Source organism: Sorex fumeus, unplaced genomic scaffold (genome assembly GCF_029834395.1).
Source record: "Sorex fumeus unplaced genomic scaffold, SorFum_2.1 ptg000265l, whole genome shotgun sequence".
Classification (NCBI taxonomy): Eukaryota; Metazoa; Chordata; class Mammalia; order Eulipotyphla; family Soricidae; genus Sorex; species Sorex fumeus.
In genome coordinates this window covers 5,449,218-5,593,396 of record NW_026606322.1, presented here as the reverse complement: position 1 = coordinate 5,593,396, position 144,179 = coordinate 5,449,218, and the positions used below count along the sequence as shown (strand labels likewise).

Sequence of the window (144,179 nt, the reverse complement as noted above, 5' to 3'; positions counted from 1 at the left end):
TTTTTTTCATTTTTTTTTTGAACCGAGTTCAAAACAAAGTTCAGGAAAGTGTTTTGTTAAAACCTCTTAACTAACATTGAATGGTTGATAACGCTCATCTCACTTTAACACTGATAACTCTAAACCTGGATTTGAAAATGTTAGAGTATGGGAAAGAGATGGTAAGATGCTTTTGCCAAGAGAAATAATAACTTAATACATATTTTATTCTGTTCGTGTTCCTAGAACAAGCAGATGCCATTGGGCTATACTAGCACATGACAGGGATGAATGGAGACATTACTGGTGCCCGCTCAAGCAAATCAATGAATAATGGGATGTCAAGTCATCAAGTGAATACATATATTAAAATATCATTTTAAATATTATCATGTATCCTTGCATCTGAATCCCATCATTTTGGCATGATTATTTTGTTTTAAATGGGGTAAAATAATATTTGAAATTTATAAAAGAGATTATAGCTATGTCATTTATACATAACAATATACTCCAGGGGCTGGAGCGATAGCACAGCGGGTAGGGCGTTTGCCTTACAAGTGGCCAACATGGCCAACCGGAGTTCGATTCCTCCGCCCCTCTCGGAGAGCCTGGCAAGCTACTGAGGGTACCTTGTCCACATGGCAAAGCCTGGCAAGCTCCCCGTGACATATTTCAATATGCCAAACACAGTAACAACAAGTCTCATGATGGAGACGTTACTGGGCCTGCTCGAGCAAATCGATGAACAATGGGAGGACTTATTATTATTATTAGTATTATAATACTCCATTTGACATCTACATTATTATTTGGACTTACTAGTATTATCTTGTTTTATTTGAAGGAATTCCCCATATTGTAAGTTAAATCAACCAATGCACGGGAGAAAATGTATTTCATCTATATTATCATCAATTACTCTTCTTCATACTCATGCTTTAGCATTTTTTCCCAAAGCTGGCAGAGATTCAGCTTTCTGCAGGGCACAGGAGAGATTCGGGGAGGGATAGTAGCAGCTGCCCATAAGTGCAGTAGGGCCCAGGGCACTTTCTCTTTGCTTAAAGAAAATAGATCTCCATTGGGAAATCAGGGAGAGATTTTTTTCCTGTGTAAAGTACATTGTAAGCTAAATATATCTGGATACCTCTGCTCTAGCATAAAAATGAGCTTATTTGGCACACCTATTAGATCACTATACACAAGAATCAGACTTCCCTTTACATTTCATTCCCTGGTAACTTCACTCACTGATCTCAAATTTGATATTCTCGTCTCTCTGAGGAAGGTAGAAGTAGCAATCAGATCTCAATGGAAAGAAAGCCGAGAGATGCTCACAGAAAAGCCAATACTAAGCCAGGCCTACACAGAAATGGAAAACACAGTATCAATATTTTTCTCCCTGATATGACCACATCTTGTATGTTTTCAGGCTAAGTAAGCAATGTGGAAAGAGTAAGGATTCTATTTAATTTTCAGTTCACTTTATGTTCTACACTATTATTGAATACAGGGAAACATTGTGGATAGTAAGAGGGTATTTTAATATTGATGCCAACACCAGGGAAGATATATTCCTCATTTCTTTCTTCCTAGAGTCGTGATTGGAGAGAAAAGAAAGACAAAACTTTGCCCCCAAATAATAAGAAACACATCCTCTTATTCTCCAAAAGAAATCATTCGAATAAAACCTCCATTTAGTCCCAAGGAGATGCATAGATTGTTTCTTGTTGCAGTTCACAACTTGTCTGCATTGTTTCCTTTTCCTACTTTCCTTTGACCTGGAGAACTGAATGACCCTGGAGTTCAACTCCAAACTACATCTTATTCAATCTCTGTAAATGCAGCATTGCAGTAAATCTTAGCTACCCTGAGTTAATAACACATCTGATATGATGAACCACGTGTTAAAGTGCCAATTGCAAATGATTATGCAGGAGAGACCTCAAGCTTTCTCATGAAAAAAAAAAATAAAAGACTTCTAATTGAAGGGAATAGTAAATAGTGCAGGTTTCAGAACAGAAAGGATAAAATTAAGAGAAAAATAGATGCGTCCATCAGAAGATATCATCCTCTGCTTGTGGGGGATAACATGGGAAAGATACGAAGAAGTGGTCATTCTTGCATTACTAGTGAGGAGATACTAAATTGTCAGCTTTTCTTCTACATAATGGCAATGTGCCACTCTGTGGGACAAGTCATAAAGGAAATAATCTAGGGTAAAGTGTAATTAGACCATTCTGTTAGGCAGGCAACTTCTTTAGTATATTTGAATTGAAACCAAAATGTCAACAAATCTGTCATAAAATTTTCCACACAAAAATAGATGGTGGGAAAATACAAATTTCTTAAAAGGAGGAGAATGAGGAAAACATACACATCCAAACATAGGGCTCCTATATAAAACTGACCAGACTTAACATCTAGACAAAACCAACTAGGTATAAATGACTTTCAACAGATGCCACATAGCATACTGTACAAAACTAATTGCATGCGATGTACTTTTTCAGAAGTAACAAGAAAATAAAACTGAACTAAATTGCTTCTTTTGGATTTCTAAACAAAATAAGGATATGGATAAGATTGGTTATTATAAAATGTATATCAAGTTCTAGATAGTTTCAGTATGCAGTGATTTTACTGTGCTTCAATAAGAGTCCAGCTTTTCTGGCTAGATTCCCAGCTAAGAATCATCTTCTCAGAATGACTCACTGATTACAAGCGACTCCTGATCACTTTATGCTCCCAGAACATCATTAGTTGTTCCATTCTCTAGCACTGAGCTTTACCATTTACTCCTTTCAAGCATACTCCTACACCTGAAAAATGTGTTCTCCATAAAGGTTTATTATTTCCAACTTCAGAAAGTTTTGAATAAATCATTTTATAGTGATTTTCTTTTCAAAAGATAGCTACTTTGTATATCAGCAAAACAGATTGGATAAGGACTGTGAGGAAGATTTGGAAAGTTTTACTATACAGAACCAGATGTTCAAGTGGTATTTGTGAAAACTGAATTTAGTCCCATATTAGCAACTTATATTTTGTGTATTTATTATTGAATATAGTTAGATGTATTCAAAATCAGTCCATTAGAGACTATCAGAAGTTTATCCAAACAAAATTTTCAATTATTACTATTTCATCTGAAGTAATACACTCTATCTGGTTGTTATTGTCCCAGCATCATTTACAAGCTAATATATACAAAATCAACCAACATGGGGTTCTCACCTATGTGACTGTTTAAATGTAGGGGTAGCGGCTTGGAATGCCTTCAAGAGCGTCGAAGAAATAGCTAAAAGGACAAAGAACCTCTGGCTCCGGGCAGGTCTCTTTGATTCCACTGTTCTTCCTGCATTAACATACGCCTCAGAGACCTGGACTCTACACAAACAGGATGAGAACGCTATTCAGGTCTCCCCAAGAGGAATTGAAAAAGCTATGCTTGGAGTATCACGTTTCACTCAAATGAGAGAAAGAATCCAGAGTTTCGACCTCCGTCAACAATCAAGAATCAGGGATGCTGTCTCATTTGCCAAGGCGTGAAAAATCAGATGGGCTGGTCACGTAATGAGATTTAGAGATGACCACTGGACTAGAGCCGTTACCAACTGGATTCCATGGGATGTCAAAAGACCGCATGGCCGCCCACCTAGCAGAAGGTCAGACTTCTTCATCAAGATCAAGAACCATCGGTTTGAGGCTCTTTGTGTTCCTAGAATGAACAGACGCCATTGGGCTACACTAGCACGGGACAGGGACAAATGGAGACGTTACTGGCACCTGTTCAAATAAATCAATGATTAACGGGAAGTCAAGTGATCAAGTTATATCGAGTATTAATAAATGGATAATATGCCAAAAATCAAATGCAAAAATATAAAAAGTTCCACAAAAAATGAATACCCTGGCTCATTAACACGACATGAATTTGGAAACAAGTGATTTGAAATGGATAAGGCACTGGATCTACCAGTATTTTAGAAATATTTTACATGGTAGTTGAATAGAGTCAAATTATTAAAATAGGATTATTGTTGACAGTATCTTTAGTTTCATGTTTTTATATTTTTTTGTGAATAGGCCTGAGAACTTATGTGAAATATTATCTCTATTATGAAATGTATTCCAAATGTTTAACTGCTCTCCAAATTAATTTGTTCTATGTACGTAGATTTACAAATCAGAGGCCTACTGGGACAGAGTGCTACCTATTTCCTACTCTCATATTAAATGATATTCTTTTTTTTCACATGATCATGATCATCCTGTTGTTTGTCGATTGCCTCGAGCAGGCACCAGTTACGTCTCCTTTGTCCTAGCCCTGAGATTTTAAAGTGCCATATTCAAGGCCCTTTCAGGGTTAGGAGAATGAGACCCATCGTTGTTACTGGTATTTGGCATATTGCATAAGCCACGGGGAGTTTGCCAGACTCTGCCATATGGGCAAGTTACATTCAGTAGCCTGCCAGGTTGTCCAAAGTAAGAAAGAGATAAGATGTCCCGCGGCTGCTAATGTGGCCACACGCTGCCGGGAGCTGGGTTTTATAGTCTCAGGGTCTTGGCCATTGATGGGATTACAGGCCCCGGGAGGGGGGGAGGGGGTCAGTTGGTGGGTGTTACCCTTGCCTACTGGAAGATGAAGGATCTTGGTGGAGGATGCTCAGCTCCGATCCGAGCAGCCTTGGAGATCTCAGCCCCGGGAACTGCATGCCTTTGTTCCTCTGCCGGTACCTTCATGCTTGTGGAGAGTGGTCTCAGCATGGTTGTGGCTAGTTCTGGAGGTCTTCGGCTGCTGGAGCTCGGGGACCCCTAGGAGGATAAGTTTCCCTCCCCACCCCAAGCAGAGCTCTGGCAGCCGAAGACCTCCAGAACTAGCCACAACCATGCTGAGACCACTCTCCACAAGCATGAAGGTACCGGCAGAGGAACAAAGGCATGCAGGTCCCGGGGCTGAGATCTCCAAGCCTGCTCGGATTGGGGCTGAGCATCCTCCACCCAGATCCTCCATCTTCCAGTAGACGGGGGTCACACCCACCAACTGACACCACCCCACCTCCCACCCCGGCACCGTGTAATCCCACAATGGTCAAGACCCAGAGACTATAAAATCCAGCTCCACTTAATGCCTCTTTTGCAGACCACAACACCCAAAAGGAGAGAGAGAACAAAAGGGAATGCCCTGCCACAGAGGCAGGGCGGAATTGGGGGAGCGGGGGTGGGAGGGATACTGGGATCCGAGGTGGTGGAAAATGGGCACTGGTGGAGGGATGGGTGTTTGATCATTGTATAATCAAAACCCAAGCACAAAAATTGGTAAGTCTACAACTGTACCTCATGGTGTTTCACTAATAAAAATTAAAAAAAAAAACAAAACACCTCCCAGAAGAGAACAGCGCAGAGTCTCCTGCCCCCGCGCCTGGCTGTCCTCTTTTTATTAAGTGTTAAAGCCACCTGATTACTAAAGATACTAAGAAGTTAATCCAAATTTTCTCTTGGTACTTTCAAATGTATTATGTAGTACATTTAACCCTTTACTTACCCTTATTATATGTTCCTCATTATCAGTGTTTCTCAAAAATTATTTGAGTGACATAATTTTTTAGTGAATAAGTGGTCTGTACAATGTTGTGTATACAAAGATTTCTAAATTACTTTGACACTTTTATCTCTTAGAAATATTATGTATCCTTTCTCCTTTCTAATTCCATTTTCTCCCACTTAAATAATACTATCCATTAGAAAATAAAGTTGTTGATTTTTTTCTCTCCCCCTTGGTGAATGTAATTGTCTTTCCTTAATTGTCAGATATGGACTTTTAGACTTTAAATGTGATTCCTTCCGCTTTTAATTCCCTGGGTCGATTATGAAAATGCAAATGCATTACTTTGGTTCACTGTGCCCTTCTGATTCTTTCGCTGTTTGCCACTCTTGGTTCCCTTGCTTGACTTCTTGGCTCTGATTTCTACTTTCCCAGTACCCATCATTTGCATAATGGGCTCTCCCCTCCCTTGCTCATCAATAATTTTTGTTAAATACTCACATATTTTATATTTAAAATTTATGTGCCATAAGTTTTTATTGAGAAGAAACTTTTTTGTCAAACACAATAAGGTACACTACTACTCTTTATTCTAAAAATATTTTTTTCACTTTAGATGTATGTTCAGATATATGTTAGACTAAAAAAATCAACTATTGTTCAACTCCTTCACAGACTGTTTAATAACACTAGATGCACAATGGCCTAATGTCCTTGAAATTTCTTGTTGTCCTAAAAACTATTTAGGGACATGACTGACTTTTTTTAGTTTTCTAATATAATCCAATGTTTTCTCTCTCTGATAATTTCCTAGGTGAATCTCTCTTTTCTCCCCTAAATTGCAAGTACTAAATGCATCATCATTATAGTGGCATACACATCTATTTTTCATGCTAAAACTCAACAGTTTCTTTATATATGTATATATAAATGTTTATATGTAAAATAATAAAGTTTATATAGAGACTATATATATAAAACTAGATGCACAATAGCCTAATGTCCTTGAAATTTATATATATATATATGTATATATATATATATATATACACACACACACTTTACTTTTCCTGTATTATTTGATCATCCTAATCATGTTCCTTCCAGAAATTCTCTCTCACAAATGGAAGTTAGAAAACCCATTTGTTCATTGTCGGGAGAAGCCAAGTGAGGGTCGGGGGTAATCTGTGGACAATCACTGAAACACAAAGATAACTTGGTAAGGTGGTCAATACAAGGTCTAAAATTGTGATGATACTAAGGGTCACCCCAGGAGTATTCATATTCTCCACAGGCAATGTGGTGAACAAACTTGGCTTGCATAAACTCTGACCCCTGTACTAAGTCCTGGGCCCCTAAACCAAACTTTTAAATGTATTTCAAAATTTAGTGCCTACTCTGTGATCTGTATCAGAATAGTTTTTGTGGGGTGACAATTTAAAAAGATAATATAAAATTTGTCTTGAAAAAATTGTATCTATGCTTAAATAGTATACCACATTTATTATAACTGGTAAATAAAAAATCCTGAATCTTATTAAATGCTAAAAAAAATCAGTGTCTATTCTCATTAGAACTACGCTAAAATTGAATTTATTTCATATTAGCAATTAGATAAATTCACAAAGCTCAAAAATATTATTCACAATTAACGGATTTTACAAGCTTGCTAATTTCACTCATTTTTATCCCTTTGTCGTTATTATACTGCTCAGCCTTAAAAGGGCCTAATGTGGCTTAACAGAGTACATTCTATATCCATTGGTAATAGATATTCTGGGATTTATATATTTGGTCAGTTTTTAGGTTATCCCTTGCTGCAGGGAATGTGGAGGATCATATATGGTATGAGGGATCTAAGAGTCATCCGTGTACAAGGCTGTAGGATTAATTAATTCCTGTAGTATCTCTCCAACCCTAGTCCCTGATCTCTGTAAATGCTTAGGATGAGATGATCTAAATGCGTTAAAAATAGATTCGAATAATAATAAAGACTACCTCAATGCATTAAGTATGACACCCGTAAGTGTATCAATGTTTATAATTGTTAGTGGAATAATAGTACCATAACATACCAACCACCAAAGCGTTGACCTCCCCCCACCTCAGTTCACTGGACACTTTCAGCATGCTCACACTCTCATGGTAAATTAAGTTCTATGAATAAAGTCAAAGGAATTATTTTTGCAGAACACTATCTATTCTCCTTCTTCATTTATTTACATATGAGTGAAGTCATCTGGATTTCTCTCTCTTCTAATTGATTTAGCTTGACTCCTCCAATTCTGGCTATTTATAGCAAAGGGAAAATGACAGATTTTCCTATAGTTGTATTCAGCTTCTGCATATACAACATTCTCTTTATACATTCATCTTGCTAATATATACATATCACTGTGTCACTGTCATCCTGTTGATAATCAATTTGTTCAAGCAGGCACCAGTAACGTCTCTATTTGCCCCAGCCCTGAGATTTTAGTAGCCTTTTCTCACCCATCCTTCCCAATGCTGTGGTATTGGAGGCCTTTTCAGAGTCATGGGAATGAGACCCATTATTGTTACTGCTTTTGGCATGTCAAATACGTCATGGGTAGCTTGCCAGGCTCTGCTGTACGGGTGGTATACTCTGGGTATCGTGCCAGGCTCTCCGAGAGGGATGGAGGCTTTTGGAGGGTGACCTCTATTAGCTTTTTCAGGTGTTTCCAGTCCCCCAAATGCGACGTATACATATATGTATTTTAATTACTGGTTCTGTGTCCTTTGAATACATAGTTAGGAGTCTAATTCCTGATAGGGCAATTATCTTTCATTTTTTAAGAGGCATAATAATCTAATTTGTCAACATTGCGTGAGAGTTTCATTTTCTCTACATTTTCTCCAACACATACTGTGATTATCCTTTTATATATGGGTCACTGTAAGTCATATTGTGTAAATCATAGTCTCACTAATGATAATGGGTGATACTGAGTCAATGGTATTGAAAGAACTCCATAGCCCTGATGTCACACATATTAAGCAAAGGCTGATGTGAATTTGGGATATAGGATGAGCTTAGAGAAAATTCTCTATTAGAAAACTAAATGCTATTCAAAAGGGGAAGATTTAAATCCTCTTAGTTAACATTCAAAACAACATTTTGAGTATGGTACCCCAAAAAAACACATCTAAAGAATAATTAACCCAAGTTTGAAAATATGTAAAAACTAAATTTGATAATGCACAACAAAAAGGCCCAATAATAAACCATAAGACGAAAATGTGTGAATATACATATAAAACACAAAGCTAGCAGTTCTGAGAAACAATTTCCTAGTGATAAAAACCTAAGTCAATAAAAATAATAATTATATAATGCAAATTTATACCTAAAAACTATAAAATTATGAACATCAAAAGTTAGTAGAAAGTGAATTATAATAAATTAGAGGGGCCGGAATAATAGCACAGCAGGTAGGGTGTTTTCCTTGCACGAAGGGGGACCCAGGTTCAATTCCCAGCATCCTATATGGTCCCCAGAGCAATGCCAGGAGTAATTCCTGAGCACAAAGCCAGAAGTAACCCCTGTGCATTGCCAGGTGTGACACCAAAAAAAAGAATGAATTAGAGGATATATACACATAAATATATATACACAAAACTATATATATATTTAAATATATATGTATATATAATTTTGTTGGGCACACCTTGCATTGCTCAGGGACTACTACACACTCTGTGCTCAGGGATCAATGTACTGTCAAGGATTGACTCAGACCTCCTGTATGCAAAGAATAAGGTTAACCCATTAAGCTATTTTCTAGACCCCAGAGCAAAATGTATTTAATAGAAATTTAAGCCAATAAAATAATAGAACTACGAGAGGGTACTTTGAGGATACAAACAAAAGTGACACCTATTTGACCTGATTTAGTATGAAAAAAATAGAATGATTCTGGAACAATAGTACAGTGGGGAGAGTTCCTGCCTTGCTTATTTGACCTGGGTTTGATCCCTAAATGCATCTATTATTGTCAAGGATACTAAATTCATAATAAAATCTGATTACTAATAAATATTTCTTAATCCCTCCAATGTCAAAATCTAGGAAAAATAGCTTCATTGGTGAATTATCTTTTCATTCTTTGGCTATGGGCAAGACCCACTGCTACTCAAGGATTACTCCTGGCCATCTTGGGGAACCATATAGGAAACTGTGGTCGGACCCACATCAGCCACATGTAGGGCAAAAGCCTTACACCTTGTCCTGTCCTTCTGGTCTCTTCATTGGTGAATTCTATTAAATATGCAAAGAACAATAATTATGAGTTTTATCAAAGTCTTCCCCAAAATGACCTGGCAGTGAACTCTTCCATTTATTTTACAAAACCAGCTACATATTGATACTAATAAGAGACAAGACTGCCAAAAGAAAAAAAAGAAAAGAAAAAAAATTTGTTTTGGGAAACAAATACAAAAATAATTCAGCCAAGTATTAGAAAAACAATGTAAATAATAGAATTTTAAAAGTATATTTCATTAATCAAGAATAATTTTATGGATACAGATAGTTCAAGATAAACTAGCAAGATGTGATAAGCCACAACAATAAATGCAGAACATGGATTGCATAATTAACTCAAAATATTTTTGAAGCACCTAAAATTAACTTCATTTATGATAAAAACTCAACAAAATAGAAAAAGGATAAAAATATAACAAAATAATAAAGATAAAATAGGGAACGCACACATATAGGATCCTAAACTTTTTAAAAAACTCAATAGAAAAAGCTGGTGAAAAGCTGAATACTTCTTCTCTAATATCAAGAAAAAAACAGAGACAGCCACTCACACCACTTTTGAAAAATACTGGAAGTGCTAACTAGAGAAATTATGTAAGAAAAAAGAAATATTCTCATTGAAAGTAAATAAATAAAGTTATCATTTACAGACAACATTTTTAAGATTTCAAAATGAAAATACTGAAGATAATAATTTTTATAAAGTTGAAAGTTACAAAATTATTAGAATCCTTAATTTTTATCTCAGTAATCCTATTGTTACCTCAGTAAAAAAAAATTAAAGTACATAGAAGTGTGCTGCATTTCTCTACACTTACAGTGAACAATCAGAACAATTCTGGGATCAAGCGTGATCTAGGTATCCCCATTGAATTTCCTCATAAAGCTACTCTAAATATCTATATAAGTGATATCATCTGGTATTCATCCTTCTCTTGGCTTACTTCATTTAACATGGTATATTCAGTTTGATCCATGTTGAAGCAAATTGTATGATTTCAGAATTGCTTACTGATGCATAGTATTCCAATGTGTGTATATATCACGTCTTCATGATCCACTGATCTGTTGTTAATTTCAAACCTTAGCTATTGTACTGCATGCTGTGCTTATGATAGAGCTAAATACCCAAACCACAGTGTCAACAACACTTAAAGCATGAGACCAAAAGCTAAATGAAGAAACTTAGAAAGTTTCCTGGTGACATAGTAGACTGAGGTGGGGTCGGGGAGGGAACCTGGGAAAACTGGTGAAGGAAGATGAACTTGGTGGTGGGATCAGGGATGGGACATTGTTATGTCTAAAATCCAATTATGAAAAACTGTAAATCATGTTGTTTTCACAAAATGAAATAAATGAGGGGAGAATGAGAGTATTACTGACATAAAAATGGGAAGAAAGATCAAGGAAATTAACATAAGTAAACTCATACATATATTACCATTAAAATTACAAAACAATGAGCCAGAAGTATTAATGTGCAAAAAAATAATCTCTTTAATAACGGAATCTAAGAAAAATTAACATTCACATTAGAGAATGAAAGCGCATCACTATCTTACTCCATAAACAAATTTGAAGTAGATTAAAAATTAAGTCCTGGGGTGGGTACAATAGTAGAAGAGGTGAAGTATTTGCCTTGCACTTGGCCAACCCGGGTTCACCTGCTGGCACCTCATATGATACCCTGACAATTGCAGTCGTGATTTCTGAGCACAGAGCAAGGAGCAAACCCTAGCACCAAGGGAATCTTCCAAAACTTAAAAAAAAAACATATGGAATAAGTTCCTTGATCTATCTTGGTGTTGCTTAGTCTTACATTAAAGGCAACTGAAAAAAATGAGTAATAGGCAAGATAGTATATGTAAAATTAAAATACTTCAAAACAGAAAAGGAACAATCAAGGAAATATAAAGGAAATTTATTGAGTTGTAGAAAATTTTTGAAATCGCTTATCTAATAAGAGGAAAATATTAAATATTTATTAAAGCTCATAACTTAATAGAAAATCTATATGAATATTTAGATTTAAAAATGTGATAGATCTGAATATAGCTCTTGAGTACAATAGATGTGCTCCAAACATTCCTCCCACAAAAAAAAAGAAAAACAACAAGAAAATAGTAAGTTTTCATGGTTTTACAGAAGATACGAAATAAATGTAATTGTCTATCAATCTAATAATGAATAAATTACAAATAATGAAATCATGACTTAAACATTAGTATAGTGAGATATTTTTCATCTAGAAATAAACAAAGACTTCCATTTATTACAGTATTGATGCACCTTGGTGGCAATAGAATATATAAGGTAAGTCGAACAAGTGCTATGTCATCCATATTACATGTGGAATAAATATCAGACACACGTGCATAGAAAAAGTATCATCTCTACAAGGGGGACCCTGAAGGTTTACAGGGACTTCATTGGTGTAGAAAGGAAGCAAAATGTTTAAGTGAAAAGGAACCATTGTTTACCTAAAGTTTCTATTATATATTATTGATAAGTGCATTATTTAAGACATTTTGTAAATTTAATTAAAATAAGTGGATTGCAATACATTGATTGAATTGACCTAAAGAAATTTGCTTTCTAAAAGTTTCTTGCAATTATAACAATTCCCTTCATTTGCTTTTCAGTGTGTTCTATTTTTATAGTCATGTCCAATAAAAGACTTCATTTTGCAGTGGTGAAAATGTTGATCAATTTTAAAAACAAAAGTAAAAACTAGGAACAGAGATTGTTAATCATTTTATAAGAAGGAAAGGTAGAGCATACAGATCCTAATGCAGTTTAAATGTAGTTTATTTAAAAAATAAAAGTTATGTCTAAATGGCTTTTTGTTTTTAAATATTTTTGCACATGAATAGGAAAAATAACTTGCCCATTTTAACTCAAAATGTTCTGATCAGAAAGTCTTTTCTTATACATATTTTGCGGGGGCATGATTTTATTTGTAAGTCTATCAATTGAAACACAGACTTACCATAACTATTTCCTGATCTGTCTCACTCCCCAAAAATTCTAAAACATAACAGAATTAAGTTTGAAATGATAAATGTCTATTTCTATTTTTGCAGCAAATCATTTTCAAATTGCATTATCTCCAAAATGGCTTAAGTATAGTTGAATAACTGTATCCAACTTCTGCTACAAATCCTCCTTCAAGTTATCCAAATTTCAATATTCCCATAAGTAAAAATTACCAGTAAAATATGACTTAATGGTCAGAGATTCGTTAGGAAGTCTTTTCTTAGAGAAGATTCCACAAAGATTAGGTTTAGCAAGCACATATATGTTGGCATATAATAGGTGGTGACTTTTGCACTGATGGATTGATAAAATATTCAGAAGTTCTCATGGAGGGAAAATAAAAATGAGTGATAATTTTCAAGAGTAAGGTTAGTCAACTTATCCCACAAATCATCAGTTTTACTTACACAGCAAAAATAAAATTGATCAAATCTATTTTTGAACTACATGTATTGATATCGAGTATGAATATTTTTCCATGCTTACAAAAATGGGCATTTTAAAGAGTTGTCAATTACTTCATTTAAATTAGGTTTGGGGAACTGTAAAGATAGTACTTCAAGTTAAGAATTTGTCTTGCATGTATCTGACCTAGCTTTTATTCCTGGCAGGACATTTGGTTTCCCAATTTCTCTCAGGAGTGATGAGTGAAAAACTAGGAGTAACCCTAGAGTAGAGCCAGGTGTGAACCAAAACACATACACACACACATACACACACACAAGTAGGTCTTGCTTGGAGAGCAAAAGTTACAAACACAATCAGATATATTATTTGCACACATTCAAACTATTTGATTTTGTGCCTACAACAACAAAGCTCATCCTTCTAAATGTTGGTTATGACCCCATATGGGATTGTACACCTGAATATGAGAGCCACAAAAAACTCTGAAAGAAATTTTGTTTATTTATAAATATCATTAAATACTTTATTTGCATACCTACATTATATCCATATGTGCTCAGGAACATATTAAAAAGTCTCAGACATAAAAGAATTGTCAATGGAAAAAGTTTAAGAAGTGCTAATCTGGTGCAGAATTTCATAAATTTTTCCACTCCAGACTTAATAAAAGCCTTTGTTGAGAGTCTTCAGAAGTTGATGTTAATAAGTAAAGTAGCTAAGTTTGTCAAATGATAAGCATTACTCCCATAGCCCCTGCCATGTTGACTCACCTACCAGCACTGCTCTGTGGATTTCCAACTATATCTCCCTGAAAATGCACACTTAGCACCTAAAATCCATGGAAACACTGGTCCCCACAGCTGAAAACTCTGGGGTACAATCAGGAGGCAAGAGAGTCAAATACCTGATCAGTCAAAGCTCAGACAGCTGTACCCACACACAACCACTGCAGACACACCCAGGACTCTAGTTCATGACTTCACAAATATTCTTTGCAGAGATGTCAAATTGCAATTAATTTCAGGTACCTGATGTCCAGGCTGAGAACTCTGGTGTCTTCTCAGACTCAGGGTGGGCAACCACCATATGTAAGTTAGGTAAGATATGCCCACTTCCCCAGCTACTGCTGCCATGGCAACTTGTTGTCCCAGACCATAGATCCTAAACTCTAACATATAACCTTGAATTACTCAAGGCTGAAATTCTAGTAGGAACACACCAAATTAGATGGAAAAGCAACATAGAAGCCAACTAAATTTAACAAAAATATAATAACACAGATGGCTCATCTAGCATCAAACAGCTGAATATATTTGTAGAATAATCAATAAAAATTGGAGTTCTTAGAAAAATTACACATGGTGATATGGGTTAGGTACAGTACAAAAAGACTTAGTCTCATATGGAAGACCTCATAGTTCACATGGATGCATATGGCCTCTTGTTGCCTAAATTTAAAATAATTTGGGTCTAAAAAGAATAATAAAGCATTCAATTTTGGAGTATAGAATAACATAATATGAGACTGACACCCCAGGACAGTAGGTACAAGGGCCAGGAGGATTGCCCCATAGTTGGAAGCCTGTCTCATGAGCAGAGGGGAGAAGGCCGCTGAAATAGAGAAGGAATCACTAAGAAAATGATGGTTGGAGGAATCAGTCGGGATGGGATATTTGAAAGTAGATAATGGACCAAGCATGATGACCTCCAAGTGTCTGTATTTCTAACTATAATGTCCAAAAGTAGAGAGAAAGAGTATGGGGAATATTGTCTGCCATGAAGATGGGGGAGGGTAGAAAGGAGGGGTATACCGGGGATATTGGTGGTACGGAATGTGCACTGGTGGAGGGATGGGTGTTTGATCATTGTGTGATTGTAACCCAAACATGAAAGATAATAACTATCTCACAGTGATTCAATAAAATTTTAAAAAAGATTATATAACTGTGAAAAATACGAATATTGTTTCATGAGACACAGAATACAGAATATATGCACATATTACAGAGGTTATTTCTGCACAGATTTTATATTTTTATTCCATTTTTAAAATAATTATTTAGGCAACATTGTATACAATTGTGAATATTTGTATGTCTGAAGGATGTAGGTCACACAATATGCTCACCACCAAAGTGCAGTTTTGCTCCGTCACAATCTGTATCTCCTTTATCTTCCTCTCCACTCCTACCTCTTGAGAAACATAACCTCAGTTTTGTCATTAGTATAAAGTTTTAATATTTGTATTGTGCTTAAGTGTCTGTTGAATATCGTTATGTCTTTGTGTTTACTTTTAATTGGATATTTTGAGAGGAGTCTGTTGTGAGTATTTCATATACTTTTGGCATTGGTTCTTTATCAGATCTATGTTAGTAAATATTTTCTTCCTTCCTCTCTGTAGGATGTGGTTTTTTTTTTTTTTAATTTTAGAGATAGTTTCTTTTGGTGTCCTGCAGAAGCTTTTTAGTGCAATGTAATCCCGTTTTGATTTTGTTGTCTTTTATATAGAATTGAATCAGTGAATATACCACTAAAGCCAACACGATATAATACTTTGTTAATAAATATTTGAATGAAAAACCTCAAATAAATAGACTCCTGTGGAGAGACCTAGCTGAATTTTACATGTAGAAGTGAAGATCATATTAAGAGTTCCAGAACAAAAACTGAAAAAAATGATAAAACTATAAAATCACTATTTAGCAATCCTGAATAAAATCATTGATTCAAAAAGCCAATATCACCAATATAAAAACCAAAGGTTAAAATTAGTGGAGTAATGTTTTATTTATATAATGCTAAAGTTTCACCCCCAAATCTCTTGTTTTGGGGGTGTGAATATTTCTATTTAATGGAGAGGCCTAGTATCACCTATCTTAATTTGGTGAAATTTAATCTAACTATCCCTGTGACGTACTCGATATGCCAAACACAGTAACAACAAAGTCTCCAATGGAGACGTTACTGGGCCCGCTCGAGCAAAATTGGGATAACCTGAAATTAACTCTTTTTGGATGTAACATGAAGTGCTCTGCATCAGCAGTGGAATATTATTATCAACAAAGTTGACATTAAACAATTATATCAATTTAAAAAGCTTTAATATTGAGCATTCAATTTATAGGGAATACTAATTCAAAGACAAGTTAAGCCACTGTTAGTGGCTTACAGCGAGGAGGGTGCCTGCCTTGCATGTGGCTGACCCAGTTTTGATATGGTTGAACCAGAACCTCATATGGTTCCCTGAGCACTGCCAGAAATGATCCTTGTGCACTGCTGGGTATGCCCCCCCAAAAAATAAATAAATAAATAAATAAATAAATAAAATAGAGCATTATACAAAAGTCAATAAAGAATGTGGTATACATCACAAAAAATTGATTGTTCCTTTTCTGTAAATGTCAAAAACTTTAAGAAAGAACTTGGAGGTCATTCCTAAATTAAATTGAAGAAAATATAATATAGGAAACTTGATTTGATACAAGGTGAGGAAAAACTGGGAGGTAAGAATAAATACACAAATATAGAGAATTTTTATTTATGTTCATAGATTTACTAATACTATTATGGTATTATATGAAATTTGAATAACTGAAGAGATGCTTTGCAAGAATGTAGCAGCTTCTATTTACAAAGCAACATTAGTGTAGCACTGTAGCACTGTCCTCCCATTCATCAATTTGCTGGAGTGGGCACCAGTAACATCTCCATTGTGAGGCTTGTTACTGTTTTTGGCATATCAAATATGCCACGGAGAGCGTGCCAGGTTCTGCCATGCGGGAGGGATACTCTCAGTAGCTTGCCGGGCTCTCTGAGAGGGATGGAAGAGCCGATGCATCGGCTGCTTGCAAGGCAAATGCCCTACTCGCTGTGCTTTCGCTCTAGCCCAACATTAGTATACATGTTAAAATGCTGCTTTTTAAATTTTAGTAATGAGTAATCAAGATGATCTTTGTCCAACTCCTCTTTTCTGTATTTGAGAACAAACCTGCAGTTTTAGCTTCTTAAAATGAATAAAAAGTAAAGAAAAATAAAACTATTTAGATAGATAGAGAACTTTCACATTTGCAGTAAAACACACAGCCCTATAAAAGGTCTTCAGCTTCCTTAGTTATGCTCTATTCCTTGATGTCTTCTTCCATCTCTATGCCAATGGTGAAATATGAGGGTCTTTGATCCCTGCCTCATTAAATAGCACATACTCTCACTCCATTCTGACCTGTGCTAGGTCCAGTTTAAGGAGCAATCTGTCATGATATCATTAATACTGCAACTGGCTAAGAAGGTGAAGATATTCATCTAAAATTAATTACTTGACCTTTTCCATGAGGACTCAGAAAGAAAATACTTTAACACTGTGACTATGGAGAAGTCCCACGTATACCTAGGTTTGCCAAATGTGATAATTAGAGACGCACGGCTAAAAACTAGGGGTGCAATGCACGTTTCGGGAATTCAACCTGCAGAAGGAAGGCTGGAAGGTCCCTGGTTATACTGGAAGGTTCTCTTTAGGGGCAGGTAAAGGAGGTGCTCATCGTCAATCCATGTGGTCTTCACTTGTAAAGTGATGACAGGCAGAAACAAAACTGTGAAAACCGGTTGATGCTGTGGAACATTTCCGCAGACTGAAGCCACTATGGGGGCCAGTGTCAAATGATTCAACCTTAGTGCAGCGCAGCACTGCTCTTTAATAAATGCGACAAGTCTTACTTTCATCATGGTCAAAGACGAAGATGAATACAAAGCCAAACATTTAGCAAATGCCAGTAAACTCTGAGTCAGAAAGGCAAATCCTCAGATTCATGAGTAACCTTTACTGGGAACTCAGCGATGCCATTTTGAAGGTGAAATAGAGTAAGAAATCCTCTGATCCTCAGAAAAATGCATTTAAAAATGAAAACCAATACTTATCTTCCCTCCCTTCTCATCTTTTTGTAACCTCCGAGTTATAGAGAGCTCTGTGAGTATATTCAGGGGCCAGTTAAGAGTGACTTTAACTTCTTTTATAAAAAATTATGTTCCCCACAATTGTAAATCTTAACCTTTTCAAACATCACAAAAATAGAATATGATTTCAACTTCACAATATCATCGGCACATAGACAAGAGGCACACTTTGGTGGAGCAGAACAAGAAGTCACAAAAGTACACAATCTAAGATGTTTCTTGAAGGAGAAAAGTCCTTATCAATATTTTGCACTTTTAAGAATTCATTTAAAATATTGACTTTTGGACATTGCCTGACATTAGGAAATATGTGTGAATATGCACATATATATAATCTACATGAAATGAACATATGTGAAGATGATCTGTTGTGTAGAAAATATTCCATAAGTTCTCAATTAAACAACTTTTGTTTTTGCCCCGATTGGGAAAAATAAATATGTTATTAAGACTCAGCATTATTCTTGACAAGGAGTCAGACACTCTCCACCATTATTACTGTAATAAATGTGTTAGCCATTTGTTGTGGGTATCTACAAGTACTATAGAATTAATTTACCTTGTGTGAATCATACCAACTCAACAAAACAAATTAAGCTGTTCACAGTAAACATATCAGTATTATTTTCTTCATTGAAATTATGACAAAATTGAGTCTTAGAAAGGTTAAGTAATTTTACCCAAGGCTATGTAAGTATGAAGTGATAAAAGTCAGATTTATAGCAGATTTCTGAATTATCATTTGGTTTAAATTTCTCCATTATTCAAAAAAAATTTCTCTAGTAGTCTTTCCAAGTGTCATAAATTCCCGTCATGCTAAAGGTCACTATAATATCATCCATAAATATTAGCTTATCATACACCAGCTATGGATATCCCGAGGAGAACTCCTATGTATATTGCTCATAACTAGAGATTTTAGAAGAAGCTTGATATTCACTACCATGGAAATGTTAGAATGATTTTTGCAAATGGGGCTTCTGGGAAAGATTGTTTATCAGAGTTCTATTCTCTCATCAGGAGACAATGAAGGGATTGTGGATGAAAATGCAGGAAGTGATACAACAACACAACTTATCCTGAAGACGGGGTTTGAATTATTGCTCATTTTCTTATTTTTACCTTGATTCTGATAAAATACCAATCAGATGACTGACGGGTACTGTAAGAAAATTTTCTCTTTCTATGTTATGTTATGAAAGTTGGCAAACTCATTTAGAAATTTATAAAATGCAACATTTCTAAATAGGAAGAAAAATATATGCTCCGCCAAACTATGACAACTGTTAAAATTTTTGTCTATTTCCTTCCAGCTTTTTTCCTTCCACTGCCTGTGATTTGGGACTTTAAAAAAAACAGTTGAAATAATAAAACATGCACACATTTGAAACTTGTTTTATGTTACATTATAAGTATTCCCCATGTTATTTCTCTATAGGACTTAACAGTCTAAAATTACTGCCAAGTATTTTTTTGTGATAACTTGCTTCTCTCTCAATTACTTACTCTGCTGTTTTCCCCCACGACACTGGTTAGGGCATTGTAAATTATTGAAAAAACAAAAACAAAAACAGCACAAGGGACCTTGGAGCTACCCACAGTCTCACAACTCATTCCTCTCTTGTGCATGGAGTCACTACGGATTTCTAATGGCTGAAAGGGAGCGACAGAAAGAGCATTTCTGAGTTTTGTTTTTAGCTACACTGCATTGAAATCCTATGAGGATGGATTTTGCTGCCTATTCTACTAAAGCCATGTGGGATGTCTGGGCCATGGTCATGGGGAATATGAACAGTAGGTGAAAATGATATATTCAATATCTTGTTTAAGAGGATAGCTAATGTATTAGTATACAATTGTAGAAGCTACTGTCCATGATATGTGCCAATTAAGATTTTTTTTTTTAGCAACAAGTGAATAGTGGATGGTTATAGAACACAGTGTAACAATAAAACTTTTAGTTCTACTTAAACGGTCATGGTCACGGTCCTCACGTTGTTCATCGATTTGCTCGAGTGGGCCCAGTGACGTCTCCATTGGAGACTTTGTTGTTACTGTGTTAGGCATATTGAATACGCCACGGGTAGCTTGCCAGGCTCTGCCGTGCAGGTGAGATACTCTCGGTAGCTTGCCAGGCTCTCCGAGAGGGGCGGAGGAATCGAACTTGGGTCGGCCATGTTGGCTCTGTGCAAGGCAAACACCCTACTGCTGTGCTATCGCTCCAGCCCTTAGTTCTACTTAAACTAAAAAAATTCTATTTTAACACTAAGAGACAAATTCTATAAGTTAAATATCAGTTTCATCTTAAAAATCATCTATATCTTGCGTCAGAAACCACATATTTTGTAGTCAATGATATTAAATTTTAGTTTTTGTTTTGTGGTGACAGGAAAGTAGATTTAATTCAAAATAAGTGTTTATATCTTCTAAAGGAAATATTTTGACCATATTTAGTGAATTATATATAACAAATAATATGAAATATTCAGGGTCTGCTATACGGAAAGACTTTAGAGGTAGTTAGAAATATGGTGGTAGGAAGTTCAAGGGTGATGGGATTGGTGTTGAAATATTGAATGAATTAAATTATCATGAAAAACTTTATAAAATAAATAAACAAAAATAACAAAATTGTGTTTAGTCTTTATCTTGCCTCTAGGATATAAGAAAGACTCTTAGACATTACAAATAAGAAGATAGATTTTCCAGTAATTTCTAAAGCTAAATATTTAGTAGGTTGATTTCCAATGACATAGATGTAATAGAAGAGCATCTACCTGTTTCCATATGTATTAAAATGCAAAATCTAAATATAAAATAATAAAACAAATGGATTTAAAGAAAATTCAAGTTAACAAAGCACTAGGTAGCCTGCTATAATCTAGATTACCTATGTGATTATGACCTTGAAAGTAATAAAAATAACACTAATTTTGACACAGTGCTCAAGATTTTCCCTTTTTATTTTATCATATGACATTTGTTGTGAATGTCCACATAACAAAGCTCTATACAAAAATGATATTTTGTTGTAATCCTTAGTACTGTTATCTGGCCACAATAATATGCCTAGGAATCCATCTAGATCAGAAGTATTTGTAATTTCCTTACACTGGTAGCATATTTCCAAGATTAATTCATAACTACAATAAACAATAACCTAAGTACAAACCACCAAATCAATGGATATTGACTTCTGTATGTGTGACAGTGACCTTGTGTGATGTTCACAAAGGAGGGACATATTACAAAGATTCAAAAAAAGAAAATCTTGCATCATCCATTTCCCTAGTTTGATGTGACAGGTAGGGTGGAAAAGGTCATGGACAAACATTGCTATTAATATTCTTAAAAACTACAGAGACAATTATGATTAATTTTCTACAGTACGTCCCATTGCATTAAGCATCAAATAAAAACATAATAGCACATCTTTAATAACTGAGTTTAAGATATACCTTTTGCATTAGCAATTCTGAGTTCTATTAGTTGTGAAACTTTAATCATACATTTTAATCGTTTTGTATCGAGGCTTTTCATCTGCAAACTATAGATCTTTGAAATTTTTAATAGTTTATAGGATTGAATGCATGAACATACAAAAAATGTGCAGTTGAATAATAGAACAGTGCCTACTACAGTTTGCTTTTGATAGTTATTTTCAATTTTTCAAAATTGTCACAATTATGAAATGAAGAGGTGAGTTCTTTTCTAAGTCTCCCACATTTCAAATATAAATCATTATTCAAATATTTTTCACAAGCCCAAGGATAACATTTTTTGCATTACTAATGGATCTTGGATGTTTCACTGGAACCACACACTAAATTAATTCTCTCCTATCCCATTTCTTAAAGGGTCGTATAAATAGTATAAGTCAAAGAGTTGAGAATCTGCCTTCAAATTATTTAATGCTACCATGTTCTATGATTCTGATTATTAGGTAAGTCTTGAATGCATGATCCCCCTGATTTCTGAACGATTAGGACTTTTATTATTATGATGATTCAGACAAGACTCTTGTCTCTTTGATTAATTTATCAGATGGCTTAAGAGAGCCAAGGGAATAAGAAGGGGTTAACTCCATGAGGTCTGTGAGAAAATGGAGATAGAGGGTCTGTTGATTAAGTATCTGTACTTCATTTGTAGGTGAACTTATTAAGAGTGTATGAATTTGCCAACAATTTTAGCAGGATTTTTTTTCTGGATGTAAACTTTAAAAATGACATGAAAGAAGGCTCTAACTCACAGAGCTGAAGCACATGCTTTGCTCTCAGGACTTGCAGGTTTGATCCCTGGTACATCATGGTCCCCTGAACAAGCTCAGAGTAATATCTGAGCAGAGAACCCAGAGAATCAGCAAAGTACTACCAAGGGTGGCCCCGCCAAAACAAAAGAAAGGTGAAAACAGCAACTCTACTCCCTACTAAAATTTTCTTCCTTTACTATTCAGTGTTTATAGACTAAGAAGCAACAATTGAGTATGTTTTGCAGAGAAATTCAACATTTGATTCCACTTATATTTTTATGTATATCACACTCCAGTTCCCCCTTCTCTCTGTACCCACCTGTTCTGGACCCTCATTCTATGCCCTCGACGAACAGTTCATTACAATCCAGAAGCTTCATATCTGCAGAGAACTATCTTACCCACGACAGTCTACTTTTTGACACTAACTACACATTCATGAGATCTCAATTCACATATGTGCGTAAGGTGATTATGCAAATAAAACTTAAGTGACACAAAACACAAATAATATAGCACTGTAGCACTGTCCTCCCGTTGTTCATCGATTTGTTCAAGCGAGTTCAGTAACATCTCCATTGAGAGACTTATTGTTACTGTGTTTGGCATATCGAATATGTCTTGGGTAGCTTGCCAGGCTTTGCCATGTGGGCGAAATACTCTCGGTAGCTTGCGGGGCTCTCTGAGGGGGCAGAGGAATCGAACTCGGGTCCACCGGGTTGGCTGTGTGCAAGGCAAATGCCTTACCCACTGTGCTATTAATCCAGCCCACAAATAATATATTAGCACGCAAATGAGAATTATTTTAAAAAAAACTTTAGGAAACTGTTGCATTTAGTCGAGACAAAATTATTTACAAAGGATGTGTGTTTCAGCATATAACACAGTTAGAACCTCCTTGTTGTGTGTCTGGCAGGGGATGGTGGATTTTGGACCACACTCAGCAGTTCTCAGGACATCCTTCTGACACTACACTCAGGAATCACTCCTGCTGGTGCTTAGGAAAATATGTGAAGTGCTTCGGGTTGAAGTTGCACCTTGTGTGTGGAAAGCAAGACTTTTCTCCCTTAATTCTCTCTGACCCCAGAATGACCTTTCTCATTGTTTTCCCCTAGCAATTGTCAATGCTAATACCATGCTGTATTTATCTTCATAATGTGTGTCACAGAGTCAATTCTTTAATGTGTATCTGAGATTTATGTTTTATTATGGTCTGTCATCACCAAACCCCATAAGAGCAGAAATCATGGTTATTGCCTTGTCATTATCTTCCCCAGTTTCTTACACAAATCTCAACCATTATACCCAAGTGACACAAGGTGCAAATAAAATATCCAATGGTTAATTTAATTAACTGTAAGATGTCCAAATCCCAAATAATATAAATATTATCTTTCTCTCTGTCTTGAAGTATTCAAAAAATCTGCTTCCTTTCATGTATTTTTGGGGGGTGTGGGTAGGTGTTATAAAAAGACAAAGAGACCCTCTTACCGATGATCACTAATTCCTAGATCCTAAATATGTAAACTTAAGTGGAAAAAAGGCCAAAATAAATTAAGATCTTGGAGACTAAATTTGTTTTTATTCATGTAGACCATAATTATAAACGTATATTGCCTTATAAGTGAGAAGTTAAAGTAACTTTTACATGTACAGAAAAATGAATGAGGTGCAGTGAAGAGAGAGGTAAGGAATAAAGTGATGCTTCCACTTTCCAAGGAATGCTGATAGCTATGAGGGGCTGTAAGAAGCAATTAAATGTATTCTCTCCTAGAGAATGAAGTATACCCTTGCAAGCCCTTAATTTCAGAGCCCTTAATTAAAGCCCCTTCAGTTTGTGGTAAATTTATTTTAGCAGTTTAGTTAAATAATACTCCTCCCATAACCATTGTACTCTAGAACTTTCTGACTCATGTTAATTCCTAAAATATTCAGATAGTATTACTGTATAGCTGTCATCCTGTTATTCATCCATTTCCTCGAGTAGGCACCAGTAATGTCTCCAATTTGTCCTAGCCCTCAGATTTTAGCAAGTGCCACATTGGAGGTTCCTTAAGGGCAATGAGACCCATCATTGTTACTGGGTTTTGCATATCAAATACATGACAGGGAGCTTGCCAGACTCTGCTGTGCAGGCAGGATACACTCGGTAGCCTGTCGGGTTCTCCAAGAGTGAGAACTAGACAATAAGAGGTCGTGTGGCTGCAAATGCAGCCGTGCGCTTCCGGGAGCTGGGTTTTATAGTCCCTGGTTCTTGGCCGTTGATGGGATAAAACAGCGCTGGGGGCAGTTGGTGGGTGTAACACCTAGCTACTGGAAGATGGGGGGTATGGGTGGAGGAGGCCTAATCCAGATCCAAGCAGGCAGAGTCTACTGCCCCCACGCCTGGAGGGGGGTGAGTTGAGTTTCCCTCCTCGCCCCGAGCAAAGACCCTGCAGCTGAAGACCTTCAGAACTAGCCACATCCATGCTTAAGGTTCGTACCATTCTCAAGGTTCGTACGAACCTCACATATGAAGGAACCGGCAGAGGAACCCAGGTGTGCAGGACCCAGGGCTGAGATTCAGATAGTAATCATCTCTAATAAGAACACTTTATCTGTCATTAAATTTTCACTTTCAAGGGAATGGTTACTTTTTGTTTGAATTGTATGCCATATTATTACCTGTCATGGTGTGTTGATACTACCCTTTTATATTTCCTCTTTCCAAAATATGAGAACACCTTGAGTTTATCAATTCTATGCAATATGTGTCTTCATTTTCCAACAATCTTGACATATGAAAAAAATTTAATAAATCCTAAGAGATATTAGGATATGACATCTATAGAAAGTCAGAGAAACTACCTATTTTTTTTTCTCCAAATGCTATTGTCAAAAAAAAATAATAGTAAAGGATGAGTTCTTTTGATGTAAAATTACTGAGTATAATGGAAAGAACAAAGTTGAAAAATCAACAAATATGAGTTTTAATCCTGATTCTGTTACAAATTATATGATCACAGAAAATTAATATTTGTAAATACATTTTCCAGATTGAGAATGAATAGAATGATTACTGCATTTCTCTGTGATACTGTATGTTTCTTCAAACAGCTTAAAAATACAATTCTACAAAATAGTTGATGTTTTGTGAATGCCCAATAGCTTATTTATTTCCTTTAAATTCCTATTAGCTGAATAAATTAATCTTTTAAGTTTTAAGTAACTCACAATTATGATTAAATCATTTAAATTAGAAGCCCCCGACTCTTCACTGGTACCATCTCATTACCTAATCTTGCATTTTCTTAATAGCTCTCACAAAATATAAACTGCATAGTAGATATATAATGAATGTTTATTAACTATCTCAGTCCCTCAACAAGAAGCTGTTCCCTTGAGTGCTTAGACTTTCTTGCCATTTACATGTCTGTATTCTCCAAGCCAAGCATACTAAATATGTACGCAATGATCATTAATGTTTTGGTACAGTTAAATGTCTTCACTTGGCTAGTTCTTAAAGTTCCACTTCACTTTCATATGGAAAACCATTGTAGTATTTTCAAAGATGTTATTCAAAGCCTGACTGACAGTCAATTAGTGTAGAAATCATCCCAGAAATTTCCAATAGAAGCAATAAACCTACTTTATAAAACTGAATAAAACCAAATTTAAAAGTAGTGAAAGCTGTTACATAATCCTAATCATGTTCTTTACAAATATGGATCTGTAAGAAACCTATAAAAATATGCATATATCAGCTGTTATATGCCACTATATTTTTTCAAACCTAAGATCACCAGTAGAATATATCATTTTGTTGAGTTTTTACTTTCTAAAACTGGTTTCTTCAAGGGCCAGTAGGATCCATTCATGGTTGGATGTCTGCCACAGATGCTGGTGGGGGAGGGCATTAGGAATAGGGAAGGGACCACTATGACAAAGAAGGTTGTGAATGATCAATCTGGATAAGAGCTGTGCGTTCGAATTATATAATTGAAACCCAATTACGAAAGTTTGTAAGTCTATACCTGTACCTCATGGTGTTTCACTAATAAAAATAAATAAATAAATAAATAAATAATAAAAAAGAAATGTGTGCTGAAAATTGCTAAAGGAACAAACATGGTAACCTATCACTATCTGTACTGCAAACCATGATGCCCCGAGGAGAGAAAGACAGAAAGTGGGAGAGAGAGAAAGAAGAAAAGTGCCTGTCATAGAGACAGGCTGGATGGGAGGGGGACAACAGGAAGGAACCTGGTGGCATTGATGGTTGGATGTGTACACCAGTGGAGGTATGGGTGTTGAAACATTCCATGACTGAAACTCACCCATGAACAGCTATGTAACTGTATCTCCCACTGTTATTCAATAAATAAATGTTTTTTAGTTGTTTTCATTTTTTCCTCTAACTGATAAAATATCTAAACGTGCATATTGTATTCCTATGAACTAGGCTAAATTTTTATATTGCCCTTAATGTGTCATCACTTTTAGAACCTATAAGAATTTTTTTAAAAAAAATTTATTATTCCTACAACTCTTAAATATAACATGGAGCAATTACAAGTAGTAGCTAAGTCTCTGGAAACCAAAGTTTTTTAAGTTAATGAAGATATATTTTTCCTTAGCTAAATTCTAGAATCTCAGACTTTATTAATTTTTTTTCCAAACAAATGTTGATACCAGTTTTTTTATCACTGTAATTTGTTCTCAGATGTTTTCTTTTTGCTTTTTTTAATGCAGAAGATTATGACTTAGCTACCCTGCTGATTCAGAAAAAAAAGTGTTTTCCTTATATGTTCCTTTTAACTTCTATAAGCCTTACCTCCAGACATGGGGAAAGTGGGATAAAGATTTAACATATTTTTTAATTATTTTGTTTTCTGTTAGCTTTTAAACAAGATGATGTTGAAACTAGTATGGGAAAATAAAATGAGAAAGATTATAAGTAGTAGCACTGCGAATGAAAGGATAAGAGAGGGCCAAGGTCTTAGAGAACAAGAATGGAACTCGGAGCCATGTAGACCTATGTTGTGAACTGTTATATTTTATCAGTATAAATTTAAGGGCCAGTATAATTATCTGAATACTATATAATAAAACCATCACTAGAGAGAGGTTATCAGCAAATATTTGTTCCAATCTTCCCTCTCTTGAATTTGAGTATTTTTTTTACCTAATTTTCCAGTTGTTCTTCCTTTTACTACTCACCCCAATAATCCTCATTAAACTGAAATCTTGACTCAACATCTCCTTAATTTCATGAGTTTCCTGGATTTATGAGACCAAACAAGTTTGCCTTATCCTTCACAGTACCACCCATGGTTCTTCTTAAAGAACTAGAAGGTAAATTCTCACATTTAAAAAATTTGCAAATATATGCAAATGTTAGCTACCTTAAACCCTCTGTTTGTCTACTTCTGTTACTTCTGGTATGCGGTTTTTCAGATACACTGATCTAAAAATAAGAAATTAGAGAATGCAATGAAAAAAGACCTTGCCCTCAAAGAGATTTTATTGTACTTCAGTAATGAAGGAAAAACAAAAATATATCTGCACACATATTCCTGAGATCCAATTAAGAAAACTAATTGCACAGGAGGGAAGAAAATGTGACCGGTATTATCTTGACTAGATTTTGAGAAATATGAGAGATGACTGATGAAACAAAATGCAGGGTAATCATACAAAAGTATATATTTCAGAATAAGGAAGAGCCAGTCCCTCGTTCTTGCACATGCTCCACCTTGGATTTAACTGCTTTCTCATTCCTCTGCAGGTTTTGTCAAATAAAGCAATCCTTGGTTGTCTTTCCCTATTATTGCCGTCTGAATTTTGTTTGAAAGTCAGTCACAAAAAATGACTGATTACTCCTATTGCAGATTTCAATGTAGGAAGCGTTGACAAAGCCTGGTACAGGGCATAACAATAAATTTTATAGACTCCTATGTCTAAAAATATTTTAATTAAATCAAATATTAAAATGACTATACAGTAATGTGCAGAACATTTGACTAAACTTCAGATTTCAAGAATCTTAATTTTTTTAATTTTGTTTTTGTTTTTACATCACACCCAATGGTGCTCAGGCCTTGCTCCTGTCTCTGCACTCAAAAGACATTGCTGGTAGTACTCAGTGAACCATATCTCAGTGGACTGAGATAGAAACCCAGTCAACCACTGTGGCACTGTAGCACTGTCCTCCCATTATTCTTCGATTTGCTCAAGCGGGCACCAGTAACATCTCCATTATGAGATTTGTTGTTACTGTTTTTGGCATATCGAATACACCATGGGGAGCTTGCCATGCTCTGCTGTGCCAGTGGGATATTCTGGGTAGCTGGCCGGGCTCTCCCAGAGGGATAAAGGAATCGAATGGAGGTTGGCCGCACGCAAGGCAAACACCCTACCTGCTGTGCTATTGCATCAGCCCAGCAGTCAACCACATACAACAGACACACTTTGCTAGCTTACCCCACAGAAATACCTTTTCTTCTCCTCATTTTTCTTTTTAAAGTCTGTTCCAGAAGTGTTCAGAAACCATGTGATACCAGGAGTTAAACCTGGGCTTCCTACATGTAAAGTGTGACCCCCCCTCCTTTTTCTATCTGATGTTAGATGCATCCTCATGCAATAAATATTTAAAAAATCATAAAAAATTCTCTAAAACCAGAAAGTATTGCTGAAATTTATTCAAGTTCAATGTTGAACAAAATCCTCTGAGTTTCCTATAAATCTCTGCTGAATAAATTCAAAATTTTAGAGTCCCATTTTAGTATAATCTTCTCTTGGCTTACTTGATAATTCAGCACGATGAAAGAAGAAGGTGTGAAGATTAAGCAATAAAAGTCCTACTTGAACAAAGTCCCTAACTTTGGATAAAAAAAAAGAAATGATAATAAAATGAACTGAGCGGTAGGGTTTTTGCCTTGTACACAGCCAGCCTGGCCAAGCCGGATTCGATTCCTCCGCCCCTCTCAGAAAGCCCGGCAAGCTACCGAGAGTATCTCGCCCACATGGCAAAGCCTGGCAAGCTACCCTGGACATATTAGATATGCCAAACACAGTAATAGCAAGTCTCACAATGGAGACGTTACTGGACCCGCTTGGGCAAATCAATGAACAACGGGAGGACAGTGCTGACAATGCTAAAAAAGTGTTTCTTACAAGTTGGGGGAGAATCACTTCTCTAGATTTATCGTGGCAAAATATGACACTACTATGAAGTTCAGGACCACAGAAAGTCCAGTTAATGTAAAACAGTCCAAAACATGTAAAAAAAGAGTAATATTTCCTCTAAAAATTGCTTTATAATAACACAGAAAATGAATAGGGTCACTGTAACGAGCAGTGACTGAAAAACAGATATAATTTACAAAAAACAATAGTTTTCCATTTCTCTTCCTCATAGAGGAAAAAAGATTATTTACTTATTTTCTAAGAAAATTAACTTAGTTCCTTCTCTTGAATTGTATTGAATCTTACATAAGATAATAATATTTTTAATGAAATTATGATCCTGTTATATGGAAATTTTTATTCTACATTGGTAATATTTATGTCAGGCCCTTTGTTACTAATTCCTCACTTGAATGAGTCGCAGGCATTGAGAGATGCTATGAATAAGATGGAATGAAGACTTTGGCGCCATGTTTCAGAATAAAGCAGAAAAAGGTACAGAAGAAATCTTACACTTCCATATCATTCTCAGTCCAACATTCGTCATACAAACCATATTATCTCTAGCTTGAAATTGGGTTAATTTCGCATTATTATAATGGTTAATGAGTATTCAGAAGAGAATCTATGGATAGAGCAATGGTAGAACACCTCAATTTTGATCCATGGTACTGCCCACATGACCTGAGATTGCATCAATTCCAATTCCCTGGATTTCCAAAAACACAATAAAGTGTGTGTGATATCCAATGCATTGCAATGAATGCTGCCAAACTCTGACAAAAATCACATATGTGATTCAGGTGAGAGTACAAGTACAAATGTTTGAGCACCATGATGTTTATGCACAAGAAACTACTTGGGCATCACCACCAGACAGCACATCAGCTGTAATAACAAAGGACAGGATAGGAGAGGAAATAATAATAACAAACAATAGTATGTACATACATAATTCCTGACCCTATAACAGACGTTCGCTACTTTGTTCATTAATTTATGCAACAAATATGTCTTCTGTGTCTGTGTTAGGTAGTCTCTTTGGCTCAAAAGACACAGAGCTTAAAACAATTTTATACCTGACCCTAAGGTGCCCATGAATTAAGGGAAAACATAGGCCTATACTAAATAGAAATACCACAATGTTAAATTCTGCTTTGGATATTTTAACATCATTTTAGGAAAGATATTTGAACATCTTTTAGATATTTGAACATCTTTTTAAGAAAACTCAGAATAGACACTTTAGCACTGGTAATAGTAGTTACCAGTGAAGACATATGATAGTTTCACTGGTAACTAATATTCTATTCAGAACAAAATCTCTTATTTATAAATTCAAATGGTACAAGGTAATTTTGTCAAAATATCAGGACATATCTATTTTGACCTCATTCATACCTTTGATTTCTGATTTGCCTTTAGAGAAAGCCAAAGTAATTGTTTGGAGTGACACTGAACTATATGAACTGCAAAAATCCTCAGTGAATTTAGATATACATGACTCCCTATCAATTCATGTTCAGTTCTTCCATTGAAATACTTGTTTTCTTAAAAACCACAAAATTGTCAAGATGTCACCAATGTGACTCTTAGGTGTTTCTGTAATGGTGAAACCAACCAAAGAAGTCTTCTCTAGATAAGTAGGTGAATGCAGGCTCAAAGATAAATGAAACTGCCTGAAGCCTGTCTTGAGTTCAATATTCTTTTTTTCTGGTATGCTCTATGTATTATTACCGCTCAATAGCGACACTGAACCTCACCTTGGCAACCATTGCTCTGTGCCATTCAAGTTCCTCCCTAGTCTTGTATAATCTCAGGTACTTCTTTCTGTGGTACTACATTGTGAGATTGGTATCTCTGATATTACATTGATGTATGACGTAAAATACATCTAGAAAGTCTTAGAAACATCATTTTAGCATATATCATTCATAAGGAAACCCCACTCATAGCTATAGATATGAGTCACTGTCACTGTCCTCCCGTTGTTCATCGATTTGCTCGAGCGGGCCCAGTAACGTCTCCATTGGAGACTTTGTTGTTACTGTGTTTGGCATATCAAATACATCACGGGTAGCTTGCCAGGCTCTGCCATGAGGGCAAGATACTCGCATTAGCTTGCCGGGCTCTCCGAGAGGGGCAGAGGAATCGAACTCAGGTCAGCCATGTTGGCCGCGTGCAAGGCAAATGCCCTACTGCTATGCTATCGCTCGAGCCCAGATATGAGTCACTGCTTGCAAAAGAACAGAGATATTAATGGATTTCATTTGCCCAAGAACACACATGTTGGTAGCATTAAAACTTGACTTCCTAATGCTTACTGTTTAACTATTAATTTATTTTTCTTTCCTCACATTCCACAATTTTTCTCTGGTCCCTCTCCTCCAGAAAGCACAGTGAAGTGTATCTTATTGACAATAGATACCTAAATTTAAAAAGCAAAAACTCAATAATAAAGGGGAAGCAAAAACAATCATGATCCATATTTAAAAGCAAAGTAGAAATTAGGTTGAGATAAGAAAATCAGCTAAGCAAGTCTGTACTTTGAAACTAAACAAACAAACAAAAAACAGCAGTATATTTAAGAGGTACCAAAGACTGGGTTTTGGAGGAAATTTAGAAATCATATAATAGTTATACCTTAGACACAAAGCCATGCTTAGTTAGATTGCTATCCAAAACCAAAATTCTAAATCAAATAAGGCCGGGATAAAATATTTCCTACTTATAATTCCTATGTAAAAGTGGTCAAAAGTCAAAATACATATTTCAGGCCTTTTCATAAGTTGATATTACATTAGAATTTCTAATATGTTATTATGATTTCAAGTTATTTCAATTTGAATAGACAGACATTAGCGTTTAGTGTTTTACAATCTTAATGGACAAAGGCAATATTTGGTTAATATAGCACATAAAGTGTATGTACAGGTGTGTATTCTAATTTGAATTAAAATACTCCACTTCAAAAGCAATAATTAGCATATTTGTGAATTATGCTTCTATTGTCAAGTAAAAACATCTGTTTATTTAAAATAAGTTTATTGCAGTCATTACTGGCTATAAAAAGGCTCTTGAACAATCTCAAGTCTATATAAACTGTACTTATATTACCTGGCAGGGTTCTACCCTCAATCAATTATTTCCTGATAATGACATTTCTAAGGAAGGAAGAGGTCTGAGTTAAGCTAACAATTTATTATACTTCACAGGATAACTTCAGACAAGACCCTACTCAATGAATTGGCTGATAGCAGTTTCTTATTTAACAATTGTAGCATCTACAGGCATTTCTGTAGGCAAGCAAAGAACAGCTTTAAGCAGTAAGTATAAAGAGGAGAGAACAGTATCAAAGAGGAAACCAGAGAAGAGAGAATAGTTGTGTCAACATTATGGCAAGAAAACAACTGAGTAGTCTCTATGTCATACAATCGAACTCTGCCTGCACTGCATAAAAGGAGACAGAGACTCAAAAAGAGAAAATATTTTTCTTGTAACCATGAATGCCATTTATGGTTGCTTTGATTCATTTCATGGTCTTGAGGACAATTATTCGGCTTTTATTGCTAAAGGTTTTTCTCGTAACAAAAGACTTAGGGTAAACATTTTATTTATTTCCTAGTAGCACTATACATTAATTTGGAGCTTTGTTCCACTAGGTGTAATTTTAAATTACTTCCAATCTACTGAAATGCCATTTTTGAAGTTGATAATGTAAGTTTCAATTATGTTCTATTTTTCCTACTTCACCAAATAAATACAGAAATGCTATTTCTTGGTCATCTTATAATCATGCTTCTGTTTGGGAAAATAATTAAATAAAATCATAGGTGCTACTTAATTGTACTGCTTCTGTTGGGGTATATTAAATTAGGTGACTATTCTCTTTTCAGAATTCATAGTTCATTTCTTTCATTACTGCCATCAATTTCAGACTTTTGTATATAATGTTTTGTCCTTTTCTATTATCCATAACTCATGAAGAAAGCATATTACCATGGCTGATACCTTTTATAAATACTTTGGGATTCAAAATTAATGAGAATTAAGTGTTCTTACCATAATTTGCATTTAACCCTGATTTTAATACCGTTAATGCTAAATTATAGAATGTCACTATTTATTAAATTTATAAAGAGAAAACTTAGCATCTGTGAATTTCTCCATTTCTTCTCTAACATTTAACAAGTCTGCTTATTTTAAGTTACTTTAAAACCCAATGAATTGGATAGGAAAGTTCTCCCATGGCTTACATAAAAACCAACTGAGGGGCCGACAATCTTAACAGTGAATAGTCTATCTCGTTCCCTATATAACCCTATCTAGTTATGGCTCCAGAAGAATTTTAAGCTTTCCTTTTATTTCATTATTACTGGAGAGGGCTGGTATGCGACTATGCTCGGGCCTCATTCCTGGCTAGGTGCTCAGGTGTCCATATGTAGTACCAGGGGTAAAACCAGGGTTAATGGTCTGCTCAGCAAGCTTCTTAACCCCTGTAATATCTCTCTTGCCCTAGAATTTCAAGTTTTCTAATATGAAACATAATTGGTATCCTTATATTTTTTCAAAGTTTTAAACTATATTATTAGAATATCATAAATTTATATTGCACATATCATACATATATGCATGTTATATGTCTTACTATACACATTGCCAAATGTTCATATATATCACTGTCCTCCTGTTCATTGATTTTCTTGAGCGGGCACCAGTAACGTCTCCATTATGAGACTTATTGGTACTATTTTTGGCATATCAAATATGTCTTGGGTAGCTTCCCAGGCTTTGTCGTGAAGGTAGAATACTCTCGATAGCTTGCCAGGCTCTTCGAGAGGGGCAGAGGAATAGAACCTGGGTCAGCCGCATGCAAAACAAACACCCTACCTGCTATGCTATTGCTCCAGCCTGTTCATATATATTCACATATATTTGTATGTATACATACATGTATAGAGTTTCTTCTTTATAAATCATAGTATATGATGCCTATAAAATACATGCATACACATATACGCTTCTTAATAATGTCTAGATTAAAAACACCCATTGGCCCAAACAATCCATGTCACATAAGTTTACAGGGTCAATTACTTTTCATTTCTTTTTTATAAATCACTTTTATCAAGAATGGATCAATTTTATTGCATATTATGGCTAGGTAAATTTCATTGCCAATTGTTTACATTCAAATATTATATTTAAAATGAGACATGTGTTACACTGGTTAGGACTCAATTTCTGGCACACTTGATGTCCTGAGCATCTCTGGGTGCTGCCCTGGAGAATTACAACCATGACCACAGATCCTCCATGTTTCACCGGAATAACCTAAGCAAACCCTGATGTTAAGTGCAAAAATTGCATTGCATCCTTGAACCCATGCATTGAGCCCCTGACCAAGTTGGCATAGAGTCACAGGGGCAGGCCCCTGGTCTCCTGAACATCAACAGGAAGCCTTCTGAAATAAATAATATTCAACATAATCTTAATACCTCATACACACTTAGCATAAGGCACTCCTGACATATTACTAAAATGTATGTGAAATACCTGTAATGAAGCCATGAAACTTATGTAGCATGGAGTGGGAAGACTTCACAAAGAAATTCCTGTAATTTCATCTGCAATGCAGATGAAGTCCATGTTTGTTCCCTGGTACCACACCAAAGCACCCTCAGGTGTACCTCCAGTCCTGATTCTGCTGGCTTCTGGGTGCTAACTGTGAGGTACCAGCTCCAGGTGAACGGACGTAAAGCAGAGGCATGGCACACATTAAGAAAAGAGACAGAAATGACAGAGAAAAAGCACGGGAGCAGGGAACTGACGGTGCTGGAACAGAGAGCCCTAACTGTCCTCAGTTTTCAGTATTCATTGTTTAGAACCAATCAGGATTGGGGGAACTTCTTTAGCTGAGTTAGACTTTTTACATGTCTGAGGGTTCTGGTTATACATGAAAATGTAAACATCGATGTAATAAATGGTTTTCTTAAGAGGAAATTCTTCCAGGGACAGCACCACAGGCAGAATGGGCATTCTATCTCCCTGCTTCAGCAGTATGGACTCTGGCTCCCGACGCAACAGCATCACGTAATGTCACCGAGCCAAACAGGGACCCTCTCCTCAGGTTTGCCAAGCACTGTTATAAGGGACCACCAAAACTCGGAGCATTGTTGGACGGGTCTCTCACCTAAAAAATAATAATTTTGAAAATTTGATTTTTATCTGTATAGAGGTTATTACTTATGTAGCCGTGTTGTTACTTATGAAACAATTTGTCTTCCTTTCTATTTCCAACACTACAGTAAAGCCCAGTGATATAAATTGGTTATCAGTGATGATGAATTTATAGCAACCATTTAAATATCCTCTTCATGCTTTCTGTGTGTTTCCAAGATGAGTGGAAACAGGACAGTATCCTTAGATATATACAGATGGCTGCTTGAAAATTATTCCCCATCCTCAATTCTGCTTAGAAATAATTCATTATCAAATTTTATAAATGATTCTAATGCAGGAGCATTATTTTCAACCAGGCTGCTTCATCCTATTTCAAGCTTCTATGGACCTAAACTATAAGAGATTGTTATCATAGCTCTTTCTAATTCAGATGAGCTCTCTGGCAGGTTATTGCCAAATATTACTCCAGTTCACTCACTGTAGCTGTTCTTTTATCTTCATATAACTTTGAAGTTCCTTTAGGAAATAAAAGTTTATCTTCCCATGAAACTCAGAAAAAATTATAGGTCTGAAACAAAGAGCTTACAATTTTAACTATTTATTTTCAAGGTATCTAAACTCTCTTATTTTAAGTTTCTACTTTGATTGCATTAAGTGATCGTTAAATAAGTTACAAAGCATTAAGACAAAAATTAAAGGAATAGCACCAGGTATCTGTTAGTATCACCACCTTTCAGATTGCTAAATTCAGTGAACTCTAGTATTTCTATAGAGTTACAGAATAACATGCCCAAAGAATATTCTCCGGAGAATATGTTTTGAAAGATGGCATAATATGTGAAAAAAATAATCTTGGCAAAATACTAATTAGTAAAATATAAAACATATTATCTGTTCTAGTTTGCATCAATATCTATGAGAATCTCTGTAATCACAAAGGATATATATTACATAATATATGTAAAATATATAAAATATACATATTTTGTTTGAGGCTACACCCAGTTCTGATCAGGACTTATTCCTCTATCTTTACTCCCTGAGGGTCTTGGAGAAGCATATGTGGTTCCAGAGATCAAATCCCTAATTTTTGAGTGCAAAGCAAGCACCCTAACCATTGTACTATCTCTTCACTTCAAGAACTAGGGATTGGAGAGATAGTAACATAGGGCAGGGTACTTAACCTTGCACACAGACAACTCAGGTTCAAGCCCTGGCATTCCAGATGGTCTCCTGAGTACTGCAGGAGTAACCCCTGAACGTAGTATATGCTTGGTTTTATTTAACATAGAATAACATTTTACTATAGAAGTCATTAGTGTGTTCTATTATATAATCATCAATGAAATGCTGTTGAGGAAATAAAGTTATTTTTAGGGATTTTCTCCATTTTTAATGCTGAGATAGTCAAACACTTGATCTTAAGTCACTTGATTAAAGTCCGTAGGAATAAAATTTAAGAAATTATTATATTAATTATTATTATTATAAAATTATTTTAAGAAATTTCTGACTGTAGTGCTATGCTTCATTCTATTTAGGTGATCAGTGGGAACTGTCAAATGATTTCATTAAAATATAGTCCCAAAGTAAGATGTGAAGTATTAAAATATTAAGTGGTGAAGCTGAGGATGGTAATCATACCTACCAAAACATAGCAATACCCTGACTGGCACAATGATTGACCTAAAAGTTTTTTCCAAAGTATGTATGTAATGAACTATGCTGCTAACAGTGTTTTTTTTAAATTCTGTTTGTTGTTTTAATTATTAAGTTTATTTGTAAGCACTGTGAACATACCAGTGATGGTATGAGATCACTGGTTGAATAGTATGACTTACAGAAAAAGCTGAGCAATAGCCTAGTTTTGTTGTTGTTTGTTGATCTGTTTGTTTCAATTAAATCACCATGAATTACAAATTTATAACATTATTAATGATTGAGCTTCAGGCATACATACCAATTTTTCACCAGCATCTACTTATCTACACCAATGTCCTCAGTTCTACTTCATCTCTGCTCTCCTGCTTATGCTATAGCCTGCTTTTCAAATAGAGTTTTATGGAAAAAGAAATAAATTCATTTACATATTATGTATGACTGCTTTACACTATCACGCCAAAGGTGAGCAGTTCAACAAATATCTGAGCACCAATATTTACCTACTGACTTTCTACAGAAAAAAGTTTATTCACCCCTAAAGTCATATTTTGTCATCTATAGAAAAATCCTTCAAGAAATTTACTGATCATTCTTCCATAAAATGGGAATTTAAGTTTGAGGACAGCGTCGGTGAATTGTTTATAGAGTAATAAATTCAACATTGAAATTCTCCTTCTTGATGAGAAATTCCATAAACACACTTCTAGATGCCAGGGGTCACCATGGAACTAAACACACACCATTGTGGAGTTAAGAACCCACTTAAATATCATTCACAAATAACCACACCAAATATTATTTCGTCAATCACTAGTCTTCTTTTTCCATGTATTCGAGTGTGTTTTTTAAAACAATAAGTTTGAATTCACTTCTGAGTTTCTGCCTCTCAGCATAAGTAAAGCTCTTATTAAATTGTTCCTTTGTTTCATGCCTATTAGCTCTCCCTCCCTGGACCTTTCCTCTGAAAGATCGCATTTTGAGAGATATTGCTGTTATACAAAGATAAAACATTCTTATTTTTGACATATGGTTCAATTTTTCATTCCTGTTAAAGATCTGAAAAACTGATTCCCTTTGATGGCACTCAATTTAACTTAGCATTTGATTTATTTATTTGATTAAATATCTTGGTCTTTAGAGTATTGTTTTGTTGGTTCATCTAAAAGTGGGATATTTTACTATTTCATCTTTATAGATTTGGTTCATTTTCATTTGGTTTTGTATCTTTTTTTTCAATATTGAAGCAGAAAAACAAGTCTTTGTTTTAAAGCACTGGGTTTATGTTGTGGTCTCTGGAGAATATAAAAAAAATGAAGCCATTTCTAGAATAGAAAAAAAAGATGAGAATCAATAACAAGAGGTTCAGAGAAACTTCCCAATTCTAATCAATTCACTTTAATAGGAATTTATTGAGCATTTAAGTGCGGTGAGGCTATAAAAAGAACACAAGACAGTGCTTGGCTGAAGGAGGCAGCAGTCTCATGGGAAAGACAATGACATGCCTGGGAAGTCACAGAGATGGAGAGGACAGTTTCTGCCTGAGCACTGTTCAGTATCAGGGTATTGGTGGGTCATACAGCTGATTATTTTAAAGCCTCTTTATTTCTGATGGTCTTTCACTTAAAGGCAACAGCAAACAGAAATAAAATGAACTAACTCATTTCTGGCCTCAAACATCAATACCCCTAATACTGACATCAATGGAATCTGATGTCCTCAAAACCAAGGAGAGAAGTCTCCATTCAATCTTTCACTTTTGTGAATTATTTTTAATTATTTTTTTAATTGAGTAACCCTGAGACACACAGTTATAAGACTGTTCATGATTGGGTTTCAGTCCTATAATGTTCCAATACCCATCCCTTCACCAGTGTACAACTCCCACCACCAATGTTCCCAGTTTTGCTACTGCTACACCCACCCACCTCATCCCCAGCCTGCCTCTATGGTAGAAACTCTTCTTTTCCCTTCAGGACATTGTGGTTTGCAATGCAGATACTGAGTGGTTATCTACTTCAAACAAGCAGTTCTTGTCCAGAGTGCTCATTTCCAACTACCATTGCTGTAGCATTTCCTTCTGCATCTCAACTGTCTTCTTCCCAAGCACCTGAGGCAGGCTTCCAACCATGGACCAATTCTCCTAGCCCATGTTTCTACTGTCCTTGGGCTTTAGTCTCATACTCTGTGTTTTATGCCCCACAAATGAGTATAATCATTTTATGCTTGTCCCTCTACTCCTAACTCACTGCATTCAGCATTATATTCTCCATGCCAATCCATTTATAAGCAAATTTCATGACTTCATTTTCCCTTACAGCTCATTGTATAGATGTGCCATACGTAAGGTACACAGAGGAAAACACAGGCAAAATCTGCCAAGACAGTGAAGCTAAAGGCATCTTTAAAGAGGAAGCACCACTGACCAAGTATGTGGAAGCAAAGATAAATTAAACTAAGAAGCTTCTGCTACTCAAAAGAAACAGGATACAGACACAGAGACAGCCCACAGAAAAATTGGGGAAAATTCCTTTAGCCAATATTTATCAGATAAGAGATTAATATCCTATGTATGTATGTATACATACAGATAGATAGATAGATAGCTAGATAGATAGATAGATAGATAGATAGATAGATAGATAGATAGATAGATAGATAGATGGCACTGGTAGAACTTTACAAGAAAAAACATCCAACCCCATCGAAAAATGGGGAGAAGAAATGAACAGAAACTTACTCAAAGCATAAATACAAATGGCCAAAAGTAACATGATGAAATGCTCTACTCACTAATCATCAGGGAGATGCAAATAAAAACAACTATGAGATATTATCTCACACAGCAGAGACTGGCACACACCAAAAAGAACAAGACCAGTGAATGTGTGCATGAAGGGAGAAAGAAACTCTCATTCATTGTTGGTTGGAATGCCAACTGGTCCAGCCGTTTTGGAAAATAATATGGGCATTCCTCATAAAACTAGAAATTGAGCTTTCATAATACCCAGCAATACTACTTCTGGGAATGTACCCTCGGGGTACAAAAACGCATGGCAGAAATGCCATCTGCAGTTCTGTGTTCAGTTCATTGCAGCACTATTCACGGTAGCCAGAATCTGGAAACAACCCTAGTGCCCAAGAACACATGACTGAATGCATTTTTATTTATTTTTTTAATGGAATCACTGTGAGAAACAAAGTTACAAAGCTGTTCATGAGGGATTTCAGTTATACAGTGTTCTAACACCCATCACTTCACCAGTCTATATTTTTCACGAATGCCCCAGTCTCCCCCAGACACCTCCCTACCACCCTGTCGACATATATGGCAGGTGAACACTCTCTCTCTCTCTTTCTCTCTCTCTCTCTCTCTCTCGTATATCCCTTTACTCATTTTCAACACTTAGTTCTTGCCCAGACAGATAGTTTCCAACTATTATTGTCATTCTACCACCTTCTCTATCATAACTGCCCTCCGCCCCCCACACACTTGTGGTACCTTACAATCAAGCACCAGAATTTCTAGACCCTGATTTTCCTGGCCTTGGATATTAGTCTCATACTTTTTTTATGTCTCACAAATGAATGCAGTCATTCTCTATCTGCCCCTGTCTTTCTGACTCATTTCATTCAGCATGATACTCTTCATGTCCCTCCATTTATAAGAAAAATACATGACTTCATTTTTCCTAAAAACTGTGTAGAATTCCATTGTGTAGATGTGACATAGTTTTTTTTATCCAGTCTTCTGTTCTTGGGCAGTCGGGTTGATTCCTGATTCTGACATATAAATAGTGCTGATGGTGTTTTTGCTATGTGTTTTGGGGCCCCATGGGGTATATTCCCATAGTGGCATTGCTAGGTTATATGGGAGCTCAATTTCTAATTTTCTGAGGGATATCCATATAGTTTTCCTAAAAGACTGGATTGGTTGGCATTCCCACCAGCAATGAATGAGAAACCCTTTCTCGCTACAACCATGCTAGCACTAGATATTCTTGTTCTTTTGTATGTTTGCCAGTCTCTGTGGTGTGCGATGATATCTCATTATTGTTTTGATTTGCATTTCCCTGATGATTAGTGATATAGAGCATTTTTATGTGCCTTTTGGCCATTGGTATTTCTACTTTGAGGAACTTCTGTTTGTTTGCTTCTCTGCATTTTTTGAAGGGGATGGATGTTTCTTTCTTGTAAAATCAGTGCCTTATATATTTTTGACATTACTTTATCAGGGGCTGGAGTGATAGCACAGCAGGTAGGGTGTTTGCCTTACATGCAGCACACCCGGGTTCAATTCCTCCGTTTCTCTCGGAGAGCCATGCAAGCTACCAAGAGTATCCTACTTACCAAGAGTATCCTACCTGCACGGCAGAGCCTGGCAAGCTCCCTACGGCGTATTTGATATGCCAAAACCAGTAACAAGTCTCCCAGTGGAGATGTTACTGATGCCCACTTGACCAAATTAATGAACAACGGTACGACAGTGCTACAGTGCTACCCCTTATCAGATGGGAGGCAGCACTGTACTGTCCTTCTGTTGTTCATCAATTTGCTCAAGCAGGCACCAGTAATGTCTCCATTGTAAGACTTGTTATTGTTTTTGGCATATCAAATATGTCATAGGTAGCTTGCCAGGCTTTGCCATGCAGACAAAATACTTTTGGTAGCTTGCCAAGCTCTCTGAGAGGGGTGGAGGAATCAAACCCAGGTCGGTTACGTGAAAGGCAAACGCCCTATCTGCTATGTTATCGTTCTGGCCCATCAGATGGGTATTGGGTGAATATGTTTTCTCATTCTATGTGTTATCTTGGTATCTTGGATACTGTTTCTTCTGAGTGAGAAGTTTCTTAATTTACCATAATCCTAATTGTTTATCTTTGTTTCCACTTGCTTGGTCAATGATGTTTCATCTTTGAGATGCTTTTAGCTCCAATGTTATGGATGGTTTTGCTTATATTTTCTTCCATGTTCCTTGTGGATTCATATCTGATGTTGAGATCTTTAATAGATTTTGATCTGAGTTTTGTACATGATTTGAGATATGGGTCTGAGTTCATTTTTTTCAAATGTAGCTGACCAATTTTCCCAGACTACTTGTTAAAGAGGCTCTCCTTATTCCACTTCATATCTCTTACTTCCTTATCAAAGATTTCATTTCAATCATTAAAAATCACTTTTTATTTAACTAATTATTCCATTCTACTAAATATTAAAAAGACAAGTATAAGTATGTCTTAGTTGCTTTGAATAAATTATTTAGTCAAGAAAAAGGAGAATCTTACAAGAGGAAAACAGAGTATTAACCATTCTTTCATTCAACATAGTCAATGCCTAGTATGCTTCAGGCACTGAGTTTGACCTCAAGGGAAAAAAATAAATACCTATATAGTAGAGGCAGGACCTTATATTTCTACCCTAGAGACAGTTTCTTATATATCTATTCTAGAGACAGGATCATATGTCTTTTCAGGCATTCGACCTCAGAATATGTCCCAAAGATCTTCTCCATACTTGAATAATTTAATGCCTAGTTACAAAAATAAGAACATTTTAAGTGCTGATTCTTAATATTTAGCTTGGGGGGTAAAGACTTTTAAAAATACTAGTACTTTAAAAGCCATAGTAAATAGATATTAAATTTAACTTTTATTTTAAATTTTATATTTAGTTCAAAAAGCAAAATAATAGTAGAATGGTGCTTGCTAAATATGTGTGGGGTTGTATTAGTTGACAATCTTTAGTTTTAGGACATTCAAATAAAGATATTTAAACAAATCTAATCTGCATGTTTGAGAAATTTTAAAGTTCTTAGTCACTTAACATATATGCCAAGTTTTAATTTGGATAAATCTTGTGTGAGTCTTCTTGGAAACCAGAACTCTACCTCCACTATAGAATTTTGCATTTTACTGCCTCTGGTTCATCACAAGCATGGATAATGCCAAATTAAGTAATGCATATTTTTCTCCAAGAACTTTAAAACTTCATTCTATATATAATACAAAGACAGATAGAGAGACTCAATGGCTAAATTGATATCTAGCCCCAGTAAATCAAATGATATTTACAAGAGTTACACATTCTTTGTTAACATCACTCATAATACCTAGATTTTAAGTTTGCCAAAGATCTATTTGAATCACGAAATCTACTGAAAAACCGGTCTATTTCTACCTATAGTTTTAGGTCCTTCACTTGCCCTATGTTTCATTATAATTCAAGAAACATAGATGAACAAATGTAGTATAAAAATAATCATTGACAAATATTATTTTTACTGTCGTGGAATTTATGATGTTTTAACAACTCAAAAGTTAATTATCTTTATTTTTCTTGACATATGCACACATTTTGGTCAATACAGGTTCATTTATCATTTTACAAAAAAATACTTCAAACACCCCTAGTTTCTTTTCTGTAACACATGTTATTCCAAACATTAGAGAAGTTTCTGCCTAGGACTTAAAATCTAAATGCAGTGCCACTAAGTTTCAGGTCTCTCAAGAAAAAAGAACTCCTTGCACTGCTGGTGACATAGTGAGGAAGCAGATGTGCATTCTGGCCTTTGGTGAGGTTTTGGGGGTAGCATCTAGGAGTAGTGGCATGAAAACTGGGCCTTGTAATGCACAACCTTTCTCCCTTCTTAGCTGGGGATAGTTACTGCTGGCTCTGCTTGAATTAGCCAATAATTTTTCGATTTTCTTTTACTGTCAATCTAATTTAATGATTTCATGATTTATCATTGATCTCTAAAATAGCTTTCAGTGTCATTCAAAGACTCACAAACATTTATAATGGTCCTCCCTACATCTATATCTATCATGTCTACTTCATGTCATGTCAGAAATAAATTTATTGATTTCCGAATAGAATAAGCGGATTGTAGTATAATATATAAACCTTGGAAATGAAACCACCTACCAATCTTATCTTCTAGGATTAAAACTATGTTTTCTTGGTAACCTTTTAGTATCAATATCACAAGCCACTATGTCCAAAATGAGAGATAAAGAAGAAAAGTGCCCGCCACAGTGGCAGGCAGGGAGTGGGGGGTTGGGGATAGGGGATGGGAGGGGACACTGGTGCTGGGAAATATACACTGGTGGAGGGATGTGTGTTAAAATCCAACCATGAATAGCTTTGTAATGGTCTATCACAACGATTCAATAAAAATGTTTTTTAAAAAAACTATGTTCTATCCATTCTATCCATGCAAAAACAGACGTAGAGATTTTATATTTCACTTGAAGAAGTGTTAACTGGGAAGCAAGACAGTTGTCCCAGTCCGTCTTTCTTCTAAACCATCCTTTTGTCCATTATTTGTATGTTTGTTTTCCTTTATTGCTTTTGTGTGTGTGTATGAAACTTATAATCTTATATGCATGGGCTTTTGTATACAAGATGTTAATTAACACTTCTGGTTCTTAATAATACAGATATTATTGGTAATTTAAAACTGAATTTAGACCAGAGGAATAGCACAGTGCATAGGGCACTTGCCTTGCAGGTGAATGACCCTGGTTTGGTTGCCAGCATCCCATATGATCCCACAAGCCCTGCCAGGAGTGAACACTGAGTGCAAATCCAGGATTAAGCACTCAGCACCACCAAATGTGATACCAAAAATAAAATAAAAGTTAAAAAATTTAAAACAAACATAATTTAGAGTAAAACAATGGAATTTTTCTCCAAGGAAATAATATGCATACAAAAATACACAAACAAAGGTTCTCATGTATTATAATAGTTCATAGATTAACCCATGAACACTCATTTTTTGAGTTATCACCCAATATATCTACTCACTTATTGAAATTTTGTAGCACTTTAATGCCAACTATTTATGTTAACCATCACTGAACTCCAAATGATTGGATATCTCATTATCATATATCCTTGAGACATAACACATTGAACACCATATGTCATATATCAGAAACTTAATAAATGTATGTTTAAGGGAAGAATGACTCAATCTTTTAAATTGCTCTACATAGATGACATCAGCCAGGTGTCTCATTATCCCATCTATGCATATTTAATCACTCTATACTTCAAAGTTCTTACCTGTGAGAAGAGTGCACCAATCTCCTCTTATTTACTAGGAAGTTATGAGCCTCGCGTCTAATAACAACTACTAAAAGCCACTCTATAAAATGTCAAGAGGAACAATTGTGTTGATGAAATTATAACAATTTATATAATTTGAGTAAATACATATTCACTTGTCTCCCTGGGCATCTTAAGGAAAGGAAAAAAAATAGTCAGTGTAAATCCGTAACAGTCTTATTTCTCCAACAAAGCAAGAACAACATCGTTAGGGAAGACCACATTCAATCTCTTGCTTATATCATTTCCGTCTTCTCGTTCGCTAGATCTTCAGAAAGCCACTTAATCTCCTATGTAAAGTAAAGGCCCTCCCGTTGATCATCGATTTGCTCGAGCGGGCCCAGTAACGTCTCCATTGGAGACTTTGTTGTTACTGTGTCTGGCATATCGAATACTCTCGGTAGCTTGCCGGGCTCTCCGAGAGGGGCGGAGGAATCGAACTCGGGTCGGCCATGTTGGCCGCTTGTAAGGCGAACGCCCTACCGCTGTGCTATCACTCCAGCCCATCCTATGTAAAGGTTGAAGCAAATGAAGCACAAAAGAGTAATGCCTCCACTTGCTGGAACATGAAGGTAACTTTGAGCAAAGAAAAGCTTTCCACCCTGCGACTCCTATCCTGAGCATATGAGCATGACATACTTTATAATAGTGTGGGTCAAATTTCTATAGTCACACATGAGAAACTTTCAAATACGGAGTGTTTCCCTGATCAAGGTTGCAGGTAGTCCAGTGCACTTGCATGGGGCATCATCTAGATTTCAGTTAAATACCAGCTCTAGAAGCAGGACGATGATTTCCCAGAAAGACTGGCCTTGACGAAACATGGGACCCAAATCAAACAGCACAAACTCAGACTGTGCTTTGCTGCCTCTCTCTCTCTCTCGTCTTTGAGGATTTTGGCTGCACGTCTGTACCATCCACAGGTTGTCAATTTTCTAATCTCAAGAAGGTACAGCCAGGAAGTAGAAAGGGCTCCCAGAAGGTACCTGCCCTCTGTGACTACTAAAACACACCTGGGAGTACTAATTTTAGGCTCTTGTCAGCTGTGACAGCAAAGCTGCACAGTTAATTCATAATCAGTGAAGATAAGTGTGTTGATAGCTCGTATGTTAGGAAGTGAAGGGGAATCTTGTATGGCTTTTCACTTAAGTGCCCTCATGGGTGGGTGGATAACTTAGGGGGAAGTAATGTTTTGTATACAATTGTAGAATGCAACAGAGTATCTCAGCAGGTACTGGAGAAATAAAGTAATCTCCTCGTGTCTATCTGAGGACTTCTGTTACAGACACATAAAAATTCTATGACATTTCCTTTCATATAATCATGTAATCCAGATATATCTAAAGGAATAAACTTGAACGCAGTTAAAGTATGCAATATAATAAAGAACAAATGAAAATGCATTGAATATTTCCATTTGTGTGAACTTTAGCACGTTACTTGGCTCTTCCGAACTAATTGCTTCATCTTTTAAAGATAGAAAATGACTACCTGGCATGATGATTTTGCCAGGCACATAGTAGGCATTAAAAGGGAGACAAAAATAACTTCTTTACTGTCAAATCTAATAAAGTATTCATTTGAAACCAAAACCCACTGCCTTTACTTTCATAATCCATGACTTTCAATAGTGTATTTGACTTTTATAAATTCACAAACATTCCACATAATTTACATTTCAACGACTAGATCTGAGGTGCAGTGAATGTATTCAATACCTAACACTGCAATCAAGCCATGGCTCCTTACTTAAGCTAACAAATGATTACCCTTCACTACAGACCTATAATTCATCAATTTGTTCCTTACAAAATCAGAAAGGCACAGACTAAAGCATGTATAAGGACTTAGGAAAGACTCTGTATACACTCCTCCAATACTCTCAGTGAGACACATTGAGTTTGCTAGTTCAATAATAATTGTGTATGTGTGTGTATATGGAGTGTACAGGGGGTGGGGATGGGGGGTACAGGGAGGTAGGTCATCCATGGATTTGAGTCATTCAGACATAGATTTCCTGCTAAATGTTGAAGATATCAAATAATTTTAGTGTTCATACTGGTCATTATTTGTGAGAAGAGTGTCAGGAGACTCAGGAGCAGGCTTGGCATTTATCCCCAGAGGTTCTCTGACTGGCTGTGTGGGTCTGTCTATTCAGTACTCGACCCTGATGGATGATGGATACCTCTCGGGCTATACCTTATGCCATGTGCTGCCAGGGATTAAATACAAAACCTTGTGCATTCTAATACATTTAACACATACATGTTGCACATGTTGGATGGAATATTAACACATTCATCATTCTCTCATTGGTAAGAAAATAAAACACTGACAGCAGTGGTATAAAAAAGGTCACAATTAGTTGAACCCTAAGGATATTGTCAATATGGAATGTCAAAAAATATCAAAGAAAAGATCAAATTTCTAGAATAATTTTATGATAGTTCAAACCAAGAACCTTGTTTATATCCCATATTAATTAATAACTACTTGTAATATTTCACTTATATCTGAAGTCAGAAAAGTTTTCAACCAAAGTTGAAAACTTAAATTGAGCTATTTACCCCTCAAATTTAAAGAATTTTCTGGAGAATGAGAAAAGAAAAGACACTGAGCTTTATTTACTAAACTACAGAAGAATTTCCGGTCACACTTTTGAAAGCAGATTGTGTTCATATGCACACAATACCTAACACTGTAATTTCTTCTTTCAGTTTTTACTTGTTTCTTAAAATTTTATCTCTGCATCTATTCATGATAAAATATTTTGTTCTTATTTTACAATAAAGAATGGCACTGTTCATTAAGTATCTTACCCTGACTCTTAAATCCCTTTTTTCATTTCATATCTACTATAGATAGTAGGAAAACTCATAAATATACTTTAATTTTTTGAGGAGTCACTTGGCAGTGCTGAGAGCAATTTCCAGTGCAACGATCAGAGCTCATTGTTAGTGGTGCTCAGTGAGACACTGAGATCCCGGGGCTGCTACCCAGTGCTTCTGAATTCAATGTATCTGCTCCAGTCATTTGAACTTCCAAACCACCCAATTACTTAGATTTAAGCATCTTCTGCAGAAAGGGCAGCCATGCATTATGGATACCAACCAATAATGATTAAGGAAACACAAGTAGTCTACTGAGTATCTGAGAAGGCTTTTTTTTTTATGAAAATGACAAGTATCTTGAATACTTACCTCCTTCTACTTGTTTTGCCATATTTATGAAAATCATACACACAGATCCAACACAGTTTCCTAGTGGGCAGTATTCAAAACAAAAAGGTTTGCAGCTGAAAAGATAGCATAGCAGGTCGGGCACTTACTTATCTTGCATGTAACCCAACTGGGCTTGATCCCTGGCACCACATATGGCCCCATTTTCTCCATCAGGGCTGAATCCTGAAAGCAGAACCAGGGGTAAGCCCTGAACACTACTAAGTATAAGCCTCCCTACCAAAAAATAAAAATCAAGGCAATTTATACAGATATGATTGAGCTCCTCATTGCAGATGACGATATTAGTCTTATTGTGTAAGGAAAATAAACATATATTTAAGACAGTTAACTCTAGTTTTATGTTGTTAGTGAACATATATGACAGTGAACATATATGCACAGTGATTTTGAATGCCTTTTACTTTATTGTGAACATTTTAAAAAGTTTGTGAAAAAATAAGTTTATGTAATCACAACTATATTTATTTTCTATCATTTAAAGAACCTGAGAAGTATTAACAGGTAAAGAGATATCAAGATCATGGGAACTTACTAATTATGAACTGCTTAAATATAGATATTTAAACTTGACCTGTATTTAAATTGGGAAAATAGGGAGGAAACTCTAAAATAGTAAATGGGCTAAGCAAAAAAGAGAGACAGAAAGACGAATCAAACCGATGGAAACCAAGACCCTAAAATTAAATTCTGAATTTCAACCTTGAAGGACTATAAAAAGGCTAAGACATCTGTCATTGATTCCATTTCCAGGGGATTCCTCTCTAGTCCCGACCAATTCTTGATGGGTTACTGTTTTCCTTCTCTCCTCTTGTCCCTAATACCCCTTCAAGTTTTCTCCTGCAGAGTCTGTGTACAATTCTAGATCACAGAATAATGTGCTCAGGATATCAACAGGAAGCAACGCTGATACATGACATGTAAGAAGCAAAATGAAAACGGCATCAGAGTAAGAAAGGTGATTTTTTATTTAAGTATGAATGAAGGGAAGACAGTAGTATTAATCACAATTCAAAACCTGGTATTATCTGGGCAATCTATAGAACTGATCAATTGGATTAAAAAGTAAAATAACTGTGTCTGGATTTCAGATGGTGAAGAGTAGATTGCTTCTCTACTTCTAGCCATCTTCAAAAGAAAACTGAACAGCATAAAGGACTACTTAGTACAATAAACTTATATTCATATTTATGGAATTAAGTAGCAACTAAAATTGCTGTGAAGAATGGCAAAAAATCCAACTTCTGATTTAAAATTATTTAATGATTGTGGTTATGTAATCCATATAAAAGAGTGTGCGGCTTTTCTAATTCATAGAAATTCCATTTAAAATCATCCAGTTTTCAAAACTATACAGTGAATTACAAAGGATAATAAAAGGCCGGAATTAATTTTCACTGAGGTTTTATTTTAGAGAAAAAAAACACATAGAAAAGAATGTTCTTTTACATCAGGGAGTACTACATGCAAACAAAAATTCTAAATGTAAAGACACAAAAAGGAATCAAATAGGTAACAAAGGCAAGGCATGTTTTTGTGAAAGGATTTTGTTTAAAGAGCATCATGCACCATATTCATCCTATTCTTACCAGTCACTGTTCTTTTTCTAAAGCTCAAAAATAATTGAGGGAAAATCAGAGAATTCCCAAACCTAACATGGACTTTATGCTACAAATTAACATTGCCGTCATAAGAATAACATTTACAAAGCTAATTAATACATTGCTCTTTGATGGCAGAACAGGAAAATCAGGCACAGAGCTTACTAAAATCCCATTCTTTGATGTGTGAAGCACAAGTTGTACAGTCTGAAACTGTGATATCAGCATATGCTATCTCCATACCCCATGGGAAGGAGAAAAGTAACATGGAATAAAGAAACCTCAGTAGAAATTATGTATAAGAAATGAGCAGAATTAATTTGCTAAACGTTTTATATAGCTCACTAGCATGCTCTTTGTATAAAGGGAAATACGTAATAGGTTATTTTTGAAAGATACTTAATTTGGGGGCCAAAGCAAGAGTGCAGCTCTTGCACTGCACACAGCCGACCCAGGTTTGAGCCCCGGCACACCATCTAAATTCCGAGTCCCACTAAGAATGATCTCGGAGCACAGAGCAGGGAGTAAATTCTGAGCACCACTTAGTGAGGCCAAAAAGATAAAACAGCAATGGATTAAGAATTATGTTTGGGGCCCAGAGTATTAGTAGTACAACAGATAGGGTTTTGCATTGTTCGACCTGGGTTTGATACCGTTGCATCTCATACAGTTCTCCAAGCCCTGCAGTCCTCCAAGCCCTGCCAGTAGTGAACCCTCAGTGCAGAGCTAGCATTAAGAGGAAAAGAGGAAAGGCTTGTCTCTGTTTTACTTAACAATAAGACAGGGCATGGAGCAGGATAAATACCACATATTTGAAAATTGAGTTAACTAAGCTTTAGACCTGGCTAGATTAATATTTACATTGGCAAGGTTATATTATTAGCCTAAAGTTCTTTGAAGAAATATTTATATTACACATATATGCATGCACAATTGTACCGCTACATCTCCAACAAAGTGGTGGGAAAAGCCCCCTTTAAAATCAGACACACCTAAAAGTGTCTATGACCCAGAAAATGTTAATCGATACTATTATGCAAATAGCCTTGTTCCTGACGCCCCATTCGCTCTCAATGGAACGACCATCTCCGAATGCAACAGCTATGTGTACCTAGGTCGAGAGGTCAACATGAGAAATGACCTGGCACCCGAGCTGCGCAGGAGGAAGAGAGCGGCTTGGAACGCCTTCAAGAACGTCGAAGAAATAGCTAAGAGGACGAAGAACCTCCGGCTCCGGGCACATCTCTTTGATTCCACTGTTCTTCCTGCATTAACATATGCCTCAGAGACCTGGGCCCTACGCAAACAAGATGAGAACACTATTCAGGTCTCCCAAAGAAGAATAGAAAGAGCTATGCTTGGAATATCACGTTTCACTCAAATGAGAGAAAGAATCCGGAGTTCTGACATCCGTCGACGATCAAGGATCAGGGACGCTGTCTCATTTGCCAAGGTGTCGAAAATCAGATGGGCTGGTCACGTAATGAGATTTAAAGACGACCGTTGGACTAGAACTGTTACTGATTGGATTCCACAGGATGTCAAGAGACCGCGTGGCCGCCCACCTACCAGATGGTCAGACTTCTTTGTCAAGATCATGAACGATCGGTTTGAGGCCCTCCATGTTCCCGGAGCGAAGAGATGCCATTGGGCTACACTAGCACGCGACAGGGACAAATGGAGAAGTTACTGGCGCCCGCTCGAGCAAATGGTTAATGGGAACTTAAGTGATTAAGTGATTATGCAAATCATTAATCTCTCTTTGCATTGGTTTGCTAGTGTTTATAATAGGAATTCCAATATCCACCTACTTTAACCATTGTGAGGATTTTAACAGCATACTGAGGAGAAAAAAAATAAAGCTGAAATTATTTAAATGTTAATTTTATTCCTTTCATATATTTGCCAGGCAATTTTCTTCAGGATCATCATGCATTTTTCTTTTTTTTCCCTTAGATTTTGGTATTCAAACATTAATCCTGGCTCTGTGCTCAGAATCACTCTTCGGGGGACTCAATGTACTACATGGGGTGCCAGAGATCAAACATGGATCAATTGTGAGTGAAGCAAGTACCTTACCTACTGTACTATCATTTGACCCCTGGTTATGAACTTTTCTATTCACCAAAAGACATTAGTTTGCTTCTTTCTTCCAATGAAACAAATAGAAGATTTGGGAACGTTATTTAGCAGTGAAGAAAGTATATATGCTTCAGAACATACTTCTTGTTATTCTGTTGTGTTTTTACTGAAAATAATAAAAAAAAGTATTGTATTATAGTAGGCAAAGAACCACAGAATATTTGAAGGCAACATACTTGACATAATAATTGTAAACAAGTTTACACAATGACAAAACAAAAACATAAAATTGTTTTTATGAAACGGCTATGTAAAATAGTGCAGTTAATTAGTCTGACCCAAAACTATGGTCAAGGGTGAGTAACAAAATTTTCTCAGCATTTCTGTGCATGTCAGTATGTTTAAAATCTGATGAGCAAGACTGAATTTATATGTCAAATTTTACTAATGGTAGGTAAGGGAAACATTTGATTTAAAAAACCCCTTATTAGTCGATTTTGTTTGCATTCTATCCAATACAAACTCATATATATTTTCTATAAACATCTCATTAATAGGAATATAATGACAAGGGGATCATTAGCTTGCATTATAAATTATACTTTCAAGTCCTTTACTCCAGTAAAAGTTTCCAACATTTTCAATAAAGTATAGAAAAGCAAAGCCAACGTATCATTCATAAAATCTCACAAGTACTACGGGCAAATTACCTTACTTAGAATAAATCAACTCTGAGAACTTTTTATGATCATCAGAAAATCTTGCATAAATCCTATGGTAATTGATGATAAAGATTGCAAATTTACAGAATTTCTAACAAATATCCTTTGAAGCATTGAGAGAAAATTGACAAACTCTAGAGCATTGAATTATTATAGAAATGATAACTAAATGTTTTATCAAAATTATCACTAAATATCCCATTTTGTTATTTTTTGTTTGACTCATGTACTAGACTACTAGAATTACATGATTGTACAATAGGCTATGGCTCCAAAAACTATAAGCAAGAGTGATGAGAGTGATTTACTTAAAAACAAAACAAACTGAAAAACCCCACATAAACTTTGGGAGCAACAAGATACCATGGTTACTGTAGAAAGATGAGTAGTGTATTTCCAGGATCTGGAAATACTGCTTACATACTGCTTAAATATATAATGCATTTATATATGCATATATTCATTGTGCAAATTTTACTGCTTAAAAGAGACAGTAATTTCTTTCACTTAAAGGTAAGATGTTAAAGTGACATAAAACTGAATATATCAAGTTAATTTCATTATATGGAAGAAATCTCTGGTGATGAGTACAAATCTTGAAGAATCAACTTTAATAAGTGTTGCTGGGAATACTAGAATGCAATTTACAAAAGAATCTAAGTCACCCACTTCCCTTACACAGAAAATATAAAAAAATGATTACATACTGAACATAATACTTGAACTTATCAAACTTCTAGAACCAAATCACAGATGGTAATCGTCTTGACTTCAGTCTTAGGGACAATGTTGTGACTCTAACACAAAAACCAAAGGAAAAAAAAAGTAAAACCAAACAAGTAAGTGCATCACTATATCCTGGTGAACTAAATATGTACAGTGATTAAGTAATTTATACAAAACAATCACAAACTTGAATGTGATTTAAAAATGGGAAGAGGTTATGAATAGACATCTTTACGAAGATGGTCTGCAAGAACATGAGAAGTCGTTCAGAATACCCTAGTTCTTAGGGAAATACCAGTTTAAAACTATAATTAAATATCACTGCACACCTGTTAGTATTTGTATACAAAGACAGTTTGTAGAGAAAAGAGAGCACTTGGGTACTGCTATGAGGAATGTAAACAGGATAAGCCACTATAGAGAACAGTATGAAGTTCATCAAATAATTAAACACACAGCTATAGTATGACTTGCAAATCCAAATCAATTTCTAGATCCAGATTTAAAGAAAACAAATATTACAAATATTAAAGGAAAATATTAACTCAGGAAAAACATGCGTATGTTATGTTTATGGTAGTAGATTCATGATAGTCAAGATATGAAAATTAGTAATAATTAATGAATAGATGAGGAATTTTTGGCACATTTATATATATGCATATATTCATTGTGCAAATGAGCATATTTTAACTATAGAATATAATAACATAATGAAATATTACTGCAGCACTAAAAAGGAAGTACTGCTAATTGTAGTAACATGAGTGAAATGAAAGATATACTATGCAAAAATAAGTCACTCAAAGACAAGTATTATAAGATTTCACTTGTAGATGTAATCTAAATGGAAATTTAAAAGACAAACTCATTGATATAGAAGAGAGTGGTAGCTATTAAAAATGGTGGTGGAGGATGGTTGAATGAGATTATTGGTACAAACTCTGATTATAAAAATAAATATCAAGGGTAGATAATACATAAAATGAATGAAAATACTGCATTGCATATGTGAAAGTTAAATGAGAGTGTATCATGATCAAATCACAAAAATCAAAATGTGTAACTTGTATGGTACAGGATAGTAGATGTACTTTAAATATTATTTTACAATTTATAATATTAAACCACTGTTATATACTTAAAACTAATACTGTGGTATGTTCTGTTTCAATCTGAAAAAATTCTGAAACTAAAGATGTGACTATCACTTAAATCTTGAATCTCTATAATATGGCTGTCCATTTTATCCCTACAAAATGGATAAATCAGAAATAAGATCAGCATTTATAAATGAGATTAATATTTCCAAGTACCTTTTTTTTTTGTGCTAGCAATGTGTCTTGAGCCTCATTCTTTGTCTCTCTCTGTCTCTATCTTTCTCTCCTTGCTTTTTGGGCCACACCCAGCAGTTTTCAATGCACACTCCTGGCCCTTTGATTTGGGATCATTCCTGGAAGTGCTCAAAGACTCACATGTGGTACTACAGATCAAACTTGGGTAGACCATATAGACGGATGCCTTAGTAACTCTGCTCTATCACTTAGATCTTGTGCATTATTCAACACCAACTGAAAGACACGCACAGAGACTGGCTGGTGCATAAAAAAATAGCTTTGCAAGGTAACTCTTCAGGCCTACAAAGTAATGAATTACAACTACAGGAATTAATTTAAGACCCCGTTTAATATAAAATTACACATGGGTGTGAAGCATGTAAGAGCTGTTTGAAGGGAAATAGTAAAAATGAGTTTTACATCACTGGTATTTGTTCTGGACTTTTGCTAATTTTCATTTGTTTTGGCTTAAAATGATTCAGCTTGAATTCTACCCTATACATAAATGTATAAAGACTTGAAATGTAAGGATTGTGTTATGTGTTTTAATAATGTCGGATAACAATGAAGCTGACAGCTTGAATCTTTGGTTCCACTTATGAAATAAAGAGCTCAGCATAGAAACCTCCCACCCGCCCGGCCCATAATACTTGAATCCCCTGTGTACAGGAATCCTTCAAGTACTTGAAGCAGGATGTCAGGCATGAGGCTCAATAAAGAGAAATTTTGACAAAAATGAATTTCTGAGTTGAATATTCATGATGTCACATATTCATCCTATCACATTTTCTCAGTTGAATATTCATGATGCTATCCTATCACATGAGTCACAGCTGATAAAAACTGAGTTTCAGAAAAAGTAAAACATAATCATTTCCAATACCCAATAGCGGAAAACTGGATTAGCTGGTATTCAGATGCCATGCCTTGACCATACAAATGGTCACCCCAGAGATGGAGAGATGATACAATGGGTATGACACTTGTCTGGCATGTTGCCACCTACACTGGATCCCAGGTATCCATTATGTTCCAAGCCCCTCCAGAAGTGACTTTTGAGCACAGAGTCAGGATTAAGCTTGAGTACCACCAGCTTTGCGCCCCCCCAAAAAGAAACAAACAAAATCAAAAGCAGACCAATTAAGTCACCTATCAATCTTTAAAAATTATTTTGATCCCAGTATTTAAGAACATATAATTTTTAATTATTTTAAATCATAATTTAAATGTTTAAAAATAACTATGTTGAATGGGCAGTAGCACTGTAGCACTGGCCTCCCATAATAAAATAATTATAAGGAAAGCAAAACTTGTTATAGTTTTGTTGGAACAAGAATGAAGAAATAGCATTTGATTGGCATTGCAAAGATTAAAACAAAGCAGCAGCACATTCTATGTGTAAGTGAAAATCAGATAAAATTCATTATTATTATTATTAATACTAGGGCTAGAGTGATAGCACAACAGGTTAGGGTGTTTGCCTTGCAAACGGCCAACATGGCTGACCCGAGTTCGATTCCTCCGCCCCTCTCAGAGAGCCCAGCAAGCTAGCAAGAGTATCTCACCCACATGGCAAAGCCTGGCAAGCTACCCGTGACATATTCGATATGCCAAACACAGTAACAAGTGTCACAATCGAGACGTTACTGGACATGCTTGAGTAAATCGATGAACAACGAGAGGACAGTGACAGTGACAGTGACAGGATAAGGAACAATATTCTGAATAATAAAAATCAAACTACCTGTATTCTGCATTGAAACATTCTACTTGAAAGGGACAGAAAAGATAACAGGAAAAAAAATCACTTCCTTTTCTTTTCTAACCGCTACATAGTACTCCATTGTGTAAATGTACCAGATCCTCCCAGGATGGGAGAAGCATGCTGAAAGCAGACTATAGAACAAACATGATTGCCATGCAATGCCTCTTTTGCAAACCACAACACCCAAAAGGAGAGAGAGAACAAAAGGGAATGCTCTGCCACAGAGGCAGGGTGGGATGGGGGGGATGGATTGTGGGAGGGATACAGGGATCCCTGGTGGTGGGAAATGGGCACTGGTGGAGGGATGGGTATTTGATCATTGTATAATTTAAACCCAAGCACGAAATTTGTAAGTCTACAACTGTACCTCATGGTTTCTCACTAATAAAAATTAAAAACAAACAAACAAAACAAAAACCAAAAACAATTACTTCCTACATTTAGTTCAGTTATCTAAACTCCTGGGGGGATATGGGTGGAAATGCTGAATATACCCCCCAATGTAAAGCAAAAATAATTTTTTTTGTTTTATTTATCATTTTTTTCAACTATATTTGTGACTTTATTTGCCTATATTTAAAAGGTTATGCAGTGGCCACCGCTGGAGCCTGAGTCCTCTACACGGAGACTTTGGTATGGGTCTTCACCAGGTGGTCGGTGTATTCCTGATATGGGGACTTGGTGAACACGGTCTCCTTCCAGAGGTCTGGGGTCAGATAGCTGTAGGTCTTGGAGATGGCATCGAAGGTGGTCTTGGCGAATTTGCCCAGGGTGGCAGTGCAGCCCCTGGCGAAGGTGTAGTCGTCATTGATCCCAGCCATCATCAGCAGCTTCTTGGGCATGGGTGCGGAGATGATGCCAGTGCCCCTGGGTGCAGGGATGACGTGCACCAGCCCCGACCCACGGTGGCCTGTCACCTTGCAGGGGACGGTGTGGGGTTTGCCGATCTTGTACCCCCAGTAGCCTTGCCACAGGGGCACAATGAAGAGCTTGACCGGGATGATGGCCCCCCAGATGGCAGTGGCCACCTCCTTGGAGCACTTTCAGGCCCAGACCCACGTGTCTGTTATAGTCCCCTATGGCGATGAAGGCCTTGAAGCGGGTGCGCTGAAAACTCCAAGGAAACCACCACGACTTTCCAGGCTGGGGGGCCCCCGGGCCTCCTGGCCCTCCTGCAGCACCGGCGTCATCTGCCTTTCAGTGTTTTCGTGGAGAAGGTTATTTGTCACTTTCAAGAAGTCAGAATGCTGAGTATAACTGTAGTTTTAATTAGATTTATCCTTACTTAACATCAAAATAATATTTTGGAAATGTTAGGAAAAAAGCAAAGTTCAGTAGTTTTGATTTTCTACTGCTCTTTTTCATATATTCCTCTTTGAATGTCAAGACTGAAGCTATATATTTAACTAATGGAAGAAAAATTGCATATTAACATTTTAAAATATTTAGCCCTAGTGAATACAATTTTTTAAAAGAATAATGTTTATCAAATTGGAAAACAGTAGGAAATAATTTCCATGGGCGAGAGCAAGGATACAGCAGGTGAGGAACTTCCGTTTCAAAGAGCTAACACAGGTCTGGCTCACAAAGACCCCATATGGTTCCCAGAACCCTACAGCGAGTGGTCCCTGAGTGCACAGAATAAGTCTGAGCAATGCTGGGTTTGGCCCTTCAGTCAAAGAAGGAAAGGGAAGGGAAGGGGAGGGGAGGGAAGAGGAGGGGAAGGGAGGGGAGGGGAGGAGGAAAAGAGAGAAAGTGAGAGGAGAGAAAGAGAGAGAGAAAGGAAGGAAGGAAGGAAGGAAGGAAGGAAGGAAGGAAGGAAGGAAGGAAGGAAGGAAGATGAAAGAAAATATATGGTGCTTGGCTTTAGATGGAATTGTTAAATTCACTTAATGTACATATAACTTAAACTTGTAAACAAAATTTTGTTAATTTTATGAAAATTTATGAAAATATTCACATTATGAAAAACTGGTATTTCATACATAATATTTTAGCTGAGGTATAAAATAAAAATACATATTAGTTGCTAGATTGATAGTACAGCAGGTAGGACACTTCATTGCATGTAGCTGACCATGATTTGATCCCAGTAACCCATATGGTCCCCTGAGCACCACCAGGAGTAATTACTAAATGCGGAGCCAGAAAGTAATCCCAGGTATGACCCAACTCCCTAAGTATAGATTCATCATGATACAAAATACAATTGTTATAATATTAAAAGCTTAAGCATAGGGTTTAAACTGAAATATTGCATTTTGTTTTCTAAATTATGGATGATATAATATTCAAATAATCAAAATTTTTGTTTTTTTTTTTGGTCTGGGTAGTGCTACAGATGTAATCTAGGTTTATGTATGCAAGGCATGTTTTTTACTATTGAACCACATGCCTGACCTATAAGCAGCAGACTATGAACAGTTGCTGTGGACAACAGTACAAGAGATAGGACAGAGATAATACAGATATAGTACAGAAATAGTATATGGACATTGCTTTGCATATGGCAAAACCCATAAACAATCAGTCCTCAACATTGAGTATGGTTCCCAGTGCTACCAGGATCGAACCCTTAGTAAAGACCTACAAGCGAACCCTGAGTACCTCTAGATGAGGCCAAATCATAAATATAAAACAAAATCATAAATATGTAAGTATATATCACATTGCCTATATTTTATTTAGAATTTATGTTTATAGAGTTTAAAATGGCAAAAAAGCTTATAAAAAGATATGAAGAGATGTGACATTTTTGAAATTTTAATATTGTTTTATGAATATTTCAATGCTTTAACTTTGTACATCAAATCATGAACTAACACTACTGCAATCTTATTACCTAGACTATAGTGAAAAATTCAAATAAAATAGTATGTAGAAAAAGGCGAAAAAAAACACAAATGCTATAATACAGAATAGATTTTTGCCATACTTTAATTTTTGAGTCACTATATTTTAAAGGAATAAATGACCTTGAAAATAATAAGTTTGTTTTTTTAATAACATTTTTGGACACTTCCCTTGAATACACACGAAGAACTGGAAATTCCAAGAGAACAGATTAAGAAAAGAAAGAAGGTAGGTATATGCTTAGGTAGGTATATAAGTAGGTAGGTATAAAAGGTAAAACAGTGGTTGCAGCACAAGGTTTACATGCTGCAGCAAGTGTTAGACATGCAATTGATCTGTTATGGCTGAGACATATTTTTTAAAAGCTTGAAAATCAGGATGAGTTATTGATATTTTCAAATCAAGAAGTGACTCAATGAATATAATGTACTTAGATTAATGTATAGTAGTATAGCAGATGGGATGGGTGGAGTGAAGGAGTGGAGGTAGAGAGAAAAGATATTAATTCAATCTACTAAATGCTTCTGGGAATGAAATGATAATCAGAAACATTCTGAGTTCCTCCTCTTGACAAAAGGCATCATCAGAGAATCTGTACAAATTCCCAAAGGAGAGTCCTAGAGAGATTTAATCAAGAACCAGTCAGGATGGCAAAAACCATGGAAAGGAATGTAGAAGGGTTTTTCCTCTCATTTACATTCTTTGAGTATAATATCTGAACATCGGAGTTCTCCCCTATTCTGTAATGTTAGTCTCAGATCCTGTGTGTTTATCTCCCAACATGATTTCCCAATATGATCTTTCTATATTAGACACACTTCTAGGTTTTAATTTCATTTTTTGACACACCATGATTGATATTACCACTGACAGGGATTCATGTGTGTAACTTTCCAATACCATGTTCTCCACCAGAGTGTCTGAATTCCCTCCACTACTGTCTCAATCACATAGTCTTGCAATATCTATAAGATCTGAACCAATTAGTTTGTAAACTTCATACTGACTTGGTTCAATGTTTCATTCACATTCCCTGATTGAACATCAACAAGCACATGATTAATTATCATTTTAATGCTAAAATGGAATAATTCTATCACTTTGGAGATGTAGACATCAGAATGAAAATAAATGACAGCATTGGAAGTCATTACCACATAACACAAACATATAGATTATTTTTTCCTTCTATTATTTAACCTCTGACATTTAAAGTATAGGAGTTTCCAACAAAGGCAAAACGAATAGTGAAGCAAAGCAGAGTTCAGGAGCTATGTTGTCACGGTTGTAATTCATTTTTAATTTTTTGATTTCCTTTGTTTTTGATAATTATTATGCTACTCATGCAGCCAGGGAATGCAACTCAAAAATCCAATTGCAAAATAACTTCATTATTAGAACACTGATTTTGTATCCCTATTAATTAAAAAGGTATTAAAAGTTCTGCTAAATTTTAGTTGTGCAATGTGCATTTTATTTAATTTGTAAGGGATGCTCTTTAAAAGGGTCAGAAGTGCTGAGGGGGCAACCCCTGACAATATTCAACATGATCAGGTCAGGGAGTGTAGGACTGCTGATTTGGTGCTTGGACCAGCAATTCTTTGCTGTTCCTATTCTTTGGTACTGGTGCTGTTCCAGCAGGACACTGTAATGGGAGGGGTGTAGGGTGCTGGGAATTTGCACTGTGAGATTTATGGAAACCAGACAAGCACCCCACCCCTTGAGCTTTCTTCCTGGACATAGATGTACATTTTATTCTGTATATTCTTCTTAGAAATACAAGTTAGTGATATGGCAAAGCACTTGCTTCTGTGTCTTGACCTCAGTTGTTGATAGAAGAAATGAGTAAATATGATTTCATTTACTTCCCCTGGCTTACTCTGTCCCCGTTGGAATGACGAACTTCCCATATTGTTTGTATGAACAGACCAAGAAATCTGTGGCCACAGTATTGGGTGAATCTGAAGACATGTGAGGGAATAAAATGCACACTGTTGGCCTCAGTGTCAACACACATAGGGTTCAACTGGCCATGGTGAGACCACATAAAAGAAACGCTCAAACCTCTTCAATGCCATGGAGAGTTAAATGCAATGAAGCCTTGAAGATTGCTGCAGGAGAGTGTATTTTACCATATTTATTTTTTATGAGTTTTCTCTTGCCTGGCTTTGTAAAACATCCATCCCAATAAATGATTTACCATGGCAGAAAAGATGCAGGAAATTGATCTGAGCTCACCTTCAGACATTATGAAGGCCCTGAAGTCTAATTAGGTTCTTGAGAGGATTCTGAGGTAGGAGGCATTTATGAACATAAGAGAACTTAAAAAAAATACACACACACAAAAACCCTGATCTGTCCTTTTAATTTTAACATTGCCCATTCTAAATGTTCTTTTTCTGAAGGAAGGCCATTCGCTTAAATTTTTCTGTGTGTTTTGGTTAATGAATGTAACCTTTTAAACTCCATTAGCAGACTCATTCTCAGCCTAAGTGTAGAGAACCCTGTGGGATTAGTGAAATGCACAACTTCTCTCTGGGAAGTGTGTGTGTGTTTCAGGAGTAATGCAGGGCTCTGCTTGGAGAAAAGCAAGGCTGAACATACTGAATGCCAAAACTGAACTCCTTCAAAGAAAAAACTTAAGTTTAGAAAATTCTTATTTTTGAGAACAGTCACTCTCCAGAGTTCTTAGACTTTCTTTTTTGTAATCAAAAATCCCATTTTATGATGGCACCATGTTATCAAGAAGAAAGATTTGGATACTTTGAGTAATTACTAGTTAAGCTCTGTCTATATAGGGGTAAGCAGGATGTTAGCACTTGGCATTGAGATAAAATAACTCCTAAATATGGTATGCATGAATGGAAGTGACAAAATTGGATCTATGGGATTGGAAGGCAGAATAGATTTAAATCATAGCTTGTCTTGTTAAGGCATTTATACTCAAAATCAGTTTTGTATTCTAGCTAAGTTCTATATAGAAAAATCTGGAAGTTGGAGAATAAAGTGGAGTATAAATAGAATCTACACTCTCGTACAAAATATTAATCTGAAAGATGATATGTGAACCTGAGGTCACTTCAGCATTATTTATAAAAGCAATGATTTGGAAACTAACCAAGTCCTCAACAGAAGTTTGCTACAATTTGGATTAAATCGGAGGAGTTTTTCTGAAATGAATAAGGAAAAAAGATCTCCTTCCCATGAATGATCCTATTCATATGTGGAGTATAAAAACAAAATAAAATAGGCAATTCCCAATTCAACAATCTTGAGATACAATTAATGGAACTATGATCCAAGGGTGCTAGAAGAGGGTGCAGCTGAGTATGTGTGCTTAGTCATACAGGGGAGGTTGGTAGTTTTGGGATAATGGTAAACTAGACACCCTGATGGAGATCTATGGGTAGCAACATTGCATGTATAGAACAGTAATGTTGACTATATTGCTTAAAAACTAAATTATAAAAGGTAAAAAGAAAAATAATGAAGACATTATAATATTTAAAGAAAATCTACCTTAGTTCACTCATGAGTTATCTGTAAGACCTTAATTTCCTAACCATTTTAATATATTATTCTTTTCCTCTCAAAATTATAAAGTCAGTCTGAAAAGCCCTTAGAGAGAATTTCTTCTTATAAAGAAATATCTGGGCACCAAGAATTCATGTTAAAATTGGCTGCCAGATAATGAATGGGCTGAAAGCTGGCTTCTAAATCCATGGGTCCCAGCATGTTCCTAAAATGCTTTATGCCTTGAAATAAGTCTTTAGGATTGTTCTTACACTCTTTAAAGATTTAACTCCTGGAATCCACTAGACTTCAAAAGAATTATTGAGATTTATAAATTAGTTTTCTTGATCCTCATATTTAGAATTTTTTCCTGAATTGCATTCAGTTGGGATTTGAACAACAGGGACATAAGCCATTTTGGAAATATAATTTTGGTAAGAAAAAAAAATGAGTCCTTGTGGAAGGGCAAACCACTCAGCATTCATTTTACAACAGGCATTTGGGATTTTTTATATGTGATTCCAAAGAGTCAATTTAGATCTAATCATCAAATGTGGAAACCCCAACAGAAAATGTGTTACACCTGTAAATGAATCATGATGACTTAATTAAGTTATGTTCCCTTATTTTTCATCATGGGTGTGTAATCACAGTGAAGAAATTAGAGTTTTATAAAGTCACCTGTTCTATTCACTTAGCTGAGGGCTGAAATCAGGGAAAAATAGAAAAAGGATCATATTATTTTTTCAAAAAAATCAATTAAGATTGGATTAATAGGCTATTTACCTTGCACATTGTTGACCTGGATTCATTCTCTAGTGTGCCTTATAATCTCTGAAGCACACTGGGAATGACTCCTCAGCCCAGATCAAGAATTAAACCCTGCTCATCAACAGGTGTTGCCCTCAAATAAAACAAAACAAAAAGTCAATTAATGTCAATTAAAGTCAATCCAATCATATAATTTAGTAACTATAATAAATATCAACATATAATTATTTTATTCTATGTTAAGAATCAACTTTTTTCCAAATTTCAATGAAAATTCCAAAATTCAATGAAAATTTTAATATTAGTTGAAATTATATGTACATAAATACACACAAAATACATATTGTTTTCCTATGTATGAATCTAACTGCAGCTAGTGGCATATGAATTTATTATACTTAAATATGACAATGAAATAAGCCAATATTCATTATTTCTTCGTTACTATATATTGAAAACTAATTCATAAATATATTTTTATACACCAACACTTGATAACCCTTACTGGTAGAAATTCACAAGAAAAAAAGCACCCAAACTCATCACAAAATGAGGAGAAAAAAATGAATGAATATTGATCCAAAAAGAAATACAAATAACCAAAAGACACATAAAATAATGCTCAACATCGATAAACATGAGGTAACTGCAAATCAAAACAACACTGAGATATCATCTCATACCATAGAGACTGGTACACATCAAAAAGAAGAAGAACAGCCAGTGCTGCCACAGATGTCGGGAAAAAGGGACACTCCTTCACTGCTGCTGGTAATGCAGATTGGTCCAGCCTTTTTGTAAAACCATACGGGCATTCATTACAAAACTAGAAACTGAGCTTCCACATGATCAGCAATACCACTTCTGGAAATATATCCTAAGGGATGAAAAACACACTGCAAAAAATCTGCCTAAAGTTCTATGTTCATTGAAATACTATTCACAATAGTCAGAATCTGAAAACAACCCAAGTGTACAAGAACAGATGACTGGATAAAGAAACTATGGTGTATTTAGACAACGGAATACTATGCATCCAAGAGGAAAAACAAAGATGTGAAATTTGCATGTGAATGTGTGGACATGGGCAGTATCATGCTGAGTGAAATGAGACAGAGGGAGAGAGACAGAATGATTGGACTCATTTGTGGGATCGCTCTCACTATCTCTCTCTCTTTATTTATATATCTTTATTCATAGATAGATAGATAGATAGATAGATAGATAGATAGATAGATAGATAGTAGAAACAAGGGTCAGGAAGATTGGTCTATGGTTTAAAACTTGCGAAAGTGAAGTTGTGGTGTGGTGAGGGCAGCTAGGATAAAGAAGGAACCACTATAGTACAGATATTTGGAAATGATCACTGTAGAAAATAACAGGGTGTTGAAAATAGGTAGAGGAACAAACATAATAACCTGTCAGTACCTGACATAATGCTGAGAGAGAGAGAGAGAGAGAGAGAGAGAGAGAGAGAGAGAGAGAGAGAGAGAGAGAGAGAGAGAGAGAATTATCTGCCATTGAGGTAGGCTGCAGGATCAGGACTGGGTGGCAGGAGGAAAACTGGGGACATCTATGGTGGGAAATGTGCACTGGAACGGAAAGGGTGACGGATCACTGAATGACTGAAACCCAAATATGAAAACATTTTTGGGAAAAAGCACTAGTAAGTTCTACAACTTCATTATGTGTTTCTATAATTCTGTTACCATTTTTTTAAAATTCCATTTTCAACAGTTCATCTGCTATTGACCACAAAGGGGCTGTTTTCTATGAACACATAGACAAAAGTTTTAATATGAACACTACTTTACATATTATTTGAAGATTTATGCTGATAAATCAGCAAATTTCCATTTGCTGAACTGCAAGTGGAAATACAGGCCAGTGAGCTAAAAAATGCTCGAGTCTGATACTTTCTGAAAGAGAAAGTATTAGATTTTTTTTCAAAATTGTATTTTATTAAAGTACCATGGGCTGGAGCAATATCACAGCGGGTAGGGCTTTTGCTTTGCATGTGGCCCACCCGGGTTTGATTCCCCCTTCCTTCTTGGAGAGCTCAGCAAGCTACCATGAGTATTCCGACCACATAGCAGAGCATGGCAAGCTACCCATGGCATATTTGGTATGCCAAAAACAGTAACAACAAGTCTCACAATGGAGATGTTACTCGAGCAAGTTGATGAACAATGGGATAACAGTGGAACAGTGCTACAGTACATTAAAGCACCATGAATTACAAAGTAATTAAGTGTTGGGATTTTGACACATAATGCTTCATTACCCAAGCTATGACTAGTCTCAAATTCCTTCCCCCAGTACTTCCAGATTCCCTCTCCTAACCTATTGTCCCTCGTACCTCCAGCCTACCATCTTGACAGGTGCCTTTTAAAGCTGTTATTAAATTTTAGGTCTCGTGATTTTTGAAGAGTATTGCTGACAGACTTATTTGGATATTTAGCTCTGTCATTCCTTAACACTGCCATTATACCTGGGTTCTTTTGACCTGTACACTTACTTCTCATTATCTTTTCTCTCTTTCACTTTTTTTGTTTTCTTTTTGGGTCACACTCGGCGATGCTCAGGGGTTACTCCTGGATCTGCACTCAGGAATAACTCCTCGTGGTGCTCAGGGGACCGTATGGTATGCTGGGAATCAAACCCGAGTTGGCCGCATGCAAGGAAAATACCCTATTCGCTGTGCTATCACTCCAGTCCCTTTTACTCCTCTTCACTTTCACTCTATTTCTTTCCTACTCCTCCCTATGCTCTGGGGCCTAAAGTGGTCAAGGCATCCCCTCCTTCAAGGAGAGCATTTCCTAATTCAGTTACTCTAAATACCACAAATAATAGATATCATCCAGTGTTTGTCCTTTTTTTGGCTTACATTAGTATGATACGTTCCAACTCTATCCATGTTGTAGAAAACTGCATGATTTTTTTATATGTAGGTAATCATGTGTATTATTCTTTTCTTTCTTCGGATGTGTTAGTCCAGTTTTTTTTTCATTTTAGTGCAATCTGTTGAGAAGCGTTTTCTTTTTTTTTTAAATTTTTATTAGTGATACACCATGAGGTACAGTTGTAGACATATTTTCTCCATTCTATGATCTCCTTATCACAAATTTGATGTTTCTATATGTGTGGTATTATTTCTGAGTTACTTTTCTTTCAGAGGTTGTATGTTTGGCTTGTTTAATTCTAATACCATGCTGTTTTTATCACTAATGCTTTGCAACATAGTTTTAAATCAAATATTATGATGCACAAATTTTTATTAATTTATCTCATAACTGATTGGACTATGTTCTTGTGATTCAACTTTTAGAAATGTTTTTCTTGAAAAATTACATTGATATTTTAATAGGAATTGCATTGAATCAACATTGTGTTGGGTAAAGTGGTCATTTTATTGATTACACTTCCTACAGGACCATTGAATCCTTTCCATTTCCTTGTGTAGTTATCTATGTCTTGGGTTTTTTTTAAATTTAAAAAAAATAGTTTTCATGAAATTACAAAGCTATTCATGATTGGGTTGATGGCGTACAATGATATACAATGTTTCCAATTGTTTCCCACTCTACTCTTAGGAGATGCATTTTTAATTTGCTTGTTCTTTTCAATTTTACAGTGTGCTCTATTACTGATAGGGTTTCATATATTATACTTTACCACCTTCTAGCACACCTTCTCCAAGTTGAGTATTTCCCCCACAATTCATAGGCATTGCCCCTTCCTGTCTCATCTAACCAACTTCACTATCTCTCTTGCCCAATGAATAGGTCTTCCAATGCATTTATCCCGAGTGAAAGAATAAAGTGATGGATTTAAAAATGAAGAGTTGTCTTCTGGGTGGTGGGCTGACATAGGAATTTTGATGATGAGAGTGATAAGTGTTATTCTCATTCAAAGATGTGAATGTACAGCCTGAAATTTTGTAAATATGGTGTAACAAGGTAAAAAACCCAATAAAATACATAAAGTAATACCTTGACATCAATATCACAAGATGTCTCTTTATGTAGATGTAAAAATGGGCTCAGGCATATTAATTCAATACAAATTTCCCAGAGTGTAATATACTCTGATCTGAAATTCTACCCTAGAATACTCATGTTTCTAACTTATCACAAGTGTCTATCTTACTCCATCACTCACTAGTATGGGAGTGAAAAACATCTGAAAAAAAAGAAAAATTGCCAAAAACAGGCTCTTTCTACCACAGTTTGCTCTGCCAAGGGCAGAGTAGCTAAAACACTACCCGCTAATCCTCCGAGCCTTGGAACCTGTGGGCTGTGCTGCAAAATACATCTTAATTAACCACAGAATAAAAAAATCAATGTGATCCATTAGAAGTGCAGTGTTGCACTAAGTAGAGCGCATTGTGGGAAGGCAGGTAAATCCACAGTGCTCACCCCCCAATGCAGATATGTGCCAATAAACTAATCCGAAAACCTGGATCACAAATGCTCCCAGCTGAGTAGACATATTAGAACATCAGAGGAGAGCATATATGGTGTTCTCCAACAATTTTATAGTTTTCTAAAAACATGCTTTCATGGATTTTACAATGTACATAAATGTATAATGAATCTAGCTTACGCCGAGTATGACCTTCTCAAGTTTTGAAAACACCTTCTCCCATGAACCACACTTTCAGTTTTATTTTTATTTATTTATTTATTTTTTAATTTTTATTAGTGAAACACCATGGGGTACAGTTGTAGACTTACAAATTTTTGTGCTTGGGTTTCAGTTATACAATGATTGAGTACCCATCCCTCCACCTGTGCCTATTCCCCACCTCCAATGCTCCCAGCATCCCTCCCACCATCCACCCCTCCATCCCACCCTAACCCTGTGGCAGGGCATTCCCTTTTGTTCTCTCTCTCCTTTTGGGTGCTGTGGTTTGTAAAAGAGGCATTGAGTGGTAATAATGTTCGGTCTATAGTCCACTTTCAGCATGCATCTCTCATCCTGGGAGGATCCTCCCAACACCCTTTACTTGGTGCTCCCCTCTCTTATCTGAGCTGCCTTCTCCCCCAGCATGTGTGGCTGTCCTCAAAGCCATGGAGTGAACCTCCTGGTACTTATCTCAACTATTCTTGGGTATTCGACTCCCTTTCTGTTACTTTATATTCCCCAGATGACTGCAATCTTTCTATGTCTGTCCCTCTCTTTCTGACTCATTTCACTTAGCATGATACTTTCCATGTAGTACCACTCATATGCAAATTTCATGATTTCGTTTTTAGCAGGGTGACGTGGGTCTCTCAACTATTGTTCCCAAGGTCCATGAGCTACACCTGGTAATAAATGACAAGAAAGCTTAATGCTAAATTCTGAGGATGTGATGCTGCTCAGGCTCTGCACTAACAGGAATCATTGCAGCCACCACTTTAGTTTTCAGGAGCCACTGAAGCAAGTCATAGTTTCATGCTTGCAAATGCTCTGAGACCTCCTTGGCTATGTCCAGAAGTACTTAGGAGGCCAGAGGGTGCCAGGAATCAGGGATATAACCAGGTTTCCAGGTATGGAAAATCTGAGTCTTTGATCCCTGTGTTATCTCCTGGTACTACTCTTTGATTTGTAAGGTTTAGCTCATATCTTATGTTTTATACAATTTTAGCTATAAAAATGATGCCCTAAAATGAAATGATAATGGTCTCATTTCCTATGCTTGAGAAGTTTTTATTTTGAACCACAACCAGCTGTGTTCAGCAATCACTTCCGTAATTACTAGTGGACTGTTGGATAACATTGGATTGTCTTTGCTCCTTCCTCAAGGAGCTTAGGCTTATTGAGCTACCCCCACAACAGTGCCCCTCAGGCACACCAAATTCCATCAGGCACTAATAATCTTATGTTTCTTTTCTCTTTCCTTTGTGTCCTTTGCTTCATTTACTTAGCAGTGCCCTTTTTGTATAGACACAGGAAGACAGTTAATGCGATGCTTTTGTAACATGGGAGTTAATTGATTTCAAAATAATATTTACTCCTGGGCATTCATCATATTTACCTAATTTAAACTTCAGTTGCCCTTAGTTCGTAATACCCCAAATGGTGGGTCCCAACCAAGGGACTGGATGGACCCAGGGCAAGTTATAAGCTACTCTGGTATCAAAAGGGGACAAGCTAAGCACAATAAGTATAATAAGAGCATGATCATGGAATAAACTCTGTCATAGCCAAAAAAGTAGTAACTGAATAAATAACCTGCTGGGGTTAGTTAAGATTAACCTGGCCTGAGTACTGAGGTCTGGGATATATAGCTAGATGTGCCCAGAAAGAGCCAATCTTTAAGCTTAATATACCTCTTACTGTGTTCGCACAAAATGACGATAAATATTAGAAGTGAATTCACTATGATTGTTTAAATGGATTACTAGCTGAGAAAAGGAGAAAGCAATACACCCTAGATGGAACCCCACCCTTGAGTGGATCTCCTAGTAATCTGGAGCACTGAACCCTCAGAAGAGATTCTGTCCTTGAGTTAATCTCCTAGAATTTTCTCTGAATGACTGGTTTTACTTATATTTGTAGTGAACCATGCTGTAAGGAGAAAGAGGGGACTAGAATATAAGGACTAGATGAGGACTAAGAGACTGCCACTAGATGAGGAAGAAGAGGTAATGAAGTAGAGAACTTTGAAGTCTAAGAGGACACAAGGATGATAGAACTATGATGACTGTAACTACGATTGAAACTAAAACTACGATTGTGCTGTAAGGGGAAAGGTTGGACTATGCTGGGGAAAGGAGAAAAATAAACTGACTACCAATCAGCCTGGGTCCCAGGCCCTGTTTCTCCTTTCTCCCAGTCCTCCGTCGCTGTTTGTCATCTAGCCTGGGGAGGCAACTCTCAGCCACTGAATGCTCAAGCCACGTGTGTGCCCATGCCTTTCTTTTGAAACTCACAGTGGACATATGAGCTACCACGGATCAAACCCAGGCTGGCTCCATAGAAAGCAACTGTCTTTTCCTACTGTGTTATCTGGACCAGATTAAAAAACTAATACAAATACTCATCAAGGTAAAATAAAATCCACACTAGTGCCTAAAAATGAAACACAGTGCTATAATCTGATTTACAGTACATATGGTTATATCCTTGTAAATATCTGGTTAGTCTTGTAAATATTTAGTAAACAGTATATAAAAACAAAATCATAAACAGTTAGGACTAATCAAATATTTATAACATCAAAATCTGCATCTTTTTTTTTTTTTTTTATTTATTGAATCACTGTGGGAAAGGTTACAAAGCTTTCAGGTTTATGTCTCAGTCATGCAAATATCAAACACATTTCCCTTTACCAATACTTATTTTTTCCCATGAAGAACCCCAATAAAACCCCACCCCCCACCCCTCCCCGTCCCTGTGAGGCAGATGAATTCTAGTTAACACTCTATCTGCTTTGATTAGATTGTTTCAATAAAAGATTCACCACTATTATTTAGAGTTTCCCCCCCCCCAAATCAGACATGCTGAAAAAGCATTGTGAAGTGATTTGCTTTCTACAGCTGGGTTCAAGAATTAAATGTTGGTTTTGGATTTCTGCTATTTTACCTATTGACCCTGGAAGTATTTCTACTGAAAGTCAGATAGTTAAGAAATTGGTTTCTGTGTTCTGGAGTCGTGGCCGTGCTGGAGAGCCGCTCGTGGGGGGCAACTGGTGGCCTCGGTAGGGCGTGAAGGGCGGAAAAATCTGCATCTTTTATAGTCTTTTTCTATAAGCATACTAATCCTTCAAGACTATTACAACCAATTTTCAGTGCTATCTGCATTTCATGAAAAATTCAAGTCATAACATTGTTTTTCTTCAAGAGCATCATCAGCAAATGTCTCTTCTGACTATAGCCCCATGAGATGCCTTGTTCTCATCATACAATACTTTTGTCATTTCCCCCAAAACGTTCTGATAGAAAAGAATCACAGAAAATAACTTTACAATTAATTTTTTAACATATTTTAGAGTCCAGAAACACCTTCGTTTCAGAAAAGATCCTCAGAAAAAATGTGTTTTCATTATTTTTATTTTTTATTAAGGCATCATTATTTTACAAAGTTGCTCATAACAAAGTTTGTCAGATGACATTCCATCAGCAACCCCTTCACAAACCTCATCTTCCCTCTACCAGTGTTTCCAAGTTCCTTCCTACCTTCTCACCTCAAGCCTGCCTTTTCAATAGGAACATTTTTTTAGTTTTGTTACTGTAGTTTGGGTCTCATGCTTACAGCGTTGACTGATCTGTTGCTGGATATATACATAAACCACACCTCTACACTACGAATGTTCCCAAGTTCCTGATCCCTACTCCTGTTACCTCTAGTTTCCTTCTTCTTCCTTCGGACTTCAATTTCTTGCCTTCCCTGCCCTTTCTTTTTATGTATCCTATCTTTCAGTAAAACAACATTTATCATATTTTAATGATAAAAATTAATGTGTATATTTAAATGTCTACTTATACTATCTGGAATTCACTAAGCTTTGCTTCTAGATAACATTTTCTTCTACCACCTCAAACACTGTTCCCTCCTCAGCAATTTTAATATACTACCTTATTTTGAAACATTAAATGCAGGTAGTTCTGAGTGCTATGATTTGTTTTTTGTCTACCAGATAGCACTCCACATATCCTTTTATTCTAGGCTAAAATGTATTATTACTGAACATAAGATATTCATAAAGATTTATCTTCCTATGCATATACTATGAAGATAATAAGGTAAAGATAATATTTTGGTTCCATTTCATTAGACTAAATAAAATTTTTCAAAATAGAAAAAAGGAAAATACAGAACAAAACTAAGCAGTCTTATATAAAATTATACTTATATGTGATTCCACATATTCATGCTATATTATTAATCATCTGAGGAAAGGCAAATGACAGATACTTTGATGCCGCTAAGAATTCCATGCTAGAGTAGCAATTATGTAATGACTATTCTCTGGAGTACTCAAAAGACAGGAAGAGGTAATAGCACGAAGTTTCTACAGGGACTGAGTCTGTTAAGTCTGTTAAAACTATAAATGATTCTGTTAGACTAAAAGACTCAGTCTCTATAGAAACACTTTAAAATATCTGTAGTAAATTCATGACAAATTTTATCAAAATTTTCTCTCTACATAAAGTTCCTACTATCTTTTGAATCAAAGTTAAAAGTGCTAATTATAAATAGTATTCCTGCTTAAAATGACACAGTGAACAGGACAGCTAATATATTGGTCAACTATATGTAGATTTATTTTATTGTATTTAGGATGATATTAAATTATATTAAACTTACAATAAAGAAGGTTATAGTATTTAAATATATTATTTATTGTTAACAAAAAGCTATGATATAACTTTCATGGTCCATTTATTAATAAGGACATTGAAATAAGCCCGATTAAGCAATTCACTCAGCTATACATTGTTATGAAAAAATACTGGTAGTATAATTCAGAATACTAAGTCATATTTATCATTATGTTCATTGTACTACTATTCACAATTATAAAAATCTGGAAAAAACACGGTGCCTAAGAACAGATGGCTGGACAAAAGCACTATGATATGTTTACACAATGGAATACTACGCAGTCATTAGAAAAAATAAAGTCATGAAAGTTGCTTATACTTGAATGTACATGGAGAGTATCATGATGAATAAAATGAGTAAGCGGTAAAGAGAGAGATACAGAATAATGGAATTTATTCCGGGGATATTAAAATTAAAAGAATATGAAAATAATACCCAACAACAGTAAAAAACGAAGGTCAGGAAGACCAGTACATGAAAAGAAGCTTGCCACAATTTCTGGAGGAGTGCAATTAGGACAGAGAAGGGACCATTATGACAAGGATAACTGGAAATGATCATTCTGATACTGAAAGAAGGTAAATCGATATACATGAACAACTTTCAGCAACAGTATTACAAACCGCAGTGCCCAAAAGGAAAGCAGAGGGGGGTATCTGGGAGGTCAGGGAGGAATCCTGGGAACAGTGGTGGTAGGAAATACACAGTGGTGAAGGTATTGGTGTCGGAACATTATACAACTGAAACCTAATCATCAACGTTGTAACTGTGTATCTCATGGTGATTTAATAAAGTACTGTAGAATAATTCCAAATCCACAAGGTCAGTCACTACATGATATGGTCTAAAGACTTAAAAAGGTTTAAAAGATCTACCCACGTGGACGAGTCTATTGAGATAATATAAGCAGCATCTTAGTACTCATTTTGGAACTTTTCTTATTTTAGTCAACTGCATTGTACGCATGAGTCCAAGTTAACAAATATAAATCACTCTTGTAAATTTATGAGTGTTTTATAATTTTATACATATTAACAAGAATATATTATTCATCGCAAGTTGATTAGATTTGTTGCAATTATTACTAATAAAACATCTATGCCACAAACATGTTTCAATAAAGAATTGTCTGATCACTATTCCCATTTTCACTAGTAATGTATCTTCCTACCTCACTGGGAATAATTTTTCATTGGGGTGTTAATATAAAAGACATTTTGTAGACTTTGGATGAATTTAGGACATCATAGAAAAACTTTAGGGGTATCTCAAATCTGGGTAAAGTATCAGGAATGTTATGGTAGTTTAGAAACACTAAAATAATATTATATTTTGAATAAGTCATTAAGCTTTACCAGGAAAAAAGTACATCCTGTCAGCGAGAGATTGGGTGGTTAGAAAAATCCACCATTTGACCAATACATTGAATTTTAATGTTTCATCATTTATATCTATGTAATACTTTCACTTTCGCTCCAATAAATCTGTTTACTCTCTCCATTGTTTAATCCAACATGTCTGTTATGACTAGCTGCAGAAAACCAAGTTGTCTCTGACAAGGAAAGATTACACCAAAAATGAAGAAAATTTCTCGGCTATCAGAAAGGTTGTAATATTTTAAAATCCACATTAAGAGACATACATACCCAGTATAGCAGTGGAAAACTTTGATTAGGGTCCCATTCCTACTCCCATAATAAATTCTTTCTAAATGTAGGATAATATTTTCTTTCTTTAACCTATTTTGAAACAATATTATTGTTTACTGTATAGGACCTTTGTGGTATTATATAAATTGAGAGCGTTAATGCTCTCCAAGGTCTTTATAATCAGAGAAAGTGTTTGCTTAAATACTACCTCTGTGAACTTAACTCCTTTCTAGCACTGATGACGTTCTAAACATGTTTCTTTCCTTTCAAATATTGAAAGAAAATATTGACATCAAATATTGAAAGAAAATTCAGTAAAACAATAGATACGAGATATTTTAAATAATTCCATTAAAATTTTTCTTTGCACCATACATTTCCACTTGGATACCTACGATGTATTTCATATGTAAATAATTGTTTTACAATTCTTCGAGAAGCATTTATGTTAACTACTGTTATTAATTCCCATGCTCTTTCTAATACCAAATTCTCAGTCTTATTCATATGAGCTCAATTTTTCTAGACTTTGCCCTTTCAAAGTTGAATTTTCTGTGGATGGTTTACTGAGAATTTTTCCTCTGTTCTAAACAAATCTTTTTACATGTGGTATACACTTAAAGTTTGTTACCTATGACCTTGGGATCCTCTAAACCCACAAACTCAATGGATGGGATTAGAGATCTGTTTAATCACTGTTACCCAATGGGCATGATCTCATTTTTAACTTTTATTGTTTTTGATATTTCCTTTCTTCTCTTGTTTGTAATGAAATAAACTGCCTTTAGCCAATATTCTAGATTGCAATTTCTCAATGTCCAGGAGATGCTCTGGTCTCATTTTTCTTCAGCTTTGAAATACATTAGTGGTACCACCCAAAACATTTGTCATCATTTGAAATTACTCTACTTTCAAAATATCAGATATGATATCCTCTCTAGTCACTCAGATTTTGTGTTTTATCTATCATGAGTGATATTATGTGTTAGTCACTGAGGATACCATGAAAGATAAAGCATATACTTCTCTCTATATAAATCCATTTCTATGTTTAGATCTATACTAATTTTTCCCTCCCCATACATAGAATTTTCTTTCTTTTATGGCGGTGCACACCTAAAGATGCTCAGAGGTGCTGGAGAGAGAGCACAGTGGGTAGGGCATTTGCTTTGCACGCGGCCGACCCGGGTTCAATTCCCAGCATCCCAGGAGTCATTCCTGAGTGCATGAGCCAAGAGTAACCCCTGTGCAATGTCGGATGTGACCCAAAAAGAAAAAAAAAGAAGAAAAAAAAAGATGCTCAGGCATTATTCCTGGCTTTGCTCTCTCTAATCACTGCTGGAGGTGTCACGGGACCATTTGGCATGGGAAGATTTGAACCCGGATTGACTTCATGCAAGGCAAGTGCCCTCCCCACTATATTATCTCATCAAACCACTAAACTATAGTCTTCATCTTTTAGGACATAATATTTATTACTATCCCAACTAGGTTGTGGCATTGTATTTAAGACTAAATATTTCAAAAATAAATACTATTCAAAAATGCTCTGAGTCTTCTAACATGCCATCATAATCCATTACTTAGAGCTAGCCTAAGTCTGCAAAAAAACACATTGAATTATCACATAATTTTGAAGTGGTTATATTCTGCGTGTCTTGTTTTAAATAACAAAGTCATAGAAGCATAAAATAACAAGGTTAAATGATTCATAGAAGGGTAAATGGTAATGACTGTGTTCTGGGTACACAGAGAGACCAATATCCTTGAACAGGAGAAAGAAGAAATGTCACTAGCCAGTTTAATATGATTCTGTATCCCACAGATTAATAAACTATAGCTTTATAAAATTCTCCTTCTTAGGGAGAAAATGGTTACATGTTATTGTCTACGGTAAGTTGCAATTATAGATGGGTATTGAAATTCAGGCAGTATTCTTCAAAGATTTAGAACAGTCAATAATCAAATTGGTATGTAATCATAAAAAAATCCCAAATATTCAAAACCATACTGAAAAATAAACTGTGCTACATCTCATTGACTGACTTGAAAATATACTATAAAGCCATAGTGATCAAAATACCATGGTATTGGAATAAGGAGAGACTCCCTGAACAATGAGTCAGTATATTCAAAAACAAAATCCCACATTTATGGTCAGCTAAGAGCAAAGATTATGAGAGAATAAGTAAAGACAGTCTCTTCAACAAAAGGTGCTGGCAAAAATCAGATAAGCATGTCCAAAGAATTAAAACTGAATCTGTATATCACATCTTACACAAAAGTCCATTTAAAGTGGGTCAAACTCCTTGATCTATGAAATACATCAAGGAAAACGCAGTCAAAATATTCCATTTCTGGATCTCCAAAGACCTTCAGTGTTAAAAGGCACCCGGTAAATACAATAGAATAGAAAATAAATGGGACTGCATCAAATTTGGGCCTGAACGATAGCACAGTGGGTAGAGCATTTGCCTTTCATGATGCTGACCCAGGTTCAATCCTTCTGCCCCTCTAGGAGAGTCATCAAGCTACCAAGAGTTTGCCTGCACAGCAAAGCCTGGCAAGCTCCCCGTGACATATTCGATATGCCAAAAACAGTAACAAGTGTCACAATGGAAACATTACTGGTACCTACTCGAGTAAATTGATGAACAACAGGAGGACAGTGTTACAGTGCAGTGCTACATCAAATTTAGTTTTTCGCACACCAAGAGAAACATGGGCTGAAACTAAAAGTCACATAAATGTGTAGAAGAAAATATTTTCATCTAATACGTTAGCCAAGAGTTGACATCCTGGAAACATAAAGAACTCATACAGATCAACAGCAAAAAAACCCCAAAACCCCATCAAAAAATGAGAAGGGTATATGAAGAGGGGCTTTTCTGAGGAAGAACAAAGGATGTCCAGCAGGGACATAAAAATATGCTCGCCATCACTTATTAATAGAAAAATCCAAATCAAGAAGTTAATGAGATACCATCTCACCTGAGTGAGGATGGTGCATATCAAACATAATGGGAACAACCTGCACTGGAGGGATTGTTGTGAAAAAGGAACTCTTATCCAGTGCTGTGGGAATGCAGTCTGGTTCAACCCCTATGAAAAACTGTATGGAGAGTTCTCAGTTAACTTGAAATTGAGCTAGCTTATGACCCAGCAATTCCACTTTGGTGTATCTACCCCTAAGACAGAAAAACTTTCATTCAATCGGACACCATCCATTCCTCATTGCAGCACTCAGTACAATTGCCAAGATTCAGAATTAACCTAGACGTCCAACCACGAATCAGTGGATCATGACAATGTGTTAAATGAAGTAAGCCAAGAGAAGACGAACAAACATAGGCTATCATTTATACATGCAGCATTTAGAGTAAGTGGATAAGAAAATGAAATGGTTTAATAATTCTATCTAATCACTTAATCACTTAATCCCGATTATTCATCGATTTACTCGAGCGGGTGCCAGTAACGTCTCCATTCATCCTGGTTGCATGCTAGCGTAGCCCAATGGTATCTGTTCGTTCTAGGAACATGCAGAGCCTCAAACCGATCATTCAGGGTCTTGGAAAGCTACCGAGAGTATCTCGCCCACATGGCAAAGCCTGGCAATCTACCCATGACGTATTTGCTATTCCACACACAGTAACAACAAAGTCACAATGAAGATGTTACTGGGCCCTCTTGAGCAAATCGATGAACAATGGGAGGACAGTGTTCCTTTTGTAATTTAAATTTTAATTTATTTATTTTTAAAATTTTTGTTAGTGAAACACCATGGGGGTACAGTTGTAGACTTACAAATTTTTGTGCTTGGGTTTCAGTTATACAATGATCAAGTACCCATCCCTCCACCAGTGCCCATTCTGTACCACCACTGATCCCAGTATCCCTCCCACCTCCCATCCCATCCCCATCCCACCCTGCCTCTGTGGCAGGGCATTCCCTTTTGTTCTCTCTCTCCTTTTGGGTGTTGTGGTTTGCAAAAGAGGCATTGAGTGGTGGCAATCATATTCGATCTATAGTCTACTTTCAGCATGTATCTCCCATCTTGGTAGGATCCTCCCAGCACTCTTTATTTGGTGCTTCCTTCTCTATCTGAGCTGCCTTTTCCCCTAGCACGTACAGTTGGCCTCCAAGCCATGGAGTAAACCTCCTGGTACTTATCACGGCTATTCTTGGGTGTTAGTCTCCTATATTATTACTTTATATTCCCCAGATGAATGCAATCTTTCTATGTCAGTACGTCTCTTTCTGACTCATTTCACTTAGCATGATACTTTCCATGTAGTATCATTTGTATGTAAATTTCATGACTTCATCTTTTATAATTGCTACATAGTACTCCATTGTGTAGATGTACCAAAGTTTCTTTAACCAGTCATCATTCTCAGGCATCCATTTTTTCAGATTCTAGCTATTGTAAACAGCGCTGCAATGAACAAACAAGTACAGATGTCACCTCCACTATACCTTTTTGCCTCTCTGGGATATATTCCCAGGAGTGGTATTGCTGGGTCAAATGGGAGCTCAATTTCTACTTTTTTGAGAATCATCTATACTCTTTTCCAAAAGGGCTGAACCATGTAGCATTCCCACCCACAATGAAGGAGGGTCCCATTCTCGCCAAATCCATGCCAACACTGGTTGATTCTGTTCTTTTGGATGTGGGCCAGTCTCTGTGGTGTGAAGTGATATCTCATTGTTGTTTTGATCTGCATCTCCCTGATGATTAGTGATATAGAGCATTTTCTCATGTGCCTTTTAGCCATTCGGATTTCTTCTTTGAGAAAGTTTCTGTTCATTTTGTCATCCCATTTTTTGATGGGGTTGGTTGTTTTCTTCTTGTGGAGTTCAACCAGTATTTTGTATATCCTTGATACCAACCCCTTGTCCGATGTGTGTTGGGCGAATATCCTTTCCCATTCCGTAGACTGTCTTTGTATTTTGGTCAATGTTTCTTTGGAAGTGCAGAAGCTTCTTTGTTTAAGATAGTCCCATTTGTCTATCTCTGTTTTCACTTGCTTAGCCAGTGTTGTGACACCTTTGAAGATACCATTAGCTTCAATATCATGTAGATTTTTTCCAATTTTGTCTTCAATGTACCTTATGGATTCCAGTCTGATGTTGAGGTCTTTAATCCATTTTGATCTTACTTTTGTACATGGTGTTAGGAAGAGTTCTGAGCCCATTTTTTTTTTTTTTGCATGTAGCTGTCCATTTTGCCAGCACAATTTGTTGAAGAGGTTTTCCTTGATCTATTTCACATTTCTTGCTTCCTTATCAAAGATTAGATGATCATATGTTTGGGGGGAGATGTCAGTATATTCAACCCTGTTCCATTGGTCTGCAGCTCTGTCTTTGTTCCATAAATGACTATTTTAATGACAAAAATTAATAGAGGAAAAAATTCTCAAAGAGCCATTGATTTACTTCAATGTAACTCTTCATCAAAATTTTAATTAATTTTACACTCATAATTTCTGAAATTGGAAGCTATAAATTAATGACCCCTTATGTTCATGCCAAGTAGTATATTTTTGTGTTTTCCAGCTTTTTTGATATGTAAACATGCATGCCATTGTTTATGTTTGAGGTTTTCAATGTAAAGGTTTAACAAAGTGATATATTATGAAATGTTTGCCACAGTGTGCTTAATCTTTGAGGCAAAGTTTTCAAGATTTTTGTCTTAGTGGTTCAAGGTGACCACCAGATAAACTTGTGCTGTCCTAGTAATTTTCAGGGAAACTCTCCAAAAAAATCAATGGAGTAATCACAAAATTCAACAAAGAATGAATCTGGCAGGTTTTGATTCATTTTAGAGCCTCTTTAGGATCCGTCTCCTAGAAAAACATCCAATGACAGAAGTGAATTCAAACAAGCATCAAATGGTAGCAGTCACTGGCTACAACTTAAACCTATATTCCAGACTTAGTTTAAGACCAAAACAAAAAGGTTGCTTAACTAGCTAGGATTTTATCATGAATCTAAAGTCATAAGATCTCTACCTGGATATATAGAATATTTATGCGCCTTATTATGAAGAGAGAGAAGTATGAAGTGCGCATCAGAGCCTGCAGCATATTTGATATGCCGAAAACAGTAACAATAATGGGACTCATTCCCCGGACCCTGAAAGAGCGTCCAATATGGCAGAGATGAGTAAGGAGAGACTGCTGAAATCTCAGGGCTGGGACGAATGAGACGTTACTGGTGCCCACTTGAGTAAATCGACAAACAATGGGATGACAGTGATACAGTGATATAGTATGAAGTAGTCTATGCAGATTTGTGAACTTTTACATGCTCTGATGATCCATTCACATTAAAGGTAAAGGTAAAGGCCCTCCCGTTGATCGTCGATTTGCTCGAGCGGGCCCAGTAACGTCTCCATTGGAGACTTTGTTGTTACTGTGTCTGGCATATCCAATATTCTCGGTAGCTTGCCGGGCTCTCCGAGAGGGGTGGAGGAATCGAACTTGGGTCGGCCATGTTGGCCGCTTGTAAGGCGAACGCCCTACCCGCTGTGCTATCGCTCCAGCCCCCATTCACATTAAAACTACACATATATCTTTGTCCTATTCCTAGTTTTACATGCTGTAACTGAGTAGTTTTCATATAAAACCTCTTCTACAGAGTGTGGTTGGTCCAATAGTTATGGAAGAACTCTGTGATTTACTTTTTAAAAGTTATACGTAAATTTCACTCTTGACATGAAGGATAATACAAAAGTTCAATTTTTAAATAAGCATTTTATAGACTTTCTTGTTTGATTGGAGAACAGTTATAAGCAAAAGTTCCTGGCTGAAATAAAGCCAACAGAAAAGAAATATTTTCAAGAAAAGACCCTTAATTATTTTCTCGAACAACCAGCTCTTGGTTTCATTAATCTTTCAGATTGGTTTTTGGGTTTCTATTTTGTTAATCTCTGCTCTGAGTTTTATTATTTCCTTCCTCCTGTTCGGATTGGGCTCCTTTTGTTGGTCATTCTCCAAGCTCTTAAACTGTGAGGTTACATTACTTATGTGGGCTCGCTCCTCCTTCCTGAGGAATGCTTATAGAGCTATAAACTTTCCTCTTAACACAGCTTTTGCTGTGTCCCATAAGTTTTGGTAACTCATGTCCTCATTTTCATTCATTTTCAGGAATCTTTTGATTTCCTATTTGATTTCCTTTCTAAATCACTAGTTGTCCAATAGTGAGCTGTTTAATTTCCAGGTGTTTGATTTAGTTTTCTGTTTTTGTGTGTGATTTACTTCTAATTTCAGCACATTGTGGTCTGAGAATGTTGTTGATATAATCTCTTTCTTCTTAATTTTATGGAGGTATGTTTTGTGGCTCAGCATGTAGTCTATCTTGGACAATGTTCCATGCACACTTGAGAAGAATGTGCATTCAGCTTTTTGAGGATGAAGTGTTCTGTATATATCTACTGAGTGCCTTTTTTCCATTTTTTACCTCTAATGAAGTATGTCCTTGCTAAGCTTGAGTCTGGTTGATCTAACAAGAGGTGATAAAGTGGTGTTGATGTCTCCCACTTGTATTGTGTTACTATCAATGTCTTTCTCCAAGTCTATGAGTAGTTGTTCTAAGTACTTTTCTGGTCCTTCATTAGGTGCATATACATTTAGTATTGCAAGTTCTTCCTGTTTTACAGATCCCTTGATCAATAAGAAATGGCCTTCACTGTCTCTTGCGACCTTCTTCAGTCTGAAATCAATGTGGTCTGATACTAGGATGGCTACCCAGATTTTTTTTTTTTTGCTTTTTGGGTCACACCCGATGATGGTCAGGGGTTACTCCTGGCTCATGCACTCAGGAATCACTCCTGGCGGTGCTCGGGGAACCATATGGGATGCTGGGAATCGAAACTGTATCGGCCATCTTGGCTGCGTGCAAGGCAAATGCCCTACCCGCTGTGCTATCGCTCCAGCCCCGCCCCCAGATTTTTTAAGGGAGTTTTTTACCTATAGGATTGTTTTCCAGCCTTTGACTTTGAGCCTGTGTTTGCTCTGCCTATTGAGACGTGTTTCTTGCAGGCAGCAGAATGTTGGGTTCAATTTTCTAATTCATTCCGCCACTCTGTGTCTTTTAATTAGCCCATTGATGTTGAGAGAGATAAGCCTCTAGCAAAACTCACAAAGAAAGGGAGAGATAAACCCCTAATAAACCAAATCAGAAATAAAAAGGGGGTCATTACAACAGAAACTACAAAAATTCAAAGGATCCTCATGGAGTACTTTGAGAAGCTTTATGCCACAGAACACGAGAATCTAGAGGAAATGGATGAATTCCTAGATCTGTATAGCCTCCCAAGGCTGAACCAAGAAGACCTGGAATACCTGAACAGATCTATCACCATCAAGGAAATTGAAATGGTAATAAAAAGTCTCCCCAAGCACAAAAGTCCTGGCCCAGACAGATTCTTCCAAATCTTTAAAGAGGGCTTACTCCCAACTCTCTTTAAGCTTTTTCATGAAATTGAAGTATCAAAAACACTTCCCAACAGCTTCTATGAAGCAAATATCACCCTGATATCAAAAGCAGACAGAGATACCACAAAGAAAGAAAATTACAGATCGATATCCCTGATGAAAACAGTCACAAAGATCCTAAACAATTAGCAAATAGAATCCAACTACTCATCAAAAAGATCATACACCATGACCAAGTAAGGATTCATCCCAGGGATGCAAAGATGGCTTAACATTCTGAAATCTATCAACATAAACCATCATATGAAATAAAGAAAAGATAAAAACCATATGATCATATCAATAGATGCAGAGAAAGCATTTGACGAGATCTAGCACTCATTTATGATGAAAACTGTCAGCAAAATAGGCATTGAAGGAACTTTCCTCAATATAGTCAAAGCCATGTACCACAAGCCCATGGCAAGTATCATTCTCAATGGGGAAAACTAAAAGTTTTCACTCTAAGATTGGGCACAAGATAAGGTTGCCCACTTTCGCCACTCCCATTCAATATATTATTGGAAGTCCTGACCATTGCAGTTAGGCAAGAGAAAGGTAACAAGGGAATACAGATAGGAAAGGAAGAGGTCAAAGTATCACTATTTGCAGATGATATGATACTATACTTAGAAAACCCTAAAGAGTCTACAGAAAAGCTCATAGAAGCAATAGGTCGGTTTAGTAAAGTGGCAGGCTACAAAATCAACATCTGAAAGTCCATGTCTTTCTTATATACAAATAACGAAGGAGAAGAAAGAGACAATAAAAAAATTCCATTCACAATATTACCTCAGAAAATCAAGTACCTCAGAATCAGCTTCACCAAAGAGGTGAAGGACATATACAAAGAAAATTACAAAACACTTGATCACTTGATCACTTGACTTCCTGTTAATCATCGATTTGCTCGATCGGGCACCAGTATCGTCTCCATTTGTCCCTCTCACATGCTAGTGTAGCCCAATGGCGTCTGTTCATTCTAGGAAAACTAAGAGCCTCAAACTGATCGTTCAGGGTCTTGACAAAGAAGCCTGACCATCTGGTAGGTGGAAGGCCACAAGGTCTTTTGACGTCCTGTGGAATCCAGTCAGTAACGGCTCTAGTCCAATGGTCAACTTCAAATCTCATCACGTGTCCAGCCCATCTGATTTTCGAAGTATGGCAAATGAGACAGCATCTGTGATTCTTGACCATAGACGGATGTTGTAACTCTGGATTCCTTCTCTCATTTGAGTGAAACATGATACTCCAAGCATAGCTCTTTCGATTCCTCTACAAAACTGTACTGTACAAGAAGGGAGACATCCACGACATTGGCAACTATTGCCCCATCTGCCTATTGTCTGTCATCTACAAGCTATTCACTGGAGTCATCCTGAATAGTATTGGCAGAACACTAGATGAAGGACAACCATGCAAACAAGCTGGTTTTCGAAAAGGATTCAGCACGATTGACCATATCCACACGATAACCAAGCTCATTGAGGTTTCTCGGGAATTCAAGATGCTGCTCTGTCTAACTTTCATTGATTTACAAAACACTACTTCAAGAAATAAAAGAGGACACAAGAAAATGGAGACACACCCTGCTCATGGATAGGGAGAATTTAACATTATCAGAATTGCAATACTGCCCAAAGCACTATACAAATTCAACACAGTCCCTATCAAGATACTCATGACATTTTTCAAAGAAATAGACAAAACACTCCTGAAATTCATATGGAACAATAAACCCCCATGAATAGCTAAAACAATCCTTGGGGAAAAGAAGATGGGTGGCATCACCTTCCCAAACTTCAAACTGTACTACAAAGAAGTAGTAAATAAGACAGCATGGTACTGGGCTAGAAAGAGACCTGCAGACAATGGAACAGAGTGACTATTCTGTCACAAACCCCCAAATATATGACTGCTTAATCTTTGAAAAAGGAGCAAGAAATGTGAAGTGGAACAATGAAAGCCTCTTCAAGAAGTGGTGCTGGAAAAAATGGATAGCTACCTGCAAAAAAGTGATTGGTGTCCTCTGTCTAATGCCAGGCACAAAAGTCATATCAAAGTGTATTAAAGACCTCAGTATCAGACATGAATCTATAAGGTACATAGAGAAAAATGAAGGCAGAACTCTTCATGACAGTGAAGCTAAAAATATCATTAAGGATGAAACAGCACTGACCATGCAAGTGGAAGAAAAAATAAACAAATGGAACTACATCAAACTAAGAAGCTTCTGCACTTCAAAAGAAACAGTGATCAAAATACAGAAAGAGCCCACAGAATGGGAAAGAATATTTACCCAATACCCATCTGATAAGGGGTTAATGTCCAGGATATACAAGACACTAGTAGAATTTTAAGAAAAAAAACTCCAACCTCATCAAAAAATGGGGACTGAATAGAAGTTTCCTCAAAAAAGAAATACAAATGGCCAAAAGGCACATGAAAAAATGCTCCACAACTCTAACCATCAGGGAGATGCAAATCAAAATAACAATGAGATATCTCTCTCACATCACATAGACTGTCACACATTCAAAAGAACAAAAGCAACCGGCGTGGATGTGGGGAAAAAGGGACACTCTTTCACTGTTGGTGGGAATGCCGACTAGTCCAGCCTTTCTGGAAAAAAATATGGACGGTCCTTCAAAAACTAGAAATCGAGCTTACATATGACCCCACAATACCATGTCTGGGAATATATTCTGAGGATGCAAAAAAGCACAGTAGAAATGACATCTCTACCTATATGTTCATTGCAGCACTGTTCACAATAGCCAAAATTTGAAACAACCCAAATGCCCTAGAACAGATGACTGGTTAAAGAAACTTTAGTACATCTACACAATGGAATACTATGCCGCTGTCAGGAGAGATAAGTCATGAACTTTGCTTATAAATGCATAGACATGGAGAGTATCATGCTAAGTGTAATGAGTCAGAAAGAGAAGGACTGCACTCATTTGTGAAGTATAAAACAGCATAACATGATGCTGACACATTAAGGATTGTAGATACGTGGGACAGGTAGATTACTCCATAGCTAAAAGCTTGCCTTATGAGCAAAGGGGAGAAGGCAGATGGAATAGAGAAGGGATCACTAAGAAAAAGATGACTGGAGGAATCGGTCAGGATGGGGGATGTATGCAGAAAGTAGATAAAGAACCAAACATGATAGCTTCTCAGGGTCTGTATTGCAAACCATAATGCCTAAAAATAGAGAGAGATTATGGGGAATATTGTCTGCCATGAAGGCAGGGGGATGGTGGGAAATGGGAGGTACACCGGGGATATTGGTGGTGGGGAATGTGCACTGGTGGACGGATGAGTGTTTGATCATTGTGTGATTGTAACCCAAACATGAAATCTTGTAACTATCTCACGGAATTTTTTTAATTCAATAAAATTAAAAAATAAGTAAATAAATAATTTTTTTAAAAAGACCCTTAAACTATAGAGAAACACATTTCCTATGATCTATCAAAGATTCTCTATCCATTTGCCTTGTACTCCCTAGAGTCCTCAAATTTAGCCAAGACCTGGGGCCATTGTGTAAGAAAGCTTTAATTATTGGTCCTTGAATAAATAAAATGAATCTTAAAAGAGACTAAAAATGCTTGTGTTCTAATGAGCATTTAGGTCATTCCTCCACCCCTCCAATTTGGACTGGTTTCCAATTTCTTTAACAAAAAGAGAAATAAAACAAAAGTAACTGAGTAGAAACATGATTATTATAAAGCTTGGCAGCAGCCCAAGCGGCTGTACTTTCTATAAAACAGTTCCAAATCACATAGTATTCTTCAAGCTATTACATTATCTGCACTCCATACTCCACGAAGGCAGTAGCTACTCTTCAAATACTGAGGCATTCTCAGTGTGCTCTGCTGACTCCAGGCTGTGTCTCAGGCTTTGTGGGGCTTTTCAATCTGCATATTCATGTACACTTGGTCTCTGCTTTGAGACCTGTTTTTTTTCTCTAGAGACAGAAAAGAAATTTGCTTGTAGACTAACCTGAATCTGCATACATATTTTCTATATTTGTTCTGTAAATGTTATTGCTATTCCATTGATAAAAACCCACAGACCCCTAAACTGCTCCATATAAATATCTTCTGGGAAAATAAAACAAAGGAAAAAACCTTTGACAACTAAAAGAAAAAACCCTCTGGCTTGGATACCCTGAAAAACAAAAGTATTATCATGTCTTATTCTATTTTTCTGAAATAAAAGCTTGCCCTGTTTAATTCAGAGTAGCAGGCAAATGACTACAAGCAGTGATTATCTCTGGAAAGATTTCAGGACTCTCACTTTCCAAATACAGGCAAAATGATGCATCTTGAAAACCACGTCACCCACTCATGCTGACTTCTACTGGAGAGAAACACTGAAATGCTTGAGGAAAAAGTAAACTCTGTCTAATGTAAGGGATGAAAGAACAGATGGCACCAGAGAAGAGGCCAGGTTGCAAGCCCCAGAGCACCTCTAGGCTTAAGCAAAAGACACTTTCTACTGGTCATTCTTTCCTGTTTCTTCTCTTCCGCCAAAATGTTTAGTTTTGCGATAAGGACAGACGCCAAAAACAGTAACATAACAAAATGTATATGACATTCTCAATACAACTTGTTTATTTTTTAAATTTTTATTAGTGAGACATCATGAGGTACAGTTGTAGACTTACAAACTTTTGTGCTTGGGTTTCAATTATACAATGATCAAATACCCATCCCTCCACCATTGCCCATTTCCCACCACCAGGGATCCCAGTATCCCTCCCACCGCCCCCCCTCCCCCCGTCCCCCCATCCCACCCTGCCTCTGTGGCAGGGCATTCCCTTTTGTTCTCTCTCTCTTATTGGGTGTTGTGGTTTTCAAAAGAGGCAACGGGTGACTATCATGTTTGGTCTATAGTATACTTTCAGCATGCTTCTCCCATCCTGGGAGGATCCTCCCAATACCCTTTATTTGGTGCTCCCTTCTCTATCTGAGCTCCCTTTTCCCCTAGCATGTGTGGCTGGCCTCCAAGCCATGGAGTAAAATTCCGGGTACTAATCTCGGCCATTCTTGGGTATTAATAACCTATTTTTTTACTTTATGAATACAACTTGTTTTCAATGCCTTTCAAAAGCTGGAGCTATAGAACGTGTTAGGTAATCACCTTGCACATAGCCAACCAGTGTTCAGTTCCTCAGATGATCTCCTGAGCCAGACTGGAGTGGTAACCAAACTTTTAGTGTTATAGCTAAAACTTCAATAAACATGCTCTTGAAATTTATTTCAGATGGTTTATATCCCATTTATATCCCACCAACTAATTTTTTAGGATTGGAAACTTTACAGTAATGAACCTAAATATCATTTTGAAAATATACTGTCTGAACTGGTTAAACAGATCTAATCTTCACACCAGCCCTTAGCTGCTTCATAAATAATCAAATAGGAATGAGAAATAATATAGTAAGTAGAACATTCTAGAAGTGCACCTGACCCCAGGCTGAACTATTAGCTCCACGTGATTTCTCTGGGATTATTAGGTAAGCACTCTGGAGGCCTCAGAGAAACACCTAGTGTGACTCTGGAGGCCCCCAGCAAAATTGGTCCTCCAAGGCCGTATGATAACCTCAGAACCTGACATTGAACTGTCAGTCCAGAGACCAGAGAGTTGCTGCTTGCCTCCCCCTTCCCCGCTCCCATCACATTTCTCCTTAATGTTTCTTGAAAGGTCTCTGAAAAAAACATATTAATTAAATTACATCATATTTAGAAAATTTGTTGGATAAGGGCAAGGGTGGGGGCTTTATTATACTAATAAATCTGATAAAGAATTTTTCAAATGTGACTATATTCTATTAATCTATCCATGCCCAAGAACAATGTAAAATAGGATACTTATGTCTTCTAGGGTCTATAAAATTTTACTGAATATTTTGAAGTACATGTAATCATTACATTGTTACTGTTCTATTGTATAATGAGAACATGGTTTAGTGACAAGTTTATTAAGTTCTTACTGCTGATTTTTTTAAGACACCAACTAATTTTCTTAGAATTGGAAAATTTACAGTAATGAACCTAAAAAACACTAAAAATGAAAATTTAAATTTGCTATTTTTAAATTTTCTGAATAACAGTGAAGAATTTCTCTGTGGATATAAGAAGAGTTCTAAAATGAGAGATATACATATTAAATTTACAAATTAAAAATAAATTTGTAATATTTTCCATTTAACGTAGTTCAATCATTTGTTAATTTATTGTTTTGTTGGGGACTCAACTCAGTACTTTTTAAATGATTGATTTCAAATATTTCTGTTATGATTAATACTTCTATCTTATTCAATGGCTCTTTATAAAAACATATTACATTGTTTTAGCTTCTTCATATATACATTACCTGTACAATTTATGTTTACAACTAATGTAGATATATTTTACAACAAAAAAGTTATATACAGATCATATGAATGATTACTTAAATTTATTAAGAAAGTGACAGGTAATACAAAGCAATACAAGCATGAGACCCTAATATTACAAAGAAGATATTTGCAAATATTGTTAACACAACTGGTTAAACTTCCCAAATGCAAAAAAAAAACCCTCAAAGTCTCCTAAATTCATAAATTTTTAATTTTATGATTTTTATTTCAATTAAAAAATAAAGATGGATTTAAGACCTTGATATGAGACCTGAATCCATAACTTACATTGAGAAAACATAGGGATAACTCTTCATGAAGATTGAAGCTAGAGACATCTGTAAGGATTTAGCACCATTTGGAAAGCAAGTAGAAAAAAGAAACAAAGTTGCTTGCCAAGGTTCCTGTCATATAGGTAGACTGAGAAGTGGGAGGGAAACTGGTAGAGGAAATTAGGTAATGGTGAAGGGACTGATGTTGGAACCTGCACACCTGAAACTAAATTATGAATAATTTTGTAACTTGCAATCTCAATAAAAATTAAAATGAAATCAAATATTGATAACACATTAAAATGTTCTCAAGTTCTCTGTTTATCAACACATTGCTACTAGAAATTGCAATCACAATGTGACATCCACTAAAAACATCCACTAAAATGGATAAAATATATTTGATAAATTTCAAATGTTCACAAATATAAAAGAGTTGATACATTTTCTAATGATCCTATACATAAAACCATTTGAAAAGGTTGCATGCTACATAGTTCTACCTATATGATATTCTCAAATACAACAAACTATATGGAAAATTAAAGTATATGTGCAAATGATGGGTCTCATTCTCCTAAAGAGCCTTGAATATAATCTCAGGGCTAGGATGAAAGAGACATTACTGGGGCCTGCTCGAGGCAATCGACGAATAACAGGATGATAAAATGAAATGAAAAAATGAATGAATGAAAAGTATATGTGAGGGCCAGGAAGAAAATGAAAGTGAATGTAAATGAAAATGTAAGATCACCAGCCTTGTATGTGAAAGGCCCTGAGTTCAATCTCGGATAATTGATAGCTCCAATGCACTGATAGGAGTTGTTCCACCAGACATGGGACAATTAAAAAATAGAAAAAAAATGTAAAAATAAATTAAGTTAAAATGTTAGTGATTTCCAGGACTTAAGGTGAAAGAAGTGATAAATAGGCAAAAGCATAGTGACTTTTTGTTTGTTTCGGGGCCACACTCAGTGGTGGTCACAGATTACATCTGGCTCTGCGCTCTTGGAGGGGAATTGAAGGAGCAAATGTTGTGGTTAGGGACTTAATCTTGGTTGACTGTGTGCAAGGAAAGTACCTTACACATTTTACTATCTTTAAGGCCCCAAGTAGAGTGAACTTTTAGGGTTATGGCTTATACATGTCATTATATTTTGTTCAAACTCGGAATGTAAATTATTACAGAAAAGCTCAACTCTAGATCATGATTTGCGGGTTATAATCATTTGTCAAAGGAGGTTTGCAGTTCATAAAACTGTACCCACTGTGATGTTGAAAGCTGAGTAGAAGTTGTATGGTGACAAGGTGTTATAATGAAATAAATATTTTCTAATAAATATTTCTGACCTAACTTGCTCTATAAGTGAGTTTTGTTAACTAAAAATGAATTAAAGTGATAACTAATGTGATCTAATCAACCATAAATATTATTCATTTCCAAGGAGAGCTTCCGGTCTCTTGTTTCATCAAGAGCACTCAGTCTGTATGATGCACCGAGAGTATTTTTCCCACACGGCAAAGCCTGGCAAGCTCCCCGTGACGTATTTGATATGCCAAACACATAACAAGAAGTCTCATAATGGAGATGTTACTGGGCCTGCTTGAGCAAATCGATGAACAACGGGAGGACAGTGACATTGACAGTGAATTTATAGTTGGGCCAGAGCGATAGAATAGCGGGTAGGACGTTTGCCTTGCATGTGGCCCACCTGCCCCTCAAGGAGAGCCCAGAAAACTACTGAGAGTACCTCGCCCACACGGCAAAGCCTGGCAAGGTACCCATGACTCATTCGATATGCCAAAAACAGTAACAAGTCTCACAATGGAGACATTACTGGTGCCCACTTGAGCAAATCAATGAACAACAGAAAGATAGTGCTACAGTGCTACTCTATGGTTTTAAATTCATTCATTTATAGTGTAAATACTGGACTGAAAATAAATTCCCTCTTTGTTATACATATTCCATCTCATTCAAATAATAGGCTTACTCATAAAACATGTCACATCTATCATTTTGCTACAGGCAACTAGACTAATAACATAAAAGACCAAATAACTTACAATTAGATGCACATTATTAAAAGTCTCCCTTAAAAAAAACTGTTGAGGGGCTGGAGCAGGTAGGGCGTTTGCCTTCCACACAGACGACCTGGGTTTGGTCCCCGACGTCCCATATGATCCCCTGAGCACCACCAGGAGTAATTCCTGAGAGCAAAGTCAGGAATAACCCCTGAGCATCACGGGGTGTAACCCAAAAAGAAAAAAAAAACTATTGAATTCTGCCTATTTGAAAGTCTTATATCTTGTTGTTTATGACTCTATGTCCTCTCCTTTCGAACATATTTGAAATCTAATTTTCACGTCATCTCCTGCAGTGATGTCCTACATCCAAAGAATTTCAAAAATTCCTCAGTGCTAGTAACTGTAACTCAAATCTCTTGCTCCAGCTGTAGTCACAAATTTAAAAGATGCATTGCAAAATTACAAAAACTGACTTTATTTTTTGAATATGCATTAATTTTCGTCTATTTTCAAGTTAAAGAAATTACTTGTAGTGACTTATCAAACACAAATTCTGAAAGTTATCTGTTTATTTTATTATCAGAGGTGGCAGACTATTCAGTGCCCTGAGTTTATTCCACTTATGGGTTTTATGTCATTTCAGTACTGAATGTTGGTTTTATATTCTTTTGAAAATATCTACTTCAATTCTGTGCCTGTTTAAATACCCTTACTTGTTTTTTCTTTCTTTCAATATTTTAAGATCATCTCATTCCTCCTGGTCTCCAGTAGTTCTTCTGAAAAATTTGCTTTTGTATTATAGTAGTTCCCTTAACAATTTGCTTTCTAGTTGCTTTTTAATTCTTCATTATCGTTAACTTTTGAATATTCAATAACATCTTCAAATTCATTTAATTTAATAAAATTCAGAGTTTTGATTCTGGAAGTCAGATTAGGGATATTTTCAGTTATTACTGCTTTTTTTTATTTGGGGCTACACTCAACAGTGCTCAAGGCTTACTCTTGGTTCTGTGCTCAGGGATGACTTCTGATAGAATTGAGGTACTGTACATAGATTTAATTCTAGGTTGACTGCATGGTTGATCGTATCATAGCTCTGTACGGTTTGTTGCTTTAAATAAGCTTTTTCATTGTTTAATATACTTTGAATAAGTTTTCTGACTATTCTTTAGTATTTTTCAAAGGCACATATGCTTCAAATATTGTTTCATCTTATGATACTTTACTTTTCATTCTTTTTCCCCCATCTTCTGATTAAACTTGGTTGCTCTATCTTCAAACTGATATTACTTTTTAGTATTTTAATTAACATGTTTTGGAGCTTTTCTATTCAATTTTAGTCCTACTATTTTACTATTAAGTGGTTTTAAAATGTATAACAGTTTAAAATTATATTTTCTATCATTGTTTATTTTTCTCACAGTGTTTATGTATTTGCTCTTCTGACCTCAGGAAGCATTATCTTGAGCATATTTTGAATTTCTGATTGGAAAAAATATTACTTATTTTTATTTCTTTAATATAGGTTTCTGGACCTCTGTTTATTTTTTTTGAGAAAATATTTCCATATCTGCCTTTTTTTTGATTCCCTGTGCTAGTCACCTCCCTTTAGTCTCAACAAAGTTCAATCAGTTCAAAGCAAGTTCCTGTTTGATGATCAAATCTTTCTGATTGTCAGGGATAGAGCGAAAGTAGAACAGACATGGGCTTGCCTTACACAGGTAAGGCAAGAAAATAGATTGCCAGCTCCTCTTACTTTCCACTGAGCTATGAAAGGAGTGATTTCTGAGCACAGAGCAAGGAGTAAGCACTGAGAACTGAAGGGTTTGCTATCATCCACCAACATCACACATCCAAAAAAAAATAGCCTTTTGATCTTCTAAACTGTTACAGAAAGGCCAGGAACTAGGATGCAATAAGACCTATCAGTTTTCAAAATGTATGGAAAATACCCATGCACTTTTTCAGTCTCCAAGAAGACTATTAATTGCTTATCTTTCAAGTTTCTCTACTCAGTATAAAAGAAAGCCTTATTTTCAAGCAGATGTCAGGAAAATCACAATTTTAGATATGCAGTCTCCCACATATCAGACAGAGAAATTAGAAAGCTAGTTTGTTTCATTTATTCTTTGCTAACCAAAGATAAAAGTAGCTGAATTAGTTTGTATATGCACAGATAAAATCCCCATGTTTTGTGTGGATCTGAAAATTACGTGTCAAATCCTATTAGCTCCCAGAGTTATGTGATTCGGACGCCAGTTAACTGGGTGTTAGGTGAAAGAGTTGCAATTGTCTTTTCGATGACATCCTCCTTCCAGTGACATGCTGAATAACAGTTTTACTGTTAAGATGAAGATAGAGGAATGAGCAGGGTACATGCTAGCAAGTCCTACTAAACTCTTGGGAGGATCCCAATAAACTACACAGGAATGTTGATTGGAAACCCATGCATGAAATTCCTTTCAGGAAGAAATTTACACATGAAATATTTGCTTGTACCTCCAATTTCACATTTTATATGTTGTTTTTGCTACTTTTGTTTATTGGAGTATCTGGATATAAAACTCTCTTTTTGTTAGATCTTAGTGGTTTGAAGATCCATCTCTCTCTCTCTTTTTTACTTTTTGGGTCACACTTGGTGATCTTAGTGGTTTGAAGATCTCTCTCTCTCTCTCTCTTAACTTTTTGGGTCACACCTGTGATGCACAGAGGTCACTCCTGACTCTGCACTCAGGAATCACTCCTGTCGGTGCTCAGGGGACCAAATGGGATGCTGGGAATTGAACCCGGGTCAGCCACAAGCAAGGCAAATGCCCTACCCACTTTGCTATCACTCTAGCCCCTAAAGACCCTTCTCTTGAGTGAATAAATACCATTAGGGATTTACCAAAGCTGAAGCACTAGCTTTTCCATTAAGGAGATAGAAACTTTATATGAGGAAAAGTCCCACTTACTCTTACAGGATTCTGAAAAGAGCAAGGTCATCACAGAGAGGTAGCACTGTAGCACTGTCCTCCTGTTGTTCATCAATTTGCTCAAAGGGTACCAGTATTGTCTCCATTGTGAGACTTGTTACTGTTTTTGGCATAGTGAATACACCAGGGGGAGTTTGTCAGGCACTGCTGTGCGGGTGGGATACTCTCGGTAGCTTGTCAGGCTCTCTGAGACGGATGGAGGAATCGAACCCAGGTGGGCCACATACAAGGCAAATACCCTACCTGCTATGCTATTGCTCCAACCCCACAGAGAGTTAGGTTTGTTAGTACTTGACTCTCAGGAAGTAACTGGCAATGTCTTTGGTCAACTCCCTTCCATGAAATACTTCATCAATATGAAGATACTTCATCAATAATTCAGACCCAAACCCAGGTGAGTAGCTGCAGGCAATGCTTCTGAACCAATTTAAAATTTTCTTATCATATCCTCTAGGGCTCTTCCATGCAAGCACCTTTGATTTTTCAGAGTTAAATAATTCGGTAGACAGCGGCTTTAAAATTTGGGATGCGAGAACATAGATCAAAAGACCTTCACTCCTCACAGAAAATCTCAGTATTTGAGGTTTCTTCTCAGTTACTTGATGCTCTATTGTGGTAGATTTATTGAGAGTTTGTGTCTTAACCTTTCCAGTTTAGTGTGGGAATTTTGCCCCAGTAGCCTATGTGTAGAAATCAATAAATTTGTGTTTCTCTCAAAGGACATTGTCATTATGCATAGCTGTGCATTTAGCATGTCTAAAGGAGAAAGAAATTTATGTATGCCTACACACTTCCATCTTGGTTTCAAGTCTCCCTTGAGAAGAACAGATTTAAGGCACTACTCTATACAGCTTTCCAAAGTTCCTTAAGTATATCAAGTGCCAATTTCCCACAGAAATCTTCTGAACGTGTGCTTTTTATTGTCACAATTTCATTTCTTCACTATTTTACTTCTTCACTTTCTGATTATTCTACTCTCCTTTCTACTATCAAACCAAACTACTTCTACTTCCATTCTGAGCTAAAGGTCTGTTTTGAGAACTAATAAATACCAAATCAAGACACCAGCTCCTATGGCCAGACAGTCAAACACTGAAAATTTGATATGGCAATTATGTCAATACTCTCTGTCCACATTATATCTACTTTAATGTATGTTTTCATTCTACTGCCTGGGTTGCCCCAATAGTTTTATATATCTGCCTCTGCTTCTAATATTGCCTACATCAAACTCATCTTTACACTAATAAATGACTAAAGAATTTAAAGACGTGGATGTAATTTCCTATATTGAAACTTGTAATGACCCGTCACCTCTAGCTTTTGGACATGGAATACAAAAATTTATTTTTTATCTCATCCTAACCATAATTTGGCCCAATTTCTCCTGCCTCTCTTTTCTCCTACCTGATATTCCAGGAACTTCAATTTAATTTCACCCTTACTTCTTCAGTCCCTCTACAAACTTATCTAGCTAGATTGGTAGATATCACCTCTGTCCTATATCACCTAAGAACATCCCTTATCTGCCTTTAGTTTCAGCCTACCAACATTAACATTCCAGTCCAACATTCTCTTATCTATAAAATTCTGTTCTAGGTTGAAGAGATAATACAGGGTCTACGTCATTTGCTCTGCAGATGGCTAAACTCAGTTCATTCCCTGGCACTGAATATGGTCCTCTGAGCACAACCAGGAGTTATGTCTGAGCAAAGAGCCAAGGGTGAACTTAAAGCCTATCAGGTGAGTCCTCCCCAACCAAAATAAAACAGCAAATACTTTAAGTTTCTAATACAAGGCTAACATCTGCGTATTTATATTAAATCTTCCCTCTCTCTTCTTCTGAGTATGTCTATATATACTCTTTACCTACCATACATTTTCTACTGATATATTTCGACTACTAGATTATCACAAATGTCCACCCATATATAACCTGGCTTATTTTTCCCTCCTTTAAATACAGGACATGTATTTGTAGACACATTAACTAATAAAAAAGAAAAACTAACAGAGATGATCAGACTAAATGTGCCTCCAAAGCACAACTCTATTTATGACATTCTGATATTCTTTTCCAATTAGATCAGATAAGATTACTTTTTACTTAATTACCTAATGCCAGGCTCATGTATCAACTATTACTATGAGCTTGCTTCTGACTATAATAATTTTAACCACCTACTAATCTCTCATTTTATGTCATATATCACTATTCTATTGAAATTTCTTTGATATTATACTTCCCCTGTTAGCAACTCCATCGATTGAATTTTCTTAGAACTTGGCAAACATTATCTTCATAAAACTCCTCACATTGCTTTGTAATTATTTTAAGTGCCTTAAGGGTTACTCTTTTTCATCTTAACTCAATATTTGATATTCAGTATAAGTTAAACAAAGAATTGTTGAGAATTAGTAAATGAATCATTAAACTAATGGAAAAGATAACTTATTTTAATGAATATAAATGGAAACAATTACAGAGAAGTCAACAATTTTGTGCCCCAAAATGTGGTTGATATTTTGAAATATTTTTGTTTCTCCCAGTGAAAGTACAATTCTCTTGTTCAAAACCTAAAACAAACTTGAATTAAAAAAAGATGGAAAAAAATTGAAACTAGAAATAAAGAAATGCAGGGGAAGCAGAGTTCCAAACGAGAAACATTGAGGTTCTTTGGGTATAAATAATTAAAACACTCTCACTGAGAGGTGAACTGAATATACATAAGAACATTGGTGAACATTCTTGGACACTTTGGCAGTGGTGCAGTAACAAAATCATGTAGCCTCAAAGAAGTAGCATTAGTCAGAGAATTTATCAAAATAATGTTAGGACAATTATAAATATGTGCACCAGGATAATTTTTGCTTATTCCAAATTTTGTTTTATTTTTATTATTTAATCGAGTTGCCATGAGATACACAATTGCAAAGTTGTTAAGGATTGGGTTTCAGTCATTCAAGATCCAACACCCAGGTATATTTCCCACCACCAATATCCTCAGTTTCCTTCCTGACACAACCAACCCCCACCCAGCCTGCTTCTACTCTCTTTTTCTCACTTTTCTATACTCTTTCTCCCTCCTTCTTTCTCCTCTCCTCCTCTCTTCTCTCTCTTCCTCTCCCTTCTTTCCACGTCTTCTCTTTCCCTCCCAATCCCTCCTCTTTTCTCTCCCTCCTTCTCTCTCTCTCTCTCTCTCTCTCTCTCTCTCTCTCTCTCTCTCTCCTCTCTCTGTCTACCTCTTTCTCTTTCCTCCCCTCCCAGTATGGTTTTCAATACAGATACTGAAAAGTGATCATGCAGATCACTTTGCCTCCTTTGAAAATGAGTTCTTATCCAGAGTGATAATTTTCAACTATTATTGTACTGCTATAACATCCTTTCTTAAGTTTAGTTGTAATTATTTAAAATATTTTTCTCATTGGGTGACTATAAATTTTGGAGTGTAAATTTTTCCTGGTGTACAAATACCTTGATTATTAAGAAATGACCAATGATTAAAAAATCACTACCAATAACTTCATCAATCCTGTCTTCTAGATATAGACAGTAAATTCATATTTAATATCATAATTGAGACTTATATAGAATAGCTTTAAACTATTTTATCCAAGATACACATGATCAAAGGAACTCAACAATAGAATATTTCCTCTTGTGATTAGTTTCATCCATATCACAACTTCCTATTGTCATTAGAGTTTAAAACACCATATGTGATTAAATGCACATATATTAAAGCTGGAATTAAACACATAGAAGGCATTAAGAAAACTAGGTTTCAAGGTCTCAAGTAGAAAGCAGTACTGTAGCATTGTAGGACTGTCCTACCATTGTTCATCGATTTGCTAGAGCGGGCACCAGTAACTCCATTGTGAGACTTGTTGTTACTGTTTTTGGCATATTGAATACACCATGGGGAGCTTGCCAGGCTCAGCCATGTGGGCAGGATATTCTAGGTAGCTTGCTTGGCTCTCTGAGAGGGGCGGAGGAATCGAAACCTGGTTGGCCACGTGCAAGTCAAACGCCCTACCCCTGTGCTATCCTCCAGCCCATGTAGAAAGTACTATCCAAATAATAAAATTAACTATTAATGGATTACAGCTCCACTGGTCATTGCAGTGGCAAGAGAAACAAAAATGTATCATAGCTTCGATTTGGTGGTGTATTGAAGCTCTGTAACCCATCTGCTACAAGAAAGAATGGCTTCTCAGTTCATTTAGGCTGAGAATGGTAAGGTATGAACAATTTTAACTGCAACTAGAAATTCAGTTAAAATCTTCTTTCGGTTCTGCAGTAAGGGATGCTGAAAGTTAAAAACAATGGGTCACTCCTTGGGAAGACAGAATAAAAAATTGGTCAAATACTGATTTTTAAGTAAAATTTAAATACAAGCAAGTTTTAAAGTTTGTAGCATCGGTCAACAGTGATATAATTCACTCCACATCACTAATCACTTCACCACATTCTTCTTTTCCCAGTGAGAATCCCCAAAATATAAATGCTGAAGCTTCTCCTCCTGGCAAGTTATGAGGTTCTGTTCTCTCAATATGGTTCTCCTCTTTCACAGATTTTTCCATTAAGCACAGGTCAACAGATGAGTGTGTTGGAAGAAACGGGCAAATCTGCCTCTTAGCCTTCATTAATCAAACAGTAAGAATGCAATTTCCTCATTCCCTTGAGTGACATGTTTTTTTTTCCATCCCATGAGCCACTTATATCCCTTCCCTGTTGTCTTTATGTCTCTCTTTCTCTGTGTTATTAGGACAATTTCCACTGAGCCATTAAACCCACCAGCCTGAGCAAGGATGTTTTTTAAAAGGCAGTGTATGAATATGACAAATGACATTGGCCCCATGTTTGGCAGGGTTACAGCCAGAGCTGAGCCTGATATTTACAGTATGCTTTATAGAACCACAAACAAATTCCTAAATCCCATGGGATGTCATGTCACACAGAACATATGCAATTAATCTCCTATTGTGACATTTATCACCTTTCTCCTCGGGCAGGCCTCTCCCAGAGATGGTTAGGTAGCCACTGTGGGAGCTGCCACCTATTAACAACAGTCACCTGTGTATATTGCAGGGGTTGGCAGGAGAGCAACATCCTACTTGAAGCAGTACAACCATAATGTATTCAGGCTTGAAAGCGTGGTCCAATTTAACAGGTGGCATAGGAAAGTCTTCCCCCACTGAAATATTCAATGGATAGAAGTCAGGCTGGCCCTGGCGAATGGACTGCTGCCAGTTTTAAGCATTACATAAATTTGTATTAATTTAAATGTAACATGACCATGTATTGTGAGATTTGAAGAACGTGAATGCACAGAAATCAAGTTCACAAACTGGAATCAAGAGATATTAATACCAACAAAATGATTTAAATGGTTAAATAAAAGTGTAGAAACAGCTAAATTTAGACCTCAAAAAGCAGTTATGTTTAAATGCTAAAGTCAAGTCTAACCCTTTCTTTATTGCCTGTGTGCAAACAAAGGTTCAGAATCCAAACCCAAATGTTTCAAACTGGTCTTACTAGTACCATGGGTATCACATAGCTGAGGGCTGATTCCCTTATCTCATTATCATTATCATTGAGAAACTAAACACTCAGACTTTATCACTTGCTTACATGTATAGTAGATAACTCTTAGGAATTGCTTAAGATGCTCTGCTAAAATCTGATGCATATTAAGAGTGACATTTCTTTGTGACATTCCTCCTTGAAGACATACACAGTTATGCTTAATTTTTATATATCGGTTTCAATTTTATTCTATCTCTTATTAACTAAAGAAAGCATTGCACAAAGTGAGGGTGTCTCTTAAAATATTTTTTGGAATTCAATGGATATAAAATTAGGTTATTTACATGAGCAACTATTACACTACAAATAAGAGGTTTATAGCAAAATTCACCACTCAGGAACATATCAAAGTTTCAAAACCTTATAGTTTATGGCCACGATAATCAAAGTGATTCCTTATAAGGCATAGCATGTATGAAGATTTATATTAAGCAACAAGCAGGTTTGCATCGACAGATCAAGCATTGCTGTGTATGGTACCTGTCAAAAAGTACATGCCTGGGGATGGAAAGGTATAGTTGGTAAGGCATTTGCTTTGCACAAGGTTCTTCAGTCACCTTATAAATTCTCTCAAGCCTCAAAGGGAGTGATCCCTGAGCACAAAGATAGAAGTAGGCCTGAGCACCTCTGGCTGTGGCCAAAAAACAAAACAATAAAACACTGGTCTCCTAGGACAACAAAGTATTAAGTACCTCATATGTCATGTTATCAATTATTGTTACATGGGGTGACTATGATTATCTTTTCATAGGTATCAAAACTAGTAAAATATTAGATCCAGAGTTTGAATCTACTTCTTTCCTGTTACAGAATCTCATGCTCAATCACAATTTTAATTTATATACCTGCCTCTCTCATTCATTTTCTCCCTCCTCATCAAGCTTCCCAGTGGTGAGTGTACCATGATTCAGAAAAATTTAACTGTAGCCTGTATTTGAATCCTTACTTACTTCCCTAAATTTGAGACTAAAATAAAATGAATCCTCTCTCATAACATTTTCCAAAAATTCCACATTACCATCATTACTATTATTATAATTCTGCGGGGATTATACTCAATAGTGCTCATAGCTTACTCCTGGCTTTGTGCTCAGGGGTCATTCCTGACAGTGGACCATATACAGCTTGGGGATAGAACTGGTGTCAGTTTAGTACAAAGAAAATATCTTACCCACCAAACTGTCTCTCTGAAACCAGCCATAAAATTACTGCTTTATTCTAAGGCCAAGATTCTCACACAGGTCAAATTTAATCATTTGTTAATATTTGATAAAATTTTTGGAAAGTATTGTTTGCCACAACTTAGTAGATACTGAAAGACTATGAATAGTGCTACACTATTCATAGTGCTATAGTGGTATGGTACTACAATGTATGGAATATCCAACGATTTTTACCACCTCCCAACTCAACAATGCAATTAAAAATTATCCACGCATCTTTATATGTCAATGGCGGGGGGGCGGTGAGCTACCCAGGTATACATAAGAAAAGTCTCTTTAACAACGTTATAGAGTTTGACACTTTCTTCCTCACATTAAAGAATATAGTGAATGTTCATACTACTCAGCCATAATGACTTATTTCATTTGGTTTTCTATAGTCATTCCACTAGAGTGATTAAATTTCTAAGTACATAATTGATGATGCAGAGTTTGGGATAACTGAATATTTAATGATCACACTTTTTTGGTGGGTATGGGTTATCCAGTAGTGTTCAGAGCTTACTTCTGGCTCTGAACTCAGGGTTATTCCTGTGTATCAGGGTGGGGGGGCATATGTGGTAAAGAGATAGATCTAGATTCTTCTGTGTATAAGATTAAGTGTCATATCCACTACACTATCTCTCTGGCCATAGCATGTCTCTGTATAATCAAGAGCATGTTAAGCTCACCTCCACAATTGCCTCTATGTTGACTCACCCATGGACCGTGCTCTAATGATTCACAAATAATCTCCTGGGAGATGCAAGCCAAGCAGATAAAATCTATGGGAACACTGGTCCTCATGGCTGAAAACTCCGGGCTGCCCTTGGGAGGTGGGCACACCAAGTACCCACACAGCGAAGACCCCAGCAGCTGCACCCACACCCCACTGCTTCCAACTACACCAAGAGCCTGACAAATATCTGAAGATACGAAACTGAAAAATTTCATGTTCACCAGGCTGAGAATCCTGGTGTGATCCAAGAGTCAGGGTGAGAAGCCTTCCCCCAAACCTCTGTAATTCTAGAAATCCCAGAAGTCCTGTCGACCTCCCATAGCAACTGTGTCAAGTCTTTGGTCCAGAGCTTAGATGCTAAAGTCTCTGGACTGCAATACCTCCCAAGTCAAGTCCCTAACACTGAAATTCCAGTAGAAGCACACCAAATGATGGGAAAGTAACATAGAAACCAACTAAAGTCAGCAAACAGAAAAATATCACAGAAATTCAACTAGCAGCAAACAGATTAGTAAATTCCTAGATAAGGACTTAACCTCATGGTGTGATATAATAATTTGCACGTAAAAATTATTGAATTTTTTATATTTGATCACTTGATATCCTGTTACTCATCGATTTGCTCAAGTGGGTGCCAGTAACGTCTCCATTCATCCCTGTTGCGTGCTAGTGTAGCCCAATGATGTCTGCTCAATCTAGGAACACGAAGAGCCTCAAGCCGATCATTCAGGATCTTGATGAAGAAGTCTGACCATCTCGTAGGTGAGCAGTCACACGATCTTTTGATGCCCTGTGGAATCCAGTTGGTAGTGGCTCTAGTCTAATGGTAGTCTCCAAATCGCATTACGTGTCCAGCCCATCTGATCATCGACGCCTTGGCAAACGAGACATCATCTCTGATTCTCGACTGTTGATGGAGATCAGAACTCCGATTCTTTCTCTCATTTTGAGTGAAATGTGATACTCCAAGCATAGCTCTTTTGATTCCTCTTTCGGAGACCCAAATAGCATTCTCATCCTGTTTTCATAGGGCTCAGGTCTCTGAGGCATATGTTAATCCAGGAAGAACAGTGGAATTGAAGAGATGTACTCAGAGCCAGAGGTTCTTCATCTTCTTAGCTATTTCTTTGACACTCTTGAAGGTGTTCCAAGCCGCTCACTTCCTCCTGCACAATTCAGGTTTGTTTTTCGTATTGAGTTCTTGACCTATATACATATACATATACATATATGACATATACACATAACTGCTGTATTCGGAGATGTTCATTTCGTTGAGAGCGAATGGAATGTCAGGAATGAGACCATTTCTCATAAACATTGTCTTTGTGAGATTCAGCTGTAGTCCTACCTTTCCAAACTCATGGTTGAAGTCGGCCAGCATTTGTGCTGCTTGGCTAATGTTTGGTGACCTTCATTACCTCTACTACCTCCACTACCCAGTCGCAGATGCCCGCCAGGACACTTTCTGGACACTCAGGCTGGGACTCATGCACAACTGAAGTCCCAGAGAGCCAGGAAGGCAGAACTCTGTAACCTTGGACTCCAGGCTCAACGAACCTGGGAGCAGAGATCCTTAAGGGGATGTCAAGTGATCAAGTGATCAATGTTTGGTATTATGAGAATAATGGCATCAGCGAAGCAGAGGTGGTGTAGTTACCAACAGTCTATCTTCACTCCCGTTCATTCCTATTACAGTCATCGCCTGACATTATAGAGGGTGGCACTGAATAGTTTCGATGAAATGGTATCAACCTGCTGATCACTTCCTTGTAGAATGGTGAGATCCTGGTAGTGAATCCGTAATAAAGCTCATGGAGGATCCTGATGTATTGAGTATGAATGCCCTGTTTGGCTAGGGCTTCGATGATCTCTTCAGTCTCAACAGAATCAAAGGCCTTCTATAAATCAATGAAAGTTAGACAGAGCGGCATCTTGAACTCCCGAGAAACCTCAATGAGCTTGGTTACTGTGTGGATATGGTCGATGGTACTGAATCCTTTTCGGAATCTGGCTTGTTCACATGGTTGCTCTTCATCTAGTTTTCTGCCAATCCTATTCAGGGTGACTCGAGTGGACAGCTTGTAGACAACAGACAACAAGCAGATCAGGCAATACTTGCCAATGTCATGGATGTCTCCCTTCTTGTGCAGTAGTACAGTACTCCTGGTTTTCCATTGGGATGGAAGCTTGCATTCAGACAGGTAGTGTGTGAAAAGCCAAGCCAGTGTTTTGATGAGTACTGAGGGCAGGTTCTTCAGGTGTTCAGGTCTGACCTTCTCTGGGCTGGTCATTGTTTGCTTCTTTACTGACGAAATAGCGTGTTGGATTTTGGAAGGGAGAACATTAGGAACGACATATCCATCCTGCGCAATTTGGTATGTGGGAAGGTGGATGTGGCTATCGAAGAGATCTGAGTAGAAGTCATGGATAATATTCTCCGTTGCCCTTCTGGAAGATATGATAGTTCCACCAGGATGTCGGAGGGCAGTCGTCTTGGTCTTATAGTTGGTGAAGGCAGGTGGGCATCACAAATGATTTTCCCGACTTCTGCCTCATTGGCCAGCACTTGCTGCTCTTCTCTCTTTGAGGTCTTCCTTGAATGAATCAATGCTCATGGCCAAGTTCATGTTGACAAGGATACAGACACCACTGATACTTCTTTCGTTGCATGTTCCGAGAAACAGTTTTTCTCCAGTATTGAAAAAGGCGTGATGTGATTGATGCCTTCTCATCCTTGTCAGACCAATGATGCCGTACTTGATCTTCCACACTCGTACCATCAGGTCCTCGATGGACGCATCTGCTTCCAGCATGCATGCATTGAAAGTACAAACAGTCATTTTTGTCCTTCTTTGTTTTTACAGCCTAGTTCAGCCTTGAGATTTTATCAGCCTCTCCTTCCTTATCCTTCTTAACTGTGCCGTATTGATGGCTCTCAGGATCAGGGGAATGAGACCCATTGTATTTACTGGTTTTGGTATATCAAATATGCCACAGATAGCTTGCCAGACTTTGCTGTGCGGGAGGGATATTCTTGGTAACTTGCCAGGCTCTCCGAGAGGGATACAGGCTTTTAAGGCAGCCTCTAATCGCCTCTGCAGGTGTTCCCATGGTTCAATCCATGTTTGAACCCTATCAAATATGGTGCAGTAATCTTATATTATGATATGTCTTGTCTTATGATGTGTTGCACGGCCACTTTGCAGCCACGTGGTCCAGAAAGCATCCTGGAGCATGGCAGCAGCTGGGTTGTGGAGGTAGTGAAGGTCTGCTGATGAGGTGTTTAACTGACACTGTTAGGGTGGGTCTTCTGTGAGGAATCCCTGGGTCGCTGGAGGTTTATGGAGACCTCTACTACTTCCACTACCCAGCCGCCACCATACTCCAGTACGCTTTCCGGATGCTCAGGCCGAGACTCATGCATGAGTGAACCCCCACAGAACCAGGTAAGCGGAACCCAGTGACCTTGGACTCCAGACTCAACGGACCGGGGAAGAGAGATCCTCTCCTTGCTCCCACCAATCTCCGGCAATCATAGGATTAAAACCAGAAGCCCCACACTACTCTGCCCTGTCTGCTTCCACTTTATATACTTATTGATTCAATATTTGATCTTTGTTACCTAATAAACTTCAACTATAGAACTGTATCAAAATATAGGACTCATATCCAGATTAAAATTAATTATTTTTTTAAGCATGTACAAATACAGGTTGGAAGAGCCTTATAAAGCAGCAACAGAATTATCATACTTTCAAAATAAAAAAAAATTTAGAAAAACAAGATATTATTTGAAAGACATAGGTAATGAGGGCCAAAGTAGTCAAGTAAAATGAGTATGTGTCCCTTTCTTTGTCCTTAGATTTGGATGTATCTTAAATAAATGTCAAATCTATATAAGAACATCAAAACAATAGATAACATCTAATTAAAGTTTATCTTTTCTCAAGAGAGTTAAATCCTCCTTATGACAAAAGTGGAATGTATACATCTGTTTTTTTTAAATCATAAACATGCTATGCATCAGTGCTTCCTCTAATCATACTGACAGTGGCGATCAATGCCTCTTACAGAGATTTGTGGAAACCACAAAGAGTCAAACGTTGCTACTATGGAGATAAATGTCCTTGAAGGCTCTCAGCCTTAGCTCACCACTAAATGTCTCCTTGGAGGATGTTTTATTTTATCCCCATCTTATTACTGGAATGGGACATTGGTTCAGTACTGACTCAGAAAAGTATCCGAGGAGCTACAAAAGAACTTTAGTTTATAACTCATGTGAAAGACAACTCTATCCTGAATTGTCTTTCTATTCCTCTTGACCCAGTTCTGGACATTCTTCACCCAATTAGATCAAAATAATGCTTAAACGATACAGTGGTGGTATATGATTCTTTATTAAACACACACAGAGTTGAAATTTAATACAGGTTGTGTTCTCTGTAAAAATTAAGACTTTTCTTTTCTATAGCTGAATATTTTCATCCATCTTTGGAAATAACTGGTTCAAAACTGAAAACAAAATTTCTTCTTAAGAACATGAAATTCTCACACTGTCATGTGGATATGTGAACCAGCAAATGAGACCAAAGAGCTTAAAGGGATGCAATTCAAAAGGGATTGTCTGTTGATATATCCTCAACAGCTTGTGCTCAGCTGAGAGAAACCGAGCAGAAGAAAATGCCACACTAGGCCCAAGATTAAGGCTAGATGTACTTGGTGGCAATAAATAAACACAGTCACAAATAATGGAGCAAGAATAAGCCTACTGATTTTTACACAGTTATCCTGAATCTCCACATCTTTAAAGATTGAGTACCACAGCCCTCATAACTTGCATTAAGAGACAAACCCTCTACTGGTGTGTTTATACTCATGAGTAAAAAATGTAAATATTGTACTTTTATACTCAGAGGAACATTTTTTTATTCTAACTATGGATCAGAGTACTGATTGCAACATGTCCACACCTTATACCATCTCCAATATCCTTTTTAACACCTTCCTCATACACACACACACACACCTGACCTAAATATTAATGAGTGTTAGGACCACAAGTACAAAGGTATGAATCGCTCAGAGAATTTTATAATGATTTCATTTCTCTCTTTTATAAGCTACAATTAAAACCCAGAGGGAAAATTATCTTTTGTGGATAAGGCAAATAGTGTTTCTAAAATATGCACAGATTCATAATGATATTACTACTATTAATAGTGACAATAATGAATACATTTTCTACTAGAAAATAAGTACGCAGTCCAGATTTTACAATCCTATTAAAAAGTCTCTGCGTTTTATATGTTGAATATTATTTTTCTTTTATGAGATGACCTGAGTCACATATGCACTTTTATGGCTTTATAAAGATACAAGAAAATGGAGCTATAACTTTTCATTTTCCCTCTATCAAGTGTGATGTGTGTAAAATGATGTTTCAAAAATACCTTTGTTTTTCTTTGATCCGAAGAGCTGAGATTGTTTCCCATATAATTTTACTTAAAAAATTATTCACCTAAACATTAAAGTTTTAAAAAAAGAAATTAGTCAGCAAATTATCTCCAAAAATCAAAACTATCCACAAATAACTAAGGAACTGTTTCCTAATTGAATTTAGGTAACGTACTCTACAACGAGGAGGGTTTGGAGTCATATTGGATAATAATAAGACTATAGAGTTAGTACTAACTCTATGAGCAAACAGTTTTTGAGAGACATCAGAGGAAAGTTCACTTGGATAAGATTTACCCAAACACATTTAGAAATACACTAAACTTTACTGCATAGACTATAAGAGCAGAGAGGAGGAGAAGATGAAAACAATATGACAATACATGATAAGAAAAAGTCTTAAATGAAAAGGGAACGCATTGTATGAGTACTCAATATCTGTAAAATGAGAGTATGGCCAGAGCAATAGTGCAGAAGGTAGGGTGTTTGCCTTGCATGTGACCAACCAGGGTCCCACCCCGGGCATCCCATATGGTCTCCAGCGGATTGCCAGGAGCACTTCCTGTGTGCAGAGCCAGGAGTAATCCTGAGCATCGCTGGGTTAACACCCCCAAAGAAAAACAAAGAAGACAAAATAAAATTAAATGACAGGTAATTCACTTTCTCAGTCAATTAAGAGTCCATTCCACTCTGGCTGATCCAATAACCGAACATGAAATTTTACCAATTATTAGTTGTCTCACTATTGTATATGCAATAACAATGTATAGAAGAATAAAAATCCTTTAAAATTATGGACAAGATAATTAAAATTATAGGATTTTTTCGCATGTCATTTTTAGCATTTGCTAAATTAACAGGGTGAGGTTGGATTTGCGATTTTGCCACACATGAAAAAAATTTCTTGTTTTGGACCAGCACTAGAAAGTGGATAAAATTAATGGTTAACACTTGAAAGGGAATTCACTGACAGTTAAATGGAAAGGTGGAAAGCAGGAGAATTCTGCAGTTCTCAGATATACTATGGTCAGTTATGGACTTCTTAGTTATTCCAATGGGTTTCAAAATTTACCTTGCTTAACTTCTTAAAATGTGGCTTGTAACTCAAAATAGGGGTTATGTATTTTTTAAAATATTTAAAAAATTCACTCCTTTATGATTTGTTAACAAATTTATTGATGTCACAATCTATGACTTTGATTCATACATTTTACAAAACACAGTTTTATTTAATTACATGAGGATTTCCTGGACATCTTGTCCAGCATTTCATAATAATTATATCCAATCCTAATTTTAGGCAAATAATATCACAAGGTGAGTATATGTATTTTATTCAATAAATTTAGTAATTTAAAGAGTAAATATCTAAATTTGAACAATTTAGATATCTAAATTGATATTTACTCTTTAAATTTAACTTAATAAATTTATTAATTTAATAAATTTAATTTACTTTAAATTACTCTTTAAATTAATATTTTACATTAAATATTTGTGTGTGTAAACTATTTAAATATATTGGTAAGCATACCCACAACCTCACATAGTTGTTTTTATACCTATGGATTTTTTTTGGTCGTTGTTGAAGTATATTTGACTCCACTGACAGATAGAAATAAAGGAGTCTAGACTCATCCTTTGTAATGTCACTTCCTTTTTAGTGTTATAGAAATATTATGACCAGACATAGAAAAAGTACATTCTAGGTTTTAAATCATTTAGATTTTAGTTTTAGAGCTTTTTCAAAGTCTATCTTTCAAGGGTTATTTAATCCAAAATTATTTCATTAAATAAACCTACAAAACATTTAACTGGTTATATGATACTTTATTAGGCTATTTTATGTGATTAGGAATAAGAAAATGCAATTCCTATTTACAGAAACATTTATACAAACTCAGACATCACAGCATATAATAAGATATTAGATACAACTAACATTACAAGGAGCTAACATATCATAAAAGAAGACGAAATGTTGCAAGGTAACATGAAAGCCACTTACAATCTAATGGAAGAGACATTTACAATGTTATTCATACTGTTTTTTTAGTTAACACTAATACATGGGGAAAGCTTTTCTGTCATACTGAAGGTGTTTGAATATGTGGAGTCTGAAACATTTCTTGAATGACTAGAGACGTAGTTGAAATGCAAATTTCTAGCAGAGAGAATAACATGCCAAATGGCTTCAGATCATGGTAGAACATATTGTATTTGTTAGGAAAATTCAAGTTGTTCAGTAATGATTGCAAAGAAAAAGGTGTGAAGAATTAATTAAAACATTTAGCCTACCAGGAAGTAAGAGCTGCAAAGAAGGACTCTTCAGTCACCTTAAGTAATGTAGTTACTTTTACACTAAGGCAATTGGCATTTACCAAATCATTTTAAGTAGAAAATATCAGAATAACTCTTGCTTCATCAAGAACAAGATGACCTTTCCTAAATTCATCATCAGTTTTATGCTTACATAAAGCTAGTAAACTAAAATGGTAAAAATCATTGAAACTTAAACTAGAGATCTAGGATAGGGAGCTAGTAAAGGGGTTAAGGGATCCCTATATGATTTCAGTCAACCATGGTTTATTACTGTCACCATAATTCCAGAAGCATTAATGGAAATGTTCACTGGTCACAGAGCCATGTAATATTCCTTGGTATCACTGGTAGCTTCTGGGTACCACTAGGTGTGGCCCAGCCCCCACAAACTCACAACCAAAAAACCAAAAAAGCTCTCAATGGTCATTTGGCTTGATGTTGTTGTTTCTTTTGAGGTGCTTTGCGATTTGTGGACTACAGCTCCAAGTAGAGAATGCAGCACTAGATGTATTTGTCCAGCCAAAGCATGTGTAAGGTCAATTTTCTCAAAAAGCCTGACCTTATTCGTTGTTTAGCGTTTCACATTGACATTTTGCTAAGTTAAAAGTGAGAAGTGGGGCCAGAGTGGTATCACAATGGGTAGGGCATTTTCCTTGAAGGCAGCTGGGTTCGATTCCCAGCATCCCATATGGTCCCCTGAGCACTGCCAGGAGTAAATCCTGAGTCCAGAGTAAGAAGTAACCCCTGTGCATCGCTGGGTGTGACCCAAAAAGAAAAAAAATGTAGGAAGAAATGAGGGATAAATAAGCTGGCTAAGCGAACTGGTGGGCCTAGTTTTTATCTTTTAAGGCCCTATAATTTTTTTTATGCAAACTATACAAAACTGTCTTCTTTAATACACTTATGCTCAGAATTTCCTCCACAGGACTGATTCACTGAAGTACACAGTGATATCCACCTATTGTCACTTCTTTCCCCTTTAGAGTTTTCACCCTTTGCTACAGGATGAAATGTTTCATTCCTTGATAGTCTAGTTTTTTACATTTTCTCCTATTTCCGGTGGCTTTACATTCGTCAATTCTCATTTCTCCTTTGCACCAGATTTAATTCCATGAATATATTTCCTTAATGTTTGTAGTCTCGTAGTAAAATCATGATAAAGGTATTTTCAGCATAAACCTTTAAAGTAAAGCAAAAAATGGTCTGAACTTTAGTGCCTTTTTCCTTTTTTGAAGAAATTTTAAAACTGAATACCTGGAATGTTCTATAATATCTTTGAAAGAAGCAATTTAATCAAAAATCAGAGTGCTTCTAGTTAATTTAATTCCCTCCAGACCCATATTCCTTCCAAATTGCACACTTCAAAACTACAGAGCTAAAGAACTTTAGATGCCCTCAGAGAATGCCTGGAGAGACGGGGGGTGGAAAGGTCCATGAGAGAAATGAACGTGAAGCTAATTTGTGGAGAGAAAAGGTAAAATGGTAGGAGTTTCAATTAGTCTGTGATTGATTTAACACTTATGAACAATTTTAAAGAAAGCAAGCAATAGTAGCACTTAATTATTTAGAAGCCTGGGAAAGGGGACTAGTGTATAGTGTATCATCCCTATAACTGACATGAAGGATTATTTGAAGAGCTAAAGTATATTTTACCAGAAGTTTATGATACTCTAGTTTTTAAGTTTGGGAGTTTAAGGGGTGTTGAAATGATAATATCTAAGAGAAGTAATAGAAATCTTTAGTTAGAGAAAATTTTGGACAATAGTTCAAAGTCACTGGGAGCTAAATTTTATTTAAGGTGATTAAATAGTTTACATGGCACCTTTAAAATAATAGACATTTAAGATATTTGCTTCTTGACACAAGTGCAATTTCGATCTTATGTACACATAGTAGTATTTTTGCAATTCTAACTTTAGTGGCATTCCACAGAAAAATTGAGAGCTGTTAGAGAAATTATTTGTCAAAGATATATTCTGTTAAACTGCTAGAGCAACTGACATATCACATGATGAAGTGGATCAAAGTTAGGCTGACAATTATCCTTTATAACTAAATGGGGTATTATTCTAACAATAGTTGCTGTTGTCAGTTTTGCTTTTGATTGGGAAATCTGTTCAGCTTGTATGTATGTGAAGGTGTTAAAATCTTTTCTGCCTCTCTGATTTTTTTTTCTTTTATTCAAGAATGAACAAAAATAAAAAAGAAATGTGTCTCTGCAATTTAATGTTAGTGTGGAATACTGTGCAGGACCCCCTCCCCACTCCTCAAACTCATACATGCCTGCTCTATTAAACTGTGACCCCCCACACACACACACTGATGCTATGACATAATGCATCTGACAACTGAGAAGTAATAGGTCTCATAGAAGGTCTATGTTCCAGCTTTCTTCTAGCCTGTCTTCCATTTCACTGATTTCATTTATTCATTTTTGTTTATTTGTTTTGATGTTTATTTCTACAAGCCACATCTTGCCATTTTCTCAGGCTTTTCCTCACACAATGCTCAAAGTTCACTCCTGGGTTCACTCAGATGAAGCAGCAAGACTGGCTGGCATCCACGTCAGCTGCATCTGAGCAAATGCTCAACCAGTTGTATCAGGTCCCTCTACTTAGTTTATTTCTTGGTTTTAGGGTCACATCCAGTACTTCTCAGGACTTACTCCTGTCTTTTCACTCAAGAGATCACTCCTGGCAGGGCTCACAGGTCTCTATGGGGTCCAGGGAATCAAACCCAGGTTCGTTGGATGTAAGGCAAGCAAGCACCCTCTCTGCTGTAATGTTGTTCCAGCTCCTCAATTTTAGATCCTCACCCTGGCTCTCAATTCTATAGCACTTAATTCTGCTCCATTAGGTTCATTACCCATCTATTCATCTTTGTCCATAAAAAAACAGCCATTAATCCCATAATGATGCAGGCTCTATTTTAAATACTTTATATGCAACATTACTTAAAATTACTGATATGTTGGTGATGTTATTTCTTTCTCTTGCTTTATTTTTTGGGGGGGCGGGGGGAGCACACCTGGCAATATTCAGGGGTTACTGCTGCCTCTGCACTCAGCAATTTCTCCTGGCGGTGCTCAGGACCACAGCGGGTTCTAGGGATTGAAAGCAGGTAGGCCACATGCAGGGCAAATTCCCTCCTATATCTGTAGAGACAACTGTTGTACTGTCATTCCAGGCTCTCTTATTTCTCTTTTTCTGATGAGTTTCAGTACGTTCAGTATCTTCCCCAAGTCCCAGAGCTAGAAAGTAGTAGAGCCAGAACTTGAATTTATGTCTCTGCCTCCAGAATCCACATTCTAAATACTGTGCTAATAAACTTCTGTTTGGCCTCAAGGGGCAGGGAAGCTGCTAACATCAGCATTGTTGTATTTTAGTGTTAATCCCTCTTATCACTGCTCAGAATTAAACTAAACCCAAGCTCACATTCCCCTGTTGTTGATCCAAGCAATCACTATCTCTTTTCTTTTCTGGCCCATCAATAGTTATTTTGTACTCTAAAGTATTAACCATGCAAATTAGTTGGAAAAGCAGAAGGCATGCTGTTAGACTCCAGGGTTACTTTGGGAAAGAATAGAAGGAAATACAGACGGAAACACAAAATGCTTTTTTTCCTTCACAGGCGTTTCTATATGGGAATGATAAATTTTAGATACATACATTAAGAGTAAACATTTGCTTCAGGTTCTATTAAAGCAAACCAAAAACTTGAAGTTTGTAAGACAAAGGCTAGAAAAAGTTAAAAAGACATTTTGCTGATGGTGAACAAAAAGAACAATGCTAACTGAAGCAGCTTTTCAAACTGACTTCCTTCTATTAGGGGCATATATTAAGATGTCCATACAGTTCATTTCTCGGGATCCAGCTCCATGCAAAAATCTGAATTTTTTTCAAAACAGAGAAAGCTTATCAAAGGTGCGCAGAGCTAGTCCTGCTGTTATCAATTAATATGCACTCAAATAAAACTACAAGGAACAATTTCTTCCAAAATTTAAAATGAAATGCTACAGTCCCATTTTCCAATATCTCCATCACACCAGGTGACTCTGAAATGGCTGTCATTGTTCTTTTTCCCCCGTCACTATTTCATTTGAAGTGACGGCTATGTTTTAGTTCATCTCTTAAAAACTACAGCACATGTGAATCGCATATAATGTGCTCCAGAGAAAGGATTGTGAGGTTTGGGGTCTGGATCAAATGTTGGCTTCAAGCTCATTGGAATTATGCACTTGCCCTCCCAGATTTTAAGTTTCTCAGGATACCATGGATAACATAATAAAAACTCTTGGAATGATTTTAAAGATTACAAATATGATAATACCTAAAATAAATTGTGTGCAGTGCCTGGTATCATTAGCTCTTTACAAATGATGACAAGCATTTTTATCATATAGGAAGCTCACCTCAGAGTAGACATTCAATTAATTCCTATCTTTTTATTATGCAGCTGATTAGACTCATGCACATGCACACACACACACACACACACACACACACACACACAAAAGAACTCTATAAATACAATTTACTTCGGGTTCTTTTCTCACTCTCTAGTATTATCTTTCTTCTGTCCAATGAATCAATTCTATACACTGACACATATAGTATTTCTCAAGTGCTTACTATTTGAGAGTCTCAAGAACACCTGAGTATTTCCTATACCATTTCAAATTAAATACAAATTTGGGAGTTGTGCTTTTGGCAACAGTCAGCAGTGCTCAGGTGCCTTTCCAGGTTCTGTGCTCAGGAGTGATTCCTCGGGATGCCTGGGGTCAAATATCAAACTGAGATCTTTCCCATATATACAAGGAAAATATCTTAACTCAAGGGCATTAAATTTATCTGCTCTTCATTAATATACTTATCCTGTCAACCCTGTCACTTGTGTGTGTATGCGAATTATAAAAGAATAAAGCTAACCCTCTCGTCCCAGACTTACTGTACTTATTTCACCTGAAATCTTATGAGGTTTTCACTTATACCATTTAGTCTGGAAGGTATAGAGTAGACAATTATGACATTGCCATTCACGTTTCTTACCTTTTACAAAACTGTGTGACCTTTATCTAGAACCTTCTTAATTATAATCACTTAGTACTGATTTCTGCCTATCTGTACTAAAACTATTCAAAGTCTTGTATCTTAAAAAAAATCTACCATGATTCGATTCTAATGCACAACATTTGAGCAAAATTAAAACAGCACACTAAAATAATAGCAAAAAACAAAGCGAAACAAGAACAACCACCCCCCCCCAAAAAAAACCCCCACAGTGGTTCATTAGCAATACATAGAAAATAGTAAACACCATTAGTATAAATGAACTCTTAGAAACCAGTAACAGACTAAAAGTTTGTATATTAACTAGGGTGTAGGGCATCACTTTGCTTGGGGATGGGAAAGTTTATTCAATATTTCATTATTTCGCTGTTCTTGATATTAATTAGCTCTTAGTCCCAAGTAACAAATATTTTCTATGCCACCCTGCTCAGAGTAAGTGATGGTACCAGGCGAGCAAGATAAATATTCATACTCTATACTATATAATGGGATGGAGCGATAGCACAGTGGTAGGGCATTTGCCTTGCATGCAGCCAACATGGCCGACCCGAGTTTGATTCCTCTGCCCCTCTCGGAGAGCCCGGCAAGCTACTGAGAGTATCTCGCCCACACGGCAGAGCATGATGTATTCGATATGCCAAACACAGTAACAACAGAAGTCTCCAATGGGGACGTTACTGGGCCCGCTCGAGCAAATCGATGAACAATGGGAGGACAGGGATAGATACTATATAATGCTGTGACCAATATTAGAGCAAAACAGTGCATGCCATGTCCCTGTGCTTTTGCTTTCCCAAGCAAAAGTCTCAAGCTAGCCAAACTGGTCCTGTTTCCAGTCCCTATTGGAAGAATTTAGAACTGAAGGAATTCTGATGTCTCTATACCTGTTAACCCTAACCCTTACAGTTAGACGGCTCATTCACTGATATTTTTTTTAAAAAACCCAAATCATAGTAGAGTACTATTCTTTTCCCCTTTTTCATTTCTTTCTTTATAAAAGTGTTGCTATGGAAACTGCATTGGGTTTCCGTTCCCTGTCTTTGTCATACTTCTGCTCAAAAGCCAGGGAGAGAGACATTGATCAGCGATGCGACCAGAGCCTCTGGGGACGGAGGAAGGCCATGGCAATAGTATGCATTCTCAGGATACTGGATCACAACAACTCTTTCAGCAAAGACAGGTCGATTTGACCATCCTTTAGGGGGATTTAATTAAAAACAAGTCTGGGCCAGTCTTGATGCAGTCCAGTGGCAATATGGATCACAGGCAGCCAATAGTGGCATGTCAAAGAGGGTGAGGGTTACAGAGAAAATGGCCCCACACACATATTAAATGTTTCTGCTCTGTGCTGCTGTCAAGCAAGAAATTCATTTGGTGCTCATCCTTTTAGTCAGGGAAATTTACTGACCATGGGTTGAATTCACTTTTCATGCTATGAGGTCACTGGGGGCCAGGAAGGCTTTTTTTCCTTCCCTCCTGTCATTTCTCACTGGCAGAGATGTTTTGGTAATTTTGCCCATGAATTCAATGAAGCTCCAGGCTGGGGAAATGATAAGCCATGCTTGTAAGGTGTCCTAATGCCTGTTGCAGCAAGGACTGCTGATAATATTTCTGCTGTTATCTTTTTATACATAATTTCATAGCACTGTGGACATCATTTTATCTTTCTATACATTTTCTATTCTTTCTTATATTAGGGGGAAGGTAAGTTGCTATGAGTGCCTGAAGGCATTCTCAAAACTGCCTTTGAATATCTGACTAATATCTGCAGTGGGTTTCTGATTCCGGATTTGGCAAATTCTCTTGCCTATTTGCCAAACAACACTTCCTAAGAGTGGTCCCCGTTTTCAAAGCCTTTAGGTAGGGGGGATGAATATGCAGTCCTGAGAGAATGCAGTTGCCTCTTCTCCACACTTACCTCTAACCCTATGTTTCCTCTCTCCCAACTCTTCACCTACTGGTTCACCTGTTATTTACCATAATTTTTACCCTCTACCCTCACATATTGAACTCCAACTGAACCCTTACAGGCATTGGAGTTCTTACCACTTTAGTACTTCTGTGCACCTCATTCTTCACAAATCCTATAGATACAAACTTGTACATATTATTATATCTTTATAGGAATGTATCTTCTCTCTGACGAGAGATGGTTATAGCATTATATCATCAAAAACGTTATAATGATGCAAGAATACATAGCATAGGGTAATGCAGACACTATGTATAAAACAGTTCTTATTTGAATTCATTTAGAAACATATATATGCCTTAGTTATTTCACTTCTTGCTTCCATCTTTTAGTCTGTTATCAATTACACTGGTCAATATGAATTATTTCAATTTAATATATGAAAGTTGTTTAGCACCATTAATGTTTTGTTCATTAAACTGAAAATGCTACAAACTGACAATATTTACTCCAAGAATTTGTCTATAGTAAGCTCATTCATCATCCTATTCCCTCTCACAGGAACCCGGTATATCAAACCTTGTGTTCATCCTGATAGAAACTTTCAACAGTTGTTAAAAATTCAGATAGTGAGTTATGGGTTGGTTAAAAGACAGGATTTCAGCTCTACATTTGTCATCATCAGTATAGGCTTGTTCTGGATCTGAGTGTTCCCAGAAAGGGAAGGCAAACATTACCAAGTACTAAAATCATTATAGTTGAATATATTAATTTGTTCTACAATGGCTCATTAGTTAAAAAATATTGATTTTGCAGGACTGGCAGATGGTATGAGGAAAATCACAGAAAAGGGTAGAAATCAATTTTCTGATAATATTCTTACTTCATTGTGGTGTCTTGGATAGCGAACAACTATATAAATCTATGTATACCTATTATCCAGTCTTATGTAGTCTTACTCTGTGTGTGTATGACATGTAAATATGTATGGTGCATGATTATTCGTGGGGCATGTAAGGTTCCTTAATGACAATGCAAGTTCCTTAATGCATCAATTCAACTACAAAAGATTCTCAAATAAAACCTATAAGTCACCAGAGATTGTAATATATGAGGTAGATATAACTGTGAAGGTCCAATTTCATTGTCACTCGAGGGGACCAATTAATAATGAGACAAAGTGATGGGTAAAGGGTTTCATTAAACAGCACACTGGCAGGTCAAACAATGGTGGATTTATGTATTAGACAAAATAGCCACCTTAGCAGTACTGTCCTAAGAAGCTGGTTATAAAGGAAAAAAGTTAAGAAATTCTACAACGGTCAGGTGGCCAACTGGTAGGCCCCAAAGTGATCAACATAGTCCCTTGTGAACTGGACCTTGTGGGTAAACCCCAATGTATATAAGTCTGAAAACAATATCTCTGATTAAAGTTTCAATCTAGATCCAGGGAGATATTTCAGTGGTCAAGGCACTTTTTTTCCATATGGTCAACCTGACTTTTGTCATTGGCTCAGCATATTATCCCTGAAACATCGCCAGGAATAAACCCTGAATGCAGAGCTATAAAAAATAGCCTACATGCCTTTCTTGTACAGTTTTGGGGGCTGGAGTAAGGTACAAGAGACATACTTTATAATATCAACAGCTGAAAAGAATTTTGGAGGCAAAAGAAAAACTGAGTATACAAAATCACAGCAGTAAGATAACCCCTATATTTTCAAGGAATTTAAGAAATACCAGATAACTAAAGTCTGAAGGTCAAAAAATAAAGGTGTACTAGGTTCAGGCAGTCTAAGGTTCCATGGGTTCAACAAGTAAAGTAAGTAAAGGCCCTCCCGTTGATCGTCGATTTGCTCGAGCGGGCCCAGTAACGTCTCCATTGGAGACTTTGTTGTTACTGTGTCTGGCATATGGAATACGTCACGGGTGGCTTGCCAGGCTCTGCCGTGCGGGCGAGATACTCTCGGTAGCTTGCCAGGCTCTCCGAGAGGGGCGGAGGAATCGAACTCGGGTCGGCCATGTTGGCCGCTTGTAAGGCGAACGCCCTACCCGCTGTGCTATCGCTCCAGCCCATGGGTTCAACAAAAATTTTAAAATATGAACTGAAGAAGATGGTTTTGACGTAAAAATATTCTGTTCCAAAAATTGTAATGCAGTATCTAGGGAGAAAGTGCTGGCCACTTGAAGGAAAGTGATTGTATTTTGCATGCCCAGAAGTAGAGAAATGCAGAAGATACCGAAGAGTTAAAATGAAAGGGATCACTGACAGGACTCCTAAGGGTAGGAGCTGTGGCTGTTTTTCTCTGTATCTTTCACAGTGCCTGCCCATGGTATTTTAAGTGCAGGAGGGACCTGATAAATATTTGTTGAATGAATGAATAAACGAAGCCTCTAAAACTTCTCTCCCTAGAAGAAATATGAATTACATTCATGTTTCATTTATAAGGAATGTGATGAATGCTGAAAGCTGAAGCAAAGCCCTTTCAGCATCAGTCTTGCCGAAGGAGCCTGTGAGCAGGAATTTCAGAATACTGTTGTGTGCAGGCCCAGGGGACCCCTGGCTGGTTTGAGGCCAAAAAACATAGAGTCTCCATCATGAAGACAGCCATAGTAATACAAGCGGTTTAAGAGGCGAAAGGGCAGTGGACAAACTAATTCTGAAGTTTTCTCGTATAATGCATGTTCCAGAAGGAAACTGGTTTCTGAACCGTTATACATGCTCATATCAGAAGATAGGATGTACCACAAAAATGCATCACTACTGAATTGGGCTTGGAAGAAGGTAACACAACGACTGGTTAGTACAAGGTTCTCGGAAAGTTTAATTTCATCCAGAAAGATGATTAGTTTACAACTGATTGCTTAGTTAATTGTATTTTCTCTCTCTCTCTAATCTTGTTCCTTTTATTTTTATCCTTTATTTTTCTCTTATGCCCGTTCCCACTTTTAGTTGTCTTTGTCTTTTTTTTCTGCCCTTGATCTCGACTTCTCAGCTTTGTTCTCTCACTGTTAAACTAGCATCAGGTGTTTGGGGCATGGAAAGCGTTCAATTCTTTATTTCAATTCTATTTAAATTAATGTTAGGAGAGGTAAAACAGAGTACTTTTAGCCCAAATTTCCTACTGATAACTTGCACAACAGCCATGAGCACACACACACACACACACACAACCAATAATTGGTAGTTGAACACAGAATATTTATATTTGATGTCTTCTTGCCAATGTTCAACAATAGAAAAAGTGTTAAGAAAATGATAGTACTTCTAGACAACTGCTATGCAGTCATCAAAATGCTGTTTGTAAAGGGATTTAAAAGGATGAGAAGTGCTTTTGTTATACTGTTAACATGGAAGAAAGTCAGAAAACAAAATTATATCCAATTTGATTTCAGCTAGGTAAAATAGCATTTAAAAACCAGACAGCTATGTGCTGATGTGTTAGCAGTGATTAACTCTACAAGAATCATTTTCCTGAACACATATCTTTGCTTCTAATTTGTCTGCACTGACTATACATTAACTTCATTTTGGAGATATATTTTGAAAAGGAGGTAGAAACAAAATGCCATATCATGAGATCAACGATTTTAGAGAAGTAATTAAATTTAATAATAACATGTGTTTTATTTTCTAGCTTTAGAGAAATTCATTTAGAGTAGGGAAAGCAATATCCATGTTCAAGACATCTCACAAGTTTCTACAGAGTGGAAAAGAGCTAATATATGGGTATTCTCTAATATAGTATGCAGTTTTCAGGTGTTACATAAAGTATATTGAAAAAAAGTGAAATAACATTCCACAGGCCTTGACCACAATTTATATCTAAGGAGACATGTTAGGACAAGGACATTCAAGTTTAAGAACCATGATTTAGTTCAAAAGTTCATTCATTAGAAGGTTCACCAAACACGTTTTCAAACTTATTTTTTCCTTTTATATTTGGGCCAACAGTATGTGGCCAAGTGGTCTAAGTGCTGTGCTATGATTCTAGCTCAAATAACTGCTGAATCATTTTTTTTCTTTTGCCAATGCCAGGGATCAAATCAAAGACCTCAATATACAAAGCAAGTGCTCTGGCACTAAGCCCCATTCCCATCCCATTCAATCTTGTTAATTCTAACTTAAACCTTTAATTAACACATGACATAGTTAAAATTTCACTTCTTAGCACAACCTCTGCCATATTAATGGTCCTATGCCACTCCCTTGAACCTCTGTTTGCTTCTCCATTCTTCTAGGTGTGATTAATCTCCAGGTGACTTCATCAGCCTTATTCAGAATGGGAAGTCAATTCCTTCCCTTCAGGTTAGGTCACAGTACCCTTCACATCCTAGTTTTGCAAAGGGGATAGGTCCACAAATATCAAGACCTTGAACTGATCTACTCATCAAATTTCATCTGCTCACAGTTATACACCCTGTTAGGTGAAGATGAAAAGAAAAAGAACCACTCCTAGTCTAATTCCTCAGAGTGTGTGTGGCAATAGGGAGGTGTTTAAGTATGAAAGCTCACCCTCAGTAGAGAAAACACATTGGAAAATAGATGGGAAATCATGTAGTAGCCCAACGAGTTCAATAGGCAAAACAGAATAGAGAAGGCCCAACCGAAAAACAAATTCTCTGTAAGTTCTCAGATATTGACCATAAAGACAGTGTGGTGAGGACATTTAATGAGCTCGAAGGGGCAATGGTATTTGTAGTCAGCAAAGCTGAAGTTTGAGAGTTCAATTGATTTATTTAACTATAAGCAGAAATGATAGGAATGAAGAGCATGGCAGATAAATGTTTAAAAGTAAAACAACAACAAAAAATCCCCATTAGAAGCTCTGAATAGAGGAATATCAGCAGCTGAGGAAGAAAGATCAAGAAGCTCCAAGATGACATGGAGAAAACCTCTAGAAAAATAACAGAAGATGAAAAAAAATTCTGAAAAGTAATGAACAGAACACAGAGAACTGTAGCATGAGCTCAAGAGGAAGTGTAACAGTTATCAGAGTCCCTAAGGAGGACCAGGAAAGTGAATTTTATGAAGAACCAATAGTTAAAAAAAATCAAAATTTTAAAGATTTTATTAAAATATTTGCTTACTAAAACAGACATCTAAAGTATCCAGAATATGTTTTCTAACATAAAGTCAATTTTACCTTTCTTGGAACAGAACACACTTTGTACTTTATAGGCCTATTCAGATTTTCCCAATTAAATGTTCTTATTTATCTTCACTCTTACTAAATTTTACACTTATAGGAATCACCCATTTCATGTAAACTCTGATATGTATTAGTACAAGATTATTTATAATTTTAATATTTTAAATTTCCTTATATTAAACAATTGTCACAATGGAGACATTACCAGGCCCGCTTGAGCAAATTGATGAACAATGAGAGGACAGTGACAGTGACAGTGATATTAAAAAAAAAGATTTAATTTAAAAAATTACTTTATGAACCTATTATTGATTTACAATTTTAGGAGATTAGCTCTACTCAATACGTACTTGATATGTCAAAAACAGTAACAATGAATGGTCCTCATTCCCCTGACCCTGAAGGAGCCCCCAATATGTCATAGGGCTACACTAGCACATGACAGGAACAAATGGAGACATTACTGGGACCGCTCAAGCGAATCGATGAACAATGGAGTGACAGTGATACTGATAGCTCCACTCAACCAAGTGTATGTAGATGTTACCACCTACAGGCACACACAAACACACACACACATACACACACACAAATTATCTCTCCCAATATGGAGAAAAAAGGAAGCAACAAATCAGCACCGAGAGATAGCGCAAAGAGTAGGATGTTTGTCTTTCTCATGGCTGACCTGGGTTAACTTTCAGTATCACGTATGTTCCCCTGAGCATAGCCACGATTTATCCCTAAGTACAGAGGCAAGAATAAGTCTTTTCTTTCCTTTTTTCTCCCCCTTCTTTTTGGGAAGGGGTCACACACAGTGATGCTCAGGAGTTACTCCTGGCTCTGCGCTCAGGAATCACTTCTGGTAGTGCTTGGAGGACTGTATGGGATGCTGGAAATGGAACTTGAGTCAGCCATGTGCATGCTAATACCCTACCCACTGTACTCTCACTCCAAATCCTAGGAATAAGTCCTGAGTATAACTGAATGTGACACCAAAACAAATAAACAACAACAACAAAAGTCACCAAAATACAAAACTAAACTAAACACAACAAACAACTGGTTAAAGTCATGGAAATTAAAGATTGTGTCTATTGAACCTAGTTTACATTTGGGGTTGGAGGTTTAGAGAATCGTTAGGACACGGAGGGAAGTGGGCTCACTGGTGATGCGTGTGGTAGAATTATGTGTGCATGACAAGTGTGATTAACATTATGAGTCAATCTCACTACCCAATATAACTGGTTAAAATTTATTTTACTTTTTTTTATTACTTCTTATTTTCACGCATTGGGGCTGAGGGAGTATTCAGTAGGAAAAAAACCAAGAAGATCTCAAAAGCCAATAATATTCAATCAACCAGGTCAAACTGATCAAGTGTGTTTGGGCCAGCAGTGCTGAGGACCACTAAGGTCAAAGACAAACCAGAGATTCCTGGTGGATATGTTAGTGATCATTTGATCACTTGCCTTCCCGTTAATCGTCGATTTGCTTGAGTGGGCGCCAGTAACATCTGCATTTGTCCTTGTCGTGCGCTAGTGTAGCCCAATGGCGTCTGTTCATTCTAGGAACACGAAGAGCTTCAAATCAAACGGTCATGATCTTGATGAAGAAGTCTGACTATCTGGTAGGTGGGCAGATACGTGGTCTTTTGACATCCCGTGGAATCCAGTCAGTAACAGCTCTAGTCCAGTGGTCGTCTCTAAATTTCATTACATGACCAGCCCAAGGATATGTTATATGAGAAGGATGTTAGTGCCAAGATCAAATTGGACACCTTACTCAGGCAAAGCAAAGTAATGACCTATTTGGCTATCACCCAGGACCCTACTTCTTAGTCCTTTAATGGAAGCTCTCTAATAGGCAAATTTGGTTTCTGTTTATTTATAAATACTTTTTATCTACATTTAAGAGATTCTTGTTTTCAATAAATACCTTTTGCTGTCCCTATATTTTGTCTTTTTTTTTTTTGCTTATTGTGGGTATTTTGAGCATTTGTAGTAGTGCTATGTCTGTGTACTTGCATATTGCTTTTAGTAACTAATAGATATGTCCTTAGTTTTCAGACTAACTATACTACAGGATTATGTGAAACGTGGTATTTGAAAACATCATTTGAAGCTGTAGTTGAATTCAAGTTCATTTTCTACCTCATAAATTAAACCTAGGAAAATTAATTTCAAAAATATTATTAAAACTTGTTAAATAATATAATGGATATGATAAATTTAGTCCTTGGAAATAACATGAAATAACATATACAATAAAACTTGGAATTAAAACCTGATTGGTATATATTGTCTTAATTTTCACTATTTCATGCACTAAAATGTATTTTGACCTAGAGATAGCAACAAGAGTAACCGATCATTAATACTTTTTCTTTGTTTCTTGATGATGACAATAAGCTTCAGGATTTCACATACTGAATATACATAGAGGGGGTTTAACTGTTGCATTTTTCCACATCCTTTCTATAGCCATTACCTCTACAACAAGGGCAAACCTAATAGATTATTTTCTCATGACAGCTCATCTGTAAGTTTTTAAAATTTGCAATTATAGGTTAGGAAACATGATTGCAAGAGCATAAGTTTAAGGATTTTTTATTTTATTTTGGAGGCCTGCCTGTTTGATGCTCAGGTCTTGCTAGCAACTATGGGCTGAGCCCACTCATGGTGGGACTTGAGGACCAGATGGATTATAGAGATCTGAACTGGAGTAAAACTTTTGCAAGGGAAACGCCTTTTCCTGTAGTCCATCTCTCTCATCCAAGATTCATGGTTTAATGTACACCACTACCATTGCACGTCACTACCAAAGTTCCTGTGACAATCACCCATTGTCCTTATTTTAACACTGGTTCACTGTTTCTCCACTCCCCCCGTATGTTGTTTGTTAATTACTTTTGTAATTAACAGTCTAGGGTTTATCATTGCCCAATACTGTTTATTATTGGGCAATGATAAACAGGTCACCAGAAATAAATCTTTCTTATGCTGATCCCATAAGTGCCTCACAAGTATTTCTAAAAAATACAGTAGCACTCTACAAGCAAATTAATAGGGAGTATTGAGGAGAAAGTGTGTAAGGTTCACCAAAAAGTAAGTAATATCTCAGGTAATGAGTACTTGGGGAACAAAAAGATTTAGAAGCAGAAAACCTTTACTGACACCTCTCAACTCACACTATCATTACCTTTTCTTTTCTGAAAGGCCAAGTTTGATCATCCTAGACCTCACATAGAAAGACAAGACAGAACCATCTGCTACTAAGTCCTGGAAAGCCTATTGGTATAGAATTCTTGTTACAACACTGCTCTGCTCGTCTGGACAAGCACAGAGAATGGATGACAGCTGTTTGGTAGATTGAGTATAGACAGGTTCAGAGGAAAGAAAAAGTAGAGTGACATATTAAAACACAACTTCAATAATTTCATATCTCTTTGAAATAGTGGAAAGTTGCAGCAGCAACACAACAGAGAATGGATTCTTTTAAATCAATTTCAGAGAGAATGCATCTTTTTTTGTATATACAGACTACAAAACAAGCCAAGGCCAAAGAGTAATGAAGACTCTTCAGTTTGGAGTTATATCACGAAGCAAAGGGCAGTGTAACAGCCTAGTCGTGTACCATGCACTAACATAGTTGCAAACTCAACTCTACTGGTGTGGTTCCAAAAACACACAGACACACGTACACAAAACTAACACATGTACATATCAAACAGGCACATTTTAGAAATTCAAGGGGGCACAAAATAAACTTAGAATTTATTTTTTTCTCTGAGGCCTCAGGGAAGTTACAAACATATTACTTAAAAAAAAGAATTCATATTCAGCTCTCTGTTTATAGCATTTATAGGGCTTGTAAACAACTTTTTTTTTGCTGTGTTTCACCTCAAACAGCACACATGGACCCGTGCAAGACACCCAAGTAGAATGATGTGGGTACTTCTGGGATGAGTGAGTCTGAAGGCCTAGCATAGCTTTTCATGTCTGGTGAACAGCAAGCACAATGTCACACCACTCAGCAGAAACTGTTCTGAGGAAAGAAATTGTCCTCAAGTATGAATCTGTGAATTAGTTTTTGAAGTTTAACTGTCATTGTCACTATCACTGTCCTCCCATTGTTCATCGATTTTTTCGAGTGGGCACCCGTAACATCTCCATTGTGAGACTTGTTACTGTTTCTGGCATATCAAATACATCATGGGTAGCTTGCCAGGCTTTGCAGTGCGGGCAGAATACTCTAGGTAGCTTGCCGGGCTCTCTGAGAGGGGCAGAGGAATCGAACCCCGATCAGAAAATTTGTCTCACTACATAAATTTATGTCAAGAGCTACTTTTTGACTTCATTTCACCCAAATTGAAAAAAAAATAAGCTAAAATACCTGTGAATACTAATTAGTAACCTCTGCCAAAGTCAGTCAAAATTACAAACTATCCCCCGCCAAAGAAAAATACTAAGCTAGAAATTATAACTGTCTTGAAATTACTAAAAGGAATATAGAAAGTGTATAGTTGTTCAAAAATAAGAATTTGGTTTGAGGTGGAGGGGAAGATTTTATTCAAGGCTTATATCACGGCTGTGTTCAGTTATTACTCCTGGTGATACTCAGAGGACAGTTTGTGTTTCCAGGTATCAAACTGGGGCCAGTTATATATAAAGCAAGTGTTTTAATATGTGTTCTATCTCTCTGATCCAATAATCCATTTTAAAAAAACAGTAAAATCTTATTGTAACATTCATATATACTTGGATTCTTATTAAGACAAAACTAGTCCTCCCCCAAAGCAGATGATAACAAATGCTAAATTTTCATTGCTTGGTATGGTTAGTAAAGGAAGTTTTAGTAGGTATGACTTCAAGACCCCTCTGCTGGAGATTATACAGATGTGAGATCATTAATTGCCTATTGACTATTTGAGGTGCAGCTTCATCATCGGAATAAATGAAAAAGATTAATAGATAACAAGTGAAGAATGGTGCACTTATGTGTTTTATATAGACACATAAAAATAAATAAGCACAAAAACCAGTTTAGGTGGAATTAAACAAGAAGCCATGAAAGCTCTTACTGTGAAAAAATTTTCATGTACAATCTTCGGTGACTGCTGGGTAGGTCTGACCATCATTTTTACTTTCTTAATATAGACAAAATAAAAGGTAATAGAAATGTCAAAAAACACCTAGATGTTCTTGAGGTATGAATGGTTGACATACACAGTGACAAAATCGAATCACCGCAAAATATAAGTATTATTTTCATTCTTCTATCACAAATCTTTATTTAAGTAACCATCGTACATCTGTTCGTAAGATCTTATTAGCAGCTTGATAATTAGAGAAATACCATAATTAACAAAATTTATTATTTATGCTAATGCTTTAAGGTATCAAGTATTTAGAATATATTTGGTTAGTCACTGTTATCTTAAATTTATTTAAGGAGGATAATACGATCTTTGGAGCTATATTTTGGCAATATTATTGACTCTGGGGAGATTTTCAAAGAGTGAAAACTTCATTTAGTAGCAATTTACATCACAATCACAATCACAACCATCCTGTTATTCATCGATTGCCTCGAGCAGGCCCCAGTAACGTCTCCTTCGTCCTAGCCCTGAGATTTTTTAAAAAAGTGCCATATTCAAGGCTCTTTCAGAGTTAGGAGAATGAGACCCTTCATTGTTACTGGTATTTGGCATATTGGGTATGCCACGGGGAGTTTGCCAGACTCTGCCCTGTGGGCAGGCTACATTCGATAGCCTGACAGTTTGTCCAAAGTAGGAATGAGATGATAAGATGGGGCTGGAGCGATAGCACAGCGGGTAGGGCATTTGCCTTGCACGCGGCCAACCCGGGTTCGATTCCCAGCATCCCATATGGTCCCCCGAGTACCGCCAGGAGTAATTCCTGAGTGCAGAGTCAGGAATAACCACTGAGCATCGCTGGGTGTGACCCAAAAAAAAAGAAACAAAAAAAAGCAATTTACGTGGTTGTTGAGAAACCAGATAGCTTAAGACAGATGAGGTGGTGATGACATTTGTGGGCAGAGTATGTTTTATGCTCGTGTCCAAGAATGACCAAGAAATTTTGGAAAGATAAACAGCGAAGGTGCCCTCTAAAAGCTAAACTATTGAATAAACAAAGACTGTCATGCAGAGTTAAGATGGATTTTGAACCACAGCTTCCCTGTGAGCATTAACATATAACAGGAAAGAAAATGGCAATCTGAAGCAATACCTCTGAAGCTTTGATCCAATAGAGAAAGGAAAATCAGAGAGCATTCAACTCTGCCCATGGAAGGGGCATCCTAGCAACCTGGTCAAGCTGCTTGGAATGTCTGTTCTTTTTGACAGGTATATGGAGATAAATGCATTCTGCCATTGGAGCCTGATGAGACTAAAGCTTTGAAACAAGCATCCATTTCACCAAGCAACCTTCTGTTAATATGGTCCCCTCTAGGGCTTACCTACAGGGCAGGAATTCACTGGTTAGAAGGATGCAGATGTCTGGTCCAGTTAACAGTATTATTTTTCATGGTGAATTAATAGAGTTGGTTTCTAGTTTATATTCTTTTGTCTTTTATGAGTTGGTACAAGCCTTTCCTGGAATAATTAGTTCTGGGCATTAGCCAGACCAAATGCTGGAGCCTGTGTTGCTGAGTTCTGGCCTCCAGCTGTGATGAATTTACCCTGGTAATGCTACCCTGCAAAGTCTCTTGGCAGTTGGCCTTCTTGGGGACACACTGACCTTGCAATACCTTACATTAGAAATGTCAACATGATATCCCAACACTAGTGCTCCCGGGACCAGTCATTGCCTGGGCATATGTGCAGGGAGTTGTATGATGTGATTAATTGAATATTGAAGAAATGTCTGTACTGGCGGGAGAAGAATTTTAATTATGGATAATAAGAAAATACTCCTGAAATATAACAATAGCTAATATTTATTGATTTACCGGGCTCTTTCTAAGCACTGGACACTGTTCTAAGCATTCTAAATAGCACTTGATTTAATTACTATATTTCCATTTTGAGGATTTGAACAGAGTATAAGATTTAATTATTTTACTATGCGCATATTATAAGTAAATGATGCAACTTGATTTGAACTCATTACTCCCCCAAATTAAGAAAATTTGCTTTGTTTAAACTTACTATGCCTAGAAATTGGGTTCTACTACTTATAGGAATATTAAAAACACCCCAACCAGTTCTGTATCTAAATACTTATGTAAAAAATAGTTATAGTAAAGTATATATGAAATGATCAAGTAGTTAGCAATATACAGTACTCAAGTAGCATGATGCACATAAGACACAATGTGTCTGTTAAGACAACAAAGCATCGAAAATATTTACTACATCAACCTTAATAACAAACACCTAGAACAGATCCTGGGTATACTTAGCCATAAGGATCCTTTTATGACATGCCTTGTTGTTCTATTTTTTAATATATTTTTTTTCTAAAAAATTACTGAATTAGTGAGATTGATGATTGAGTTTCAGTCATACAATGCTTCTACACTGGGTTCCTTCACTATTGCACATTTCCCACCATCGATGTCTCAGTTTCCTTCTGCCCTCACCCCTGCCTGCCCCATGGCAGATATCTCTCTCATGTCTCTCTTCCTCTCTCTTCCCCTCTCCTCTCTTCCCCTCTCTTCCCCTCTCTTCCCCTCTCCTCCCCTCTCCTCCCCTCTCCTCCCCTCTCCTCCCCTCTCATCCCCTCTCCTCCCCTCCCCTCCCCTCCCCTCTCCTCTCCTCTCCTCTCCCTCTCCCTCTCCCTCTCTCTCTCTCTCTCTCTCCCTCCCCTGTGGATTGCAATGACATTACTGAAAGGTATCATGCTTGTCCCTTTACCTCCTTTCAACACTCTGTTTTTCTCCAGAGTGATCATTTCCAACTACCATTGCCATAATGGCCCCTTCTTCTCTAAGAGACATGTACATTTATTTTCATTGTTTTGGGCTGGAGCGATAGCACAGCGGTAGGGCGTTTGCCTTGCACGCAGACAACATGGCCAACCTGAGTTCGATTCCTCCGCCCCTCTCAGAGAGCCCGGCAAGCTACCGAGAGTATCTCGCCCACACGGCAGAGCCTGGCAAGCTACCCATGACGAATTCGATATGCCAGACACAGTAACAACAAAGTCTCCAATGGAGACGTTACTGGGCCCGCTCGAGGAAATCAATGAACAACGGGAGGACAGTGACAGTGACAGTGGGGTGAGGAAAGAGACATATAAAGTTATTTTCATTTGGGGGGACCTCAATTAGCAGTGATCAGGGTAAATTTCTGATTCTGTGCTCATAAGCAACCCTGGCAGTGCTCAAGGAAACCTATGATATAGGAATTTGAACAGTAATCAGACACATTCCAGGCAAATGCCATGCCTCTGGCCATCCTGCTCTGATTTTTCATGATAATTAATATTATTTGTGAAAGCCCCGTTTAAAATTTTATCTGGTTTCAAAAATATGAACATAGGTAAAAGTTATAGATCAACTGTGATCAAAATTAGAGTAGAAAAATAAAAGATGTCAGTCAAGAACAGCAGGTAAGGCACTTGCCTAGCTCATGGAAACCTGGGTTTTGTACCCAGCATCCATCACGTGATATTCTCCTTGAGCACCACCCACAGTGATTCCAGAATGCAGTCAGGAGTCAGTCCTGAGCATTGCTAGGGTTGGCTCTAAATACAAAAAACCGACAAAATTATGTCATTCATCTATTTATCTCTGTTTTACTGGGGACTCACATTTAACATATCTGTGCCCCTTGGAAGTCCCAGTAGGTAGAAGAATGTGGTTAGTTTTAAGTATCGCAGTGCTAATAAGTCTTAAATACTCTTCTTTCTCATAGTTTTGACTTACAGAGGTCCTCGGAAAAATATTATGTACTTTGCAATGCAGAGCTAATAACAAAAATCTTCAAAGCTTATACTAAGAAACCAAAATAGATATAAACTAAAAACATCACCTCTCAAAACTTTAAAGGGTCAATTCAAAGTATGAGTGAGTTCCTTCCTAGCAAAGATCTTGACTTCTGTAACATAATACAGCCTCACCCACAGTTGCTGGGTATTTCTATCTCTCCAGGCCCATAAATTGTCCTGTCATTGTACAAACTTCCTTCAATGAAATGCCAGACTATCCTTTTCTTCTCGTCACCTTTTATTTCAAATATCCTGCGCACATACCTTGCCCCCACTTCTTTTTGTGTTATAGTTTCCAATTCCCTAGCAATGTAGAGAAGAGGTCAAAGCTGTTCATCTGGAACTGGGGAAAAAAATTCACAAAATAGCGAGCTTGCTATTCCAAATAGTAAATGGCACTGGGAGAGAGCGAGTGCCTCTGGAACTGGAAAACCTGCCTTCAGACAATAAATCAAAAGCACTTAAGTTAGTACCAAAGCACCTTGGGCTTTCATACCTGACTGGCAAAAAATTGAAATAAAAAATAAAAGGAGTAGTGATGAAGAACAGAAAATGACATCTTCCCGAACGGAGCAGTAAAAGCGATTGGAAGGCAGTTTCGGTCATGCTTAGTGTCTACTTAGACATGCACTTCAGGCACCTCTCATATCAGCATCCACGCTAGACTTTCCCTGGGCTCTCACTTTTCAAGTCTACGCCTTTTATTTCTCCCCTGGCTCCTCCAATATTCTTCCGGTCCTAGGTCTACCTCCAGAGAGAACATACTGATATGGAAGTCAACTGCTCTTGAAAAGATGCATATTAATCGCTGTATTTAATTTCTTTTCTATATTCAAAAATAGGGGCCTATTGATAGTCCCGAGAAAATTGGAAGGGCCATGGCCAGCCAACATGGAAAGGTCATTTTCCTGCTGTTTTTTGTAGTCACAAGAGGGAAGCCCTGAGGTTCTCAGGGAGGAAGAATGGTGCATTTTTTTTCTATGACATTTCCACAGTTAGCATCAATAACTGAAAGCCAGCCTTGGACATTTGAACAGCATGCTGTCTGATCAGTATGATCTTGATTGCAAACCACATGTTCTGCTCAGCGCTCGGTGCACGGTTGATAAGCTTCCAGTTGTGGCTTCCTTCTCTCTGGTAGGGGAAAAGTTAATGCAACCCCATCGTGCTTTGTCTTCCCGCAGCTTCCCCCAGCATCTTCCTTTTCAACCACCACACTCTATTCTTTGGAGAACTCTTGCTTGCTGAGTTGTTTGTGTCTTTCACCTTGGCTGCACATGCAATGGCAAGAATAAGCAAAAATGCCTACAATTTGATGCACCTTCTCTCTGGAGACAAAGTCAGTGAGAATCACTACCACTGGCGATGTGAGATGATTAGCTCATGTCCTGTGGCTGTTCCTGAGAGGCTGGACTTTCCTCTGCACGAGTATCATATCACACCCAGTAGAGAACAGTGACGAGTATCTTGCTCCAAATCATCTATGTCCAGGGTAGATAGATACACAACTGTTGCAAGAATAATAATATTAGATGTGATTAATTTTCCTCTGACAAATGAATTTGTACTCCCTAATGACCAGAAGAGAATGTGATTTGTACATTTGCCTAGGACTCATCTAGAACAAAGCAAATACTCTATAACCTATGTCCTCAATGATAAAATTGCAGTGAAGGAAGTCTAAATGCTTGCTCAAGGACATGGAAGAGTGACGACCTTGATATAAACAACATCTTAACTAAGCAAAAACATCATTTCCAGATGCCCAATATGGCATAGGATCATTTGGCAGTACTGATCTCAGAGGCAGTGTCGTCAGTTAAAGTCTTCCTGGGATGACTAGCTCAGATAAAGCTCCCACAGCAGTGGACAGACAGGAAGTCCCCGCATTATGAACTCAGAGCTCTGGGTGTCTCCATCTGGCCCTGATTTAATGTGGATGGCAGTATCCCTGCCACTGACAGGAACGGCATTTCTTGTCGCTTCATGTACTAAGCTATTTCTGCTATGACATATATCAACAGGATCGGATCGCAAGGATTTATTGGGAGTGTTAATAATTGTATGTAAGGGCCGAACTCCTTGTCTGTAGCCCGGGGGAGCCCTGCTAAATGGGGCTAGTGTTATATTCTCTTTTTGACAGGGAGCTCATATTTAACTCTAAGCTTTGTCTTTCCTGACTTCCCTATGAAAAATTATGTTTTTAAGTAAATAAATATTTAACAACATTTTCCTGTGTCTGCATTTACTATTCATTTAGCTGGATTCAGTATCCAATTCTGTCAAAGCAAAGCAAGTGTAAGAACAAATTCTTTGATGAAAGGGAACAATAGGAGTTTTTAATGGACATATTTTTTGTTTGTTTTCAGGAGTTGTTTCTTACTTTCACATCGCAATTTCATTTTTAATGTGTAGATGCTTCATTTTCTGAGTTTTAAATATGGTTCAGGAAATAGTTCTGAACTGAGAGAAGATACATTGATTTGTCTTTTGATAATAGGGAACCCAAGATAAAGAGGATTCTTTTAAGTTCTGTGTATCCTCATCTTTTGCTTCTCTGTATTATTCCCTAAAGCTAGTATTCCATACTATTTACAGAACATTAGAAAATGGTTTATTTCTTTTGAATCCAAAATGAAATTGACCAATAAATCTATTGAATATTAATTATGATTATAAAGATTTTATAAAGTCGATTGCTTGATTTCCAAGCCAACGAATATAGGAACTTTAAGTGTCTCTTGGTTTTGTTATAGGAATTTTAGGAAGAATCCAACTGTGCTTAAAATTCACAACCTGTAGATACTCTTTACATCAGATATTGCAATTGCCTTGAGATATTATTTTTATGAGCATTCATTTATTTCCATTTTCCATAATATTCTTAGAAACTTCTGTATGAAAGGAAATATGCAACAATAAAATACACAGTGCCAGGTTATATTCTGCTGTGTATAAATACATCTCCACCAGTGGCATTTATCTCCTCCTTCTTAATGCTTATAAATGGTAACATCTTCTTTGTACTCTGAAAGTCTGATATATATAATTACATTATCCCTGAAATATAGGTATATTTCTTCTTTCCAGTATATTGTATTTGTTTATGTGATCACCTATTAATTAGAAGAGCTACCAAAAAATGTGTGAGCCTATAAGAAACATTATTAGGACTAGAGAGATGGTATAGATTTGGGAACATTCCATGTGCATAGCTGACCCTGCTTTAATCCATGACACCACACGGCCTAAGAATTACTGGGTCTGGTCATAGAAGTCCCCAAGCACCACGAGGTGTATCCCTGGAGGGTCTTGGGTACTGTCAAGTGGCATGAGAGGGAAATGAGATTGTGACTGAGAGGAAAGTAAGGATGGAAGGAGGAGGAGAACTTGAAGGAACAAAAATATTAATGTAATTGTAAATAACCAAGTAGTTTCATGTTATTACTGAACAAAGACTTATACTACACATTTTCTTCAGATGAGAAAAATAATGCTTAGACTTGTTTGATAACATTGGGTTGTCCATGTCCCTCCCACAGGGAGTTCAGGTTTATTGAGTTACTCCCACAACAGTGCCCATGAGGTACACCCAATTCTATCAAGAACTAATAATACTATATTGCTTTTATCTTTCCTTTATGTCACTTGCATGATTTAGCAATGCCTATTTTGTACAGAGAGAGGAAAACAGCTGATGCTATGATTTTGTAACACGGGAGTTAATTGACACCAAATAATATTTACTCCTGGGCTTCAATCCATGGTTACTTGACTTAAGACTCAGCTGCCCTTAGTTCCTAGCACTCCCAAAGCAGGGTGGGTCCTGATGAAGGGACTGGATGGATCCAGGGCAAGCTATAAGCTACCCTGACATCAGAATAGGACAAGCTAAATTCCATAAGTATAATAAGTTAAGAGCATGGTCATGGACTAAACTCTGTCATTACTCAAAAAAAAAAAAATAACTGAATAAGGACCCTGCTGGGATTAGAAAAGACTAACCTGGCCTAAGTATATATAATGACTAAAAGTCCAGGAAACATAGATACCACAAGCCTACTACGTTAGGCAATCATATGTTTTCATATTCTTCATATTTTTGTTCTGTTTGGGGGCCACACCAATCAGAGTTTAATCCTAGCTCACACTTAGGGATTACATTGGGAAAGTCTCAGGAACCATATGGAATGCAGGGGATTGAACCCACTTCGGTCATATACCAACCAGGAACCCTTCCCTCTGCATTATATCTCTTGACAAAATGTCTTGAATTCTAGATAAATTTGTCTTGAATCTAAATGAGAGCAAATGTAAAAGTATTTTACAACAAGAGCAAAAATACAGCAAAAAGTTCTATACATCTTATCCAACAGAGTCTTCTTAGAAAATTAACAAATAATAGATCTCTGCTACAGAAATTAGAACGACAATTAGAGACTCAAAGAACATGTACCTTTCTACCTACACTAACCTGCCCTGTCCAACAAATTTCTCTTGTTTTCTAAATACAATGCATAAACATAAAAATAAGTGACTTTATATAGACTATCAGAAAGCAGTTCAAAACAGACCACACAGAGATCACAATGCCATCATCTACTAGTGTTGGAATCTGGGTGTCTGTGATGAATGCATTTGCAAATATTGCTGTGAAGTAATTTCCTTCCAATTCTGGAGTACTTCAGATAAATTAGATTTTCCTCTAATCAAATCTGCTGCCTATGTATGAGAAAAAATATAGTTTGTCTGCACAAGACGTAAGAGGTACTTGGAGGGTAGAGGGCAGAGAAGCTTAGTGGAAAGTTACTGCATATAATCATAATGGAGCAGAGTCAAACAAAATAAAAAGTCACCAGATGCTTTTCAAGTGGAGTCTATGTAAAATAACACTCAGGACAATGAGAGAATATTAAAGGGAACATATAATTCACCTGTTGGATATGAATGAGACCTCTCACAAAGAGAGCACCAAGTTGAGAATTGGAGGGTCTAAATTTAGAGTACTTTAGATAAACAAATCAGATTTGTCATGCTCTTAAACTAATAGAGCCATATTGAAACAAGGAAAGAAAAAATATGAGGACAGTGAAGAAAATTTAAACTGAAATATGATTAATAAAGTGGTTACATATAGCTTTAGTCTCTGTCGGAATCAGAGGTCGTTCAAACAATTTAAAATAAAATATAGTCAACAGAGAGTGCTAGAACTCAAAACATGATCCCTCATATATTCAAAGGTCCTTAATGACAGCTTACTTATTGTGCATGATGTTGGTGAACTATCCAAGTTCACTTCAGATAACCATTCCAGAAAATGTCAATCATGTCCTGTTACATTCCTGTGTGATTCTCCACCTGAGGGCTTCCTCTTGGCATTCATGCAGCAGGCATAGCAATTTAATGCCCCATAGCACAGTGCCCAGTCAATGAGACCAGTTAGAAGACAGATCCCCAGCTTCTCGCCATTAGCTGGGAAAATTCTGAGGCTTGTTCTGCACTGTGACTCAATGTTTCCCAGGGGAGGCAGTTCTTATTTATGATGCACACTACACCATTCCTGGCTTCCCTTCATTCCTGGCCTGACATACACATTCAATTATCCATGTCTCCCCCTTGAGATTATCTCTCAGATTTCACTTATCTGTGCTCAAATTTTGTTTCAAGTCCACTTCAAAAGGAACCCAGTTGAAGATATGGCCTGTTCAAAACTCTGCTAAAAAAATAAAATTAAGTGACAAAAAGGGGACAAAAAGAATGCCCATAACAAGGTCCACAGTTCCACGTATCAAAACACATTAATTCTACTCAAAGAATGGAAAGGATAGGAACATGGAAAAGGAACAAAATGTACGAAAACAAAGCAAGAACTTGGGAAACATTAAAGAAGGATCAGACAAATAATCTACTAAGATTATTGAGCAGTTTTGAGCAGTTTCAGAGTACAGTTTCTACTTCTATTAAGATATGGGTTCTTAATCCCTAGAAAGTTAAAATTCAACTAATGAACTGTACCGTAATATGAGTAGCAGGGGGATATACCCAGAATAACTTGCAAAAAATGCACAAAAATAATTAAGTATACACACTTCTCATTTCAAAGTATAGCTTCTTTACCTGATAAACATACCAATGCAAATTACACTACTACCCTATTACTGGAAATATTGACAAAAAAGATCTGTTTTAATTCTTTGAGCTAAAGTGGAAAATTTTTTTAAAACATTATAGAACATAACCAAGAGTTAGAAAAAAATTCTCCTAATATTTGAATTAACTGTATATTGGACTATTCTTTTTGTAAATTTCAATTTTTTCTCTTGTCCATTTTAACATAACATTGAATAGGCCTGGAGTGATATAGCACAGTGGTAGGGCGTTTGCCTTGCACGCAGCCAACATGGCTGACCTGAGTTCAATTCCTCCACCCCTCTCCAAGAGCCCGGCAAGCTACCGAGAGTATCTCACCCACACGGCAGAGCCTGGCAAACTACCTGTGACGTACTCGATATGCCAAACTCAGTAACAACAGTCTCCAATGGAGACGTTACTGGGCCCACTCGAGCAAATGGATGAACAACGGGAGGAGAGTGACAGAGTGAATAAATTTATTTTTGCTTTCTATAAGGCTTGAGCTGTATTATTGCATTAGTAGGAATGGCTTTAATAATGAGGGTTGAAAAGTATCGTGAAAGGATCTTGGCTACATAAATATCTCCCTACTGATCGACAGCTGACATTTTCCATTCTGCCACTAGCAACATAGATGCTTCGTTTAATCAATGTTGTGTTTCATCTTATAAGAGGAAAATATGCCCAGGGGGAGTATCATTTCAGATCGCTCATACCTTAGTGTGAATAAATAACACCGAAAGTTTTCTTTCATGACAAAAGGGACCTCCAATTATAGAAATTAGGTCTGCCACAGAACAGTGATATGATGATGGAAATTTTTCCTGAACCGTTTTTCAAAACAGGCTTTATTTTAAAAGAATAATAAAATAATGAGGCTAGGTGATTCCAGCCAAAAATTATGGTAAAATGCATACTTAACTACTTAAAAAAATAGAGTCTGAAATATCTAAGAGTGACGACTGGAAGATTTTATATGCACAAATACCATAATTCCTCTTTGATTAATGTTTGTCACAATTCCACTTTGTTCATTTTTCCCCATGGAGTTCAGTGTCTCTTTCCCTAAACTAATATTCTAGACACTCTTCTCCTCTGATCTACATCCCACAACTCCTTGGACCTTGTCCTATAATATCTGACCTCATCCCTTCTGTGACTCTGACCTCTACACACAGGAAAGTCTGTGGCCACTACACATGACTAACCTAGGCAGGCAGATGGCCTGGAATATGACCAATACGCACAGATGCGAGGAAAAGTAAATCACCAAAACGGAGACCCATACATAAAATCACATGAAATGTAGCAGGATTGAAATCAAGAGCCTAAACATTTCAGATGACTCAAATGAAATTATCTTCCTTTTTCAGAGGTACATTGGACAATACTGATACAATTGACCTCTACCTGGAGATATGTCATTAAAAGAAATCAACACAACTCAAACATAAGGACAGAGTTATTCTAGGAAAAGCCCTACATCTGGCAAAAAGAACAGAGTAATGAACAGGTCACATACTACAATTTTAAAATATATAGGATTCCTTAGACAATACTGCAAGTCAGAAACAGGTGTCCTGCCCTGCCCCCAACCAGCGTAGCAGGAGGACATGCCCGCAGAGTGAGGCAGCTCCCTTAAGTTCACCCTCTGACTTACGGGCTGCCATTATTTTGATGTGAACTGCCAGTCAGTAAGAGTCTTTTCTGATTTGTTTCCACAAACTCTGACCTAAAAGACCGAACAGCCCTGCCAATAACTCACTGAGGAGGAAAAAAAAATGCAAGTCCTGTCGGAGTTCCTTTTAATTAGCTCCAAAATCTGGCAACTAGAAATTCTGACACTGAAAAATATAAAAATAAAGAAAAATATAACATCTTATTTAAAATATTGTGCGAGGCTCACCCAGGCCCACTAACCAGGCTTCACTTGAGACTGGAAAGGCACCTGGAAGGGCCTCCTTGTGTCTATAGAAAGAAATATCTTAAATTGTGGATTCTATTTAAATTTCTGTCTGTGTCCCCATCAACATACACTGCCCTGCATTGAGGTCTAAGGGCCAAGGACGGGCAGGCTGACAGAGCATAGATTCTTCTGGTCATCTTGGCAATTCTCTTCTTTTCAGCTGTGACAAAATGATCCTCCTTGGGGGATCTGGCAGCCTTCTAGATAGTATACTATATGTTCACTGAAAAGGACAACCGCCACCTGGGTCACATGCCATCAGAGTATAATTTTCTAAAACTCATATTTTAATTGGCAATTTTTATTAATCCAACTTTTGCTCATTTCTCAAAGAAAAAAAAAAGCAAACAGCATATTTCAGAATGTTCACTTACAAACTTTGACTTTCTCTTTTGATCATTTTCCAGTCACCAATCTGACTAAAATGTTTCCTTAAATTTTTAAATACAGAGGCTGGAGCAATAGCACAGCCAGTAGGGTGTTTGCCTTGCATGCAGCCAACCCAGGTTCGATTCCCAGCATCCCATAGGGGTCCCTGAGCACTGTCAGGGTTAATTCCTGAGTGTAGAGCCAGGAGTAACCCCTTGCATTACCAGGTGTGACCCAAAAAGCAAAAAAAAAAAAATACAGATAAAATGAGGCCCCTATAGCTATGCCACTGGACTCTGTGACAGATTGTTTTCACTGGGGGCACCCCGGAGGGGGGCAGGTGAGAGCCCTCCCCACCCCAAGGGACCCAGCCCTGGCAGCTGACCTCCACTACCCAAAGGCTGCCAAGCTCCAGGCCACTCCCTACCCACTCAGGCCGAGCCTCACATATGAGTGAACATATTCCTGGACACATCATAAGACACTCTCTACCCATTCTCCATAATTGCCACAGCATATTTGATGGGGTTCAGACAGTAGGCAACAAATCATAGGAAATTTTATATATACATCTATACATATTTTCAGACATATATACCTAAGCTCACAGCACATCATTTTAACATGTTAGTGATATCCTATAGAATGTCTTAGTGGCTCCTGCCAAGATAGAACCATCTTCACACTGTTTCCTATATAAACAGTTTTTTGTAAGCATGTTCAGCAGTTCTTTATACTAGACAATACAAAACATATTCTTTTGGTTGTATTTTGGGACAGGGCTTGGGACTTGGGATGGAAACTTTCTAAATTTGGTGGTGGGAAGGTATAATGGTGGTGGGATTGGTGTTTAAACATTAAATGTAATCAAATATTGTGAACTAACTTATGAACTAAAAAAATTTTAAGAATTTCAAATACAAAGACTAGAGAGAGAATAGGGTGGGCACTGCCTTGCATAAAACTGATGTGGGTTGGATTCTGGACAGCACACAGTTTCCCAACATTTCCAGATGCAGGCCTGGAGCCCTTGAGCACTACTGGGTGGCCTGGGTAATCCCTGGCACCATAAGGCCCCAGCACATCACACCTCTGACCATTACATGGAATAGCTACCTGGTTCATGGAGAACTGCTGGGAGGGACTCTGGCATTCTGAACACAGTACGTTCAGAATACCTCTCCAAAATGAACATAAGCAAATGTAAAGTGGATTCTGCTTCTTTCTCCTCCCCATCATTCAAAGATTTAATGGGATGAGTTATTTGTGCTTCGTCACTTATTCTCATTTTTTGAATATCTACTATAGTAGATGTTAATGAGAATAGAAGTACACAATTTTACCTACAGGAATGTGTTTGTAAATGAAAAAAAGAAAACTGAAACATTTACAAGCACAATGATGCAAATTAAAAAAGAAAGACAGACAGACACAGTGAAAATGTGTTCATCTCTCATGGGACAAGGCAGTAGCTTGAAGAGTTTCAGAAAGAAAGAAATGCAGCAATCAAGAGGTAGAAGGTATTTTCATTGGGTTAAATTTAAGTAAAAAATATCCAAACATGCAAATCTACAGCCTTGTGTAATTTAAGATGGGGGTTTCAGACCAGATATGTGCTTTTGAACATGTTGCAGTTTCTTAAAAATCCCACCTCTTTTTCCTTGGTATTAGACTCAGGTATTAGCACCATCCTTCCCTCCCCCCCAGAAGGCTTAGAGTCTGTCTAAGCCTTCACAGACTCTTCCTCCCTCTCTACTTTCTGTACTTTGGACAGAACTGCCCCTGTGTTCCCTGGTTGACAGAAACAGAGGCTTAGATGTCACCTTTGACAAGCATAAGTGGATAGTTTTGGACATCAGTCGCTAATACAGATTCTGATGCCCTGCAATTTGATTGCTTGGATGATTAATGGAATTCTCATGACAGCTTTGTTCCACGCTTCTTTTTTTCTTTCACTTTAATAAAAATGGGACTACCCAATTTCATCATGTTAGTTCTGAAGAGGTAGGCAAATCGACAAAATAAAAAAAAAAAGGAGGGGGGAGCATAATTTAAACAGGGAAGGTGGAATAACCTGACCTAGCTTCATATTTAAAAGGTGCCAAGTACTGGAGACGACTGTTGTTGTGCTGACTAGGCATGTGGATACTGAATGTCTCTGTGCATGAGCCTTCATGTCTAGGAAATGAGACTAATCATACAGATGTAGCCCAGAGCTAAGCCGTAAGGATTAATTAATAAAACATGATTGCTAAACTCACTGCAAACACCAAGCCTGGAATGAAGACTTGGCTAGAAAGGAATAAAGTGAGGCCTAGAAAAGGGCTCCATGGGGCTGCTACAGGCATGCTCCCAACTCCTTTGGAGAATTCAGCATCACATGGCTGTCTTGTTGCCCTCACCAGGAACTCCCAAATCTCAGAGCAGCAGTTTCCCTGCTTTGAGACACAGCACTCTCTCATGCTTCTCCATTCTGTCACCTGCAACTAGTGTTGATTCTCTTTATTTTAGCTCAGCTCAGTTGCTAGCGTTTCATTCTGCCTTTCTCACACTGATATTTCTTCTTTCAATTGGCTCAGCAGATTAAATGTTCTCTTTGCATTGCGACAATTCCCCAACCTATGCTTCACCCAGCAGAGTTGATAGACCTTGATGCTACTATTCTCTTAACTCAAGCTTGTCTTTTACACACACATACCCACAGACACACAATGATTTTGAATGTTGCAAGTGAGAAGAAAACACCTTCTGTGAAGTGGATTCTGAAATAATTTGATTTAATCCATGGTTTCAAATTATTTAAAACTAATATTTTTTTCTAAAAAGCACTGAGTTACTTATTATTGCAAATTACAAAGTTCCCTGCCTTCAAGAGGTTGGAAATTAGTTAAAAAAAAAAAAGAAACATTTGCAGGAGCAAGCATAAGCATAACAAAAGCAGAACCATGATACTTAAGATAATCAGTACAAAATTCAAGGATATAGGAGGAAAGTATACAAGTAAATAAACTTGCTATTAGAGTAACATATATTCCCATCAAGATGTCAACTGATTCTGTATAAGTTTTCTCATATACATTGAACAGCTATTCTATGTAGTATTATTTTCCAAAATAAGAAATATAACCACATCAAAGTACTTTCTAGATTATCAGTGTTAATTGCATAGAATAAACTCAAGACATATCCAAGATGACAGCATTCCATCACTTAATCACTTGACATCCTGTTACTCATCAATTTGCTTGAACGCGTGCCAACTAATGTCTCCATCCATCCCTGATGCATGCTAGAGTAGCCCAATGGCATCTGCTCACTACAGGAACACAATAAGCCTCAAACTGATTGTTCAGGGTCTTTATGAAGAAGTCTGACCATCTCATAGGTGGGTGGCAATGCATTCTTTTGACTTCCCATGGAATTCAGTTGGTAATGGCTCTAGTCCAGTGGTCGTCTCCAAATCGAATTACGTGTCCAGCCCATTTGATTTTGACATCTTGGCAAACAAGACAGTGTTCCTGATTCTTGATTGTCGACAGAGGTTGGAATTCCAGATTCTTTCTCTCACTTGAGTGAAGCATGATACTGCAAGCATAGCTCTTTCAGTTCCTCTTTTGGAGACACGGATAGCATTCTCATCCTGTTTTCGTAGGGCCCAGGTCTCTGAGGCGTATGTTAATGCTGGAAGAACAGTGAAATCGAAGAGATGTGCCTGGAGCCAGAGGTTCTTTTTCCTCTTAGCTATTTCTTCAATGCTCTTGAATGTGTTCCAAGCCACTGTCTTCCTTCGGCACAACTCAGGTGTCATTCGTCACATTGACTTCTCGACCTAGGTAAACATAACTGTTGCATTCAGAAATGTTCATTCCATTGAAAGCGAATGGAACATCAGAAATAAGACTGTTTCTCACAAACACTGTTGTCATGAGATTCAGCCGTAGTCCAACATTTCCACACTCATGATCAAAGTCAGCCAGCAGACCAGTATTAGTGCTGCTTGG

General features: G+C 36.8%; 1 pseudogene; it reads right to left on the bottom strand.

Annotated features, from left to right (window-relative positions):
* Nucleotides 1-57,626: 57,626 nt before the first annotated feature.
* LOC130018434 (40S ribosomal protein S2-like) lies at nucleotides 57,627-103,062 on the bottom strand (annotated as a pseudogene).
* Between the last annotated feature and the right edge of the window lie 41,117 nt (nucleotides 103,063-144,179).